The sequence below is a fragment of the Limanda limanda genome, chromosome 2 (genome assembly GCF_963576545.1).
Source record: "Limanda limanda chromosome 2, fLimLim1.1, whole genome shotgun sequence".
Lineage (NCBI taxonomy): Eukaryota > Metazoa > Chordata > Actinopteri > Pleuronectiformes > Pleuronectidae > Limanda > Limanda limanda.
The window spans coordinates 15,432,595-15,576,773 of record NC_083637.1 but is presented as its reverse complement, the minus strand read 5'-3'; the positions used below and the strand labels follow the sequence as shown (position 1 = coordinate 15,576,773).

The 144,179-nt window shown below is 41.9% G+C and overlaps 4 protein-coding genes across 5 annotated transcripts in view; 3 read left to right on the top strand and 1 right to left on the bottom strand.

Annotated features, from left to right (window-relative positions):
- The window catches only part of pax5 (paired box 5), a 41,590-nt gene extending 25,981 nt beyond the window's left edge, over positions 1-15,609 (bottom strand). The window contains exons 1-4 of the mRNA XM_061091962.1: positions 15,567-15,609; positions 7,441-7,606; positions 3,494-3,691; positions 2,437-2,498 (exon numbers count right to left, since the gene is read on the bottom strand). Of these exons, the coding sequence (XP_060947945.1) occupies positions 2,437-2,498; positions 3,494-3,691; positions 7,441-7,606; positions 15,567-15,609 (469 nt within the window). The remainder of the gene's footprint in view (positions 1-2,436; positions 2,499-3,493; positions 3,692-7,440; positions 7,607-15,566) is intronic.
- A 17,512-nt stretch (positions 15,610-33,121) lies between these two features.
- Positions 33,122-80,397, top strand: zcchc7 (zinc finger, CCHC domain containing 7). 2 transcript variants are annotated; one of them, XM_061089299.1, is made up of 10 exons: positions 33,122-33,190; positions 38,176-38,780; positions 40,197-40,410; positions 61,789-61,841; positions 62,229-62,366; positions 62,456-62,626; positions 65,128-65,163; positions 77,204-77,299; positions 77,644-77,761; positions 78,043-80,397. In XM_061089299.1, exons 2-10 carry the CDS (start codon positions 38,286-38,288, stop codon positions 78,651-78,653), a joined length of 1,932 nt encoding a protein of 643 aa, XP_060945282.1. In that variant the 5' UTR covers positions 33,122-33,190; positions 38,176-38,285; the 3' UTR covers positions 78,654-80,397. The 2 variants fall into 2 exon arrangements, with proteins under 2 accessions (XP_060945282.1, XP_060945281.1); XM_061089298.1 differs by having other exon boundaries at positions 40,197-40,422.
- A 1,337-nt stretch (positions 80,398-81,734) lies between these two features.
- pgm2 (phosphoglucomutase 2) lies at positions 81,735-90,586 on the top strand. Its single transcript, XM_061083865.1, has 13 exons — positions 81,735-81,875; positions 82,518-82,685; positions 82,890-83,081; positions 84,147-84,230; positions 84,362-84,555; positions 85,372-85,561; positions 85,677-85,774; positions 86,221-86,401; positions 86,553-86,646; positions 87,595-87,724; positions 87,924-88,116; positions 88,445-88,578; positions 89,322-90,586. Exons 1-13 carry the CDS (start codon positions 81,801-81,803, stop codon positions 89,422-89,424), a joined length of 1,836 nt encoding a protein of 611 aa, XP_060939848.1. The 5' UTR covers positions 81,735-81,800; the 3' UTR covers positions 89,425-90,586.
- Positions 90,587-92,616: 2,030 nt separating this feature from the next.
- On the top strand, positions 92,617-130,311 carry tbc1d1 (TBC1 (tre-2/USP6, BUB2, cdc16) domain family, member 1). The gene is made up of 22 exons (XM_061094005.1): positions 92,617-93,225; positions 106,244-106,834; positions 108,061-108,150; positions 108,233-108,337; positions 109,210-109,342; positions 110,508-110,599; positions 111,172-111,291; positions 111,515-111,640; positions 111,881-112,029; positions 112,433-112,696; positions 113,706-113,822; positions 113,992-114,105; positions 114,252-114,382; positions 118,915-119,115; positions 121,943-122,104; positions 123,565-123,723; positions 125,243-125,343; positions 125,474-125,617; positions 126,560-126,719; positions 127,529-127,698; positions 128,499-128,675; positions 128,800-130,311. Exons 1-22 carry the CDS (start codon positions 92,617-92,619, stop codon positions 129,088-129,090), a joined length of 4,206 nt encoding a protein of 1,401 aa, XP_060949988.1. The 3' UTR covers positions 129,091-130,311.
- The last annotated feature ends 13,868 nt before the right edge of the window (positions 130,312-144,179 follow it).

The following is a 144,179-nucleotide window of genomic DNA, read 5'->3' as shown; positions in this document are numbered from 1 at the left end:
AATGTCTGAACCATTCCCCACCAACATCAACGTCCTGACATGCATATCTTACTTGTGACGCATTCAGGACCACAGATACTGTAGAGAACAAACAAAAAAAACACACACACACACACACACACACTATAAATCCCATAACCTGTTTATTCTCTCCATAAACTCAACATAGCACTTTAATCCTCTAAAACTTTGCCGGGCTTTACGGACTCAATTGAAGGTAGAAAAAAAAAGAATCCACATAGGAGAGAGGTCTGTCTGTGTTTTGCTCCACGTTGTCTCTCTCTCTAATCTCCCCCCTGAAGGAGACAAGTTCCTTGCTGGGCGACACAGCGACATACTTGTCACCGCTTCAGTGACACACACACACACACACACACACACACAGCCTGCAACCTCTTGACACTCACACACACACACACACTGAAACATACAGTCGCTCCCTCCTCCTTGGTCCCTTATCTGTGCCCCTGTAAGCGGACGTGGGGCTGAGTGACAGTATGGTATCCCCGGAGGGACAGAAAGGTGTGGAGACAGACATCCTAATCCTCTCTCCCAGCAGACCCCCCAAACACAGAAAGACAAGACCGAAAAGGGGAAATTAAAAAAGAGAAACGACAACAAACCAGAGGATCAAGGTTCCTTCCAGCCGGTACTCCTTCACTAACGACAGGGAGAGTATAATGAATGCATATCCCTCCTTTTCCCATCACTTGATTTAGCACTTCAATTATCTGATTTTCCTTTCTCTTTCTTTTCAGTCTTTTTTTTTTTTTTTTATCACAACGTAACGCTTTTATTCTGCAAATCCAAATGTTCAATTTTCCGCCTGGGAGTGGGACCCATTTATCTGTGTAATCTGTAAGTGTGCGTGAGTGCGAAAGCGTGTGTGTCTGTGTGTGTCTGTGTGTGTGTATTCTCAGCGGGTGTAGGTGTGAATGTGTGAGGGTTTACGTGTGTGTGTCTGCTAAATGTGTGTCAAAGGCAGGAGTCAGGGAGCAGTGTGTGTGAAATTAATTTAGATTAATAGACAATGTGCGATTATGAAGATATGAGAGACACCGGAACACAATCCACTGCAGGACAAAGTGAGGGAGGGAGCGAGGGAGAGAGAGAGGCTCCTATTTATTTACTCTGAGGTATTCATTGAATAAAAAGTAGTCTGTAGTCATATAGTCAAAACAGCTATTATTGCTAGTATTTTTTGGGGGGTTCATTTAAAAAAAACTAAATAAAAATAACTATAATGATCCTCTTCTTCTTTTGATTTTTTGAAATCGTATTTGAAAATAGTACTGTTATTATTATTATTGTGACACTAATTGTGTAGATTGCCACTTTATGATCACGGCTATGGATTTCAATCACTCTCTAGGGAGAATCACACACGTTACTGCCATTGTTGTTTATTTACTTAAACTACCTTAATCTACTTTGTGTTGGGAAAACAAAAACATGGCTGAAATTACCAACTAAGGGTTACAGTACCTGTGGGCTCCTGGTTGAACTCAAATTCAAGGCAGTTGCAGTTGATGAGTTGATTTGGTTGTTACATTCAAAAGTTCAAACCAAAGCAAACTGATGCATAGCACAGAAGAATCTGCAAGCTTCATAATCCAGCTTTGTTCTGAACATCATGATCTCTTATAAGATTAATTTAGTGAGCATTACTTTGTTTTAGATCTTTGAAGGAGGTTTGTGGATCCATTATCGTGACGCTGTAACATTTAGTTTTTGGGTGATATAAAAGTTATCTTTATGATGACGTGCTTCGATGCTCTGACTTGAACAGCAGCCTTCATGTTTATTATTGTTGCTCGGAATAAGGTTTCTTTCTTTGGCAGCATTATTGCTCCTTAACAAGTTAGAAAACCCATCTGGACACACAGCACCGTTGTCAGTTTGAAGCTTGAGGAGAACAGCCCTCTGAAACATGAATTACTAAATTCATAATTTTTATTCGGGCACTGTTATTATGTAGAATTTGGAGCTTCTGAGGTGTCCTTGGTTGTGTACAGGTTTACAACGCTGTGACCATGTGACGTGTCCCCTGAGTGTGGCAGGACGCCTCAGTTGCATGTCACCTCTCCACTGTACAGACGACAACAAGGTTGAAGGGTTTTGTCACACAGAGCCCAGTTGAAGTGCAACACTGGCGGGGGAAAACTCCTCCTGTTTCTGGTCTGACCAAAAACCTACTTCTTTCATCAACAGACTATAATTTGGATGATTTGAGGATTCAAACACTGAACTTTGTGGCACATGACGTCTCACACAGTGTCCACGCAGGCTTTCTGCTGAGAGCTCAGGTGCAGAATTTCAATGCGTCTCCAAAATACAGTGGAGCACACGCACTCCACTCCTGAGACGCTCACACCACGTCGGCTCGGTACAATTTGCTCTGACAGTTGGAAACAGGATTTTATTGCAGTGACCTACCTAAACTGTGAGAAGACACTGAGCCCGGCTGGCCCGGCTGCTGAACCTTAGTCCGAATGATCCTGCAGGAGGAGAGAGGAGATATTAGTGTGTGTGTGTTTGTGTGTGTGAGAGAGAGAGAGAGAGAGAGAGAGAGAGAGAGAGAGAGAGAGAGAGAGAGAGAGAGAGAGAGAGAGAGAGAGAGAGAGAGAGAGAGAGAGAGAGAGAGAGAGAGAGAGAGAGGATTCTGAGTGACAGAGAGAACATGACCATCGTGGGAGCGCAAAACTGTTTGTGTGTGTGTGTGTGTGTGTGTGTTTGTGTGTGTGTGTGTGTGTGTGTGTGTGTGTGTGTGTGTGTGTGTGTGTGTGTGCGTGTGTGTGTGTGTGTGTGTGTGTGTTTTTGTGTGTGTGTGTGTGTGTGTGTGTGTGTGTGTGTGTGTGTGTGTGAAGTGGCTGAGGCAGGCTGACATGGCAGAGGGGCCTCACACTTCCTGCTTGGCTGCTCATGCAAGCCCTTTTTTCCTCTTTCCTTCCCTTTCTTTTCCCTTCCTCCCCCCTTTTCCTCTCCTTCTCTTCCTTTCCTCCCGTCCCCTTTCTTCCCTTTCTTTCTGTGTCTATTTCTCTCCTTGCTCCCACACACCTTCCCTCCCTTTTGTCCGCCCCTCTTTCGCTCACTCCTTCTCTCTCTTATTTCACCATCCCTCCCTCTCTCTCTGCCTCTGTGCTCAGGGGAAAGGGTTGTCATTGTACCATCGTGTTGAACCACTGAGCTGCAGCCACTTCATACATATGGAGACTGGGGCCTCTTTGCTATTCTCTTTTCCACTGGCAGACACACACACCAACATACACACACACACACACACACAAACACACACACACACACACACACACACACACACACACACACACACACACACACACACACTTAGACAGGATTCTGTTCCTCATGCTCTACTTACACCCTGTACCTGTTGCTCTAAATTCAAAACACACACACACACACACAACACACACACACATACACAATCACACACACACACACACACACCCACAGATTACGCAGACCCTCATACCTGTTGATGGAGCTGACGCTGGGGACGCTGTCGTTGTCGCACACTCTCTCGGCCAGGAGCCTGTCCCGGATCTCCCAGGCAAACATGGTGGGGTTTTGGCGTTTGTAATCGGCGATCTTGTCGACCACTTTGGGTGTAGCAACCTTTGGTTTGGATCCCCCGATCACCCCGGGGCGGATACTGCCCGTCTCATAGTACCTGCCAATCAAAGCACGGAAGACGGTCAGCGTTGGTCACAGGGAGCCAAGTAGGTTGCAGTGATACTTGAAGTGCTTCTGTCATTTTTATTTGGGATTGCTTCCAGTCCCACAGGCTGATTTAAATATTATCTTAATAGTCAAATGTGATATTAATAGTCCCAGAATGCAACAACACTATTGACGATTGATAAAGCTCAGCAGTTGTATCAGGTTGAAGTTGAAACATTCATTTAAAGTGTCCTGATCAGTTGATCACACATTGATGCTCTAGTATCAACAGCACTTACTGATGCAGATGATTAAGCAAAAGTAATCGAAATCCTTTATCAATAAAAATCCAAAAACTGTCAACGCTACCCTGAAGGAAAAAAACCCTGATTGGTGTAGATAAAAAACGACATAATAATAATTTCCTTTAAAAAATCAAAACTGTACAGTGTTGTTTTAACATCTATTAAACATGAGAAGGGGATTGGTTTCAATCCACAGTTAGAGCTCTACCGCAGGACGGATGAATTATTATTAAATAGCCCATGTTCACTGTGAGGAAGGAAGTCGTCCCTCAGCCGTCACCTATGGGCTTCTAACTGTTTTTGGACATCGATGGAGCTCAGAGGATTAAACTACATTAAACTTTGGGTATGAAGAAAGTTCCTGATTGTAATTGTTGGTTTTGATTGTTTGATAAGAACAGTTTACAAAGACAATAAGCATTGTCTAGAATGTCACTCAGCTTTACCCTTTCAAAATAAGGACCCGAGGCAAATTTCTGTCATTTGATCATCTTTACTTCTTATACTGAGAAACACACCTGCTAAAATCTCATCAGGACTTCAGCGACGGCATCGACGCTCTGAAATAATCAGCTTCTCTTCATTGCTGATGTCACGTTGGACAAAGAGTTGGCACATTTAAAGGAAAAAACACCTTTCTATTGTTTTACTGGCCCTTTCGTTCCCCTCCTGCCGGTGGTGATTTGGACATGGTTCCACTCGGTCTCAAATGTTTTCCCTCCTGGCTTTCGAGGTGGAGCGATGACCTTTCCACTTCGTTCAGAGCCTCATTCTGGCTTAAATTCAAAACCCTCGCCCCCCTCCTCCTCTACTCACACTTGATCTTGTAAAAGATGATTCACCTGCTCTCTGTCTCTTAAAAGATTCACATTTATTTACATCCGTCTTTAAAAAAATGAAATACTCACTGGGATGTTAAACACCCCTTGTTCAGAAATATACTCAACTACAGTAAAGCCAAACAAATGCAGCAGAGAGGTTACAGTCACAGTCTTTTTAGTATGAAATTCTATGTCTCTCCACTGGAGCTCAGCGAGGAAAAAGACTGTGGGTCACAGTAAAAAGGGGATTTCACACTAAAGACTAAAACTTTAGAAGATACTCGCTCGATTTTTCTAACTCAGTCTGTTGAAGCCTCATATTTGGTTCAACTGAGCATCACTGTGGTTTTGCGCTGGATAGAGGATGGTTTGTCAACCACTACAAGGAATCACTTCACGGCCAGGAGGAGGAACCACAAAGTTTACAGGTGTATGGATTTTGTATTAAGATATACTTTAAAAGAAATCATGCTTGGACAGAGATGTAAAGGAAAGCTACATTGAGTCAATGGAGAATGGAATCTTCTTGGTCCATTAATGCTAGACACTGTCTTTTCTCAAGAATGTTGTAAATATTGTCATTTTGTTTATGGGCTCTGTTACATGTTACATCTATTGCACTCCCCTCACTTGCAACTCTCTGAGATTTCTGTATTTTTTACTCCTAGTTAAAAGGGGTTTTCCTCACCCTGGTCGTGGTTAAGTAGATCTGTGAATATGAGTTTTACAAATAAATTTGATTGATTGATTGATTTTGCCTGATTGATTTTGTTATATCTACACAGTTCTATGCTGCTGTTGACCAGGTCTCCCTCATAAACTGGGTCTCTGGTCTCAGTGGGACTCACCTAAAGGTCTTATATGACCAGCATTACTAGTTGTAACGTTGGAGCCATGACAACCTGCTGCAGATACAGTTACTGTGTCGCTGATATGAATAAACATAAAGGTAAATACACCTGATTCGACCTGTGCATGATTGTTGCTTTCTTTGGCAATTTCGCTTTGTGACACCGAGGTAAGAGGAGGGTGGCATAGATACACAAACACACAAACACACACATACACACTAAAGCAAACACACGCACTCACGGATTCAGGCGTTTTGCGTCCACCATGGCTATTTCATGAATGTATTTGCATGCAGAAGGGGCATGGGGGCAGGGGTTGGGAGGACAGCAAATGCGCTACTCAGCTTGCAGAAAAGGGGGGATGCTGTGTGTGGATGCAAGCTGTCAGTCAGTCTTAAACCTGCTGCACTCTCTCTCTTCCCCCCCCCCCCTCTCTCTCTCCGTGCTGTATGGTAGAGTAATCCCCTCCGTGAAGATGTGTGTTCCTGTAAATGTGCGTTTCCTTGTCTTTCTTTTAAGTGTGGGTGTGTGTGCACGCTGCACTATGTGGGTGTGTTGCACATTTTGACGATTCACAGCTGGAGTGTAAACACAGCTAAAGGAAAAAACAATCTATTTTCAAATGGAAAACTATTTAAATTATTCACAGCTGAATCATTGGTGAATAAACGAGCATGGTTATTGATATCCGCAAGACGATGAGCCAATACATGCACACACACACACACACACACACACATGCATGCACACACACACACAGGGTGGTAGAGTTGGTGTTTTTGTTCTGCTGGCACCAGAGAGACAGAGAGGAGAGGATAAAACAACCCTCCCTCCTTCCTTCCATCCCTCGATCCCCTCTACTCCCCCCTCACGGTAACGCTTCAGTGAGTTGAACGGCCAGGACGGGGGAGAGAGAGAGAGAGGTAGAGAGAGAACGACAGAAAGAGAGGGAGAGAAAGAGAAGAGAGGTAGAACAATGAGCTACACATTTTTTGATATAGCTGAGGGTCGCTGTAGCTAATCCTTCCCCTCCGTCCCCACAAATGGTCTCTGTCTCTCATTCTTTCCTTTTTTTTCCTTTTTTCCTGCACTCTTCTTCTTTAACACGCCTTTTCCCTTTTTTTGATTGTGTTCCTTGTTCTTGTCTTTCTCCCATTCTCCATCTCCCTGTCCTTTTTTTAAGGGGGGCCTGGTGTGCAGAAATATGGTGCCACTTTCATTTTGATGCTAATTCCAAAAAGTGATGAATCTTTTCCCTTTTGTGCCCCTTTCTTCTGTGGGGGACGGAACGAGCAGGGATTTGCTCTTGAATTTAGCTTTGAAAGGGCAGAGACGGACAGAGAGAGGGAGAAAAGGGGGGGTGAGGACGAGAAATACAGGATACAGAGAGAGAGAGAGCGGAGAGAAAGGTGAAAAGGGGGGAAATGTAGAGCAGAGAACAGAGAGAGAGAGAAATAAGAGGTGAGGGGAAACGAGGGCAGACCGGTCCGGGAGGTGCAGCTCGTGCATGTTGAGGGGATTGAATCAATGACGGGATTGACACTAAATGAATGAGTGTCATGTCGCGGGAGCCTCAGTTTGACACATGTTGAGTTGAAGGACTCAAAGACGAGCCAGATGTGCAGAGTTGCAAATGTGTGGTGCAGATGTTTGAAAGCTGCCCTGCCTCACACTTCAGATATTTGACATGAAGGACGGGGGTCACAGCAACTGTCTGAGCTGTGACGTGTCGGGTCACCTCATCTCCATGTCCTCATTCAGGGTTCTCCTTTTGCTTGTTACCTGCCCAGTATCTTGCTGACACATCCGTGGCTGACTCGTAGCTGGCGTGAGATGTCGCAGGGCCGAACCCCTTGGTGGGCGAGCTCCACTATTCGCTGTCGCACGACGTCGGGGAGGGGCCTGCCGTTTACGAACACACCTCCGAGCTGGTTCACGCCACCATGCCCTGTAGAGACGAGAGAAAAGTTTTAAAGGAATCAAGTTCACGAATGAGTTCAAAGATGAGTTAGAGGGGGAAATAATTTACAAAATATAAATTAGTTTGCGGAGGTAGATAAACTCAAATGTGAGCGACCACGTGCAGCACCGAGCAACTGTGGCTTTAGCTACTGGGGTAACATGCAAAGTGTCAAGGCCCATGAAAGTAAAGGAGACAACTTATTAATCAACTTCCAAGTGACCTTGTCTTTCAGGCAATTTGATTTTTGGAAGGACAGACGGATCAAGTCATAAATGTTTCCCGTTTTCCAAAATGATCAAAGTTAGGCTGATTCTAATGATTACGATTATTTGATGACATCTCATCAGTATCTCAGCTCACTTGAGTCACTACTGAAAGTATTTTAATTCACTTTTTTGAAAACGTTCATTTAATTTAAATACAAATTTTACAGACAAGCAACGTCTTTTATTCGGCTAGCAGTATCTCTGCAGAGTCAAATAATGTCAGATGAGTGTGATTTCTTTGCTGCAACTGATTTGTCTTGCTCTGCATTTTATACAGTACCAGTTGGACAGTACTTAAGTACAAACTTAGCCCCTTTTCACCCAGGGCATAGCATATACACTAAGATCTTAAGTAAATGAAGGGATTTCAATTAATTATTGACCGCGGCCTTGCTCTGGTCCTTTACTGCAAGATACCACTAATAATCCCCCTGAGGGATGAAGGGATGAAAGTATTGAAGGAAATGAATGAAAGAGAGTAAGACTAGTATATGGTATGAGCACCAGAATGAACTGCAACAGAAAAGCTGAATCATCACATAGTTTAATAACTTGTTGTTTCATTAATGTTATACCCTGTTTAAATCCTGCAGTCGTCCTACTTGAGCCACAAGACTCAGAAAATTAGTTTCCTGTTAACTTGATTGACAAACTTCCCTTTTTAACCAATGAGCAGGGACAATAAATAAAACTGTAACAAAGCACGTTGATTTATGGGGATTTTATTTTTTAATTACTCTGTTGAGGAGCTATACAAACATGACCTGGACAAGAGGTGGGCTGCACCAGGGAGAGGTTGATGAGGAACTTTTCATTACAAAGGCGACAGTGAAAAACGTTAACGCACCAAGATGCAGTACATCTGAGAGAGAAAGAGAGACCGAAGACTTTTTGGGATAAAAACAAAAATGTCTCCCTCTCAAAACCGGTATGTGTACACACTCTATATGTGTATCTCACCAAAGGCAGAGTATAAATCAACCAGAATTTCACCACCACATAATCCACTGGCTTTTGTATTACCATAGTGATTACGTCTTTAGGGGAAACACACACACACACACACACACACACACACACACACACACACACACACACACACACACACACACACACTAATCCTAGCTGTGGGGGTAATAGATTTTAAACACATTACCCCAGCAGGGATACCCCCTAAAACACAAAGCTGTCCCCTGAACCTGTCCCCCTGTCCTCTTCCGTTCACCATCAGCATAAAATACAGCAACAAACACACACACACACAAACACAAACACACACACACATAACACATGAACAATAAATACAGAAAGTCGAATTCTGTGAAATCAAACAAAGCTATTTCCAAACAGCCTGTGTGTCTGGTCCCTGTCTTCCAACCTGTTATCTTCTAGGATATAAGAATAAGCTTCATTATACAGGTGCCTGGTGCAGACATTACAATTTGAAAAGCAATCGCTCTTTTCAAAAGGCAGCAATAAACAGACAGGTCCCTGTGAACTGGGCTCAACCCAGATACAAAGACTAAATGGCATGAACGGTAACAACCAAACTGTTAAAACATCATTATTACGTTAGCTGTGTCAAAAGTATTCAACCTCCAGTTCAGTATTTTAGATTTGAAAGGGGGATTCAGCCAATTTGACTCCTGAAACCTGATCTCTGACTTCACTTAAACCGTTATTTGTCTGTTTTTTTGGTGTCTCTTTAATAAGAGGGTGGCACTGACGATCAGCAAAATCTTTGTGGATGAGGTAGAATGAAGTAATACTCTAAATGTTAATATTAGACTATGCTCTTACTGTTTCTATTGGACAGTAATGCACATGTAACAACATGTATGCTGCACAGTTGTTCTTTAGTGCACAAAATCATTCATTTGAAATACAAAAACCTGAGTTTCAATACAGTGAAGCAGCTGGACAGATTATATTCACTTCCATCAAGGTAATATCTTCATCAGCAATTTTTTGTTATTAGGTCAGGAGTATTACACAGTAACTACGAGGGCATTTATCACAAAACTTGGTGGTAACTGAGGTGTGGATCAGGGACGAACACATAACATTGTGGTGAAGAGATCCAGGGGGGAAATTTTTCCCCACTTTCTCTAACATAATTTAATCTTTGAAGATTTTTTATGGAATAATTCATGGATCTTGATAAAAACTTGTATCCATGAGTGTGTGAAATTTGGTGCAGTTTGATTGAATGAAGGTGACTGTTGGGCCTCGATGGAGACGTGCACTCTACTGTGAGCCATGTGTCTACTTGAAAAACCACAAGTCATGTTACTGCAGATCTCTGTACAGATTGTGTGTAAAATTTGAGACACAAAAGCAGGAAACAAATTGGGTTCCTTGCATGCTGTCTGAAATACCTCAGTAAGAAATCTGTAAGAAGCATCTACTAATGGGTGCATAAAGACTGAGCTATGGCAACTAATGTCAATTTAAGTTATCAGAAAATCACAATTTTATGCAGAATGTCTCTGTCTCTGTCCTCCGACCCTCAAGTCACCGCAAATACTGGGATTTATTCCATTCCACCTTTGCTGAAATCCACAGTTTCTCTGATGTACCGGTACAAATGCTGTACTTTTGATAAAGAGTTTAGATAGATGATTATAAACACACAGAGAGATGGGGAACAACATGGAATGAGGATCTCCAGCTATAGACTGGAGGTGCTGTGGTTCAGGTTCAGCACTTACTAACTCCTGGGTCAGCATGTGTACCACCAGTGTGTGTGTGTGTGTGTGTGTGTGTGTGTGTGTGTGTGTGTGTGTGTGTGTGTGTGTGTGTGTGTGTGTGTGTGTGTGTGTGTGTGTGTGTGTGTGTGTGTGTGTGTGTGTGTGTGTGTGTGTGTGTGTGTGTGTGTGTGTGTGTGTGTGTGTGTGTGTGTGTGTGTTTAATGAGAAATAAAAGAGTAATACAGTGATTTAGTGTGATTTATTCCTGTGTTTAGCTAGAACCCTGATGATCGTAATGTCCCTCTGGGTATACTGACATGCAAAGCAATAACTGTCACACACACACACACACACACATACACACACACACACACACACATTGTCAGATATTCCTCAAAGCAAGAATGAGCATGCTGACCTACATGGCCAAATTCAAGTCTTTAACACACTTGTCCGCTGGCTGTGAATGCTTTGAATGCTGTGCATGGTTGTAAAAAGGCATTATTCCTCCCCTCCTCTCTTTATTATTATTTGTTGAAACCTTCGCCGCCTGCTCCCCTGAATAAAAAGCACAGTTTCTGCAGGGTCGTTTATAGAAGCCTACTGTGCTACGTCCTCCTCTCCACAGGTATATCTGCAGAGACGACTCTCCCTCTCTCCCTCTCTCTCTCTCCATCTGTCTCCCTCTCTCTCTCTTTCTCAGATAAGAGTAAATGAAATGGTTCTTTTCACCCTTCCTATCTGGGCCAGGGCATAAAATACGCCTTGCTTTGTACAGAGGTGGAGAGGAATGACTTGTGACCCACAAAACCCCCCAGATAACTATTTATTTACTTATCTGTGTGTTTACTGTTGGCATTAGACGTCCGGGCTCTCACTATTCTTGGGGTATAGACCACTATGGGGGATTATGTGCTTGAATTTTATTTTCCAAGCCCATACATACTGATAGGGACAAACGCAAACATTCTATATAAATTTGTTTATCGTTCTCTGTAATTCTCTGAATAGGTGGCTTAACTTTTCATTTTTCAAGGCGCAGCTGTAATATTAGTCATGAGAGGAACAGTTGTTGCAGTTTTCTATCATTTTGACAGAGATGCTTAAATGTACCTGGAATTACTTTGCGTTTTAAGAGAAATTGTATTTCTTGTGGTCAGAGGCCCAAAATAAATTATTTGGAAATATGTCAGCGTGCATGTAGAATGCAGGACTGACGTTCCCTCACAGCTTTAGTGACAGAGCTCCAGTAACTCATCACATTTCGATGAACACCAGCCAGCTTGGGAGGATTCGTTGCAAATTAGATACAAAGATTTTTGCCAAATTAGGGAGAGGGGGGGCATCTTGGCTTTTAGGGGTCTTTCTATGAGAGCAGAAACTATACAGTCTCCAGAGAGAGGCAAAGTGTTGGCAGAGGCGGCAGCTTCAATTTCATCCTGGAGAAAGGAACTCAGTGAGGGACAGAGACAGCCACAGGAGCAGGGGTCATTATGCATCCCTGTTGTATTTTATTTATTTAGCCTTTATAGGAGCTGACTTAAGAGCCCAGCACCTCCTTAAATGTTTGATTGATTCACTGTTTCCGGGAGGAAAAAATACAGAGATAAAGCAGAATATATTGGAGCTCCCCCATCCAGAAAATAAGGTCCATTAGGCTCTCTGTCTGTCTACATTCCTCTATGTCTCTCTCTCTCCCTCTCTCTCTCCGTCTCGCATCTCTCATCTGCCTCGTCACGGCCTGACGACTCAAAAATAAAGCTAAAAAGAGAAATCGCGACAAAACGCCACCGCTTCTTTCTCTTCTCCTTCTCTCTCTTTCTGTGTAAAATAAATAAGAAAGAAAAGAGGGAAGTAGAATTGACTTTAGGCTGAAACCCTGTTTGGGAACTCGGCCGCTGGAATACAGATGAAGCACATTTCCTTCAGCAAACAATGAATAGATCTGTGAGATGTGCCCGCAGCCGATTTCAGACCTATAGCGTTAGTTCATCCTGAAATGTGGAATGATTGTTATTTTATCGGCGAAGTGCAACAAATAAACAGGTTAATAAACGATTAATTTTATTTTTTTGTATTTATTATTATTTGAGGACAAAACGAATCAATGACAACTGCCTCAATTTATATATATTTACTTGCATATTTTCCGGAAACAAAGTTGTATGGAAATCTTTTTTTCTTTTTCTGTAATCCAGCCTGTATGTAATTCTCAGAGTTTATTTCCTTTTTTCTTCTCCTCAGGCGAACCCAGGAGTGGACCATGCACTAAGTAAAGGCCACAGCAGCCTCTCCTTATTATTCAACATCACTATTACCATTACAATACGTGATTATGAAATTCAGCTCATTATCATCACAATTACCTGCTATAGATTTTAAAACATCACTGCCAGCCTTTATATTATTGTCCGTCCTAATAGGCCATGAAACCATGAAACACGCTCCCGAGTCAGCAAAGTTAAAACCCAACAGTCACGGTGTTTCACCAAGGATATGAATAATATATATGTATGAAAAGAAATATATATATATATAGAGAGAGAGAGAGGGGGGGGGGGGTTAGGACAACTTTTAAATGATGAACAAAACAACAAAAAAACCGGACCTAACGTTCAGGGTTTAGGGGGAGTTCACGCACACACGCACACATAAAGAAACACTAACATGGGTCAACATTTCCACTCGCAGTCAGCTCATCCCAATCTCTTTCTCTCTATTTCTCTCTCTTTCTCTCTTTCTCTCGCTCTCTCCTCTCTCTCTCTCTCTCTCCCTCCCTCTCTCTCTCTCTTCCTCTCCTTTTCCCTTTCTCTCTATCTCTCTTTCCCGCCCCCCCCCCTCTCTGCCCCTCCCTCCTCCCCCTCTCTCCCTTGACATTTTTCGGGTGTAATCGTTTTAAAGCGTCTCCTGGCTCTGACATATATAACTTTAGCTGCGCTCTGACCGTCAGCACTGCGGATCATTGGCTTTGGTGAAGCGACAGAGAAGAAAAGAAGAATAAGAGGAAACGTGATTCGTTCTAGCTTTTGAATCAGTTATTTGACTTCTTCTTCTCCCGCTGGTTAACGCACCGTGGGAACCTCTGTCAGTCACACAACACCTGTAATTCTTCGGTGAGACTAAACTGCAGTAAAACCGTGGACTGTATATATAAGAGTAAAACATGCGGGCCACCGGATAATCTGCTCAAATACTGCAGGACCGTTTGGGTGGCTTTTTTGGTGGAGGGATTATAAACAGTTGTGACACATTTTTAAGTCAGATAAAGTAAGAACATTGTAGAAAGTGCATGGAAATCGATTAATTTAGTCATATTATTTTTGTGACCTATATTCAATCCAAGCAGGAGATTTTTATAACGAAAATGTGATATTTCAGAAATTAAATCAGGGGATATATTGACAGGTCCATGTTGTTTTGTGGTTATCCTTTAACGTTTAGTGTGTTTGTGCTCATGGAAATAAATAGAAAATAAATGTCTTAATTTGTTTTTCATTATTTATATGAACATTCATGGAGAATAGTTGCACTTGACTGAACTAAGACAGAGACAGAGAGAGAGAGAGAGAGATGGTAACTGGGGAGGGAGAGTGGACTGAAAAAACAAAGCAGGGCCCGCCATGTCACGACTGAGTGACCAAGTGTGTGTGTGTGTGTGTGTGTGTGTGTGTGTGTGTGTGTGTGTGTGTGTGTGTGTGTGTGTGTGTGTGTGTGTGTGTGTGTGTGTGTGTGTGTGTCCTCCACATCCATTTCTATGTGCTGCCATACGTCCCCCAAGCACCTGCTCTGCTGAAGTAGTGCCCTTGAGCAAGACGCTGCAGCGGTGGTGACATGCTGCGAGGCCGGACCTGTGTGTGTGTGTGTGTGTGTGTGTGTGTGTGTGTGTGTGTGTGTGTGTGTGTGTGTGTGTGTGTGTGTGTGTGTGTGTGTGTGTGTGTGTGTGTGTGTGTGTGAGTCCTGCTGGGCAGTGAAAGGAGAATTTCCCTGCGGGGGATCAACAGAGTCTCACCTTGTTATTATTATAAGACCCGGGCAGCTCCGCTCCTGCACCTGTGCATGTGTATATGTCTGTCTAAACCTGGTTATGTGCACAAACACCGCCGCTGTTTGTGGATCAAGTTCAGCTTTTAGTCATGCTTTGTTAACCCAACCTCTCTCCCCCCCCCCACTCTCTATCTCTCTCTCTCTCTCTCTCTCTCTCTCTCTCTCTCTCTCTCTCTCTCTCTCTCTCTCTCTCTCTGACCCCTGTGCCCCTCTTTCTCCTTCAAACAGGAAAACACAGCAGACCGACAACACACAACACATCACACAGAATGTAGTCCGGTAGCATTGCAATGCATTTCACAATTTAAAATAAAATCACTTCAGCTCTACAAGTAATTCTGTCAAATTTACATCTGTTCGACACGTGCACATTTATTGAATAACGAGACAAGAGAGAAGACGTTTAAGAACATTAAGTGGAACGAAGAATCGAAAATGATACGATCAAAACTCACAAAGTAATTGAGGCTCTTATTTTAGAATTCATCCCGAATTAAAACACTGCAAAAACTATCCATCTCTGATGAAGTCATGAATTAATATTTTTGTGCAAATGCAAGAAGAGATCGTTCATTTGCACGACAAAGTACTTCCACATAACTTAATCTGTCTCAAAATATGTTATAATAAATAACAGCCTCTTTATTTAAATTATCGAATATTAAGAACATGATTTAATGCGCATAAATAATGGGCGCAATATTTCAACGCTGTTGCAGATTAAATAGAGATAAATAAATGAATTAAAAAAATTAAAAATACTTTAACAATTAGAGGAGGGATGTAGTCTATTTTAAATGTTTTGTGTGGAGCGTGTGTTGCATCTTTAAATGCTCTACTCCACTGTTATTCCTACAGAATGCGCACTAGCAGAGTCGCTGGGCAGGGGGCTGGTTGAGTTCAGGGAACATGCAGATTGAGGAAATTATAAACACTTAAACTTACTGTGCATTGCCGCAAACGGGTCGTGCTTACAGTGAATCTCCATCATTGAACTGGCTGCAGGGCCCCAGTAAGATGGGGGGGCTGTTAAAACACCACCGGACGGCCCGCAGACCCTGACCTCCGTTGCAGAGAAAGAGGAGGCAGGCGACCGGCTCCCTTCAAAAGATATTCAACTTTTCTTTTCTTGATTGATTAGCCAAAAAAATGAAGCTTCAGGTGAGGGACTGGGTGACGCTGCTCACAGGCGACTTTATCTCGGAATAAAAACGGGAGGTTTGTGGGTGGACGGCGTCAAAACTACGCATCAGTGCCGGGCTCCCTCCTCCTGGGGTCGGGACACCACAGCTGCTCGGTCCCGGTGTCCACACAACCGGAGGAGGGACGAGACAGCGACGGAGCTCATTGTACCAGTCCAGGCATGTGAAAATGTAAAAGTTCTGCAAAAATAAAAAGAATAAAAAAAATATGCATGCAAGCTTAAAAAAAAAAAAAAGAAAAAGGTATAGCCTCCCTCCCTTTCTCCTTCTCGGTCCGCTGGCTGTGACCCCTGAACTGTGCTGTTGGTGTGTGGGGTGAAGGTGTGTGGGGGGGTGAAGTTTCTCCTTTCAGTCTGTCAAACAATATTTTTTAAGAAAACTCAAAAAAAAAAATTGCAGGAAAAGAAAAATCCCCAATTTTTTTTTTTTTTTTTTTTTAAGCAACAAAAATATTCGTTACAGATCCTGGTGTGTCTCTGTTTGGTTTCCCTTCAGGTTACTGGCGAGCATCGTCCTCGGCGGCTGCTCTCACTCTGACACTTACATCTCCCATCAGTGAAGCGAGTGGGCGCTCACATCTTGAAGTCCCATATCCACCAATGCCAGAATGAGAAACCAATATAGAAATGCAAGCGGGGGAAAAAAGACGCTTGTATAGGATTGTGGTTTATAGGAGCAGAGGGGTGAGTGGAGAGTTGTTATCCTTGTCTCTCTCTCTCTCTCCTCGGAAGGACTCTCTCTCCTCTCCTCGGCTTCTCCGGGAGTTTGGAGACAGAATGGAAAGGGAAAAAAATGTCCCGTCCAGATTCAGAGGCGACTTTCCTCCGCGGTCACGCCAGGGAAACAACCGGTGGATCCTTCCGCTCAGCTGCCTGCGCCCGGACGCGTCCTCGGTGGTCGTCCTCGGTGGTCGCGCACACGCCGCGTTTCAGGACCTGCTCTCGTGCGGACAGCGCTCCCAGCCCCCCGGAACCCTAAGCTCCACGCGCCGGCCAGCTGCCCGTCACTCACGTCGACCTCAGCCAATCAGGAGGCGAGCTCTGCCGTCACGTCACCGCCGGCCCCCCTGCTAGAGCCGGGCGGGGGGGAGGGCGACGGCGATAGGCTGCTGCGAATCCCGTGGGTCAACGCCGCGCACGCATTGTCCCTCCACCAATGGGGGGTGCGACAGCGGGGAGTGGATGATCATATGTTTAATTTCAATTAGCCGAGTAAAAAAGCTAATGCCTTTATACCCGTTTGCGCTCAATTTATTCATGTCAATATTAAATGGATAATTAATCGAGTATTACCTAAAATGAGGCTTAGTTGCAGCAAGGTTTTATAAAAAGAGGGGATGCTCAGTAATTCAAAGAGAAATTATATTTTTTTTTTCTTGATTAGGTTAAACAAATAGAATTGATAGTTTATAAACGAAAAAGACGGATTTTAAAGCCATGGAGTGTTTTAGTGAAACACATTTTAGTTGCATTTTCACTCAGAGAACAGAAGGTGTGTGTTCCTCTCTCGTCTTCGTGGGCCTGCAGGAGTGAGAGCTGTCAACAATTGGCTCTGCGTCCTACACATAGTTATATCAATGTTTAGCTCCGAGGAAGAACCGAGAGGAGACGCATGAAACATGCATTCCCCATCATTACCTAATTGATTGCGGATCCGAGCGGATGTGGTTTTTAATGAAATGCAATTGGCGAGCTCCGCATTCACACTTAAAACTGAGAGAGAGAGACAGGGGAGGGAGGGGGGAAGGGGGGGGGTTCAATACATGTATCGTCCCACCTGATTTCAGAGGGCATATCTCAGCCTCGCCCCTGTAATATTAACCACGCAAATAGCCTAAAGCATGAGCCAAATTAAAAAAAAGTGTTATTTCCCTTCTTCCTCTTTGTAGACATTTAATCATTTTTGTTCCTCGGTGTTTACGCCGCGCATCCAACACGTTTGGAGCCATTACAGGACAGAAATAATCATCTGATTCTTATACCCATACCCCCCCCCCCCCCTACGTATAGTTCCATTTAGGGAGCTGTGATGTACACTATAGCACACTAATGAACAACAACAATATTCACTTTACTCTATACTGTTTTCACCCTCAACAGACCAACAGGCTTGATGTACCTCAAGGCAATGCATCTGATCCTGAAAAGGTCAATGCATGATATTATTGAGCTTATTTAATTTTTGATTTTTAGCCAGGATTTCTCACTTTGCATTATTGGTTTCCTTTCACAGGGAGCGCTTGCCTTCAGACTCGTGGACTGGCTGAAATGTCTTTAATCCGAATGCAACAAGTGTATTCAGGCTGTCGGGCTGACTTCACTGAAAGAAACACTCACAGTTACTTCAGTCTTTATTTTCTTTTTCAAGTCATCTCAGAAAACTGGGAGGCTTGAGATCTGCTCTCTGTCTCACACATCTGTGTGGATGTTTGTTGAACGAACCACAAGGGGGCGTTCAACCTTGGGGCCACATGCCCTTACGCACACGCATGTGCACACGGATACACACACACACGAACACGAACATAAACTTTACCAGCAACACATTTTGACTCATGACGCCCAAGGAGAAGACTCCAAACCGTGGGTTAAACATATGGAAACGCAGAATCAGTGCATGTGTGGTATTTTGGCTGTTAAACGACCCACTCCATTTCTCAACCCACATCTCGAACACTAAATATGGCTTCATGAATCTTCACTGACTCCACGTCCCTGCTCTTTAATCCACTGACAGTAAAGTACACCTCGAAGCATCCGCACTAATCCTCATTCATATTTCACATCTGTTTCTGGAGTATTCATGAATTGGGCTTCATACAAATCTGACAGACTGCAGCTAACTAGATTGATTTTTTTTGTTTTTATATATTTTTTTAAATTACAAAAAAACAAAACAATGCAACAGAAAGCCCAGATGTGCTTAAGAAACAGAAACTGGGATAGGCAGAGTTGGATGATGCACCCAAAGACACCAGGCCTGAATTTAGGCCACATTTGGCGAACATCGACAATGGCAATGACGTCGAGAGACACTGCTGCAAGGAAATCAGCAAAATGTGAAATGTGTTGGATGCTTTCTGTCTTTTATATGCATGATATAGATTCATATACATTTTTTCTTGAATGATTTCTTGAAAGAAATGCAAATTGGCTCTTGAGATCTTTAAACAGAGACTCTACACGTCAAAAGCATGACCATATACAATTGTAGAATTTAGTTTTTATTGTTTAGTTTTTTCGCTTTCTTTGTTTTCGTTCTCCTTGTGCAGCCAGACTCTGGTTTTATTTATGTAGATACAGAAGCGAGCGCTCCTCTTTGCCACAGAAGTCAATTGCAGCCGTGCGCCCTTGTCTCCACGATTTGCAAATTAAATACACGAGCAATTAAAAAATCCAAACACAATCAATCATGTATACAAATTGTTGTTGCTTTAGGGTTGGAAATTTGAGGAAAACTTCCATCAGGGTGGGACGACTTTAATCCGGGGGTCCAAAACCATTACCATATTTCATTACCTCTGCAGTGCTGCAAATGGGGGAGGACGTGGGGGTGGAGAGGGGGAGAAAGGCTGTGTTTGTGTGTGTGTGTGTGTGTGTGTGTGTGTTTATACTTTCTTTTAAAACATTAGTAACAATGCGTCGGAGTCGTGATAATGATTTGGAGGCAAATTGGAGGCAGTGTTGTTGTTGTTGATGTTGAAGTGCTCCATCTTTCTTTTTCCTTCCCCATCTCTTTTTTCCTCTTTCCCTCCATCCTCCGTGAAAGCCTCGCCTGTTTTGCTTCTTCTGTTTTTTTTTGGCGCCCGAGCCTCGAAACGAAAAAGCAATGAAAAATTAATAGCGCATGTTAACTCCACCAGCTCGTTTATTACACGCCCGCTGACTGTAAACATAATGAGAAAGCCCCCGTATCTCTTCTTAAGTTTTTTTTTGGTTTGCTTATATAAAAGTCGTGACTAATAAATAAAATATATCGTGTTGAGAGTGAACCGTCGTGGACACGCTGGCTGCGTGGCTCTCCCACTCACAGGCCTGTAATCACACGGACATATTTGTAATCATTTGGCGCGGTGATAACGCAAGTAAAGAGCAGTCTGTCATCTGTCAGCCTGCGGATCTCTGCGTTATAGGATCGGGCTCCTGAGGTCAGAATGAATGTAGGCTATATGCCATGTGAGGTCATCCCTCTCTCCCTCTTCCTCCCCTCCCTCCTCTGTCTCCTGCATCCTCCACCTCTCAGTGGCGCGACGCTTTTATTGGTTTCCGATCTGCCAACGACTAGATTATCAGATATTACACACTGTGTGGAGCATATATGATCAAGGGAACTAAGTACGTGTGGATACCAAAGCTGGAATCCAACTATGTGTATCTCAGTGAAAAAACTTTGTCTGAGTGGAGTTTCTTTATTGTTAAAATTCAGCGAGGAATGATGGCTCATTTTTAGGAGGTCTTTTTAAATATAATATATCAATGATCATGTATTTCAATAAGACCAGATAAGTAACCTTTCTCAAATTTTTCTGATTGATAAAATAATAATCTAACGTCAGTGCACTGGCGCTGGTGACAGATATGGCGGCCCTGCTCATTGGGAAAGAACCCGTCTTTACGCACTTTTACGCACGACCAACCTGCAGGGCGGGAAGAGAGGGGGTCTCATTAGATCCACATTCATTCTCACGGTTTCTCCTTTGTACCCCGAGCACGTATTCTAAAGTGAGAGGAAATGGAGCGTCTGTAGGTATAGGCCCTGGGCCCTGAAGACTTTACACATGAACAGGGGAGGGCCTCCTTTAAACTCTGATTTCCTCAGCGGTTAAAAGGTTATTATCCAATTGCTACAAATCCCACTGCTTTCACCGTTTATCGGAGGGTAAAGCCCACTCCACAAAAGGCCGCAAAGGAGGCATTATTTGTCTTATAGACCACAGGCATTATTTAATGACATATGTCCATAGAAGTCCAGGCACAAGCTAATTTATTTCTTTCAGGAAACAGTTCAACACAATCGGTGCAGAATCCCCTGCTACAATATGATGAAAATGAATATATAGAACATAGATTACAGACTGGCCCTCAATGGAAATGTTTGATGTTTAGAAAAATCTACTATGCATGCATTACCATATCCCAAATAACAGACAACCAGCAGCACTGCAGCAGAGACTCGTTTTTCTTGAGGAAAAAAAAGGCTTCACAGGCCCGGAGCCATTTGATAACTGCTGTTCACCTGTACACACTGCTTGTTTCTTAATGACAAACGACGTTTTATCAATGCAGACGCAGCGGGCAGCAATATGAAATGATGTGATATCCATTGGGTGCCATAACAAGGTCGATGGCCTGATCTGCTCCTGAACCAGACCCCGCTGTTTTTTATGAATAGGGCTAAAGGAGATGAACCTGTTGATTGAGGCGATGGAGACACGCCGGTGAAGAGTCGAGCTCCGTGACACAAACAGTGAAGCTCTCAGGTGATGCACACAGAGGAGAACAGAACGTGGAGCAGAGCTGACGCACCCAAACCAACAAATTATGTTTATCCACAAACACGTCAAAAAAAAAAGCTCGTATTTTTAGAAAAACGACAAAGTCCACGAAATCATCCTCATAAACTATTCAAGATATAAATGCAAAACTTTTAAGTCACACATATTTTGCTGTGGTTCGTACATTTCTTAAAACGCAGCCATAAGTTTCCACGACAGAGCAGGTTACTAATCATACTTGCTCCAAAAGTTCCAAAGATCTAAGATAGAACACTATGTGAAAATTACAAATAAGTGAAAGAAATTTTAAATTAAACCTTATGCAGGTTTTTTGTATCCAAACAACAGAAGAAAGTCAGAAAATCCAACTTTAAAACACCTTCCACTCCAAGAAATAACTTGAGTAAAAGTGTGTAGACACAAAGCAGACCAGTGAAGCAACAAACAACAACAAAAAATAAAAGTTAACAAAAGTGAAGTTGATCTCAAGTCGAGCCGATGTGACCCTACCTGCTCTCCCCAGGCGCAGTGCAGGACTCCTGGGCCCCGGGTCCATGTTACCCCGTTAGAACAGGGGGAGGCGGTGGAAAAGAAAAAAGGGAAAAGAACAAAAACTTTTCGCACTGTCTCCCTCTCTTCCTCCCCCCCTCACTCCCTCTCTCCCTCTCTCCCTCTCTTTTGTTCTTTCGTCCTACAGTATAGTTTTGGGGCGACTTGTAGGCTGAAATAATTCGACCCTTCCGCTCCCTCTCTCTCTCCCTGCGAGTGCTCAGTCAGCTGCAACTAAACGCTTTAGGTGGAAAAGGGGCTTCGGGGGGAAGCGTGAAATGATCGAGTCAAAGAGCCGCGCTCTCGATGTGCGCTCATGTCCGTTTCCTGCACAAGCCCGGTGCGCGTACACCCCCCCGCGTGCACGTATCAACACACATGCCCCCGCACGCCTTCACGCAAACACACTACATGCAACCTTGCACCTTTCCCTCCAGGGCCGCGCACCCCCCTCACTCGCATCTGTTCCCAAGTTCCACTTTACTAAACTTTCCCGCCCCGATCTCCCTCTCTGTGTCTGTCTCCCACACCCCCACTCCTCCATCACACCCTTCTCTCTCTCCCCCCCCTCTTGTCAGGTTTATTTCTTCTGCATGGGACACGTCCTGTAGATTGCTGTGCAGGTTGCAGGTAGGTAACTTTAAATACTGCTTGTGCGTAATGTGTGCAGCGCAGGTTGTGGGTAAGTTTCCAGTGACCTATACACGGGAGAAAGTTGGTTCTTCAGTGAATGTTTGTGTAGTGTTCTGTCAGCAGCTTCCACTAAACACGTTGGAAGGAGTTTCCCCAAACTTCTCTCCTCGTCTCTCCCAGAAAACACCTGATACGCACGGTTATCTTTACGCATTACGCACGGACTGAGAGACAGTGGAGCAGGTGCACAGACTCCGGGCCATGAACTTCATCTCTCTGTAGTTTGGGAGCGTTTCTTCTCCTCCTGTTCGAGCCTTTGCCACGAGTCTTTGATTGTTCAGTCACCTTTGCACGCGTAACATTTCATTTAAATATTAATATGCCAACTGAAAATTCCCTCTGATACTCACGGCTTTGTTTGGTTCTCACACAGAACTTTATATTCTGTGGCGGAACAATGAGCATGCGTGTGCTCTCTCCGGCTCTTTCGTTTTATTAAAGCTAAAACCCACTGAAGACGCTCGTTTTAGATCAAGTGAGGAGGTTTTACTCCTGTTGGTACAGATTTATACTCTAATAACCCGGGTTTACCAAAGCCTGAACAAAACTCTAACTCAGACCAAACCCTTCAAAAATAAAATAAAACAATTTTGACTCTTATAACCTGAGTTCATTATGAATCAGTAGAAATAGTTCGTCACCTCCCTGTTCACAATTTGATTTAACTAATGCTCTTTTTAGCTTCACACACTCACACAGATGCGTAAAAATGTTTGAAAACAAAATGAATTTAAAAAACACTTTTACCCATTAAAAAAAGAAAGGTAACACAAATCCAACCTGAGGCGTTGAGTGCTGCCGATACATGAGAGTATTTGTGCTTTCCAGTTTGAAACAGGAGCTGAAAGAAGACAAGAACTGTAAAAGTTTATCTTTGGTACAAACATTTCACTAGTTATAGGCATGAGTGAGTTCCGTCAGATCTCAACTTACAGAGAAGATGAGTTTGAATCAGAGGTGAGGGAGGGAGATAAAACATCAGCGATGTGTGATTCTAACACACCAGGGGGATACATGTGGGAAGGTAAAAGCAAAAATTAAATCCAACTTGCTGCTGGGGGGGGGAATGGATGTTGTGATAAGGAATTGATTCAGAAATAATAATAAAAAACATTGGAGGGAGGAGATATTCCCTCACAAATTGCGAAGATGGGTGTGCATCTTTACCCTCTGTGTAACTTCTCCTTCCTTCCCTCCGTGCGTGTGTGTGCGTGTGTGTGTGCGTGTGTGTGTGTGTGTGTGTGTGTGTGTGTGTGTGTGTGTGTGTGTGTGTGTGTGTTTGTGTGTGTGTGTGTGTGTGTGTGTGTGTGTGTGCGCGCTCCAGACAGCTGCAGGTCTCAGGGTTCGAGACAATTGAGTGCGGAACAAAGCGAGAGACATGGAGCCATTTGACTCTGCTTGTCGCCTCGCGTTGCGACACTACGACCCTGACCTCCGGCGTGCGCCCCCCCCCCCCCCCCCTATCACGACACAGAGACTGACGTTTCCTGTTTCGGTGCATGGCGGGAGAAACACCAACGGTGGCGGGAGAGAAACACCGACGGTGGAGCCGCTCGTCTGAGCCTCAGGCCACAGATCAACCCACCGAGGGATAACAAACAACGATTTAGACTGAAGTTATAGAGCGGAAGTCACAGGAGGGGATTCAAGTTGAACTCTTTGTTTTTTCTGTTTGGCAAGGTGGGTTGTTCACCGTTAGACACGTGGAATAAAGTCAGTCGTTTACCTGCAAATTACAGAGTCGTATTACTAAACCATCCCCCTGTTGTCAATTATTAGTCAGACTGTTGAAATAGACAGTGGTGGGAAGTAACGAGGTAGAAATACTTTGTTACTGTACTTAAGTAGATTTTTCACATATCTGTACTTTACTTGAGTATTTCTTTTCCTGACGACTTTTTACTTTTACTCATTACATTTGAACAAAAATATGTGTACTTTCTACTTCTTACATTCTCAAACTGGCTCGTTACTTGAGCAGCGGAGGTTGGCGCCTCACGCCCATACGCCCGGCGCACCTCTCTCTCTCTCTCTCTCTCTCTCTCTCTCTCTCTCTCTCTCTCTCTCTCTCTCTCTCTCTCTCTCTCTCTCTCTCTCTCTCATCTAGGGTTTAAAATTTGTAAAATTCTACATTATATACATTATATTCATATTGTTGTTATAATTTTTCAGTCAGTTGAGATAAATCTTGAGGAGAACCATTTTGGGTTGTTTTGTGTCTGTATGGGCCTACTATAAAGAGCACTTTGCATTTTTAATTTTGGTACTTGTACTTTTACTTTTGATACTTAAGTACATTTCAACACCAGATACTTTTGATACTTCAGTGCTTTTAATATGCGCTACTTTAAGACTTTTACTCAAGTCATTTTCTGACGGGTGACTTTTACTTTTACCGAAGTCACTTTCAGGTAAGATATCTGTACTTTTACTCAAGTATAGCTTTCAAGTACTTTATACACCACTGGAAATACAGACCTATTGTTTTGCTCTTCTAGCTTCTTTCAGCCGTAGAAACGATGGAGTCATGGTCTAACTCTCCACAGCACTTACAAGATCGTGAAGCCTCCGCGGACCTGCCTCATCCTTATCTCTCCGCAGGCCCAAAAGTTGAATCTGTATGCAAGGCCACGGCTGCGGATTATTCAGTGCATTTCCTAAACGTGTGAGCTCTCAGGGAAGACTGTGCAATCATCTGCTATTCAGACACCAAGTTATTGTATTCTAAAATTTAATTTGGGGTTATTTTTTTTCCCTGTTAGCTAAAGAAAAAGAAAGATTTAACTATTTGTTTCCTATTAGAAATGGACACAGTTTGGGGAGAATATGATAAATAACATAAGGCCTTTAATTTTGTTTTACCTGGTCCTTTGTCTCTGTGCTGTCAACGTGAGAATCCAACTTTTTATATTTTTTTTAAACGAAAATCATGAAGTTTAGAAGAACAACACAGATGCAACAATTCGGAGTGAATTCCTATTTGACCAATACATAGACTAAAACAATTATATATGCTAAAATAAGGTCTGCACCATTATTGTAACATCTAGTCATAATAATAATATTGATAATAATGATTGTTATTAGCTTTCAAAATGAATGCAGTTTCAGCTTATGAATTACTTTCCTATTTTAAGAGCTAATTCAATTAACTCCATTCAAAAGTCATATTTTATCAACAATTATATAATGTAAAATTAGGTCTATAACATTATTCTAATATCTTGTCTAATGTATTATTATTTGTTCCGAAGTATTATAATAGATATTTTTAACATCCTTTATAACATTTGTCTTCTGCAGTGTAACTGAGGTCTGTAGGCGACATCTATCCACATTTTTTTTGCCCATGATTCTCTTTCAAAGAATTCACCATAGTTTCGATATTAATCATCACTTGTTTGTCGCCCCCCCCCCCTCGTGCTAATTAATGTAATTAATGTGAAGGGGGGGGGGGGGGGGGTAGTTTGATCGGTGACCCGAGCTCTGACCGAGCGGAACCGGAAAGAATCGCATTAAAGCGAGTGACAGAAGAACTAAAGGGACGATTGGAACAATAAGTAAACACGTAAACACAGGAGGAGACGCTCCCTGTCTCTGTGGGACCTTCGGCTTCCAGCAGACCGTTTCCACTCACTGTCAACTACACAGGCCAAGTGTGTAAAGACCCGCAGTTCTGAGGGGTTTGGACCAATAAAACATGATGTGAAGAAGACAAGAGGAGAGATGAACGAGTTAAAAAGCATCACATGATCATTTTCTTTCTATAACTCCTCAATATTCATGGGGAACGTGTGCAGAGCATTTATTTAAACATAACATCTTTATTTGACCAGAAGAAAGACTTCAGGTGAAAGTCTGGTCTTTAGAATTATAGTTACTAAAGAATGTGGAAAATAGAATAGAACCAGAATTAAGGTATTTATTATGCAGAATGGTGCTTTTTATTATGTTGTGACTTATTTTATTATATCTTTATAATGTCCATCTTATATTATTATAGACATACAGATCCAATTCCCTCACATGAGGCTCTCTGAGCCTGTTAAGGTTCTTTGGTGTTTTTTAGGACAGAGGATGTCAAATCTTGTTAAGCCCTATGAGACAAATTCTTATTTGTGAATATGGGCTAAATAAATACAATTTGATTGATTGAACTTGATTGATACTTTAACTTGTAATATTTTGTATTATATTATTATATATCATAATTAAGTGCAGTGAGAAAATATAGAATCAAAAGTATAAAGTGAACATTTCCCTTTGAATTGTTTTGAAGTAAAAGTAGTATAAAAGGTAAAGGTCCAAATCCTACATAGTGTCTATACTTGTGTACATGTACTCAAGTACTTTTCCATTATTTTTCCCACACTTCATTTAAAACAGAATTTGTATAATTAACAGTTGCCCTTTACCAACATTGTATGAGTTTGGCTGTAAATGAAGGCAGTGTTTGTAGTCCTTGGTCCTAAACGTCACCACTCACACATCGGTCATTCTAAAATAAAACAAATCCTAACTTATATTTTCTCTTTCATTATTAATTCTGTTTTGTAAATTATATTTTCCTTGCACTTGTTGAGTTTGGACTTTTTACTGTGAAGCACCTTGTTACTTATATTAAAAATAAAATCAACATGAGTAAATCTTTACTCACTAACTTCCCAACTCAAGGTTGTAATGTCTCTGTAACTCTTTTGGTAGAAGCTCATCCTGGACACTTTCATCAGTACTCATTTTTGTGAGACAAATCTCTATTTTCTATCTATTTTTCAGTCCACTAAGACAGACAAATATGTACTTATACTTACATCACATAAAAGCTCTCGTCTGGTGCTGATGCCTTTGCTTTCCTCGAAACACGCAGAGCCACAGTGCTGAGTGAGCTCACCTCTGCAAACCTGCAATGTAATTCAGGGTGTTACTCCTCGGTTGGGACACAAGGTTCCCTCTCTGCAGCCGAGGTGCCGGGGGGTTGCTCTGCGACTATAGAGGCTGGACGGGGGCTTAAAGGCTGTGGGGCGGATTGGGAAATGGGACATATTATTTGTCCATGAAACATTATGTGACACAACATGACACCGGGCTATTTGTATGTAAAGGTAAACATTTCAGCGTGACCATTCAACAAGAGCCGACAAGGCTCCTGTCATTGTGGTTTTATACTTGCAGCTGAGAAAGAGGTGTGTTGTGGCACCGTGTGGTGCTGGTGTGTGTGTGTGTGTGTGTGCTTCTGTTCACAAATTTAATCCCCAAAGACACAAGTCACTTGGTCCATTCTGAAAAGGTGTTATCAGGCTTGTTCTCTTGTTCTAGTCTTTTCTGACTGACTGTTGATCACAGAGAGAGAGTGTGTGTGAGAGTGTGTAGTTCATGTAGTTTGAAGTGTGACTGTGAGACTCTCCCAACAGTACTGGTCAGAGTTTGGGAAAATACTACTGGTTTGATGAAAAAGCAGTTTGTATGTGGCCTCTCATCAAACCTGAATGTGGCCTGAACATAAGCTCTCAGCTCAGGTCCACGTTTACAATGAAGAGGGATTGATAGATTGGTTTTTATGCCACTACAGTGTCCGAGAAAATCTGAGAAGCAGATATTCACATCTATCTGATTATATTATTAACAAGCTGCATTATAATTCATCATTATTGGAGCAGGGTAAAATCCAGAATTATTCAAGAATAAAGCAACAAGAAAGTAGGAACAGAAATTAAATTAAATGTTTTTTTCTTTTCCTACCACATTAATTATTTAACAGTCCTTATCTCTTCATTTAATTTTGATACAATAAAATATGAATAGTCTTTTGGAAGCCTTGGGGGTCCAGACCACTGGTTTAAGACACTCACCATTTAATTTCAACATCATCTCATGTGTGCTCCGTAATAAGGGGAAAAAGTGCCGAAAAAAACACATCATATCAAATGAGTGGTGTCCAAAGGGGTCGTGAGTTAGGTCCCAGTATGTTATGTGTCCTATGTCTGAAAACGGCCCTATAGAGAAAGAGAGAGAGGGTGCACAGTAATATTTCGCAAGGAACCATGCTGCAGACGTTTGAGTGTGTGTGTGTGTTTTATCTTTTTTTTTCTGCATGTGAGCTGAGTCACTGATTAGTTTAAGATTCTGTTATAATATTATTTCATCAGTATATGCTCTATTTAGCATATTAACTTCAGAATCTACTGAACCTCTCTGGGTTTCTTACGCTGCGACGCTAATTGTGATATCAATTAGAAAGAATGAAAAATAAAGCATTTATGCAAATGAAACTGGAAAGATCAAACTTTATCTGCAGAGCACTGAGAGGGTCGCTTTGGTGCAGAAGAAAATATGGTGATGGGAGTTTGGGTTAACAAATGCTGTACATCCGGTACATGTGAATGACTCCGGCGCAGAGGGCCCCATATGGGTGATGCATGTGAGCCATTTTTGTTCAGAAGCGCTGATCCAGGGCGAGTCTTTTTTTTTTGTTTAGGGAATTCCTTCTGCCTGGCTGCTTTGATACTGGGGCCTGGTTAGATTTACATACATACAGTAACAAGGAAGCCTGCACCAACGACAGAAAGCGAAGCAGACTGCACTTACAGAACTGAAACAAGCTGATGCAACCACGGCTGGAATCTGCATCCGAGCAGATGCTCAGACAATCGGTTTCAGAGCTGCGACTAACATTCACGTTTTTTTTTATGTATCTACAGACTATTGTCACGGTTAATCAGTATTTTGGTTGAAGGAATGTCAGCAAATTGCACAGAAAAAAGAACAATGAAAAGGTTGTGTCTCATTTCAATAGAAGATGTGGTTACTATGGTGACAGCAAGTGCCGGTTACAGTTAAAAGTAAACGGAGGAATTTCAGAACCCTCCATCCCAAATTCTTTGCAGTCGACACTCTGTCCTCATCTATACACCCGCTAAGTTTAAACTCAATTCACTGTGAAAGTTAAAAAGAAAGACAAATGATAGACAGGTAGATGCATCTGTTTATAGATTGATGGCATCAGTAAATTTTGATATTTTTTACTTTAGCAGGGGATAAACCAATAATCAATTATCTAAATAATCCTAGTGTACTTTTCTGTGGCTGGATTAGGTTTCATAATTTCTGAAGATGCACCTCAGGCCAAAATTATCAATGAAAACAACATTTTATGCTGAAATTTCTGAATTATGGGTTTTGTACATTTGACAAGATCTATACAAGAAATTGAACTGTCCCAAATCAAATGTATAGCCATTATAAAATAATATGAATAAATAGCCAATACTCAAGTCTTAGTTCTAGTCTTCAGACGAGCACATGTGTCAACCATCAGGTGGAGACCATTGCCAATCCAACACAGCAGCTGACGAGAATCCTGTTTTGATAAAACACTTCATCGTGGTGCTGGACGCAGCATCTGCTGCCAAATGGAAGCAGGAGCTACCGTGGCACATAAAAACACCCTCAAATGAGAGCAATGACATGCTTCTTTTAACTCCTAGTCTTCAATAAAGATCATTCATCAGGCAGAACCATCCCTTTGGAATGTGTGATTGGAAATCAGGGGACTTTAAATCCCTGTCCCAGACACTCCATCCATCTTCAACACGCCACTGGGCTGGACACTCGGAGATGAACTGCTGAACCAGATGCCTCCATTCAGACAGCCTCGTCCACCTTTTTTAAAATAATAATAGTAAATACCGGCGATTGCATGGAACCCAGAATCAGGCAGCCACATCACAATTTCACTGAGGCATTGAGGCATCCCAAACCTGCATCCAATTTAGAGAGATATGGGGAGCAGGGGAGGCAGAGAGGGGCCCCCGTATGCACTTCCCAAAAACAAAACAGTTGCAGCATATTAAGTGTGTGTATGTGTGTGTGTCAGATGTATACATGGGCTAAAAGAGGTGATAGTGTTGAGACATAAGGTGCAGCCTAACCTTTGGAAGGAAACAATCCAACTCCATGATGGCCTTTCCTGTGTTGACACGCATGGAGAAACCCATGGAATCAGATGGCATTCACTCTCTGATTCGCTATCAAAACGCCATCCGCTCACTATCATTACAATGCCGATGCCTATAGTTGGTTATACAGAGTTCACAATTATTCTCGTGATATGGGGAAGGAGGAAAAGATGGATGTTAATGCTACACAGTCTGTAGGAGTGCCAGGATGGCATAATTTTGCTATGTGTTATAAATATGACTGATGGCGATAGCTAGTCTGTTGAATTACATTTACATATAGATTTACATTCCCATCAACATGTAATAATAGCACAGGCCTGAAGGTCCATACTAGTCACTCAGACATGCATGCATACACCCAGTGTGCACACAGACATTTTTCTGACATTTCATAACTAATATTTGTGCCTCATTGAGAAAGGTGAAAATGCTGTGCATCAATCAGACTGACAATAAAGTAAATGTGTTGAAAAACAGTGCGAGGCCTCGCTGGACCTTTTGTCTGCAGAACGAGATACGTGAGCTCAGGAGTAAAGAAGTCCAGTTTACAATTCCATGTCAATAATGACATTTTATTATCAGAGTATGCACTTCACAAAGAGAGAGAGAGTGATAGAGAACAAGAGAGGGAGGGAGAGAGACATTATGGGACATTATGAACGGAGAAATTACCTGATGAAACTGTTTGGTAATCCTACAGTTTTAGAAGAACTCTACATCACAGCAGAAAGTTGGCTAGGAAGGCTTTAATATTATAATGTTGATGGGGGATAAAACCAATATTGATGAAACCAGCAGTGCACAATGCACAGACTCAGAACATACCAAATCCCCTCTGAAGATACCAAGCTAATGTCAACACAAATTAAAATGACTTTTAATGTCTTCAAACAAACACAAATGTGTTTGTTACTTTTTACTAGTTTTCTCATCATTCACATAGAGTTCCATACATTTATGTTTGTTCAGGAGACACAATAAAATTATGACTAATTGTTGCAGGTCATTTTTGTTTTTGTTTTGCATGTTTGCATTTCTTTCAACGTTCATTTAACCTTCCTGTCGAAACTGAAAATGTGAAAACAAGAAATGTCCGCACACCAGTCGAGGTTCCCACAAACTTTTGAATAATGTGTTGTTACTTTCTGAAACTGAAAATGAAACAAGGTTTGTGTGAACTTGTGTATTTGCCCTGGTGACCTGATCTGTTCTGTGATTCACCGGTTAGGAACCCGTGCACACATACTTAACACATATAATTATAATGTGGCAACAGAAACTGTGGTGCACACACATTGAACCTTGAGTTGGTTCGGCTACAACAGCAGAATACCACAGGAGTTCCACTCCTGTCCGGCACCAACAGAAACCTGAGGTTGCAGTGGGAGCAGACTCACCATAACTGGAAAGTTGAAGATTGGAAAAACTTATTCTGGTCTGATGAATCTGAATTTTCCTGAAGTTCACAGGTGGTAGTGTCGAAATTTGATTTCAGCAGCATGAATCCATGGACCCAACCTGTTCTCTGTGAACAGTCCTGGCGGGTGGTGGTGTAGTGGTGTGGGGGGGTGCAGACACACTTTGGGACCCTAATACCAGTCAATTATAGTCTCAATGTCACAGACTTTGAATATTGTTGCCGACCATGTGCATCCCGTTATGGCCGCAATTTACCCATCTTTGCATGGCTAGTTCAACAGTGATGATACACTCTGGCACAAGGCTAAAGTGATGTCAAACTGGTATTTCAGTGGCCCTGTCACTCACCAGATCTGAGTACAGTAGAACACCTCTGAGATGTGGTAGTTAGGCCTGAACACTGCAAAGACTAACGACATGGTCATTGGTTTAAGAGGTTATCCATCCCCCCCACCACCGCAGCCCTTCATTAAGAGCCTTTGTATTGAATGTGTGGAACAGTATAGGTATCTTGGAACAGTCATTTACATCAAACTGAAATTTGATGTAAATACTGAGGTAGTGTGTAAGCAGGGACGGCAACGGTTGTACTTCCTGAGGAAGTTTAATGTTTTAATATAGACAGAAAAATTATGTCCTTGTTCTACAAGCCCTTTATTAAACTGTTTTTATTTCCACTATTACTGCCTCCTATGGATATTTGAAACCTAGGGGGAAACTTCTTTATTTGTTTTGTGAAGGTGGCTGGTAAAGTGATAGGTGTGTTTCAGAAGTAGTGCATGCGTTTTACAGCATCAATGTGTACGGACAAGTCTGCAGAAATAATGTAAACTATTGTTCAAAACTCTGCAGAAATAATTGTAACTGTTGTGCAAAAGTTTGCAGATATGATATAAACTATTGTGCAAAACTCTGCAGAAATAATGTCATGCATTGTAATTATCATGGGGCAGAATCTCAAAAGATTTTCAACCCATGTGGTTTTGTGATGCTGTTCTAAAACAAAACATACAAATTGAAAAATATTAATTGTATTTAATGTTTCAATTTGTTTCTGATTGTTAACTTGGATTTTCTGAAACTTTGAATAATATAATCACTCCAGTCCAGAGAATATAGCGCGACTTGAATACTACCCAGTGAAACGTCATGGTCGACCAACCAATTACGAAGCACAAACCCGGAAGTGGTTGTCCCTCTGGCTCTGGATGGGCGAAGCAGGAGCAGCCATCCTCTCCTCTTTACTTTATAAAGGTGAGCTCCTGTTCTCCGACATTTAAAGTGAACCCCCCACAGTGATGTCTGGGACTAGAGCGACTCGGGCTCTGCGTGTTCGTTTAATTTCGTGCGTGTTTGTGCCTGTGGAGCCTCATTGTTTACATCCGACCCGGCTGCTCAGAAACACGTGGACCCACAGGAGGGTCACATGCTAAGCACGACCTGTCGACATGTGGGAATAACCCGACACTGTCTTTCCTCTGGGACGGGTTTTGAGTTATTCTGTCATTGGGGGCGAAATATTGATTCAGACACGTAAAGCTGGAGTCACACGAAGCTAACGTGAGCCTCCAGCTACCTGCTAGCTAGTTAGCATTATCCTAGCTGCAGCTAGCACAATGCTAACTGCAGCCTGAGTGGATTATAACTTAACCAACACACGGAGATTCCTGCTGTTTGTATTGTGAGCTGGTGAGCGGTGTCCTCTGGACCTCGGGCTGTCACCTGTTCTCTTGAGCAGCCAAACAATAAGACATCACTGCATCTTCAAAACAATGAATTTATCCTTTAACTCTCCCTGTCACCTCTCCTGAGGACAGACAGACAACATGCTGTACAGACTGTAGAACAGAGACTACACTATGAGTCAAATATACACTATACAGTAATGAAGGTGAATAGACAGCTGATGTCACAGTGTCCATTAAACTTATGAATCATTTACACAAACAGTTGTATATATTATAGATCTGTTTCAGTCTGTATTGATATGCAGAAAGGGGCTTTGTCATCAGAGGTGTCCCCCCTCCAGGAGAAGTGCTGAGTCATTGTACATGATTGTGACTGCTAGGGGTGGGAATTGGCAAAAATGTGACGATTCAATAGTATTGTGATATTTGGGCCACGATTCAATAGTATTTCCAAAAATGAGGAAAATAAGACTACTCAACTCACTTCAAATGTCACATTTAATTCTGTGAACAACATTGTCTTCTACACATTAACTGAAGTGCAAAAACTTTGTCCTTGAACATTCAGGACACAGGACTTTTGTAATTTCTGAATAGGACACCTCACATGAACAGTGAGCTCCCAGCACATAACTTACAATTATTTAAATACAATACAGTAACATAAAGCAGACATAATAGAGTAACATAAACCTGAGAATAATCATATAAATAAGAGTAACCTAGAGCTTCAATCAACTTGAGAAAAACAAAAAAATGTGTACTACTAGAGTCCAGTCCAGTTGGCTGCAAGGTCATGACCCAAAATGTTAAATTCATTTGGGAATATTGGCATTTTTGTTCAAAAAAAGGAGTTGGTCAACATGCTCAGATGTTAAAGTGCTCCTCTGGGCCGTTACTATATCCCTTGCAGTGGAGAACATCCTTTCTGCATACACACTAGGTATCTTTTAAACTCTGAAACTCTCCTCGTCATGCTTTTCCAGCCAGGGGCTGTTACATATATAATTGTAAATAAAGTATTAAAAAAAAAAATATTGCAATACTTTGTGCTACAGTATCGATATAATCGCGGGCGCAAAATATCTCGATACTGAACAGAATCGATTTTTTCCCCCACCACTAGTGATTGCACCTGAAAGGAACAATTCCCTCTATCGTTCCGTGTCAGCTCCACAAAGCTACTGCTGGAGATGCTCTGCTTCGTGACCAGCTAGATGTGACATGTTCTTCATGATGTTCTACAGTTTGTTGTGTCGCTGGCTCTGATGCAGTGAATAATATTGCACTTGTCACAATCACAACAGACTAGTAAAAGATCTGGAACTTCTAGATAAGCTGCTTCGTGAAGTAGCGTCTGCTCTGTCACTTCTTTTCCAGTCTGGACTATTGCTCAGGTAGACTTGACTCCATGTTTGTTGTTTCCCTTCATCTCTCCAAGATGGGAAATGGTGTTTGAAATCATTCCTGTCGAAGCGGTGACATTAACACAATCACCAAACACTGGTGGTGACATGATGACTCTGTCAGTCAAGCAGCATACTGTATAAACAACGCGCTTATTTAATAGTCAAATTGTTAAAAGAAGAATTGGGAGAAAAGTAGAAATACAACACTAAGTGAAGCACTAGGGTTAGTAAATGGCCAAACAGTCACCGGTTGTAAAAGATGCTGAAATAAGTCACTTAAACACTGTAGAAATGAGGGAGTGACTATTTCATTAGACAACACCATAGCTGGAATTCTACTGGTTGGAGCATTTTGACTGGGAACAGTAGCAGCTTCAGTCTGGGGAGAAGGACTCAAACTTGAGCACCATCTGAGTGCAGGCAAAAAAAGATTTGAACCCGAGCAGAGAATATTTTTATGTCAGCCAGAGCTATTTGAGTAAGAGGTCAGTGAAATACAAATGATGCCCTCTACAGAGTCTGAGAAATGATGACATAATGTACCAAACACAACTTCTATAGTGTTTGATCCCCAAACAATCGGTACATTACACTTTAAATCCTATATTTGACATCAATAAAACATAAGATTTAGGCACAAAATATGCTTAAATGATCACAAATAAAATTGCTCATTATGTTGAATGACTCCTTTTATAGTATTTAAAATTATTGTTATTGATTCATTCAAACAAGCTATACTTTAATGTAGTTGATGGTCGAGATGAAACTGCTTTTGACTGAATCCTACGCTTTTGGGTAGTTTAATCAATAACATCATTTTTTGTGTGTAAATCCTCAATCTGCAAAGCAGTCTCTACGGCTGAAAATAAAATGAATTCCTATCTCCCCCTGAAATGCAGTGGAGTATAAATGTAAAGGATAGTCTAATCAATGCTGGATGTTTGAGGCCGATACTCGTATAAGTGTTCAGGAGGTACTGCTGTAATTTACACCTGTGCTTTTTCTAGCGGAACATGTCAAATTGTGTAACACGGAAATGTACGTTTGAGATGTGAGAGATCCCATTTTTACAGATGCAAGCGAGCTAACAGGAAGAGATATGAAGATGTTGAGTGCAGTTTGTGTGTGTTTGCATGCTTGTGTGTGTGTGTGTGTGTGTGTGCGCTCATACACCCACATATTCCTGAGCTGGGCTGTAATTAGTGACTGAAAACACCTTTATTGTTGGACCGTGACTGTCCAGTACTTCAAATTCCAACACTGTAAGACACAGTCAGTCATTTGTCAGGTCCAGGTCCATGTGCGCTGCTTAACTTCAAAACTGTCGCACAGCCTCACCCCAGACTCCTCTTTCTGTCCCTTTAATCCCCGGTGGGCAGCTTGTGACTGTCTAGCGTGGCGTTTCAACAGTGTGTGCGGTCTGGGAGCCAATCATCTCCAACCATCATGGCACAGACACGCAGGACTGGACAGAGCAATGGGCCAATGCTCCCTCTCTGCTCAGTGTGTGTCTGTGTGTGTGTGAGTGTGAGAGGGAGTTGGAGAGGCAGAGCTTGGGAAAATTAGCAATCTAGTATGTTTTAGAGAGTGTAATAAGTGAATGATTTCACTGTTTCTAGAACAATCAATCCAAGTGCACCCCAGATTATGTCATGTCAGGTGTATTTTGAAATTGGCAGCAAACAGATGATGGACCTGGATCTAAGCTGTTTACAGGTTTATAAAAAAATCAGCACAACTGAACCATGCTCTGTTTCAGCTTTGTTAACAAGCCCTTATGGATTTCAGAACAGAACCGAGAACTGTGCCCTTCCTGTAATGGATACTGTCTTGTGTCCACTTCACCGCTGTAGAAATTGTGTAGATAGTTTCACCAACTTTTTGAAGTTAGCTTCTAAAGATGATTTTTTTTTTAGCAATTAATCAATGGGTTTTGTCAAACGGTCTGAAAATAATTTAATAAAAGCCTCTCACATTTTAGGTAAAATCTTTAAATTTATCAGGTCTTGTCTGACCTTTTGTTTTAAATATTTAGTTTAGTGTCATGTGTCAAAAGAAAGCTTTAAATCCACATATTTTTCATGCTAGAACCTACAAATGTTTTGCTTTTTTGCCTAAAAACAAATGGCTTTTGCAAACTATTATATCTACTGTTGCTTATTAATTTTGCAGCAATCATTTAAGTGAGCAATTCATATTAAACATATTAAAGCAGTGACAGTTCAGATTTGAGCTATGATTTTAAATTGGAGACCGAAGAATCAAAGATATTAATATAGGTGAAACAATTACAATACAACAGTAGAATTGACTTTTTAAAATATTTAGAGCAAACCTGTTACTCAGACAAATTCATACTTACCTTTGTCTTCTGAGTCTGAATTTATCGTCAGATTTCATCAATATGATTCGAAATGGCCACAACTCCAGAATTCAAACACTAATTATGACATTACACTAATTTCTAATAGGATGAAACAATGAGGTGATGACATTTAATATCTAAAAGGTCAAAGGTCAACTTCACTGCTGCATCATAATCTTTTTTAAAGCAATCATTCGGGACCAGAGGGGAAAATTGTGATTGTGTTTCCTTCCATTTGATTGGTTTCAGGGGCTTATAAAAGCAAGGCTGTAAATTATAGTAATAATTGATTTAGAAGTCTCTGTTTTCACCTGCATTACTGAAAACATACAGAAGCTTTAAGGGAAGAGCTAACTGAGAGCTGCAGTGATAGTTTATTAAACTTATTTATAATCTGTTAATGATTCTGCTAAAGTGGAAACTCTGCCTAGAAATTTGACAGTGATGTAAAATGTTCCCTGTTTTGAAAATTTGCTGATACAATGATTCATTGAAATACAGTTAATCAATCAACAATCTTGCTGGTTGAGAGGATCTTTTTTTTAAATATTTTGCTTTGGGGTTTTTAGAAACCTGTGATTGAAATTTTACTTTATTTTCTGATATTTTATAGATTATAGATACGTTGATGAGCAGCTATATTAAGTATACATCATTAATACTAAATGTACAAAAGAGTCTTAAATACCAATTTAATAAAATATTATTAAGTTATTAAATGTCACAGGTTGATTACTCTGACCCTATTTTTTGTTTCTCTTTTTATCACTGCAGTCAGCTTCAGCCCCTGAGTTCACCGTCACCCCTGGAGTGTGTGTGGGTGGATGTGTGCGTGGATGCTGGGGAGGTGTGAGGGTGTGTGTGTGTGAGGGTGTTCCGGGGTGATGTACTCTCCATATCAAGGCCGTGAGGAGTTGGAGGATGATCTCTACCAAGAGCAAGACAATGATGACTCTGATGGGTCGGAGGCCTACAGTGAGATGGAGTTCCGCCTCTACAGCCAGCTCCACTACTCCTCCAATGCTGGGGACATGGAGGACAGAGGTGAGACACCGGAGGACCAGGACAGCCAGGAGCCGGAGGTGACGGTAGATGCTGACGGAGAACCGGCACCCACTGAAGATTGTGGACCTCCTTCATCGGAACAACAACTCCTGAAGAAGAAGAAGGTGGGAGAGAAACGTGATAAGCAGAAGAAGGGGAAGAGTGATCCTAAAGGTCATAGGTCGTCATCTTCAGTCTTTGAGGAGGTCATCGTCATTGACTCCAGCCCGGATGTTATCTCTATCTCCGAGGACGACACTGCTGACGATGAAGGCGTCTGTGTCATGAAGGGTCAAGGGTTGCACCGGCTGCAGACGTCCACCCCAACACATCAGGTAGAGGCTGAGAGGGATGCTTGGATTGCTATGAACGTAGATGTCTTTGTGTACAGACCTGGTCATATAGTAATTTTATATCAGTTATAAAATGCTTTGTCCACAACTATGCTAGTAAAACTCTTATAATAGTAAATTATTCAAACACCCGTTCAACTGTACATTTGCAGGAAAGCTCACAGAGAATCCTCACACTCCTCAATGTTTCAGCCACAATTTGCTCAATGGGCTGAAGGCAAGTTGTTATGAAGAAGCTTGAACTAAGGCTGTTCACAAAATGTAAAACCAAATCAGTCATGTATCCCAAAGTTTGGAAAGTTCTTGTTGACTTATTGGCTGAGACAGTAGCCCCTCCTCCAACTCTCGTACCAGCCCACCCTCCTTCTACCAACGATAACTAGACAGCAGTGACTACTGACTACACATCAGCCTTGAGAGAGAGGAAAACAGAGGATTAAGAGGAGATACTCTCTATTTTCTTAGTTTTTAATTTAAGTGACATGATTCATTTTTATGAAGGATTAAAATTGTAAATGTGTTCCCAGGGAGATATTTGACCTTTTAATGAATCACAAAACAATGTTTTGTTTCCTAAGATTATAAATAACTTCAAATCCTCTTTTGAATTTATCATGTTCTGCACAGTAATACAAAAGAACTAATAAGAGGAGTATCGGATGGTATTGATATAATTCTTGTGAAAACCTGCTCCTCTTTAGGACTGTGTCCTTTAGATCCTACATCATATAAACCACATAGTGTAAATGTTAAAGCTTATGCCTCATTCTCACAGGCTGCTGATTCATTCCTCACTGCTGTAACATAACTATATCTAGATGAAATTCAGATGATAGTTTGTACTTTAGGTTCTGTCCTCCACTGTTCAAATTGGACATTTGCCAGCAAGGGGTATTTTAATGTCCAGGGGAATGGTTACAGCAAGCAATGTATCTATGGCCTTACAGCTATTGTTTTAAGACGGACTTGAACCTGTCCTTAAGCAGGACAATTAGTGAATCCTTGATTTTTCTCCAGTGGCTAAGAAAACATGAGACATTCAGTTGTCCTTTATTCTCAGCTGCCCTAGTTAAGCGACATTGTGTTTGTTAAATTATGTTTTTGACCAAACATTAACCACTTAGGCAGGTTTATGTTCCCTGTTCTCTGAATTAACTGTGATTACTGCTACTTTGTCAAGCTACTGTCCAGTGGCCAGTTCAGCCAGCTGACTCATTGGTGTTGAGCTGCAGAAATAAAGTGTGGCAATGCTAGTGAATGACTTGCTGCTGGCTGCATGTGAAACAGTGACTGAATGGACTGTTATATTGTTTTGTTTTAATTAACAATGGATGCATAATGGTGCAACTGAAAGTTTTGTATGGACATCTACAATATGGTTGTTGTTTGGTGATCTAGGGGGGCCAGAAAAGGGAGACGAGTCTCAATGTGCCAGTGAGCGTTGACTCCAGCAGTTCAGAATCGGATTCAGAAGAGTCCAACTCGGAGTCTGACTCCTCAGAATCATCGGATTCAGAATGTCTGGAACACTGGATGATCCTGGGCCGAGGGAAGGATGCCGAAGACCTGTCCATCTCACTCAACCTGGAGGGAGGGTCTAACAGCAGCACAGGTGTGTCTTTGGGTACGTGCGTGCACTGTACAAAGCTCTGTGATGTGTCTCTGTGCATTTGAGTACATGTTTGTGTGACCAGGAGAAAAGAAGCGGTGAGTAATCCTGCGTGGTCCAGCTCAATCAGAACACTTATCCTACGTGCAGCTCATTGATAAGTGTAGTCTCAGGCCTGAGCTACGCTGGGAGCAATCTGCGTGCGTGCATGTTTGCATGTACATACGCAGCATCTGTGTCTGCATGTTCACAAATTTGTAAGCTCTTAACATTCCTGGCACTGTCTCTGCCCAGTCGCTCTCTTCTCTGGTCCATCTTTAAGTATGTTTGTGTGCATTATGTATTGATATGTGCGCACAGGCTTGTGCGAGTTAGAATATTTGTGTTTATAAAATATTCCACTTCTAATCAGCATGCATGTGTACATACACACACATACCAACAGTCATGACGCTAATGCCATAAACAAACAAACGGAGAGACAACACAACGCAGGAGGAGAGGGAGGGGAGGTTGGCAGAGATGGGAGTAATCAAAAAATGAATAAAAATGTTCCCGGCAAATCTCTTCAGATCTACACATTATCTTAACCTGCAGCCTCAGCAAACCTCTCCAGCTTCTCTCCAGCTCCCCACCACCTCCTCCCCCTCCCTCCTACCTAAAGCTCACCCATCTCATTCTTTTATCCTATTTTTTCACTATTGTGCTCTCTCTCCCCGTCTCCCTCTCTCTGTCTCTCGCTCGCTGTTTCTTCCTCATTTGAATTTCCCTGGGCTGATGTTTCTGCAAGAGTGCCCACTGCCTCCTTGACACACAACTGGGCTAAAGGAGGGGGTCTGGAGTTGGTGGGAAGGCTTGAGGTTTTTGGCCTGGTTTTTTGGAGGAAAGGAGGATTTTAGGTCTCTGTGTCTCTTTCTCCCTCTCTTTCGTCTGGCTTCTCTCTGTGATCTTTGGAGCTTGACCTCATGTCTGCACATGGGGGGCCATGGGTGTGGTGTGGAAGGGGTCTTAAAGTGGGAGGGATGGGGGGAGGTGGGGTTTTTTTCCTAAAAAAAAAAAAAAAAAAAAGGAAATGAAAGCAAGGAAATTTTAGGGACGAGCCTCGGCAGTCTTGAGCTGTGCCCCAATTCTACTACACACTGGTTCTAAGAAGGTTTAAGGTGAAAAAAGGGAAACATTATTTTTTTCTCACTGTTATAAACCTCATAGAAATCCCCAAACCAAATATTAATTGATTCTTGGAAGAATTGTCTGAGGTCTGGAATATATTATACCTCTGTGCCTCCCTGCCTCAGTGTGGATCATTGCTATGTTTTAATTGTTTCACAAGCTGACTTTATTTCATTACAATTAAATATATTGTTGTTTATTTTAAGTCCATCGTGCTGCAGTAAAAATGGACGTGCCCTATTTACCCCTGCTTACCCTGGTTGAAGAATGTTTGTTAAACACACAGTGCCCAAAAGTGTGATCCCTTCATTGAAAAAGAAAGAATGTATTTTGGACCTGTTTTATATGATTTTCTCCTTATGGCGAGAGGTCAGGAAGATAGAAATTGTTGTTGGCAGTTTAAAAAATTACTGGTTTTAGTCTTTTTATGGCTAAAAAAAGGATTACTTCTGACAAATTCCCCAAAATGAGTACACATTTATTAAATAAACCAAAAAAGCAGTAGGTTTTGACATCCCTGACATTTTACTATACTCAAAACAATATGTACTTTATACAAATATATATACTTGACTTTTGATGGAGCCTTTTCTGAATACATTTCATCAGTGAAATAAAACAGCAGAGTGATGGCTGTTGAAAGATTTTGTAAAATTTAAGTATTCAAATGTTTTTTGTAGATAGGAATAAATCTACTTTCTCATAGGAAAGAAAATTCCTATTGCTACAAAACAGTCAAGTAAAATTTACCAACAAACAAAAGAACATGCCTGAAAACACAACCTCATCGGCAGCTATAACAACAAAATCACTTAACACCTTATACTATATAATTATGAGGTCATAGAACTGGGACACAGTCTTGATAATCTCAACTCTTTGCTGGTGAAGGGTATACATGGTTTGAAATAGATTGGATATGAATATGGTCTGAATTATAATCAGGACTATTTTCTTCCGATCCTTTTATTTTGAAAAGAAACAGGAGATAAGTCCTATGTGATGTCACTGATATTTGTTTGGTTGAATTTGACAGTAACCGTTACATCCACAGCTTTTAGGCCTGATGGGTGGATCTAAAGATTGTTTTCTGTTCTTTATAGGCCATGTTGTGTGTTGACTCCTACCTCGCTTTGTGTTTGAACCTTTAGTGTTTGTTTGTGTGTGTGTCTGTGTGCGTAACAAGTTCCCGCAGGAGTGACTAATAGTATTTGTACGCCAAAACCCCATCTCAGCATCACCATCAAATCACATTCACTACACTTAGTCTCCCCCTCTCCCCCGCAGAAATTGAATCCCTTCATCCTCTTTCTCGGTCTCTCCCTCTCTCCCCTACATGGTGTCACTTGTTCACATACTTTTACAATCTAATCTCTTCTCGCTCCCTCACAATATGTTTTTTATCAAATGCACGGAGACACATACACACACATGTCACAGCCCGAGTGGCTATCTTGTCCCCTGGCTGTAAAGGGGCAGCTGCTGGTGGGTTAGATCTGTAGAGACACTGGATAAGGAGAAGAGAAAAGATAGTAGAGAAAAGGGGGATGAGCGCGGGCCGCCTGCCTGTCCGGCAGCCATGCAGCAGCAGCCAGATGGAACAAGAGAGGAAAAAGCAGGGCTTCCCAAAATCCAGCTCAGTGCCTCTCCCACCCGGAGAGGTGTGTGTGTACATGCCTGTGAATGAATACGGGGTGTAGGCGGGGTTCGCTGAAGCTAAACTTGAATCGTAAGTGGTTAAACTTCTCTCAGTGGTCACACTTTTTCCTTTTTTTCCCCTTCTTTTTTTGTCCCCTCGGTCTTGGTCAGTGCTCACCAAACTTTGCTCGAGGCTTAGAGTCAGCTCTGGCTCACTATCAGGGTGGCCGATCACATCAGAGTGTGTGTGTGTGTGTGTGTCTGTGTGTGTTTCACTAGAAGTCCTTCGAGAAGAAGAGTGTGTTTGTACCAAAAGGTTAGCTAGCTCTCTCTCAGAGGAGGAAGGTAAGCTGTGCTCTTCTCCTCTCTTCTCTGCTCTTCTCTTCTCTTCTAAAGAAGCTGTTGTACAAGTGATTTCTCTCTGGAGCTTCATGTACGTCTCTTCAGACCACAGTTGGCCTTTGTATATTTTCAGGTGTGTGTCATTGTTAGTTAAATGCCACTGTACAGTTCAGAACAGGTGAAATATGGATTTAGTTTGTGTTTGTGCTCTGATTATGAGTGAAAGTGTGTGTTTATGTCCAGGGCATCGGGATTATACAATGAGATTACAGTGGCATGTTGGTTGCCACGCTAGGCCTATGTGTGTGTCTGTGTGTGTGTTGTGGGTGTGTGGGTGGGCGGGTAGGCGCTGCAGAAGGGAGGCATGGATAGGATCAGCTCTTATCTTGGCTGCCCAGTGCCACACGAGGTGTAACGCCACACCCACACTACCACACAGTGTGTTTGAACAGACACACACACAAATACACACACACACGCACACACACACGCTCGCCATGTAATCGCTGTGCCATAGTTTGACTTGTATTATCCAGTTTTGACAGCGGTCATGCAAATTAGATGAGGCTACTCAGTACGCCTAATATTGGCGCTTGCAAAATAAATCGTATAAATTCAGTTGTAATCTGGAAAATGAAACAGCAGTTTGTCGGTGGGCTGCAGCCTCCGTTATGTTGTGTCCTTTCTGTTTCTTTGTGTCTCAATGTCTAAAAAAATGTGGCCTATTGAAAAGATGTAATTTTGAAATTAGTGATGATTTGGCTGAAGATGACATTTGGTCATTTGTCTTTTTTTTTTTTTGGACGTGGTCATTAGTAGGTGATGAGTACCGTGAACTCAACCTTCACTAATAGTATGAAGGAAGTGTCATTTTCTCATTTCACTCTTGTTGCTCTTTTTAGTTCATGTCATCGCTGAACAGATTCACTGTCAAGTCAATTGCAGCTATTGTTTCCTCCATCTTTTAACCTTCAATAGAATTTCCCTGTGTTTTCCTCGTGAAGGAGGAAGTACAAATTTGGCTCAAACCCGAAGGAATTTGAAGTAACACTCAAGTTTGTGCCCAAAGAAATCTGTGCGGAAAGACGGACAGCGGGGTTCAGCACCACACAGGGGAAGAGAAAGAGACGAGAGCGGGTAAGCCAAAGTGGAAGAGACAGGCCTTGAAAAGGAGCGGCCACGGTGTTGCTGTCAGTCAGGCCCAGTTTGTCTCCAGGCTCAGATCTCAAAACGGCTCGAACACGACGGGATCTCTGTCTGCACATCCAGCGCCGTCTGTCTGCGCCGCCCGTGTGGAGCTGATCTGTCTACAGTCGAACTCGCTCGTGGCGAAAAAAGACCGCCGATCTGGTGTCCACGCCAAGTTCTTTGAGTGAAATGAAACTGCTGTTAATCCCTTTGAAATCGGCAACATGTCGGCAACATTTAAATTAGTTTCTTTGAAAGCTTGAAAGTTGTTAAATGTTGAGTTGTGGTGATGATGTTAAGGATCGGTTCTAAAATGAATTTATGTTCATTGGATTGGTGTTAGGTTTTTCTTCATGGTTCTGGTCAAATGTGAAACTGAACAATGTGATACAGGCCAAAAAGGTTTATTTTACATAATTCCAAAAATTGCATTTAATAAGGTTGAATGTATGATTTATTTATCTCAATCATTTTCTTCCTCTCACTTTCAAATGGTAGATTTACCATCCTGCGCTGCACTGTTGCAGACATTTTCTATATTTAGCCGTTGCTCTGTTGCACAGAGTTATCGTGTCTCTTCTGTGTTGAAATGCAGACTTTATTTATTTCTGCATCTGGAAGGGATGAGACATCCTGTGTGAAAGTAATTATTGTCAAAATAATCTATGAAAATTTCTGTCTTTTTTTTTTCTTGGAACACCCACAGACATCTGTGGTCGCTGCTGCAGGTGCTCATTTGTATTAAAGTTCACTGTTTGCTCTTTACAGTAAGTGACGGACAGCATTTAAATATAATCCAGTAGAAAGCAGTTTGGTTAAGTTAACACACACTAACAAATACACCCACACACACACAAACCCACACGTATGTCGGCTTTAGTTGCTTTAAAACTGGCATCCATCGGTTGATGGACAGCATTTAGGTTAAGATTTTAAGTTGGTTTAACATTCTAATAATGATTTATATTATATATAAAGATAAATGTTTTATCTTATATATAAATGTTATCATAGATGTTTATTATTGACTGTGGACTTGTCTAATATTTTCTGTTGTGGAAATGAAAAAACATTGTTGAGTGAAAGTGAAGGTGTGGTGTGAGGTTTGATGTTATGTGTGTTGGGGTGTGAAGGTGTGTGTATATCCAAAGACAAGTTTGTGTGTGTGTGTGAGTGAGATGGTGTCTGCCTCACCACGCCTGAGATGAACCCAATAACCGTGCCTGGGCCCACTGGAACACCGTTTCACCGTCTTTAGTTCCGAATAGAGAAAGAATGTGACGTTAAATGAAATAGTCTTCAACATGTTATGGTTTTTATGTGCAGCAATTTTTTTAGATTTAAAAATATCAAATGTTCTGACAAAGGTGGCAGGCTCGTCGGGTATTTTTTTTTCATAAATTTCTTTAGTGAAAGCGCACAACCTCATGTTCACAGTAACTGTAGCCCGGAGAAAGAGGTAATAAACTGGAGACCAGACGGTCCCTACTGTAGTTTTATGTGTGCGTTTGTGGAGAGGGAGGGAGAGGGGGGGGTTAGATTAGGGATTCCCACTCTTCTGCTTTAACCTTTATTTAACCAGGGTATCCCATTGAGAGCAAGAATCTCTTTTGTAAGGAGACCTGCAGCAGACATTGTGCCCTGAAGCTACAGGATAAGACAGCTAGACGTTCGACGCACACACACACACACACAGACACACACTCATGTATGATTAAATAAAACTTCTAAAGCTCAACACCCTAATCCCACATTGCATGTGCTGCATGGTGGACAGCACACATGAGACTATAACAGTATTTAAATATTACAGTATTGTATTTGTCTTTTTCCTCATCTCCCCATCTCCCCATTTTCTCTTTCTTGTGCATTTTCCCCACCATCAGACCTGAGAGGACAGGAGGGAAGGGACGAAGAGGAGACCAGTGGAGGGAAAAAATGTCAATTACAATTACCAATAATAATCATTATAATTAAGCAATCACTTAATAGGAAATCAAATTATTGTGGGGGGTGACAGAGAGACAGAGGGAAGTCCCGTGGGACTGTATTAATTTCTGCTCTTTTATTTGGCCGGAGAACTTTTCGCTTATTGTCTTTCCTTGGCTTTTGGGCAGGGAGGGGTCGTTGAGAGGGCTTTATTAACTGGTAGCCTAGGGTGGTGATATTTTTTTTTCTATTTTTGGGCAACAGAGGAGTAGAGGGGAAGGGGTTGGAGGGATATGTATTAATATTAATACGTATTTGGGATGAGGAACAGGAGGAAGAGGGGCAAGAGGGATGGGAGGTTGCATGGGGGATACAGCAAAGGCAGTAATGGATCCACACAATCACCCCTTCCCCATTGGCCTCTATCTTCTCCCCCCCTTGTTCGGCTCCTCTCTCTCTCTCTGTGGGCACCGGCACCAGCAGGGGTGAGAGCTGTTTTGGAATCAGAAGTTCAGTTTAACAGTCAACAGGATAAGAGGGAGAAGGAGAAACACACAAAAGACACACGTTTAGGGTTAGAACACCCACTCCAGTATGCAAAGGGTTGCCTAATAATAGCAAGGCAATGTTTTTCACAAGGCCCCAAGAGGACGATGTGTGTGTGTGTGTGTATTTGGCAGTGTAGCACACAGACACACAAGTATGCCTGTTTAGCAGCTTCCTCTCCAGAGGCTCCTGGCAGTGTGTGCGTGGCCATTCCAAGGCTTCTCCCCATGTCTCTTAATTAAGGTGCTGTTCAGACAGAGACCAGCTGGGCCTGGTCTGGCCGTGCTGACACTCACCACCATTTTAGTCAGTCCCGCTCTCCACTCATCCTCGTGTCTTTTTCTTTCTATTTCCCTCCATCTTTTCTCTCTCCTTCATTGATTTATTTTCCGTTTGTTCTCTTGATTGAGTTCGAATTCTTACAAATTGTCATGTACCCTTTCATCACTGTAATTCAATGCCTATACTCGACCCGTTTACGACAAGTGTAAAGCTTAACTGGTTGACCTTTCCATTACACCTACCTTCAGTGAAGCAGTAATTAGGAGTCCCATTAGGATCAGAGAGATTTCCAGTTAATAGTCCCTATACATACCAGGATTAATGTGATTGGTTTGGTGGAACGTGCTGAATACTCAAGCGGTTGTCAACGGAGATAAATGCCAAATCACAAATGTTATGTTGGCAACTGTTTCTTTTCAGACAAGGCCCACATCTGGACAAAGGTCCTATATGTCAAAAGCTATATAGCAATGATAACACCAGTTGTTTGAGGAATCTGATTAGCAAGGACTTTCCGTTGGTTTCATACTATTCTTTCCTTATTTTTACTATTCACCAAATATAAAAGCATTAGACCGCTTGTCTGATTTTGCTTCCATGGTAACCTTTCCTTTTTGGCCTGTGTTGAATATTTCAGAAAACAATACATTTGCGTGATATTGAATGAAAGGATTGTAATGCGGCAATGAGGGGAAAGGGTTTCATCGGCGTGATCTCCTGCAGATTTTATAAACAAGCAGATACTGAGGGTAACTATGCCCGCACCTTTCTTCCCCATACCCTGCAGCCTCACCCCTCCCTCCCTCCCTCCCTCCCTCCCTCCCTCCCTCCCTCCCTCCCTCCCTCCCTCCCTCCCTCCTTGCTCCAACTCCCACTCCCATTCCCAACCATCTTTCCATGCAACATGAGCAAACCCTGGTAACGTGGCAGTTGCTATGCCCGGCCCTGTGGCTCGAGATGCTGCAGGGTTGCCTTTGCTAATTCAGCTTGTTTCTGAGATTAGCTGGAGATGTCACACAGTTGACGGGTAGCGTTGTGTCCTCATTCTCCCTATTTAGATGTCCACCAGAGAGCTTGATGTGTGAATGTGATAAATTGTAATTTATCGGTGCGGTAAGTTTCCTATGTCGGATAAATAACCCAGAACTGGTCCGACTCGGTCACCTAACACATCTGTTTGCCTGTTTTTTAATAACATTGGGTCTGCGGGTGAAGTTTGTCTTTTGCTGTTGCGCCTGTCCCTGCGCACACACACACACATGCCTGTGCATTAGCACACCTAGGCTGCCCCTTTATCCGAGGGATTATGGTTAAATGGAATGCTGAGATTCTGGCAGCGAGCGAGCGATAAAGCTGAAGTCGGCGTTGGGAGAGAAAATTAATTATTGAGGATAAAATCAGAGTGAAGGAGATAGTTACCGACTCGTTGGGGAGTTTAGTCATTGATATTTCAGCGCAGGCTTCCAGACAACACGCAGAGTTCATCACACCCTTAGCGTGAGACCACTTTTGTGTGTTTCTGAGTGTGTGTGCACAAAGCTACGAGACAGGCTTTGCAAACTCTTAAAGTTACTGGTCAGACATTTTCAAATAGAAGGTATTTTGTGCAGTCTTCACACACTGATGAAGTGTTTTCTTTTCAATCTGGATTAGCTGGAATGTCCTCAAGGTTTTCTGCAGCTCCAGGTCTCTCCTTTGAGTATTGAAACTTCACAGCGTTTATTAATAAATAAACCTTTTTGGCCTGTATCACATTTTTATTATCTAATCTGCAATTTATTTCTAATATATATATATATATAATATATTATATTATTGTTACTTTATTCATTTAAATCTGCACAAGATTTTGTCTTCCCAGCAAAAAAATCAATTTAAAAACAAATTAGAATTTCCTTTTTTTAATTTGAGATAATCCTATTAACTCTTGATCAAGGTGGGTTTCTGAATTTCCGTGGCTACTGAATTAAAACGTATTAAACGGCAGCTACAGTAAATAAGAAATACAAGTACTTTGTTTAGTTTTCCCACCTCTTAGCAGATTTAAATGTACTTAAAGCTAATGAAAAATGGGTGTTTTAAAATCAGTTTCTACCCTTCAGAGATGTATGGTCTAATAATGAATTTGTTCTAAAATATGTTTTTTATATAAGTAACTTCTATGTATTGTACAAGTAAAGAAATTCAAGGAACTGAAAAGTACATTTTTTGGGTAAATGAGCAAAGAAATCTGTGTTGAATGTTCAGACAGGTTGGGATTCAAGAAACGTACAGTAACCAATATCCAAACTGCACCAGCATTCAATTATTTCATCTCATTGTTTTAATACTGTGTGATATTCTCACAGTCTACAACATATCTGTTCTTAAGCGACACTCTACCACCAGCTTGACGTGTGAGTCTGCTTTTTCTTAATCTCTGGTTTTGCTTTTATATTTTTCTTCTTTGTCCCAAGCTCTTGTTTTGCTAATCTGACCAAAATAAACCTAAATGCATAAAGTTGCAATAGATTTATTGACACTTCTTGTGTGTTTCTATGGTTTTTACACCGCACATTTGTAAATGAGCCAACAATTTGGACTCTGCTCTGAACAAATAACTGTCTTTGACCTTACCTTCACAGATTTATGTGAGTGCACGCGCACTTGTTTGGCCGTGTGCATGTGCAGGTGAGCGCATGTCTGTCCTCTGACTGCAGGCTGATCAATAGTAATTGGGTTGAGTGTCTCAAGCCTGTTTCTTCCCTTTGTACTGTGGCCCTTTTGTAGGCTGACACCGGGCCAGAAGAGAGAGGGGGACAGTGGGGAGAAAGAAAAGGAAGAAAGAAGGGGGGGGGTTAGAGAAAATGGCGAATGTTTGCAAGTCGACGAGCATGACCGACTCCCTCAACCAAATCTCCGGATATTTATTCAGCATTACTCACTAATCTAAAAAAATCTTCCTCCCTCCCTTTCTGTCTCTCTCTCTCTCCTTTCTTTTCATTCATGCTTCAAACTGCAGAGATGTGTGTGGGGACACTGTAGGATGCTGTCAAAGAGTTATGATAAAACAGACGGATAACTTGTTCAGATATTAACAGGCTGCTCACCTCTTCCTCTCTCTCTCCTCCTCGCTTACAAACACACTCCCAGAGCATCTCTCCATTCTCCTCTCTTTCTTTTATGACTTCCATTTAAGCAGCGTGTGTTGTGTGAGGGCGGCGAGCTCCAGCGGTATTAGCAGGGAGGCATTAGGCATAAACTCTAAGGTATATTAAAGCAACGGCCCTGTTGTTCATATAAACACACAAATTCAATTTAGCCTGCCCCACGGGGAATGGGATTTCAGCAGCTACCGAGAACAAGAGGGTGGGTGGGAGAGGAGGCAGGAGTATTGGATGAGGTAAGTCGAGAAGAGGTGGGATGAAGGGATCTCGGGCTGTGGAGAAAGGCAAGGTGAGACTATAGAGAGAGAAAGAGGGCATTGAGGAGAACAAGAAGCAGAGGTTGGGCAGAGATCCAGAGCTTGGAGTATGGGAGTGGCGTGGAGGCTAGTTGCAGGAATGCATTATTTTTGTTGTATTAGCAACCATGACGTAAGCACCTCTGTGTTTGTGTACGTGCGGGCACGCAGAGATGAACAACACACATACATACACACACACACACACGCGCTCAAAAACCCCACACCCTGGCAGGCAGAGGGGCTGCCAGTGTCTGCAGCACTGCACGCTTGGACAGAGCGTTCTGTGGGAAACCCTACAGTTATATTATTCAATCCAAATTCAAATGGGCTTGTCAGGGAAGCTCCTGCTTTTTATTACCTGTCAGAAAAACCGAGGGATGGACGGTGCAGAGGGGAGCAAATTAAACGACAGTAAATAAGACCCCTATCTCTCGACTTCCCCCCCGCCCCCTGCCATTCTTCCCTGCCTCCCTGGACGATATTTTGGAGACTCTGACAGCACGTGTTTGTTCGACTCCATCTCCAGTTTACCTTTCTTTCACCTGCCAATCAGATGGATGCAGGAAGGGCTAATTATTTTGTTCATCACTGAATACCATCTCCTGTCACGATGGAATCGACTGAGCCAAGCACTGGATTTGATATTGAAGGAAAAGTCGGTCAGACATTCATTGGGAAATGGAAGGATGGAATGAACGGAGAAGGGGGGGGGAGAAGAAAGCCATAAGGATGAACCGTGCATGTGGAGAAGTGATGGCTGAGTGTGGTATATCCTCACACACCCCGAACAGCTTCGTCCCGTCAGCCAGGCATAACCTCTGCCATCTGTCCAGCCCTCCTCCTCCTCCTCCTCCTCCTCCCTTCCTCAGCTCTCCTTTTCAACCTCCTCCTCATCTGTGCTTCCTCCTCTCCCCCCAGAACCTTCCTGGAGAAATCCAACTTTTACCCACTCTCACTGTCGGATGGCATTCAGTGAAATGTGGGGTCTTAAGTGTTCACCTTGAGAGTCAAAGGGAGGAGTATAGGAGGATCATTGGCCGAAGCTTGAATTCTCTCAATTCATATTGAGCATCGACACTGTGGATTTAATCCGTGCCGTCTATTCTTCGCACACACAGACACACACACACAGACACACACACACAGACACACACACACACACACACACTGTAATTACTAATCTTTAGTGACTCGAGAGAACTGGAAAAAAGGCTGAATACCACAGTGAAGCCAGTTAACAGGTTCAACCCGATTGTGTGACTTTTGTATTCAGATCTGCTGCATTTCAATATCTTCATCAGGCCTCCTCATACTTTCACACACACTCCCTCAACATGTTTGTCAATATCAACACCGATCACCACATAATGATCACACTCACTCACTCACTCACTCACTCACTCTCTCTCACACAGACACACTCTCTCACACCGACACACAAACTATCTCACACAGACTATCTCACACACACACACACACACACACACACACACACACACACACACACACACACACACACACACACACACACACACACACACACACACATCTGTTGTGTTTGTTTATATAGAGCGGTGAGGTGAGATCTGATCACGAGACGCATGTCAGATGTGAACTCACTCACTCAAAGCAGTCCACTTGGGATCAGATCAAAAAACCACATGTTGCTACCAGGTGTGTTCAGAACCGGTCAGTTCTCATCGTCCTTGATGAGCCGTGGGTGTCCAGATGCTGTCCACTTGTGATCAGATCATCTGAAACGGATGTTAACGCCAAGTCTGAGAAGAGCTAAACTCTGACTGGGGATAGTTTGGTTCATGGTCAGAACTTAAAACCCTGAGCCCACCAGGGCCTCCCCTTATTTTTGACAAATGTTATTAACAATTGATGATTTAAAGACCTAATCTTAAGATGACTAATTAGCATAATAATAATAACTAGTTACAGTCCTAAATGGGTAATATTTTTTTGTGTTTCCATTGTCTCACAAAACTGCTGCCAGCTTCCAAATTTGCTGGGTAAAAAGGAAAAGCTAGATGCAGTTATGAACTGTATTCGAATCAAGCGATTAAAGAGCCATATTAGGAGCTCCACGTCTAATCCTTTATTGTTCTTTGTCTGTCCCCTGTCCCACATAGGGGCCGCTCTAATTAAAGACTAATAATTGTATTGTTTTATAAAGCCTACAGAGACCGAGATTCTGCTCTTCAATCATTCACTCTCTCTAATGTACCCTGCCCATGGAGGGCTATCTCGCTTTATGAAGTCTAGAACACACTGTGAGTGACTGTTTTGGGTGGGGGTGGGCGTGTGTGTGCGTGTGTGTGTGTCTGTGTGCGTGTGTGTGTGTCTGTGTGTGTGAGTGAGAAAGAGCTGTGTGGCATACTGTAGGAGGAAGAAGGAAAAAGCCAAATCTAAATTAAAACTTTAAAGCACCATTATTTAATTACCCCAAAGGCTGAGGATTTGAAGGATTGAAGTGTGTGTGTGTGTGTGTGTGTGTGTGTGTGTGTGTGTGTGTGTGTGTGTGTGTGTGTGTGTGTGTGTGTGTGTGTGTGTGTGTGTGTGTGTGTGTGTGTGTGTGTGTGTGTGTGTGTGTGTGTGTGTGTGTGTGTGTGTGATGCAAATGTTTGCTTCTGTCCAGGATTATTTCAGTTTTTCAATTTGCCCTTTCTCCTGTGCTTGTGTGTGTGCTTGCATGACCACAGTATAACCCTTTTATTGGTTGCCCTCTCTTGTTGCCCCTCCTTCACCTCTACCCTTTCCACTGACACACACACATACACACCCATGTACGCATGCATGCTGAAGCGCCCGCAGATAAAAAGGCATTATGTTAAATTCCACTTAATGACAAATTTTTAATTTGGGGAACAGATTCCGGTGAATGGAGCTTAATTACCGGGGCCAAAGATCCCTCGGAAAAATAACCCCCACGATGTGCCCAACCTGCCCGATAATGGAGCGCTCCACAAATACCTCCGATAAACCACCAGCGTTTATCTACCCCCTCCCTCCCCCGCTTTCTCTCTCTGTATAATAACAAAAATAACAATCATGAAAATTCTATCTGCCTCCCAGCCCCCGTCACCCCACTTCCCTCTCCCGCCCTCCCGCCCACTGCCTGGCTCACTCCCGCAGGAGGAAATTCATCAAAATGAAATTGAGGTTGCAACTCACTGGTTTTATTAAAATATATTTGCCCCTTTCAGATGTTGTGTGCTGGTGTGTTTCGCTTTAGAAAACAAAAGGGACACCAGCTATAATTTGGTCAGTGTTATCAGCGGTTTTTATTTGTCGGTGTACACAAGTATGACTATGTCCTTAATGCACTGACACTTGTTGCCTGGTCGGCTGCTCTGCCAGCGTACTGCATTAGGATAACACTTACAAAGCACCTCAATGCAAATATGCACATGGAATAAAACATGGGGCCAATGATACATTACAATGACTTTTTTCAAATTTTGACGACTGTATAAAATTGTACTCTTTTAAAAACTTATGTTAATATAAATGGGATAAACTTCGGTTGTGGCTTACAATTCTCTTTATCACTTTGTGTTAGAAGATTATCTGTAATTCAGAGATAGATCACTTAGCACAAATATCCTACAAATCCTCACATATTTTAGAAGCCTTGAAACCGTAGATTTAACCTATTAATTTTCCTTTGAAAATACACAATTGATTTGATTAATTTCCATTATTCCATAATTAATAAACAAATGATTGGGTTTTTTACAATTTTACTGTGAGTCATCTTGAATTATAAACATTTTAATATTGTTTTGTATTATGATGGATATCAAATGTGTGCAGGCTATATCCAAGGGCGGGTTTATTAACTCGTGATTTCACATCCATGATTAGTTTTTGTGATCTTCAGGTTGATTTCATTTTCAACTTAAAGTCTGAGTCACTGTTTTAATCAGATTCTACGTCGTCGTTTGATCAATATGATTATTAAATGGTTCATTATCGGAAATCTTTATCTTTTGTCCTTTTTTCCTCCAAGCATGTTTGGGGAAAGTAAAAAAAACATTTTTTCCACATGGATGATTGGTGAGACCAGCAGAACTGGTCATGAGTCAGGACTGAGTGTTTAATTAGAAGAACTCTGATTATCAACAGATAGATTGTGATACATTTTGCGTCTGAATTGAACAACTACATGAAACACGCAGTTAACGGATATTAAAAAGACTCAATGATTACCTGTCTTTTGTCAACCCTGCACACTGGTTTTGAATACCTTGAACAGGATTGCGCTGTATCTCACACGCACGCACGCACGCACGCACGCACGCACGCACACACACACACACACTGCATCGCTCACTTTTCTTGGCCTTCTCTGGTCCCTGTTGTTGTGTACCCTGATTGGACCATGTGGTTGCCATGCGGTTGCCAGGCCGCGCCCCTGCTGTGTGGTAATTGGTGTCTGTGGTGTTGCCGCGTGGCGACGGTGCTTTGACTGATAGGTTTGGCCACCTGCCCTGCCCCGGCTGCCAACATGGCGTGGAAGGGGGTGAAGGGGAATAGGGGGAGGCGGTGGCACGGGCTGGCAGGGGTGAACACTCAACATGTCACGGGCTGGAGGCTGGGGGGGGGGGGGGAGTTGGATAACGAGAGACCGCTGCGATGAAATATGTGATGGCCGAACACGGAGCAGATTCAACCGGGAACAGGGTGATGGCATCTGCTTGTATTTCACTTCTTCACCAAGCTGCAATTGAATTTTTTTTAAAGAAAAATTTCCTCATTTTCCCATTACACCTTAGGTTAAAATGAATTATCACCACAGTGTGTCTTCTATGTTCTTGCCATAATCAAGAGAGTTCTGTTGCCCAATGTTGTTGGACTTGGCCTTTTTCTAAATATAGCTCACTTAAGGCCAGTGAGACGAGAACAGGCTACACAAACTCTAAGTATGAAATGTTTGTAATTTTTGTTCATGTAGTAGTATTATTGCTCAGATCAACAAACTGTTAAAAAGATCAGGGTTTGGGCCTTGAGATAATTGTCAGTATCTTGAAGTTCATATTTTTTACCTCCGTCAAGGAAGTTATGTTTTCACGACTTCTCGTCTGTTTGTCTCTTACTTACACAAAATATACGAAAACAATCTCGACAAAACATGGTGGACGTATGTGTTCAGGGTCAGGGAAGAACCCATTAAATTTTGGTGTTGATCCTGATCAGGTGGCGTATCCAGGGGTTTTGTGCTTTTTGACGTTTTTACCAATGTCCCAGAGAACAATTCATCTGTTGGGCCTTGGCGGAGGTATGCGCTCTACTAAGGGCTATTCTAGTTTCATATCTGTGGCCCTCAGAGTTGTTTTTCCTTTTTTCCAGACAGTTGGGCGATTTCCCTCCTGTGAATGAAGCAAGTCTTTGGAAATGGATTTGAGTGGTTCCTTGGCGGTTGGACTCTTCGTCTCACCGTCTGTGTCTAACAGAGAGATCAGTGCAGGGAAAGAAATAGCATGAAATTAAGCTAAATGAAATCTGCTGCTTTAATCTATAATGGGCCGGTAAAGCTATTGATCTATGTCCTGCATGGTGAACATCTATACACACTCTCATGCACTCCGACAGTCTATCTCTCTCCCTCTTGGTCTGCATATCATTTCATCCTCTCGCTCTAATTTGCCCCCCACTCCTCCACTGTCTTCCACCATTAATCCCTCAAGCACTTCCTCTGTACCTGGATGGTTTGCTGTCCACCGGGCTTCAGACTCCTGCCAGCCTTTCTCTCTCCGTGTTGTAATGTGATCGGCCCATTCATTTTCAACACCTCCTCCTCTTCCTCTTTTCCTAAACCCTCTCATCTCTTCCTCTCACTTGTCCTACTGCTCTCGTAGCTTTTGTGTTTTACACCCTCGACCAGACTTTAATGTCACACAAAAGAGCGGAGTGGAAGAAAAGCTGCGTCTCTGCGTGCGTCTGACTCAGCCAACCTTTTGGTGTGTTTAACCTTGCAGAGGGCAAGGTTCTAGGGCAAGGGTGATGTCACAAAGGAAGCATTTTTTTTTCCTACACACACCCAAACACACACACGCACACACACACCACATAGCTTGCACACTCCCTCCCACCCTCACCATTGTCATGTATAGTGTTGCTAATCCGGCCCTGTCGCTTCAGTATCAAACATAACCTCTGTTTGGGGGGCAAGGCCTCTCTTTCACTCCCATTTTGTGTGTGTTTGTGTGTGCGAGCTGGTTGGTGTGTTAATGGGCCCGGTCAACAGCGTGCTACAATGGGCGGGCTGGCTGGGGATGCCTGTTTAAGTGTCAGAACAGGGAAAGAGGGAGAGGGGCAAGGCAGGCCAAGACCAAGGTTTTGATGTTGCTAAGACAGAGGGGAGAACAGCTTGTCGATGACACACACACACACACACACACACACACACACACACATACACACACTCGCGCACAGATACACACAGCTGAGGAAAGAGGCTTGTACCTTCAGTCAAAGGTTGTTGTCAGAAAAGACTGACATATTAGAGGATGGGTATGTGCCTCAGCGTTCTCAGTCCCGTCCTTGGGTTATCAGACTCAAACCACCCTGTCTGGACCTGGTCCCGTGAGAAGGATGTTCCTCATGCTCCCCTAACATTTCTCTGTGTGTGTGTGTCTCTGTGTCTTACCCCAGGAGAGCCGGGTGTTCATGGTTCATTAGCCACACGTACACTTCCGTTCTGTTCTCACTGGTACAAGGGACAAATTCAAAGCGCACACACACACACCGAAGGCTCCCCCTCACACACACACATACCCACACCCAATTCCTCTGTTTTGTTCTGTTCTGCCGGCTCTGATGAACTGGCACGCAGCCTCCTCCCCTCTCCTCCTCATCTCCTAGTAATCAGGGCACCTATGAGACTGACAGGTAGCATCTGTCGCCTTCTCTCCCTTGATCCTTCTCTCCCTCTCTGCTTTTCTTCGTCTCCCCCTCTCCTTCACCATTGTGTCGAATTCCCCTCGACGGCGGAGTGATGTGATAATGTGCGAGTTGTCCCGTAGAATCGAAAACTGGAATGCGAAGGCATATTTTTCGAGGATTTCTAGGAGACTCTGACACAGTTGGAGACTCTGATGTTTTTAGTCACATCTGTTATCGTCATACAGAGTCACTGAGGCTTTGTTCCACGGCTTCTCCTGTCTCCTTATCGAAGTGTCCTTGAGCAAGACACTGAACCCCAAATTGACTCCGATGGTTAAATTGTAGTGCAAAGCGCTTTGAGCTGTTATTAAGACTAAGAAAGCACTACATCAAATCAGTCCCATTACTATTTACAATCTTCAGACTGCTAGGAAGACTTTGCCATTGGATCTTTTAAAATTAAAATGTTCTCAGTCAACATGGCGGAGGCCTCTCGAGTGCATTCAGCTGCTCGGTGAAGCCGCTGCCATCTGCTGATTCAGCTCCAGACACCTTCAGATCTGTTGGGCCACGATGGAGTGAGCGGCTCTGATGGTTTGGTCTTGAACAGGGCCTCAAGGATGATTAGCATATTTTCACCCGGCGTACAGACAACCGCAACCCCCCCCCAACCGCCCTCTCCTCTTTTCCGCCTCCACCCCCCATGTGTTTGATTCCTCGGCCGTGACAAAGGCTTCACCCTTTATCCGTGTGTGTGTTGGTGAGATGGGGGGCCCTTAGATTAAGGGAAAGCTTCCTGCTCTTTATTTGTGGAGTCCCCCCCAGGAGACGCTTAGGGAACGACTTTCGTCGAGTCACTAACACACGCACACATGTTCACTCCTACACGCACACCTTTCACCCCTGGCTTTTATTCAAGCTGCCCATTGACTGGGTGCTGGTTGTTGTGTAACACCAACTACCCGTGCACACACACACACACACACACACACACACACACACACACACACACACATATGCACGCTCATACACATACGCGCACACACACACCACAAGGCCCCCCACTCTGTTCACATAAGGTGAGGGTTGCGGAGCTTTCCTGCTCACACTAACTTAACTAACCAAATACTTTCTACACTGGAGTAACTCTTACTCTATCCTGACAGTAAAAAATACATGCAACTCACATTCATATACATTCTCCTAGAAGGTGGAAAACAGTGGTACTCTACATCTTGAATGCAAAGGCATCAGTGAGGTGCAAACAACAACAGGGGAAAGTATTCAACTGGAAATAATGACATGAAACCCTACGTTTGCATACCAACAGGGCTGTGCTGATTGGCTGAGATATATTACGTCTTTTTTTTAAATACACAACACCTCTAAAAAACAAAACAACATGAGAAGGCAGCATGGCAGATGGAGCTGGTGCCAACAAACAACAACATTTTACTATAGCGTGGCAGCTGTTTGTCTATACACTATCAGATATTTCACAATGCAAAGTTATCTGAACTTTGTTAGCCAGTGGTCGGCATCTCTGGATGTAACATGACAACCATCTATTGAACCAACTTAAAGGGAAGAATCTTAGGGAGTATGCCAAGTTTTTCACTCAGTCGATCGAACCCCACTCATCTGTATCTCATGAGGTCTGGAAACAAGGGTTCATAATCAGAGCACTATGAAATAGAGGGGGCGCGGTTACATTCCGTCTAGTTAAGAATATGGTTCAGTTGTGGTCCATGCTCTGCTAGTGTCTGTAATGCAATATTATGTTGTAACAGGTGCAAATAGATTAATATCAGGTTCATATTGTCCAGATGTTCTCAAAAACTAATTTCGAAAGAAATAAGAACATTTTATTGTGATGTTTTTGAGATGATCCTCGGCAACTTTGGAAGCTGATCATGATGAGGTCATCCAGCCAAACAATTCTAACATCAGCATCGCATTGCTCTAAAAGACACAGAAATATTCGGATATTCGAAAATACCAATAATAACCCGTTTTTCTCCTTTTCAAGGTTTCTATTATACTGAAGAAAAGCTGAAACATCGATTGGTCAATCATCATAAAATTTAAACAGTTTTGGATAATGGGTTAAATGTTTTTCTACTTGGGAAAATGAGTAGATACTAGTAATTATTTTAAAAAACGTTTCAGGAACTGTTAGAGACTATTTTGCTTTAAGCTAAACCCTCAACCTTAAGTCCATTTAAATGTTTCTATCTTGGAAAAATACAACAACCCAGAAAGCCCCAAAATGAAACTTAAAGTAAAGTCATAAGTTGTCATACGACAGTGGCACTGATTTGCTTGCATTTGTGCATGTGTGTTTTTTTGGAGGTGAAGGTCATGGCGGAAAGAAGCCCCATCCAAACAGCAGCCATTTTAATTTGTTTGACAGGGAAGAGAGGTGATAACCTCCCACAGCAGCCGCACACCCCGGAGGGGGGGGGGGGTGTTTAAGAGAGGTAGAAAACAAGAGGAGAGAGTCAGCGAAAGCAAAGGAAGGAGGGATGAGCAGAATTACGATAAGGGGCTGGATGGAGAGAGTAGGGGGAAAAGGAAGGGAGAGAGAGATGGAAAGGAGAGCGTAATATTTGATTATGGCTCAAGGCTGTATGTTTGTCCAAAGGCTAAAGACTGTCAAGCAGCTAATCGCAGGGGTCGATGCGAGGGTGTGTCTGTGTGTGTTTGTGAAAGCATGTGAGGCTGTGCGGGTCATTGCTATGAGCACATAATTTATGCTGTGTGTGTGTGTGTTTTTGTGTGTGTGTGTACATTTTGACTTCTGGATGTCAGTTACAGTTCTGTGGGCCTGAGGAGAATACAGTGGTCTCCCTCAGGGTGCTGTTAGTGCCACTCTCATACAGATGTGCTGCGCTGCCACAGTGTCGTTTTCTCTCTCTCTCTCTCTCACTCTCTCTCTCTCTGTATGTGTGTGTGTGTGTTCTTCTCTTACAGGAAACTGATCTTACTCCTCAGGGTTTAGACTTCTTTATCCGGCTGAATATTATCTAGAATGTATCAGTTCTTGTTTTTATTGACTCCTGGTTCCATATCTTGCCATATTGTAAGTAAGAAAAAAACTGTTGAATGCAAAAATAGATTTATAATTTAACTAAATCTATTCACAGACATTTGTCTTACTTAGTCACACTTATGAGCCTGTCTCTGCTCTGAATTGATGCTTGTAAATCCACTTGAAGTAATCAGCACATTGAAAAAGCATATTTCACTACTAATCCAACACTAGACAAAATATTAAAATGGCAGCACAGTCACACTCCTCATCCTGGGAAAGATACAGAAGAGCTTTTCACTGACCTATGAATTACATTTGTAAAGTTCTCAACTTTTTTTTGTATGTGGAAGTACTGGATTTCATATTTTGACAAATATCTGAACGCTTCCTGACACTTTGTATCTTAATCTCTCAACATGTAAACTATCCAGAGTTTCTTTAGATTCAAAATAGAAAATAACTCAGATCTGCACATTTTTAAAACATAATTCATGGCAGTCATACACCAAGGAGGTGCAAATGTTAGGGTCCAAGTCCTCCAACACAGTTAGGCTGTTTGAAAGGGAAAAGCAATAAAAGTGCCCCTTACACCTGTCAGACAAAAAGTGACCGCTCGGCGAACAATAAACTTTTACACTCAAATGGTTTTATCGAAAGCGACTCAATGAAACACAATGTGTTCTTTAAAAATGGAAAAGTGATAAATGGAGTGACACACATTCAAATAAGGGTTGTGTGTAGCTCTGCTTCCAACACACTTATCATTCTGAATGTGTTTCCTGCTTTGTTATATGTACTAGATAAGAACCATTGAGCCTTCTTTAAATAAAGCTGCATATTGACAAACATGAAAAATAACATGCAATGAATTTTACGATATTTTAAAATTCATTTTTTTTTCTTGTCCCGCCAGATGCTGAAGAAGAGAAGGAGAGCACCTGGGTCGTCTCCAACAAGGACAAAGACGTAGGTGGCAATGATCGACTTTATAATGTGTAAAATACAGTGTGTTCTATGACACTTTGACATTTTACAAAGTAGTTTGTGCTTATTAAAGACTTATTCATTATACAATTGTAAAGAAAGTGCAAGCATATACAAGTAGTCAAAACTTTAATATTTGTCTCATATATATTAATATTTTACTATTGTATTGTGCCAAGTGGTTGATTAAGGTCTATATAGATTATTAGGTTATATTACCAATACGTGAGAAGCGTCACATTTATATAAAGAATATTTGCTGTAATTAGAGGGTATTGCTGTAATGTGTAATTTATAGACTAACATCCAGGTGACTCCATTGAGCCTGAACAACGTAACGTAATGAAGAATTCATAATCCATGTTTCAGGCTCAGATCTACAACAAAGACAAGGGTTCCAAGACAGTGGCGCAGCGGGTTCCCAACAGATACTACACCAACAAGAGCGTCCAATGTCATAACTGCAGCAAGACGGGGCATCTCTCTAAGAACTGCCCCGAGCCCAAGGTCAGTTCCACCACACTTTATACACAATGATGAGCACAAGAACGTTAAACCACTAACTTGTGTCTTTTTGTGTGTGCGTGTGTTTACAGAAGTTGTCGTCCTGCTTCCTGTGTGGCACCCGCGGCCACATGGCCATTGAGTGTCCCAATAAGCACTGCAACAACTGTGGCTTACCGGGTCACCTGTACGCGTCCTGCAGCGAGAGGCCGTACTGGCACAAACAGTGTCATCGCTGCAGCATGAAGGGACACTTCTTTGACGTGAGTGTAGCATCCTCTTTCATTGGGTCTGCATATTTACTAAGAAAACCAAACATGCCTTTATCACAGCAAACGGTAACACAAGGCCAAAAGTGGCAAGTAATAAATACACATAATAATATGCTGCTGTAACATCCTGCTTCTCTGGAAAATATTCTCAAGAAGGTTTTGGAAGGATTTTCTACCATTCAGTCCCAACAGTATTATTAGGTCAGGGTTCAACGTTTCCTTATGGGTTCTGTTAAGCATAAAGGAAAAGGGTCTCAGGATTAAACATTAAAATTAAGTTGGGAGCACACTATCATGTAAAGAATAATGCTAGGCTACAAAATCCAACCATGTCGAACCCCCTGATACATTGTGGGACGCGTGAGTGTCCATTTTGGAACGTAGTCTATTTATCACAGTAGAATTCAACCCCACATAATGGGGACCAACTGGAACATGTTAGGTAAGTGATCAAGGATAATTTACTTAAATACATTGATTGAAATGCATAGAAAATATATGGAGGTGTGTGCGTGTTTGTGTGTGCACGCTGCAGCCTGTAATCAAGACAAAGATGAGGGACCAAGCATATTTATAAAGTTTGAACCCTGCTTTTATTTCTTTCCTCTTTTCCCCTCACTTACTTTTCCCCTCACTTACTTTTCCCCTCTTTCTCCCTCCCTCCCCTCCTCTCCCCCACTTTCTCTCCCAGTAGTAATGAGTGACCCGGGTCAGCACACGCTGCTGTTCACATTAATTGATACACTTCAGCAATTACAGCTTATTTATGTCTCTGCCATGCTGCATATTCCAGCTGTGGGCTGGTGTGTGTGTGTGTGTGTGTGTGTCTGTGTGTCTGTGTGTGTGTGTGTGTGTGTGTGTATTGACACTGAAGGGTGAATCTAATGACCATCAATGACAATTATCCCACCGCAACGTTCATTACCTTGCCCATTTACACTAATGCCATAGAATGGAAAACCCTTTGTGTATGTAAGAGCCTGTGTGTATGCCCCCCCCCATCTCTCTCTCTCTCTCTCTCACTCTCGCTCACTCTCTCTCTCTCTCTCTCTCTCGTTCTCTCTCTCCGTCAGTCATGTACTGTTCTCTGTGTAATGGATGAGTAACCAGGTGAACACCAGAGGGAGAGGGGAGACCAGGACACAGCCCTCTTTCGTTCTTTCTTTCTCTCTTTCGTTTTCTCTCTCACCTATTCTTCCTCACCTCTTCGTCCAGATTCTCTTGTTGTCCCCCCCCCCTGTCTTTTGAATATCGTTTTCAGCAGCAAACAAAGGTGCATAGTTGTGTGGTATTATAATTACCCTTTTCTTGGAACGCATAACTTCCCCCCCACCCCTTACCCTCACAAATTACACTGTATTTCTTAGTGTGTGTGTTCGAGAGATAGAAAGAGAGTCAGGTCTCTGTCCCCTGGGTCTTTCTGTGTCTCTCATTAAAGACAGACGGTTGACGGAGCGCGAGTGTGTCGCTCGCCTCGCCTGTCGCCCTCGACAACAACACTCTACCCCGGCGGACTGGAGGGAGAGGGAAGACGGGAGGGTGTGGGTGGAGTGGAGGGGGGCTGTTGAAGAAAAGAAAGCTAGATGAGAGGTGGAGGAAGATACAGCTGTCGAAATTCATATTTGTCCATCTCTGTATTCAAATCGGAACAGCCAAATTAAACCAGAAAAACCTGCCTCTCATTCTGCGCAGGCGATTTAAAGGCCAAGATTTGAACGAGCACTTTAGTCCAGAATAGTCAGTGGATTTGCACCGCGTGCAAATTTCTTTAGGAAATTGTTTAGGGTGTGCAAGAGAGAACTGAACGCACGGAGCAGGCTTAAATCTCCCTCTCCTCCTCTCTCTCCTCCTGTCGCTCTCACTCAGTAGGTGTGTAAGTAGATAAATCTCGTTGCCTGCGGCGACTGCGGCATTTTCAATTTCCCAGTGGGAAGTGGTGGCGGTTGGGAAAGGATGTCGGAACGCTTAAGGAACAGCATGGCGAAGCCCCGGAGATAATGCTTTAGCCACAGCGCGACAAAACGACTGACTGCCTTACTTACTGAGTGTTTGAGTGAGTGGCTGCAGAAACACACACACGAAGGGGAAACGGACTGAGGAACGACACTGATAAAGGTTTAGTGAGAGACGGGGGGGGGGAGACTTAAAGAATAACCAAGAAATATAAAATCATGCTGCTTTTCAGGGTCCTCTTGCCCTCCCTCTCTTTCTGTCCTGTGTGTCTTAATAAACTTACTTCTTATCAGCTACTTCTGTGATCAATTTTATTTTGCCACTGTTGAAACTAAATGTTTCTTTACTCGCCCACTCATTATATTGAGACCCACCACACCACACAACAACACACACCGCAGATTCTTCTTTAGATATTTTTGTTCCCCTATCTTTAATATTCCTAATTTTTTTTAAATGCTCTGTTAAAGTCTGTATCTACACATGTGGGTCTGTTTTTTCTTCCATGTACTTATCGAGTGTTTGTTTTCTTTTCTCAGGCCTGTCCAGAGATCTGGAGACAGTACCACATCACAGTGAGTAACCAACACTTTCACCTAAGTGCTGCTTCTCTTCAGGGTTTCCATCAGCGCACATGTGCAGAGCTCAGCTAGATGTAGATGTTCTATATTACAATGTTCTACAGAGTTTTTTTTTTTTTTATATAAATCTGTTTATTGAAACACATCACATCATGTTACATGACCTTTACAAATAGATGCATGTTTTTTTTGTTTTTTTTTGCCAAATAAACAAACAAACCAACAAGTAGAAAACATACAAAACATTATCCCACCCCCCACCCCAGTTGGTCTTCCCTTTTCAAACGGAATATCTCATCAGCCACCTTACATTTGTACATTCACATTGATGTTCTACAGAGTTAAACCCTGTTTATTTTAGAAATGATGCCTTAGTTTGAGTTGAACATATGCATTGGTCATATCTTGTTACATTTGTCAATATAGTCAATGTGTTGGCCTGAAGTCTCCCACGTTTCCCAATGTGTCACAAGGTTTCCTCTCACGTGATATGTTCATTTTCAAGCCTTTTGATCTTTGTGTCTTACAATTTTGAACTTTTTCTTACAAAAGGAAAGTCATTGAACGCTCACAGGACAGTTAACAGTTCATAGATGTAGGAGAAATTCAATATGTGTGGACACAGTATGACTTACTGGACATGTGTGTTCGAAAACCTTTATCTTACAGACTGATAGTATGGAAAATTTAAGATGTAAATAATTTAGGTATTCACTTGAGTTTGTGGAAATGTTGAATATGGAGCCAGTCCTTACTCTATGAGAGTTGTTGTTTATGGTTTACTTTACAAGGGCCATTAACAACACAACCATTAAGCCAGAGTTTGGTATAAAGCTAATTTGAATCTGTGAGTTTGAATCTTCGAGTCCCCGGGCAGGAAAACATAATATTCTAAAATGTTTCCAGACAAACAACCAGTTCAGGAGACATTTTCTTAACAACACATGGCCACTATGTCCAAAGACTCAAGTGTACAGTATATGTTCATGATAAAAAATAAAAAAATAAATTAGCAATTAGATACGTGTCACCAAACCACAGCTTTTACATGAAAAGTCCCGCTACACACACACGGCAAATGAAGCAAATACGTTTGATGCACTATGCTGAAAAAAAGTTTTACATATACAGAATCAGTTTAGAGTCAACCTGTGTCAAATTTGGCAAAATCCCACTTGACGTCTAGTTTTCGCACAGTCCCAATTAAGAAGCGGAGAAATGTAAAGGAGTGTGGGGCCAGTGGAGGAGGGGGACTAAGCCACCAGCTCAGTGCAAAAGGTCCATTTACAGCCGGTGACACTTCTTAAATCTTTTTTTTTTATTCAGAACCAGCCTCATCAGAAAAATAAAAAATTTCAAATCTCATCTTAACCAATAGCATCTCCTGCCGTTTTAATTTATTAACTGAGCTGTTTTGGAAAATGAACCACCAAGGGAGAGAATTATACAAAAGTACTAGGGTTTATCAAAGTAAACCCCCCCCACTGATGACCTCAGCGTTCGGAGTGATGACCCTCACCTCACTCTGTCTTTACGCTTCCTCCAGCATCTTCTGCTGTCAGTGATCTGAGCAGTGTGACAAGGCCTTCACAGATCATTCAGAGTTTTAACGTATAGATGTTCCAAGCAGCCAAAGGACAGAGAGTTTGGGGTTATCGTACAGGCAAAGGTGTCACCAGATCGGTGAAAATCAATAAGGCAGTTATTGGCTTTGCCCTGTGGCAGCTGATTGAACCATGGTGGAAAAAAACACATCCGGAGATTAAGGAGGTGCCAAGAGTGACGGGAACCTTTTACTCTTTTTAGCTTAATTTCAACCCAAGTGCACATGTGACATCCATGGTGCTCTCTCGCTGTGTTTGTGTGTTGTGTGTGTTGTGTGTGGTGTGTGTGTGTGTGTGTGTGTGTGTGTGTGTGTGTGTGTGTGTGTGTGTGTGTGTGTGTGTGTGTGTGTGTGTGTGTGTGTGTGTGTGTGTGTGTGTGTGTGTGTGTGTGTGTGTGTGTGTGTGTGTGTGTGTGTAAACTGTGTCAAAGAGTAGAAAACTGTGTGACAGTCATATAGGCCATATGTCAGTAGGGAGGCATTTGCTTATTTCTGCGTGTGTGTGTGTGTTTATCCAAAATCTGAAAAGATAACTAGTTTTCTTGGCTGTGAGTGTGTGTGTGTGTGTGTGTGTGTCTGTGTGTGTGCGTGTGCGTGTGTGTGTGCGTGCATGTGTGCGCATCTGAGCGAGGGGGTGATATAGACCTCAGCCTAAGAGAAAAGAGCAGCTTGTTTGTCAATTAAAAGACGTGATAAAGCATGAAATGGGCTGCCAACGCCACGCGGGACGAGGGAGTGAGAGAGAAGGAAGAGGAGTGTGTGTTTGCATATATCTTGGCGTGCACTTTGTGAGTGTGTGTGTGTGTGTGTGTGTGTTGGGGGAGGTCTGTCACTCTCCTCTATGGAGATTAATTAGCAGGGGCTGTCTAATGAAAAGGCAGCATCGTTAGCGCTAGGGTAGCACGGTGGGAGAGACAGAGGGAGGAGGAGGAGGAGGGAGCGGTACAGAGAAGTTCCTGGGGAGACGCTGGCAGAGAGGACGGGAGCCGACTTTAATTGTTGCTCATATGTAGGAGAGGGACGCGATACGTTTCACTGTAGGGTTTCACTTCAGACCACAGACGAGAGGAGACCCTGACGAAAGAACAACTGACAAATTTTCTTGCTCCACACGTGGGATGATGAAACCTACATTTTTGCATGTTTGTCTGTGTGTTTCTGTTTGTGTATTGTTCTGTGTGTGACGGTGTGCTTTAACGGGTGGAGGATTGTGACCCAGGTCTAATTGAAGTATTTAAGCCATTTAAGCACAGGGAACAGAAGGTCGTTACATATCCAAACTGGCATGGGGGTTAGGGACACACACACACACCTGCATACACTGTGCTCCTTCTGTTTAAAAGTCTCATTTTATTCATGATGCTGTTTATGACCCTGAACTCCCCAATGTGAGGTGCGTGTGTGTGTGTTTGTGTATGTGTGTGTGTCCGCATCCGCCTCCCGCTTTGGGAGATGCGACTCTGTCACCTTCCGCTGGGCTCAGCCAGGTGTGAAAAGGCATTCTGTCAGACCTCCCTGCTACTGGGTCCATTTATCCCATGTTTGTGTGTGTGTGTGCGCGCGGCCACGCACCGGGGTCCGTTTATCTTCCGTGAGTGTATGTGTTGTCTGCCTGCACCTGGCCCTCGACTAACAAACTCTTCCAAACCACACTGTATAGACCACAAAGCCCTGGGGTATTTACTGAGAAAGTAAGATACTGACACACGTGGACACACACAAACACACAGCTCTACAAATATATATAGAGCAGTTAATGTAGTAAAAGGTGATCCACAACATTTTCATCTAGTTTGAAAAATGTTTTACACAACAGTAATATTTACACAAAAGGGCTTAACACTCTCTCACACACACACACACACACACACACACACACACACACACACACACACACACAGAAACACATTTCAGTCTTTTGCTTACAAATTCTCAGCATGGGGGAGCTCCTTTCCCTGCGGACCCCATCTCCTTACCTCCTCCCATCTCACCTTTTTCTTGCCTCCTCTAAATCCTGCACATACAAAATATCATTCGCAAAATCCTGAAAATACCCACCAGCATCACCAGCATCACCAGTATCACCAGTGGGATGTATGATGCCTTCTCACTGTTGTTTCTAACATCATCTCTGTCTGTGTTTAGGATTTTCCCTAATTTCCGAGAATGCCCAAAACCGTGAACCTCTTTCTTTTAGCAAAGATGGATGTGTGGTTGTGTTAGTTTTGTTATCAATGCATGCTCATGATCACACTTACACACCGTTTCACATTTCACTGCATTGTATAATTTCCTTTCTGATGATGGTTGTGTGTTTGTGCGAAACTGTGAGTGCCAGACAGAGATAGTGACACCAAAAGTTCATAAGCTGTTCATGATTTTCTCAGACTGAAAATGTTCTTTAAAGCATCAGAGCGATTTCATGTTGCTAGTGTTAATAAAACACACAAAAATGCAACACAAACACAAATAAATAACACTAATGTAGCGTGCACCTGTCAAAAAACCATTTTTTTTGACATTATTCAACCAAGCCATAGATAATGCAACTTGTCTGGTTGGTGGAGGTGTCCAAACCACAATGGTAATGTAAGTTTTTTCTTTAATTGAGGGATTAATAAGTCAATTGTTTTTTGTAAAAGTCTGAATGAGGAAAATATCCTTCACAATCCTACATAAGATCAGAGAAGCAAATTGTTGTCATGTTGATGTGATTGAATAGATCCGGCTTATAACAATAAACAAGAGAAAATCCTCACATTTGAGAAAGAAGTGAATTATCAGCATTCATGCTTGAGAAATTCCTCAAAATTATAAAATAAATTATCCAAACTGCTGATTCTATATACGAATAGTGTTTACCCCAGATATTGAGTTTGAACAGAACAACGTTGGTGTTTTGGGGAAACATTTTGAAAGGAAAGACGATTAAAGCTAGAAGAGCCATATGACAATCATTAACAAAGATCGAGGTTTGAGGACATGGAGGGAAGAGGAAAGTCATGAAAGAGCGATGGATGGAAACTGAGCAGCAAACACCGAAGAGCAGGTTTAGTGACCTTCTGTCTGTGCACAGGCTGCATTAATGCATGTAAAGATCATGCATAAATGTGTGCATGCCTGCAACACACACATCACAAGTGACTTTTTCCTTCTGCTGGTGTTGTCAGGTCCCTGCTGTGCAGGGTTAAGACCAGAGCGCCGCCCTCTGGCTGCGGCAGGAGTGAAGACGTACTCCCATGCACAAACTCAGATGTTCCAAATGAGAATCTTATAATTCTTGTAACTCCGATGTTGTTCTGTGACGTTACATTAGATTTAATATGACTCGCCTACACAACAGAAATGCACTCTGTTTGTAGAAGAGACAGAGAGGGGAAGCTACAGAGAGCTGGAAAGGCTGCAGGTAAGAGATTCTGAGTGGAGCGGGGAGAAGAGAGAAAGAGAAAGGAGCAGGGGGGAGTGTATCAACCGGGGGAGCGCGAGCAGTGAGTGTATCTGAGCGCAGAGCAGCTGATTGGTACAGGTACTCTGCTGGTGTGTGAGCATTGATTGGCCTCTCTTCAGATAGTAGCGGTGACACCTGTACGTGTGTGTTTATTGATCGGGAGCTCTGCCCATGGCTGTGTGTGTGTATGGTGTGTGTGTATCGAGCGGATTGTCTCCTCAAGGCGGTATCTGTGTGTTAGTGTGCGTGTGTGTGTGTGCTCATCGATCTTTTCCCCAGGGACAGGGGTGTGTGTGTCGCTGTGTGTGTCGGTGTCTCTGGGTACCAGAAGAAAACAGTCTTGACCTTTTTGTTCAACACAGAAATTAAGTCATTTTAACTCCTCTGCTTAAACTCCCTTTGGTATCCCTCTTTTCTCACCTGACTGCTTGGCTTTCACCTTTCCATTTACTATGTTTTACCATTTTATACCTTTTTGTGTCTCCGTCTTTCTCCTGGAGGTTCTTTGCTGTATGCCCGATTCACACATGCCTTTGTTAACTCAAGGTTAGGACGGCTCGTCCTTTAAAATCCTCTTTTCATTTACATTTCTTTAGCAAAAAGTATTTGGACAAAGTAGCCCTCTCGAGTTTGTCCAAGTCAAATTAAAGTATATTATGCGTGATTTTAAATATAATGCATTGTGCATTTCTTCTTCTTCTTTCAAATAGTCATTAAGTATTAGAGGTTTAATGTAGCACTACATTTTTTACCTAACACAATTACAAACCTGTTTGATTTTTTACCAGCTTTTTTACTTAGATTTTATTTTATAGGACTAGATCTTCATTGCGCTCTCAGCTGCAGGACATGTCACTGCTGTGTTATAGTGAAATTATTGTTTTGTAGAGGTTGAAGTTTAATTCTTTGATTTGGATCCTGAAATACATTCTAGATGTTTAGAGTGAACCTAGTATTAGCATCTGTCATATGGATGGGATTTTTACAGGCATGTGGCCCAATGTTGTAATAAGCCCAATACGTTTTGCTTTTACTTTATATCTTCTCAAGGTGCAACAAAATGAATCACTATTACAGTGTTTGGAGTCTGTAGTGCACTGTTAAAAAATGTATTAATGAAAAATTGAAATATATATTTGTATTAGCATTTTTGGGGATATTGGGATTTTGTTTTATGTTTAAATATATTTAGGGTTAGGAATTGATAAGATATATTTAAATTGATAGAATACAATGCAATTGAGTTTATTTTTGCTCCTGTGCAAATGTTCAATGATCTCGTGTGGTTCTCTGTGGTACATTGTGTTCCATGTTCATTCTTGGTCCTGCTGAATTCATGTTGTTGTTGCAGAACTCCAGGACAAGACTCGCCACAAACTTAAGTAGCTTAATACAAATTATTTTGTCATATAAATTAGATTAGAACTGTTTATCTTTAATACAGAAAAATAATCAGTTCATTTAGTTTAGGCTGAACTTTGTCAGGACACTAAATACAAGATGTTATGATTCTCCAAAGACTCATCAGAAGGAACTGTTTTTTACTGCTTAATGCGTATGACAGAGTAGATCTTTACTCTAACATCAACTACACTCACTTCTTTAGTGACATTGGCTAAAATTGTAGTGGGACCCTTTTCAGCTTTTTGAATGGAGTTGTTGCGCCCCTCAGTGGTCAAATAGAAAACTGTGCTCTAATCCAGCTAGGAAGGAAGTTCTATCAGTTTGACATATTCACATACATGGTACTGTATATTAATGGTAATGATCCCTCTCCCCATTATGGAGAATCATTTACCTGATGACAGTTTACAGTGGCTATGGTTTAGGATTTAAATTGCTAGTTGTACAATTCCAATACTAATAAAGTAATAATATTTACAATATAAATGAATAGGACACGGACTAGCAACATTAACAAAGGAAACTAAACAAACAACCAAAGACAAAGTTTCAATTGAAAAATAAACCTTTATCAAGTATAGCAGCAACAGCTCATTGATTTGAGGAATGATGTTGAACCGCACCGTCTGTAACTCTTCTGTTCTTTCTGCTGAACCTAAAATGACAGGTTTAAGTTTTGACCTTTATTCCTCTTCTTGCTCTGTCCTTCCCTTCCCCGACCTCCTTTTGTCATTCCTCGTTCAAGAATGTGCTCAATTCAAACGGCGCTCTGTAAAAGTCCTTTAAATTCACATCTATTCAGCAAGCTGTTTTTGCTGTCTCATCATTGTCCGGTACAGATTCCTCCAGTCTTCTCACCTCTGCCATCTCAAAAGGCTCCCACCTCTTTATTACCTCCGACTGAGACAGTGCAAGCGCAGGAGGCAGGGGAAGGTACATTTGTAAAAGAAAATGGTTTCTGTGCATCTTCATTTTGATTTTATTAGCAGCTAAAGGTCATCGGGGCAGAGAAAGTCAAGTTCACTTTGGTAGTTCAGCTCATGAAGGAGGAAGCAGCTCAGAACATGGAAGGTAATGATAGTTAACTGGTATATATTCATTTGATTGTTTGCACAGAGAAATGGATAAAATAAATAGATTAAAAAAAATATGACTGATTCCCGTTAGACTGTGTGTAGTTTTCACTGTCATTACTGAGGAGCACAGGGACACTGCACTGATTTTTCTTAGGTACAGGTGTCTTCACATACACTGCTGGATGTACATGCAGAACCATAGGAATGTACACACAAATACACACACAAACACATACACACACACACACACACACACACACACACACAGGTGGAGTGTTATCAGAGGTCTTGCAGCCTTTGCAGGTCTTTGTGCATTTCCGCTTAGCTGGATGGTGTCGATTTTTGTTGTGCAGGTGTGTGTCTGTGTGCGCGTGTCTGTGTGTGTGTGTGTGTGATTTGTTGGCTGAAATGTGAAATCAGGGTTTACCATCCGGACCAGGGCATAAGCAACTCAGTCCATCTGTATATAGCACATCTGAATCCCTGTCTCTCATGTCCACATGTGTTGGCTCCGTCTAATTGCTGGGAATATCTTTTAAAACACGGCCTCACTAGAAAGAATTCTCTGAACGCTGCAGTGAGTCCGAAGAACAGAGAGTGAATAACTTTGACCTAGATTTGAATAGATTAACTTGTATCCTCTATTCCGTCTTCCACGGTGTGACCAGATTACCTCCAGTCACTGCCCCAGTTAGAGCAGAGGGGGGGGGGGGGGGGGGGGTTCTTCAAGAGGTGGCAACCCGCTGCCTTTCACCCCTGCGTCACATTATCATTACACTCCAGGAGAATTTCCTCTCTCCAAAGAGAAAACCAGGACTCCTACTGATTGTCTCCAGACCGATTGACTGGAGGAGATAGGACGAGCCTTTGGGAATTGGACCGTGTGCGAGTAGGAGTCCTCGCCGAGCGCGGGGTTAGGGCTTTGGTCTGAGTCTTTGTGAACTGGCAGACACAAAGGGGGCAGGAATCACATCTGGTTATTTAGGGGCTCTCCCCTCCTCCTCCTCCTCCTCCTCCTCCTCAACCGCACACACGCACACTTCCACTTTTAACTGTCTCTGAAGAAGGATTCATTTTTTCCGTTTCCTGTTCGTGAGAGTAAACATGATAATTAATTCCTTTACAATTCTGGAAACAACACAGTTCATATTCCCACATGAAAATAAGAGTATTAACGCTTTGATCCGCTGCTTCTGTCTGTTTGCATGTTCACCTTCGAGCCATTTCATCTCTCTAACTCACAACTGTCTAATTAACCCTCCATGTTAACCTAATATGTACATACTGTCTTGTTGCACACACAGGAGTCTGTTTGTTTTGGTATGAGCCCAGTCGTCTTGTGTTGTGTTGTGTTGCGAGGCTGTTTCCTATGATAAAGCATGCAGAGTTGGTCCCCAGTGGGTCCAGTAACATATGCAAACCTCTCCCCATCGCTGCAATAACATATGCAAAACAGCGCCACTGGCCTCGGCCCCCACAGTACCACCACCCGTACTGTTTAGATCCCACCCCCTCTCTTCTGTCACACACACACACACACACAAGCCTGTTTGCTTCTCGGATTGCGTTTGATAACTGTGTGTGTGTGTGTGTGTGTGTGTGTTCCTTCAGATTGTGGTCTGTAACAGTCTGAGCTTTGTGTTGGCCAAAGGATTATCACGGCTTTGCCACCAGCAGCTAAGGCAAGGAGCAGAGGAGAGCTTAGAGAGACACAGTGTATGTGTAGGGACAACTGTGGGAAAACACTGTGTGTGTGTGTGTGTGTGTGTGTGTGTGTGTGTGTGTGTGTGTGTGTGTGTGTGTGTGTGTGTGTGTGTGTGTGTGTGTGTGTGTGTGTGTGTGTGTGTGTGTGTGTGTGTGTGTGTGTGTGTGTGTGTGTAAGACAGAGTGCGCCCATGTGTTTGTGTGTATGCATGAGAGGCCACGGATGGCTGGTTGTCTGTGTCCACACTGTGAAGCCCTCAGGACCTTCTCAAACACACCCAAACTAAATGGTGGGTCCTCCTTGTAGCCTGAGTCCTCTTTCTGTCTGAATGGAAAGGTGTTTGTGAACAGCTTCAGAAGCTCCTGGTGTCCTATCTGCAGGTAGCGAGTCAGAGTTGGATTTCTGCTGCTGTCTCCACACTCAGACGACTGTTAGACACACAGATGTTTTAAATGTAACTGCCCATGCTGCAAAGTGTCAAACAAGTTCATGAATGAACAGATTTGGGGCCTTGAGAGAAAATTGGAAAAAGTGTAAAGATACTATTTTACCCTTCACCACGTTTATCAAGTTTGTTTTATCGTGATTATGCATAAACTACTGAACTGATTTATATTACATTGTATAAAGGGGTGGATAAACAGGCAGATTCAGGAAATATTTGTTTCACTTAGTGTGATATAGGGTATTATCTTTGGAGTGCGCATCTAGGTATTAGAAAAGATTGATTTCTGCAAACATTCACAGAACAAGACACAAATACAAAAAACGAATAAAATCTAACATCAAGTAACCTAAGAAGCATCTAACGGAGACAGTGTTATAAATAAAACAGGATAAAATCAATAAAAACATAAAATAAAACATTTTCCACAGTGGTTCTGCTTTGCCACAAACACATTTGGTTATAAGAAATGGAAAATAGAAAATATATCAATGTCAACATTGTCTGAATTCACCTCAGCATCATAATTATTACTCGCACATGAGATAATAAAGACAGGAGTTAATACAACAAATTTAGTATTACTGATAATGTAAACTGCTGAGTGCTCTCTGGTGTAGGCTATTGGTTTCCATCTTAAGTCAAAAGATGATGACCAGCGCAGGTGTTTAAACAACAAAAACTATTTTCTGTTACTTTAATTCGCCTGTTTTCTACCAAATCACTACTTAATTTTACAGCTTAAACCTTATAAATATACAGTAAAAAAAATGGAGGGCTTTACAATGGCAGAGCCTGTTTCCCTTCAGGTTTAATCTAAGACTAATTTCGATAAATGTTTCTGGCGATGTGACCTTTTCAGAACAGTAGCCATTATTATTCCAGTAGAAATTCAAACATTGGTGTTTTCTCAGAGTTATTTGCAATTAGATGCTAAATCGACGTTAGAACCTGAGAAAACCAGATCCCAAATTTTGGCATACGTCTTTGTCTTGTTAACTTCCATTGCACAGCCTGACTCTCCTCCAAACCCCTGAGAAAAGAAACTAACTGATTTGATCCCTCAGGCCCTCGCCCTGTTAGCTATTTAGATGCCTCTGATAGGAAGCGCTGGATGAAGAAGAGAGCAGGAATGAGAGAGGGATGAAGGTTTTTTTTCCCCAGTTAATTAATATTGTATGAGGCAGACAACACACAGACCCACGCATACAGACGCACATTCACTCCAGGTTTTCAGACAACCATCACAGGTTGATGGGAGAATAGGAGGGGATTTCATTTCTTCTTTCTCTCCCTCTCTTGTGCTTTCATTCATTCTGTCGATGTGCTGGATCAGAGTACTTGGAGATAACACAGGCCCAAGGTCAGGGAGGAAGAGACACAGGCAGACCTACTTCCAATTTACATGAGAGATGAATGGGAAGAGGGGCAGGAAGGGTGGAAGTCGGGGGGCTTGAGACAGGGACTGTGATCTCCTTAGGGCGTGTGTGCGTGCGTGCATGTGTGTGTGTGTGTTTTGTATTTGTTTGTATTTTAATGTGTGTGTGCGTGTGTGTGTGTGTGTGTGTGTGTGTGTGTGTGTGTGTGTGTGTGCGCGCACTCGCAAGAGGTCTGTGATCTCCTGGCCTTTGTGATGGAGATGGGCCCGGCCGGTCTGACCCGATAATGACGCGACGCTCTAATAGCATTCATCCTTTCTGCCGCAAAACTGCTCAAGCGGAAAAGAGAAAGAGAGAGAGAGCGATAGAGGAGGGAGGGAGGGGGGACAAGTGTGAGGGATGGAGGAGAGCAGGAAGAAGGGAGAGCAGAAGAAAAGGGGAGAGGAGGAGGTTAGCTAAGCTATGTTTAAGAAATGACATGGGACACAAATCATTTGTAATCTCGGAATCAGGGCAGAGGGATGCCAGATGAGTGTGTGCAGGTGTGTGTGTGTGTGTGTGAGCATGAGAGAGAGAGAATAGTATGCATGTGTGTGTGCGTGCAGCATTAGCAATAAATGCTCTCTCTCTCTTTATCGGTGTATATTTGCTGTGGGCACTGGAGCATGGAAGGCTTTCAGAACCCTGGCCTATAGGGGACGGGACCCCATGTCCAACACACACACACAGACGGTTACTTATCATACAGGGTCATTACAGGCCTCTAACTATAGCCCCGGTAATCTGCTTTATATCAGCTCCCATATTCACAGACAATACACAGCAGCCCATATCAATAGAGTGCATGGGAATGATGGCAGGAAAGAGGGAGAATAGGAGACAAATGGTCTATTAAACCACTGTTATATTGAATCCATGATGTTGAATTTATTCAAATGACAACCTTTTTAAACATCATTTTTCTTTCTTCCTAGAACAAGACGGGTCCTCCTGTGAAGCAGCGGGAAGAGGACAATGGCAGATCTCCTGCCTTCTGCTTCAACTGCTCCAGGAAAGGACACTTTGGACACGTGAGTCGCTTACTTAGGTTTACATTGAACTTGCTGCCATGGTAAATGTATATTTTCCATTCTGTGAGTAGAATTAATCAAAGTTTCTTTACTCAGAATGAAAATATTTCTTGTAGGTGCTGATGGAGCACAGGACAAATCACTGTTGAAGAAATTCAGTTCTAGCCATTATTTATATTTCGTTGCTCTTAATTTCTACATAAGATAAAAAAAATTATTTTTTGTCCTCATCCTCTTGTTGTTACTAATGTTACTGTCTACAATTTTATCACATCACTGAAATGTCTTTGTCGTCTTTATTTGTGATATCTGTGTGTTTGTGCGTTCACGTGTGTTCACCTCAGACGTGCGCACGGCCGAGGATGTTCAACGGGACGTTTGCCACCGTCCCTTTCATCAACCACTACGACTCTGTGGAGGACGTCAACCGCAGAGAGCACCGGCTCAAGATGAGGGTTCGAGGTAAATCCCTTTTCACTCACACTAGAGTTCTAACTGATCTCTAAGCTCAAGGTAAAATGAATCCTAAACTCTGCTGACATCTCTGACCTGCTACAGTTTAAACATGGATCTTTTGGAAATGACCGCCTCAATATCAAGAATGATCACCACATACTGACCGTTACTACTCTACAATGAGTAAAATCATTCAATAATGTCCGTGATTATGTGGCTACATCCCTGCATGTAGAGACAAAATATAAAATAAGTCATTAAATCCTCTGTGCTTTTGTTTTCCTCAGAATTAAAGAAAAACGGTTGTTTATTCAACACCCTCCAGACCCCTGGCACACCAGAACAGCCAAAGAAGAGACAGAAATTCAGCCACCAAAACAACCCACAGCAAACCACCCACAGCCACAAACCCAGTGGCAGCCACATCTTTTTTAGTGACAAAGACTTTAGGGACACAGCACCGAAAAAAAATAAGTTCAACAAGATCAAACCCCAGCAAACCACTGGCAATGGGAAACCGTGGAAACCCAAGAGACCCGTGCCCACGTCAAGAGACCCGCTCCCGTCAAAGAAACACCTCTTTGATGAAGCAGATGACTTTCCCAGAGGACGAGGCCAAGGAGAGAACACGGAGAAGAAGAGCAGGAGGAAAAAGATCAAGAAATCAAACGATGGCCCCAACAAGGGACACAGAGACGGCAGACCTGACCGTCTCTGTCGGACTGTAACTGGTGCGAAGAAAGGGTCCGGCTCAAAGCAGGAGGTCAGAGAGAGCAGCAGGAAGAGGAGTAATCGAGCCCGAAGCTTCGCCCACAAACAAAAAGGCGATGATTCATCGATGTATCCAACGGATGAGAACCTGTTTATCATCAAACAGAGACGGAAACGCAAAAGATAGCATCAGTATGAGGGGGGTGTGGGTGTCAAGAGGCTGTCAGGGCTGGGATCCATATGATCAGTGGTGATAATGTATTATCACATGACTCAGATCTCACTGCCACAGTCACCAGTTCTGCTGATGGTGCACAATCGGACAGGTCACAACAGGAAAAGCACAGATGTAAATTATCAAATGATTCGCTTCACTGACTTACTGGGACATTTGATTAGATTGGAGACATTGTTAAAGGAGATTTTCACAATTACAATCTGTCTTACAAAGATATGAACACTGGCCATTAAAATATCCTAAATTCTTACTGTATATTCTACGTAAGAGATAAATTTATGGCCTCATTCTGTGGAGAAACTTTATCTAAGTAATATGAAGCATCAGAGTTTGATAACTTGAAAGTAAATCTTCCAATGTTTTTTTTCTGTTCCCATCTTTCCACTGAAACTGAACAGGGTTAGTCAGGAAAACAATCTTTAATGGCAGTAGATGTGGAAGATAATGAACCTATTTGATTTGTCCACCTCAAACTAAAGTCTCATGTGAGTTTTAGACTTCAATACATTTCTACACAAAATGAGAACTGCAGATTTTGTTCCCGATCTCAAGACAGTAGTATGAATATCACAAAGTAAACAGCAAGCAAACATTGTTTCTGCACTGATCAACCAGACGTGACAGGCAACAGGGAAACAATACTTCAAATTTAAAAATAACAGTGAATCACATGACTAATGTTTTAAAACAGGCCATGGTTACTCATCATCTGCCACAACGATAAATCTAGAAATCCATTCTGTGATGATTAGTGATCAGTGTATGATTACATTGTCCCCAGATTCAAGTCTGAACAAGGGGGAAATATCTAAACTTTAAATCTTTACTTATCTTAATTACTTACTACTTTATCTGTGCTTTCCTGCTATGACCAGGTACCTTTGTGTTCCTGTGTTTGACCCTGTACTCCAAGCTGCCTTTTCATTGTTTCCCCCTGTGGTCAATGTAAGAATTACAGCCCCTATTTAAACTGAGGCATGGCTTCATGACCTTTTAAGAAGTGTTCCAGTCACTGTTTGACATTTTGGTACCAGCACCAGGAGTTCATGCAGTTAGTTCAACAGTAATTCTGTTTAATAACAACATTACATTGCTAATAGACATAAAGAGAGAATTAGTCATTTAGTTTCAGCACCCTATTTCAATGGATAATTAATAGATAATGGTTAGAAAAATGTTGTAGCCATTATCATATTCTTTCAATTTGTTCACAGGAATTTCTGCTCATTGTGAATTTGAATAAAAGCAGACGGCTCATTGAAGTACAGTATTATGTTTTGCCTCTGCTCTGATCATCATTTTAAATTTTGGATTACAATGCTTAATTTATGAATAGCAGGGTGTCTTTTTTCAACAACATCCATTAATTTCTGAATTATCGTAAGATAGGAAGATACTATACATATTTTTAAAGCTGCTTATTTGTGTCTTCACCAGTTCTTGTGGGATCTGGATTTCATATATCACTGACATACAGCCCTGACGGTTTTAACTTTTATACGCCCACTATGTAAATTCAGTTATTTATCTTATTTGCTGTGGTTATAACATGATAACGCACAATGAGGGAGTGGAAGATGAGATAACGTGAACATTGGTTAACCAACATCTCTGTGGAAAAATAAAACTTGAATCTGCTTCATCTGACTACTTCTGTGATTCAGGAAGAGATATCAGAGTCGCAAGTTTTTCATTTCAGACTTTTATTTATTGTACAACTTTTAATCTTTCAATAATAAATTCACGTTTCATTCTCCGTTATGTCATTTCTATAAATTATACATTAAAATCATTCGATTCCAGTCACTTAATTTCTTTATTTTCTGATAGATAATTGTATTATCATAAGCTAATGGGATTTTTATCATCTCTGGAGTGTGTCATTAATTTGTATTCTAACTAGAACTGATGATGAAGAAGAGATGATCCTACAACTGAGTCATCCTGTTGATTATAAATAACCTCATTATCAATATAAAAATATCCATGCCATCAGAATTAAAAATGTTATTAGAAGCTTTCAAGTTAATGTCATGAAACTCCCCAAATTCAGTTATTTATTCACTTTGCAGGAGCACTGATGCCAGAAATTAGAGTCTCACTGCTGCTTTGGTTTTGGTTTTGGTTCATAGTGTTTCCTTCATGTTTGTTTATTTGTGGAAATAAACAAACGAAAGTCACAATGATTATGAATGCAGGTTGCTACATCTCAATGTATTTCATCTTCCATAATCCCAATTTACAGTTCTATCACTTTTTATTAGAATATTTTCCCCAATGCTTTGAAAGTAGAATATGTAATTGACCAGTGTTATATTTTAATATATATTAACTGATTATTAATACGTGTAATTTAACTTTATAACGTACAATTTTGTGCAGAGGTTTTGATAATGTCTCTTTTCGCTGGCGATTACGATAGTTTACAAGCTGTAATTTTTGACTTTACCACATGTTTTACATACATTTTTACATACAAACGATAATCTCCATATCTTTACATTTATTAATTTCAATAAACGAAATCAAATACAATTAAACAGAAATTCTAAGTTGAGGTTAACAAGTGTACAGGCAGCTGTAGTTCGTTGAAACTGACATTTCATCATAATATTAAAATCAGAACTTTTTTTAAAAGTAATGTTTAAAAATTAAAGAAATACATATTCTGTGGTGGAGTTGAAGAATTAAGTTGCATAAAATGAAATTAGGTTATGAATAAAGTTATTTAGTCTATAACCGTCTATGGTAGGAAATGTCCGTGAAGAGGGCATTTCTCAGTATTTACCACATATGCGGCGGTCCCTGAAGGCATCAGATGAGAAACTCGTGACGCTTTACGTCGCTCCGCCTCCACCCGCAGCTGTCACACGGCCCAAGACCCGCCTCTGCCTTCTGATTGGTCATTCACCTTTCCCCTAACCAATCCCCGTGCCGCAGCCCCTACTTGACCAATCAGAGTCAAGGGGTGGTTCCCGAGGGGCGGTGACAAAGCGCCACAGCTTGACAGCGTGTTCCGGTGTTGCTCTGTGAAAAGGTTTCCGGGTTGAGTTCAGGTTGTGATCTCTGGCTTCTGGACTCGGTCAAAGAAGAACGATGGAAAACGGTTCGACCACAACCGGGGACGCGGATCTGGACCAGGCGATCGGTCTGTGGCTGCAGTATGACAAGGTAAGCTAACTGCTAACAGCTAGCTCAGTGCTGGGACACAGGAATTGATGATGGGGACAAATGTGTATTACATCATCTACTATTGATTCATGAGACTTTCTAACGTATACAGGGATTTGAAGATTGTTGGTTTAGTTTTTGAAATGTTTAATTTGTCTCCAAGCAAGTTGGCAATACAACATATAGAGAAATATGCACTTTTAATAATGAATTTAAATGGAAGCAAGGGTTCACTGCAAGGGTTCACTGCATGTTACGAATAATAGCAATACAATAATAAGAATAATTTTCCCAAATCACAAACATTTTTACAGAAGCTGCAGAGGAAAATATCTGAAAATAACAGACCTGTAGAATAAAACCCAACAGTCCAACTCAGAGTCATTCGTGACCATAAAAGAGACACAGGACTCGTCCATTAGCTCTGTGTCCCAGTTGAACAGGAGGCACCATGTGGAACCACTTACTGTATTTATGGTTGACAGTTTGAACCACACTGCTTCTTAAGTCAAGTTTTTACTTTTATTTTGAAAATGCACCACAGCTGATTTAAAAGATTCTTTCTATCTGCTTCTATCGAACTCCTATGAAAACGTGTATCAGAGCTGAAAGGAATCAATCACGGTGTCTCTTCTTCCACAGAATCCCAAAACGGTGTCTCTGGTGCAGGAGCTGGTGAAGGACGGAGCAGTGGAGGCTCTGAAGAAGAGTTTCTCCTCCAGGATGGAGTTTGGTACGGCCGGCCTGAGAGCCGCCATGGGCCCTGGCACCTCCTGTATGAACGACCTCACTATCATCCAGACAACACAGGTCGGTTAACGGGAAAAACTCCTTTAGCCTCCACACATTAAGCATCAAGTCACATGCAAAGTCACATTATTGATTGTAGTCTCATGGTTGCTGAGCTGCGTTTGCTCACATGCCACCAATCACTGCCCCCCCCTTCTTCCTGTCACTGCTGGTAAATGTCTACCTCACGTTCAGCATGTTCTGTCTTGTGTTCTTCCCTGAAAGGGTTTCTGTCACTACCTGGAGGAGAGTCTAGAGAACCTGAAGGAGCGAGGGGTTGTCATTGGTTACGACGCCCGGGCCCACCCTCCCAGCGGGGGCAACAGCAAGCGGTTTGCCAGCCTGGCTGCGGCGGTTTTCATCAGTCGAGGGGTTCCTGTGCACCTCTTCTCTGACATCGTCCCCACGCCATTTGTGGTAACCAATGAACTTCGTCTATTTCTTCATATGTTTTTCTTTTTTTTCTCTCCACCACAGTCTGGCTTGGACTGTCACACACTCTCCTCCAACCACTGAACATTTGAACATTAGTACATTTGCACTGACTGTTACTTTTTTTACTACTGTATTATCCCGCCTATAGTGTATTTATATATATTTATATTTTTATCCTGCTCATAGTGTATTCATCATTCCTATATCATACAATTCCTGTTAATACTGTAATATTCCATATATATTTCTGACTGTACAGATCTTATTTATTTACATTTTCACTTTAATAGGCACAATACTCTGCACTTTAACTGCCTCTTTTGCACTTCTTGTTAGATGCCAAACTGCATTTCGTTGTATAAGTACTTGTACTGTGCAATGACAATAAAGTTGAATCTAATCTAATCTAAAAAAAAAAAAACTTAATACAGAAGTATCACATTTACATTTTAAACTTTCTGTGGTAGATAAATACAAGAAACCATATCCTTGTCAGTCTGCTGTCATATTTGTTAGTGAGGTGATTGACAGAGGGACAGCAGCTGCAGGGCAAACTCCATTCAAAAAGCTCCCTTCCCCTGTGTGTTCTGTTCTAAACGTTGCATAATGTGTATATGATTCACTAGTTTACACTCAGTTTAAGACCTGTGACGGTAAAGTGAAGTCACACCGTTTTGTGTCTGTACAGGGAAAGGGCAACATGGCAAAAAATAGTTTAAGGACTTTACGGGAAGAGAATGACAAACATTATCTATATTCTCCCAGCAGCCCAGAGATTGAGTCGTGACCCCAGGTTACTTTGAAGTGATATCAAATTTGCAGCAGTTTTCCTTAGAGCAACTTATTCAGAATGATTCACAGGCCAACAGCCATATGAAGAAGTAAATCTGGATGCTTTCAGGAGTTCTGTTGTGTCCTTGTAGGGACAGTGAGCCTCTTTGTTTTGTTCTTTAATCCGTCAACATCAGTTTAATACATTTTTCATGTCCCCTTGCATGTGTTTTATTTATATATACAGCAGTAATTATGTTCCTCTCCTCCCTGCAGCCTTTCACAGTTTCCCACCTGGGTCTGTGTGCTGGTATCATGGTGACTGCTTCTCACAACCCCAAACAGGACAATGGCTACAAGGTCAAACTTCTCTTACATTTCTTTTCCTACTTATCCTCTGGCAGGGAGTCAAATTCTAAATTTGCTAATAAGCCTAGGTCATTAGGCTTCATTCTGTTTTGTCACATCTGTGTTTCCCTGCTCTGTCTCAGGTTTACTGGGAGAACGGTGCCCAGATTGTGTCTCCTCATGACAAAGGAATCGCCAAAGCCATCGAGGAGAACCTGGAGCCGTGGCCCGAGTCCTGGAACGCAGAGGAGGCCTTGAAGAGCCCTTTGCTGAAAGACCCATACCAGGACGTCCACACGCAATATTTTAAAGCCATCCAGAAACACTGTCATCACAGGTGCTCGCAGACAACGCCACCCACTGGGCAGCATATATTGTTTAGAGCAGGGGTGTTCAACCGGGGGTCCGCGGCCCCCTGGGGGTCCGCGATGGCATTGCAGGGGGTCTGCAAAATTCGCTTTGATATTTCAACACATTTCCAGATTACTCTTGAATATCGTGAAAAAAATCTAAAATAAGACAAATATATCTAAAATAATAGAAAGGTGCTGTTGATCATGAGGTTAAACTTAAGTAGGCCTCAATTGTTTGTGTGATATTGAATGATTATCATTTGCGACATATTCTGCATTACTTTGTCATCTTCCCTCTTCAGTTGTAGCCCCAGTTTATGTTGATTGTTATTGATCACCGTTACTTTAATGTTCTCTCAACACGTCGGCTACATGTCTGTACATTTAAGTCATGAACGTTATATATTGATGTACATATGGTTCTGAGCTGCAGTACAGCTACAAACTGCATTTTAATTTTGTTTTCAATGGTTAAGCACTGAAAATCAATCGTTTTAAGTTTTTTCACCGATTTTTCTAGACTTGTTTGAGGTTTTTAAATAAAACCAACATGGAAAACCAAATGTTAAAACTTCCTTAGGCACGTCAGTGGGCCGCGGATTATTTCTAGTCAGAATGGTGGTCCCTGGGACAAAACCAGTTGAAAACCCCTGGTTTAGAGGGCCTGAGGGCAGACAAGAGCTGGCTGTAAAATTAGATAAACTGATTCTAATCATCATCTGTCACTTTCGGCCAATTTGAAGGTTGAAATGTCGTAAGAGAAAGAGCCGACATGTTTCTAACTGAGCTTGTCTTCGCAGGGACATAAACAAGAGTTCGGAGGTGAAAATAGTGCACACGTCTGTGCACGGCGTTGGCCACACGTTTGTCCAGTCAGCGTTCAAGGCATTTGACCTCCAGCCTCCGTACGCTGTAGAGGAACAGAAGGATCCGGACCCCGAGTTCCCCACCGTCAAATACCCCAATCCTGAGGAGGGGAAGGGAGTCCTGGTACGTTCTGACCTTCACATGTTGACGCCAACACTCATCACATGCAGTCACATACACTGAACAGTAGATGGTGTGTTTTGTTTGAAGGTGTGAAGTGTGTTTGTGTGTTTTGCAGACACTGTCGTTCGCACTGGCCGAGAGGGAGGGCGCCACCGTGGTGCTGGCGAATGATCCTGATGCTGATCGTCTGGCCATTGCTGAGAAGCAGGAGAGGTGTGTGTTTGTGTCTCTATGATATTGCATTGATTGTATTATGCTCACAAATGAATGAATGGTTGAATGAATGGGGCAGATGTAAGGGCTATAGGCAAAGTAGAGAGAGAAACTGAATTCAAACTAAAAAAGAAACACCATTTGCTTTTTATACCAGCCACTAAAAATCTTTAAATTGTTTTGACAGCATCGTTATTAAAATCCAGTTTAAAAGCCGTGTCCACACTCAACAATATACATTAATTCAAGACGACAAAATACAAAATTCCCTCTTTTTATTGACAAAAAAAACATTGTGTGTAATTGTTTGAGGAATTGTACATTCTGAACTCCTTCTCAGATGGATTAAAAAAACAAATTCTTGCATTTCTGGAATTATGGACATGACCCGCAGTGGAGAATGAGTTTGTATCAACCTGTGTCCCTCCCTGTTGATTCCCTGTCAGCGGACAGTGGCGAGTGTTCAGCGGTAATGAGTTGGGAGCGCTGCTCGGTTGGTGGATGTTCCGCTGCTGGAAACAGCAAAACTCTGACGCCGATGCTGTTAAAAACCTCTACATGCTGTCGAGCACCGTCTCCTCCAAGATACTGCGCGCCATCGCTCTCAAGGAAGGCTTCCACTTCGAGGTAAGGCACTCGAGCTCAGCACTGCAGTTTCATGCACATGTGAATCTTGAGACCAGCAAACCACATCTAAACAGGATATAAATAATGCAGCTGGATTTAGGCGTCACCTTTTGTAAACATTTCAAGTTTACTGTCCCTACTGTCTGCACAGGAAACATTAACAGGATTCAAGTGGATGGGGAACAGAGCCAGAGAACTGTTGGACAAGGGGAAGAGTGTCGTCTTTGCTTTTGAGGAGGCCATCGGTAAAAACACACACACACAAACACACACATTAATGTCCAGTGCCATAATTACAGAGATACGGACGTTTTTATAGATTCTCTGTGGCATCACGTTAAAAAGGGGATGTGCAGATAATGATCTCCACGATGTCACAAGCAAAATTTAATTTGGTCTGCCTGAAAGTATTCACGTGTAGTACATTTGTAAATTTGGAATCAGTTGATGGCCAACCAGAGTTTAGCATATTGCTCAGAAGTGATTGGAGGTACATTTCGGCCTCAGTCACAAAACCAAGGCGATGATCTCCGGCACTTTCAGGTCAAACAGAAGCATGATCTTCTATAGAAGGTTTACAGAAGGACTCATGGTTCCTCCTGGTGATGCCAGTATAACCACTGTGACTTAGCAAAGCAGTTTCTCCAGTTTGGGCTCCAGTTGATGACCACGAAAATGCAGCAGTCATCAAATTCTTTCTTTTGTAGTTTACTCCAGCAAACTGAAGTTTATAGCAGACATCATAGACCTCAGTGTATATCACTGAGTTACTTTCTAATATCAGTTAAAGAATGACAACATCAGAACCTTGGTCTCAGTGACACAGGATGAACTGGGTTAAAGGTCGTTTGGGGATAACATGACAGACGTAAAACATCACATAGTGGAGGAAATTCCCATGTAACATGATTAGGTTGCTGTAATTGGAATCACTTGCTGGTGCGCACACTGTTAGTAAAGTGACTGCAGCAGCAGGATATGAACGCACACTGGGGATGAACTGAAAGTGTGTGTGTGTGTGTGTGTGTGTGTGTGTGTGTGTGTGTGTGTGTGTGTGTGTGTGTGTGTGTGTGTGTGTGTGTGTGTGTGTGTGTGTGTGTGTGTGTGTGTGTGTGTGTGTGTGTGTGTGTGTGTGTGTGTGTGTGTGTGTGTGTGTGTGTGTGTGTGTGTGTGTGTGTGTGTGTGTGTTGCAGGGTATATGTGTAGTCCCTGTGTATTGGACAAGGATGGAGTCAGTGCTGCCGCCATAGCAGGAGAGTTGATTTCCTATCTGGCCACAAAGAACATCGGCCTTTCTCAACAGCTCACGACTGTCTATGAACAGTAAGAGACACACACACACACGCACATGCAAGATGTTAGAAGATGTGTTTGTCAGTTTTATGATGAAGTTATCTAATATAGTAAACTCAAATTGATTTAATCCTAACTCTAAGCCCAGTTATCGCTTTAATGCTGATTGCTGTAGATTTTAAAATGCAAACCTTCAACCCACTTTACTCTCTCCACATTTCATTGTCAGGTATGGCTACCACCTCAGTAAGAATTCCTACTTCATCTGCCACGACCAGGAAGTGATTCGCTCCATGTTCGAGCGCCTGCGCAAGTACCCTGGCCAGAAAGACTCGTATCCCACCGAATGCGGTCGCTTCTCCATCTCTGCCGTGAGAGACCTGACCACCGGCTACGACAGCAACCAACCTGATAAGAAGGCTGTAAGAACACAAACGTGTCCATCAACTTTCACATTCACTCATTTGACAGATGCTTTTTATCCAGAGGATTGTGACGTACTCAAAGACTCCATGGAGAAATTAAATTAAATGCAATATTCAGAGACTCACATTTTCCAACTTGAATTTATAAGCTTTGATGTTCAGATGACAGTTATTGTGGCAGCAGTGGCAAAAATATATATTCAGAAGTCTGACTATGAAAACCACCTCTGAAATTATGTTTTCACATTTGCTGGTTCTCCAAATGACAGTTACTCCTCCTGTTGGTCCATCTGTTCACGTGTCACTCGCTCCCCTCGTCTCTCAGGTTCTTCCCACCTCCAGCACAAGTCAGATGATCACCTTCTCCTTCTCTAACGGGGGCGTGGCCACCATGAGGACCAGCGGCACTGAGCCAAAGATCAAATATTACACTGAGCTCTGTGCTGCTCCTGGTAACAGGTAGGTCACCGTGGAGACCAGCTCAACAAGTGACATAAATGTAATGTCTGTAAGGCTGAATATACTAATTATTTTTTAAACATCTATATTATAAATATCACAATTTCCTTAAACCTAAGTGGCCACTAGTGACGGGAATCGGCAGGGACCTCCCGATACGATACTATCACGATACTTAGGTGGCGATACAACACAGTCAAATTCACTTAGAGCTTTACCAGTTTTATTTCAATACTAACATTAACTTAATGACTGCCGGGCAGCCAATAGAGAAAATAAATAAAAATGTGCCCTATTATTGTATAGCCCCAGTCAACTGCACACAAACTGACAGATTAAGAAATGTATGCCACTTAGGCTACTTTTAAACAATAAATAAAAGGTAAATTAAATAGAATGAATAAAAGCTCTGGGGTGATGTTGCTCCCCCAATATATCCCCCCCGGTATAAACCAATAAATATGTTTTAAAAAAAAAAAAATATATATATATATATTTTTTAAAATCGATTTGGGAGGCAGCATATCATTCTCAAGAATCGCGATTTGTAACTGAATCAATTTTTCCCCCCATCCCTAGTGGCCAATTTACAATGATATAAAACAGCAAGGTCTCACATTGTAAAAGATGGACTAATCAATTTCTTGATCACTCACAAACCAATAATAGGACTCCCTTGTTATTTCAACAGTGACCTCATGATATCATTTAATAATTTCTCTCTCTCTCTGTGTCTCAAACAGTGACGTGACGCACCTGAATAAGGAGCTGGACGACTTGGTTGATGCCATCGTTGAAAACTTCTTCGAGCCGCAGAAAAATAAGTTGCAGCCCAAACCAGAGTAGCACTGGTTAGATGTACAAACACAAACAGGACTAGTTGTGGCTAATATCTGACCAGCATTTCACACAATGTCTTATCTTCTCCAGAAGGGATTCTTGGTTAAATTTAGCTCTATAACCACATTGATGACCATTCTACCACATAGTTTTGTTTTTGCTAGTTCAACTTGTTAGAGATCTGAATATTCCTGATGAATTCCTTAATTTGGATACTCTGTGTTTAATTAGTTATGGAAGTGCCAGTTTTTCATCCAGCAGTCATCATCCAGCATCTCAGCCACATGATGAAGATACAGTTTATCACATTGCTTAAATCAGAAATGTTCATTATACAGCCGCAATCATTCCTACTTCCTGACTGCGTGTTGGATACACAGATTTCTGTATATTCGAGTGTATTTAAAATGATGCATTCCACACTTTGCTTCAGCATCAAGTACAAGGCTGCTTACAAGAAGAGCGACAGACGAGTGCAAGTGTGATGTTGTGACCACAATGTTGTAAACACTTTGAATGTGTGATATCGAATTTAACAGTAGAATAGAACACAGAACGTGACAGCTGAGGTTCAGTGTGTAAGATTTAGGTGAGAGGGATCTATTGGCAGATGTTTAATATATAATCCTAGTGATGTTCTCACTAGTATGTTTCATCTAAATTGTATGAGTTGTTGTTTTCTTTACCCTAGAATGGGCCCTTTATATTTAAAAAATACTTTATATTTAAATAAGGAGTGGGTCCTCTCTACCTAGGCCGCCATGTTTTTTACAGTAGCCCAGACTGGACAACTAAACACCGTTTGAGTTTTTATGACATCTGAAGGCCACCTCAGGTTCTCATCTTTATTGGAAGGGGAGGATGGATGAAGTGAAGGGTATTCAGCTGCAGCATGAAACTTCACCACTAGATGTCACTAAATTCTACACACTAAACTTTTTAAGTTTTGATTATCAGGAAGGAGAGATTCTGTGCATTCATTTTTCAAATCTTATTACTTTATATGAGTTGTTGTTGCAACCACATCAAGTGACATATACAACCATTAACCACCATTATTTCAATGATGTTGACTAAACTGAAGCTCACTTTTCCTCGTGAACCCTGACTTCTAAAATACTGTTCCACTGTTACAGTTACAGTCAATAAAAATCGGTTTCTAACTGTGCATGTGGGTGCAAATGTGAAGACGGGGACATGAGGATATACACACCTGCTGTTGGACATTCTTCAGTCGTGAGGGCACTGACTGGCAAAATGCGTTTCTTATCCCCTGTACAAGGAAACTGCGCTCATGTGCTCCGTCGATTGTGAAAACCCGGTCACCTCAGCCGCACTCTGAAAAATGATGCGTGTCTGTTTGTTGTCATACGGTACAGGCAGACATCTATTATTAACAATTGATTTGAGTTCCACACAATGGAGGTCACCATGAACAAGAGTGAGGTGACGTATCTTTTAAGGGTTTTCTCTTTAAAACAATATTAATATGAGCAAGTTATGATTCTATAGTAAGATCAACTGAAACTTATACGGATAGTGGGGGTCACTATGAACATGTGTGAGGTGAATTATCTATGTCACCTCTCAAAGATTGTTTTTATAATATTGAATAAAAAGCAAATTTTGAATGCCATAATTAAAAAGTAGCCAAACAATCTACAGTAAACTCTTCTGAAACTTGACATTTTGGTAGTAAAGGTCACCATGAACATCAGGGAGGTCACCTTCAAGGATTTAAAAATAATATTACCTGCTATACATACATGAGCAATTTACGAGTGCCATAACGAATAATTAAAATCATAATTATTCAATAAAATCATCTGAAACTCGTCATTCAGACAGTGAGGGTTACCATGAACAGTGACTTTCTACAAATAATATTTCTGATGAGCAAATTATGAGTGTCATAATAAAAGAGTAGCCAATTTTGCCTTTAAAGTTCATTAAAAACTTCCCCCGGTCCCAAGCATAAATGTCTCCACAACAGTTGTCCACACAAGCGTTGAAAGATATTTACACCCTCTCCCCCCCCCCCCTCTCTCTCTCTCTCTCTCTCTCTCTCTCTCTGTCTCTCTCTCTCTCTCTCTCTCTCTCTCTCTCTCTCTCTCTCACACACACACACACACACAGCCCTGCATCCTCCTTCGTGCAGGCAGCATGCATTTGTCATGCTCCATCTGAGCGCAGAGAGGAGAGGAGGGAGGTTGTGTCGGCGTCGTCTTCTATATTTAACTCAACGTGTAGCGAGCTGTGGCTGAGTGGAGCTCCCTCTCTCTGTCTCTGAGTTGCTCTGACAAACATTAGAACCCTTTGTCCAGCGCTTCACGCAGCGGGAAGGATTGAAACAGGTAAGGAGACTGAAGTCAACTAATGATACTGACTTTACCCAAATACCAACTAGCGCGCATTACGCACTCCGCTGTTGGCGCAACCTCGTTCGTAAAAATAACTTGTTCCGTGCGTAAAATGATGATTACGTGTGAAAATATGGTATTTGGGGGCTGCACGCATAGGCAATACGATGTAGTTTTCACTTCCATGTTCAGTGTTATGGTGCAGAACAACAACCAGTATGTTGCCTGCTCTGTCCCAGCTGTTAAAGTGGAGGGTTTCCTCTACAAGGTCACACACGACCTGTGCGTGAGCAGCCGTTCGTTTTGGGTTTATTAATCAGTAGTGTGTTTTCGTGAGAGTTCTGGTTCTATAGAGATAATGATGTTAATTAGATATTTTCCTCTCTTCCCTTTATTGATGTCTAGAGGTTATTGCATGTGGGCAGGAGAGGTCAGCTGCTCTCTCATCACTGTCTTACACATCAGTCTCCAAATGTGATCACCTTTACTCTACATGTTGTGTGCGTGTGTGCATGTGTGTGTGTGTGTGTCCTTGAGACTGACTGCTTATATGGCAGTGGTCTAGTTTGGTAAACAACACCAGGTGGTCATTTGGTCATATACCCTTTAAATGACCCTCTGACTACCGTAACTCTCAGGGGAAACTTCCCTGTTGTTACACGAATGACAAAGTGGAACATACTTGCAGCTTTGAACTTTCGCTTCTGTTAACTTAAAATCTAGAATGATCAGACTTGGTGTGTGTGTGGTTGATGAATATTTCTTTCAAATGTCTCCGTGCTGTAACTGGTGTCTTTGCAGGTGAAGTGGAGGCGATCAGCTTCCTCTGGCTTCAGTCATGGAAGGACTCTTCTTTGAAGTGAAGCCCAGAAGAGAGAAGCGGAGCAGTTTGGGGATCTCCGAGAAACCCCGTCCAAATCTAACTTCAAACCGCCAGTCCTGTCCGTCATTTTCACGTCTCACCTCTACACACTGTCCTCAGAAAGTCCCCCATGCTGCAGAGATGACCGCAAAGGTGGAGGAAGAGGGAGAGGAAGAGGAGGAGATACGATACAAACTGACATTGATTGGTTCTCGGCCGGTCCACCACCTCACGACCATGGCCATGCTGCCCTGGGTGGTGGCTGAGATCAGCAGGTCCCGGCCTGCAGGGAAGGAGCTGGGCGCGGGGGTTCAGTGTGCAGGGCCTGGAGATGGACAGCTGGACTCTTCTACCTCCAATCAGAAGGTTTCTCTGAGTGTGTCAGCATCATGGCTGCGATGCGTGTCCATTCTGGGAGAGGGAGTCGTCTGGGATCCTCTCACACACACGCTGCTGTTTGAGTGTCGACCTCACCAGGTCACTAAACTAATCCACAACAGCCAGGAGCCCAGCAGCTTTGGCTGCCTGGTCCGAAAGACTCCGAACTGTGCCTGCTACGTCTTCCAGTGCCAGGACAAGACCAAGGTAGGCGTGTGGATGTGGGCACAAATTAAGATTCTACTTATGATATTAAGGGGTAACTCAATCACAAATACTATCACATCAACAACAGTGTGTCACATTATAAGTGTGAGAGAATCTCCACATATCTGCAAAATCTTAACTCAGACGATGCTTCAGTAGACAGGACACATCTAGGTCAGGTCTGTAGAGATGAGTATTTCTTTTTAAACAGTTCCGTATTGTTAAGAAGGTTCTTTATATATCTGTGTGCTCCCGACCGAACCATCACTCCAGATTTTGTGACACATAAACCAATTATGAGAATTTGTGAGCGATAAAAAAATCTTGATAACTAACACCAGAATAAACTTGCTTAAAATGAAAAGAGCTGCAAAGAGAGAGAGTCATCTGTGATCCAATAAATAAATACAAAACTATCTCTATCTCACAATAAGAAAGTAAAACAATCCCTGGAGTTTTGTGGTAACCTGTTCAGTGCTTTTCCATTGTTTTTTTTAATAACAGACAAAACGTTACCTCCTAATTTCATAATAAAGGGGGAACACACATCAAACATAAACACACCAACACCATCTCAGTTTCTACTGCTTCACAGAGTTCGTGTGTCTGATTATAGCACATTTATACTGTAAGGAAATAACGATTAGAGTGACATGACTCAGCTCTGCAACAACCTTCTCCTCGTGTTTACTGATAAACAGCTGCCTGAGCTCTTGAGTGTGGCCCAATCAGAATGCATCATGACAAACCCCCCAACGGACACTGGACTTGGCCACGGCTTATGTAGACTGAGCTCTAACTCCATTCAACAACACAAGTAACAACAACCAATCCACAAACAACACACTGGCACAGTCTGCTGAGTCACACACCTTGCACTAACCTCTAATCCTTTCAACTCTCCTCCACATCCTGTGCCAGCAGCCTGTGTGTGTGTCTGTGTGTGTGTGCACTGTAAAGCTGCAGCTGGTGTCATGGTGCTGGTGACATTTGAGAGCATCTTCATTGCATTCCAGGGCCGACATACCGCAGACTCAAAAGAGCCGCCCAGGCCAGGGAGCAGGACACGATGGAGGATATTAAACAGATTACATGAGTCAGGGAAAAGCAGAAGACTTTATAACAAGCCTCAGCTGGATCTGTTTTTCTTTCTCTGAACCAAATGCACACATGCCTGGACTCGCATAACAAAGCTGCGTAGACCTCACACACATGAACAGCCAGCATGAATAATGTAGACATAACTGTGTGTGTTTGTGTGTTTGTGTGTGTGTATCATTGCATTTACTGTGTGTGATGTAACTGCACACAAATACAGATAATGTCAACTGAACATAAGCTTGTTCAGGAATTTTGTTGTGTGTGTGTGTGTTTGTATTGTTTTGTTCCGATTATGTGTCGGTGTGAGTGTAAGTTTTCTTGATTGGAGCAAATGAGTTTGTGTTATATCGACCAAGCAGGATGCAGAACCATGTTACCACGGAAACCCCTTCCTGTACACAGCGCCTGTTTGGGTGATAATATGATTGCCTGCGTGTGTGTGTGTTTTTGTGTGTGTGTTGATCTTGCTCTCTTTTTCAGCCCCTCCAAAAATTGTGATGGTGATGTCAGTCTGACCACCTGTCGCTCTAGTTCGGTCCCAACGGGCAGACACACAAACTCACACACGCACACATTATTGCACGCATGCTGATTATGAATGTAATCCTCAGGCACCGCCGTGGCCTTATCATACTCCACCTGTTGTTAGCGCTGCTCTTGCTTGAGTTTATGAGTTTATTCTTAGGTACCAATAATGTAAGTTCCCCTTGTGTTACACAGCAAACATGTATAAACAATAACAAGCTGCAGGTATCTCGGTTTTCTCACAACCCAAACCACACACACACCATCACATCTGTTAACATTTTCGACAGGAAACGCTGCACCACACACCCACACACACTAAATCTCACTCTGCATAATTTTAACTTTCAAGTGGGGTAGCTGATAATGAAATTACATTTTCAAATGATTGAATCTACTTCTCAGTTACATGGGGAGTTCATATTCATATTTTTCTCAAATGTGCTGAACCATTAGGGGTGGTGTGGATCCTTGTGACATTAAATATGTATTTCTTAATCCATAATTTAGTTACTATGTAGTTTCTGAAAGTAAAAGTTGAGCATTTGCACCAATACAGCCTGAACTTAAAGGTACAATAACATTTTTCCGGAGTGCACTGGATGTGGTAGAGGAAGGTGTTCAAAGACAAAGCACTGATGGCAGAGTGCTGTCCTGATTTCTTCTGTGGGTCAGGGCACCTCCATGTGAGTAGTGCCATCCTGGTGAAGCTTGTTGCAGGTAGATGAAAAGATGCAGTTGGCAACAATAAAGTGTGGCCTGGAGGATAGGACCCCCCGTCCCAGCCCAACAGAGACTGCAGGATGGGTTCCAATTCTGAGAAGTGTGTGTGCATGTGGACAGGCTCTTATAATCCTCTTTTTGTAAGGACAGATTTGAGTTTTTGACTTTGAGAGTAATGTTGGTGCTTCTCGTTTCCTTAAATGCTGTGAAGGGATTCTCTTTAGGGTAAAGTAGACATCTATAGGAGTCAAAGCTGGGGAATGCATCATGTCAACAATGGTCCTTCTATTTTATGACACATTTCAAGCAAATGTTTTACTTTATATGACACATTTAATAAGGATATGTAAGTGTGTTTTAAAGAAAAAGTAAAAGACAGAGGAAAGCCTTAAAAGGACCAGATCTTCTCTCCCAATGTGTTTTTATGTCTAGTTTATGTCTGTTACAAACATAATTTGTAATTAAAAAAAAAAATCCACAATGGCAAAAGTCCCAGTAGTGTATATTTTCAGAACAGCAGAGATAAAGAGCAACTTCCCCTTCTGGGTCAGGGGACTGAAACGGTCTCAGAGGGTCTGTGGGTTTTCCCCCTGCTGCTCCTGCAGTATGAAGAAGGAACCACTGGGTGTCGTCAAACGTGAACTTATTTTGTTGTTGCTGATCATTTACAAGCCAATTCAATCACTATTACAAGTACTTACTTATGTTGTTGAAATGTTGTATTTATTATCAGTTATTAATTACATATTAATTAGAAGTTAATTAAATATTTAAATGCTATTTTTTCTATTATTGATGAAAGATCAGATACTGTAGATTTAGATTTTTCTGACTACTGTGCAGTAATATTATTATTAGTTGCAGTAGTAGTGGTAGTTCAGCACTGTATATAAGTGTATCTACAATTAAATATTTAGTCCTTTTCAGATACAGTTTTTTTTATTAAATCCTATATGATAAATCTGTGGGTCAGACAATTTAAAGAATTGGTTAACAATTAAATACAAATATAGAAAACAGAAGATATTGGATTAAATTTAATCACATTTTAATGGCATGGAAACACACGGGCGTGGGACATAAAACCCTCAGGGTGGGGCAGTTCATTCCCAGCTCTCTTCCATCTGCTTCCCAGAGGAATCCATGACAGGAAGTACAGGAAATGCTGATGCTGTTCAGTCCCACCAGGGAAGATAAGCTTCACGTTGAAGTTTGAGTGTCCCGGGACAGGAACTGTGGCCACACCAGCCTCTCCTCTGATTGGTGGAGTCAGGCTGCGTCAAGGCAAAAACAGTTCGCCGACATGTAAACGGAAGTGCGTAGATTTGCCTTCAAAATAAACGCCAAACAGCGAGTAAAATCTGCACGAAGCGACCGAGTTCGTTTTACTTTGAAAATGCCCAAACGAGGAGTGCTTCCGTTTCACAGCGGCGAGCTTGACGTGTTGCTTCAGGGAGAGAAATCAACTTTCCGCTGTCATGCCAGAGAAGAAGTGCCTCTCGCTGTCAGGACCCGGGTGAGGACCAGTTCCGTCTCGGACTCCGTGGTGTCTTTGTGAAGTTTATGGCGGATGGGATGAAAGCGAGGCTCCAGCGGCTCAAACTCTTCAATGTCAAACAGCAGCAGAGCGACGTGAGTTTCTGTGGGAGCTCTGCGGTGGGGTTTCCCTGCTAAGTGGGCAGTTAGCTAACTTTAGCCCAATTAGCTCAGGCTGCGGTTAGCTAAGTTAAATAAGTTGGCTGTGGTTGATGTTAGCAGAGCAGAGGCAACATGTCCTCTGACGTATTTTTCTCTATATTTACGCCGAATGACGCCTTTACCTTAAATTCAAATTAAACTTTGTTTTTATTAAGCTAATTTCTTGACGTACGTCCTCGCCTTTACGCCACATTCATCTGCGTGTTGGACCAAATAAATCACAGGTGTAACAGAGTTATTCACCATGTGGATCTGCTGTCTGCTCCCCACTGTAGCTGCAACACAACAAACAAACACAACTGACTAACAACTGTCAATGTCAATATTCAGGGTCCGGTTTTTTGGCTTCTGCAGGGGACACGTTTGATTTAAATCAAAGTGTGTTTACATTGAATGAAGAAGAAAGTGTCCATTAGGCTTTTGACACCTGCAGCTGATGGTTGTTTATATTATTGATCGATCTGCTGATTGTTGTCCTCAATTTCATGTTGGTAAATTACAACAATATGCCATTAACACTTGCCCAAAGCTCAATGTGATATATTAACTTTATTTGTATTGATTGATTCGCAGTTACTAACTGATAGGATTTAAGAAAAGCAGCCGGTCTTGACATTTGAGAAACGCAAACCAGAGAATATTTGGCGTTTTTGTTGGATAAATGATTAATGATGAATGAAAATGATTGACCCCCTGTCTTTAAATGTTTTGGTTTTGTTTGGCCAACAGTCTTTAACGTAACATTAAAGATATTCAGGTTACAGGGCTATAGAATGGACAAAATCATTAAATCCCCATGTCTGAGAAGATAGAAACCAGCAAATATTTGTTATTCTTGTTTTAAAAGTTTCTTTAAACTGATGAATCGACTGTCAAAATAGTTGCCAGCTTATATTCTGTCAATCAATGAATCGACATTGATCAGCTGCAGAACATGGTGGTGTGGATGACAGGGTCACAAATATTGTCAAAGCTTCACTGCTATTGGTTATGTTATATGAAGCAAAGTCCGATTTAACTGACCAGTCATTGAACTAAATGATTAAGTAATGATTTGAGAACTTATTGGTGATTCAAGTCATAAACGAGTAAAAAAGTCACTGCAGTCCTTTAGTTTAATCCGTATCACCTTGGACTCTTGGAAAAGCTGATGGTCATTTTTCATATCCTCATCAATTTGTGGCCTAAATGATTTATTGATTAATCATGAAAAATTATCTGTCAAGTTTGCTCAGTCCCATGTGTTTGTGAGAAACTACACAGTGCGTCACACTCGGGGAGGATCCCTCCTTTTCCTCCTACCTCATGATGTTGCTCGACCTTGTTTTTGAAACAATGAAACACTTGAGTAATAGAACAGGCTTGTTTTCTTCAACTGGATGTTGTTCGAGCTTCTGGTTCTGTTAAGAAGCGTTTTACTTGCTGTCAGAGCCTTTGTACAAAGCTGGATACAGGAAATAGCCTGTCTGCTTAGCTTAGCTGTATAGACAAGCCAAATGTAGGTGTATGAGAGTGAGTGTGCAAGTGAGTCATAGCGATATCATCTCCAGAGTCATTGTGCTTATCCCAAGATGTGATGTCACTCCAGGAACAGGAGGCCTTTAGTCATGTATATTCACTGTATTAAGTCTGAGTGAAGCTCTTGCCTTGTCTTGTAGTGTCACAATTTAGACAACAGAATATCAAGGATAGTTACACTACTTGCTTTTTTTGTCCTTGTTTTTTGGATTGTGATAAAAACTGTAACAGCTAGCTTATTTACTAGGTTTGAATGGAAGTTGTTGATGTGCAGAAAGTCTCCGTCATTTCCCGACTGCCTTGTTTAAAGAGCTGACTTTACACCTTTCTAATAAAACACCCCCTTTTCCCGTACATCGCAGCCTGGAAAATACAGGCGACAGCAGCAATTAGATTTTGGACAACAGGCAAACTTAGATTAGAGATTTGAGTTAATGATCACCCAAATCGTCTGTGGGAGACTGTACCGCTTGGATATTTAATCCGCCTTTCCTTATTTTTCAGCAGTACCCTTTTTCTTGTAATCCCTCGGTCTCACATGCTTTTCCTCTCCCACTTTTTTTATGTGACTTAACTCCCCTATTCATGTGACACAGTACTCACACTGTAATAAAAACAAGCCAGTCCTTCACTTTGCTTGTCTCACCTGTCTGTAAGTGTTAGAGCTGCTGTTCTAACACAGACTCCCTCAGTCCTCTGAGGTGTGAGCCTTGTGGTTATCTCTGAGCCTTCCTGATCTAATTTGTTCTTCGCCGAGAATTCGCCCTGACTCAGCGTTGCACTTTCACAACAGGCCCATCTAGTGTCCCTGTTATCACACGTGAATGGGTTTGTCATCTTGTCTCTGTGCTGTGAAGTGGCTGCTCAATCCAAATACAGTGATGTCAATGCGTTTGCCATTTTCAGCCATTCAGTTACACTTCCTGCTTCACAGCCTCTTAAAATGTTCCCACTTCTCTCTTTTGTGCTTCGCCCTCTGACAGTGATGCGTAGCTCCTGAACTTTGAACTTTCTGGGCACTGGTTATAGTCCACAAGGCACAAGACCTAGACACATGACCATGGGAAGTGCAGAACTTGGACTCTTTGTTGGTTCCTCATAGCTGTTGATTCCCAAGGCTGGTATGTCAGTGGGTGTTGGGTGGCATTTCTCCACTTCTTTTTTACCTTGTATCTCTAGTAATGTGTATACTTGGGAAATGTATGTTTTGAAATACATTTATTCAATTGAAGTAATTTTCTCTGGTTGTAGTTGGTGTTGCCCTGTTTAAAACTGTTAAAATCACGTTTAAGTTGTTAATTCTGTAAATTTGCAATGTTCTGGTATAGACTTTGAGTCTGGTCTCTGCGTACTAGCTTTCCTCATTGTTTGGGGAAAACCCTAAATGTTGGAAACATGACTTTAGAGTCCCTCAACCTAAAAATAGCTCAGAAGACCAGTTAGCTTAGAGGGCCAATAGAGAAAAATAGAGGAAGCTAGAGGGTTGTAAAAATATGTATAAGTGAGTTAGTTCTGCTAAAGTCTCAGGGACATTCATCTATACTTTTGGCTCCTGGTAACTGACTATGCTCTTTATATAAAATCCTCACCTTTCACCCTAGTCCTCTCTTAGACAAACACTGAAAAGTTTATTTTTTGTATTGGACTGAATCACAGCTTCTCGTTTACTGGGTATACTTGTGTAACTTCCTACTTTCCGAGGTCAGTATTACAGTAGTTCTGTGTCATTTTGGCCTGGTGAGAAAAGCTGTGCTTGTTCAGTGTTATTCCTCTGTGAGAGGCCAAGTCTCTGCATCACAGTCCAAGGCAGTGTCCAGCTGCCTTCCTGTCTGAGATCAGCCGCATGTAAACGTGTCACTGAGCAAGATACTCAGCAATACAGCTGCTCTTTGAGGAGCAAATCCTTTCTTAGCACCCTCAGCTCAAGATCAGATGTTTCTAGCCTTATACCAGCAGCAGTCTATAAAAGGAGGGAAGTTGTAGGAAGGGATGTAACATAAAGGGAAAGAACCAGAAAAGAAATCCAAGAATGATGACATAATGAGGAGGATATTTTAGTCCCTGCCCATTCGTTCTTGGTTTGCTGAAAGGATTTCTATGAAACTTGGTGGAAGGATGGAGATGGGCCAATAAATAGCACATTGAATTTGGGTGTGGATCAAGGAATTATTTGGGGGCATTTTCTTTTACTTTGCAAGATTTTAAGATTTTCGTGAATGTAAAATATCTTAAGATAGGGAACATTTATGAGATCTCAATTTGATGTTGATCAGCCCACCAGTCCAAATCCCAAACATATTTAAAAAACATGAAGCTTTTCATATGTAAGAAGCTAGTACCAGCAAATGTTCAAATTAAACCTATTCAAATTATTAATCATTTGATCCAAATTGTTGAAACTTAATTGTCTCTTGATCATCTAATTGATTGATTGACTGTCTCCGCTCTGTATTGCTTTCAATTTTACCTTTATCAAATGAGGAAGTGGGAGAAGTATTCAGTGTGATATTTTATATATTAAATAGGCATGTGTGTGATGAGTAAATCTGAAATGGATTTCCAGTGAAAATGCATTTTGGATGGGGAGTGTTTGTATGAGAAAGTAGAGGAGAGTGATAACATCATCACGCTGAGAAGTTAAGGAGCAGCAGAGCCAAGCAAAGCAGAGGGAGGGAAACTGGGTTCTGGTTCCTGACATGAGAAAAGGTTAGACAAGGACAGACAGAAAAAAACCATCCTCCTCCTCCTCATGGCTGTTCTCTGTCTTCAACACCAAAAACACACACACAGGAGTGAAGGAGTGAGAGGAGAGGCATGAGCAGGGACGCACTGTACAGTATCTATTGGTTCAAGTGCTTCAGAGAGTCAAAAAAGCAGAAGGAAGAGGAAATGGTAGATGGAGGAGGGGTACGCAGAACACATAGAGGTCTGTTGTTAGTGGACAGATAGCAGACTCCGCTCTCATGCCACTATGATTAAAAGCAAGTCGACTCTAGAAGCTTAAGGGTGAGAAACAATGTGTCCTGATGCTGACGGCATGTGAGAGAAGCCAGTGAATGTATAATGTTTAGCTCGTCTTTAAGACAAATGAGAGGGACATTTTAAATACAAGATGTATTTAAAGAAAGAACATGTTGTCTTTCTGCTGCTAAGTTTGGAAATGATCATGGGCTAAATTTATAATTTTTACAATTTCAGTTGAATAGTTTAATGAAAACAATATCTACCTCCTGCAACACGTAAGACATGAGAGTTGTGCTGTGTAATGCAGTTACAAAGTTATTATTCATGTAGAATCACCAAGTGTCTTCAGTTTATGTGCCTTAAATCACAAAGTTAATACAAAGTAATAAATTGTAAATGTACAATTTTGGCATAATTGTAATGGAGTCAGCAACATTATACTTTATTCATTGAAAGTATGTGTTACTCGTTGTTTAACCTGCAGTTTCAACAGGGTCATGACATCTCATTAATCACCTGAATGATCATTTATCTGTTTGGAATAATGTCTTAAAGAAAATAAGTCAGTCAGAGATCATATTCATTGACTGTTTGTGTCAACAAATTACTAAATGTTCCAATGGTCAAATATGTGTTATTTAAATTCTTGTTGAAACTCAGCATTAGTGCAAGTTTTCTAATTTCCTCTTATGTTTCTTAGTCTCTCTTTACCTTTTCCATTTTGTTGACATTTAAAGAGAGGTTGAATCTGTTTATGTATCCACAGCAGCTTAATCCCGAAGCAAAACAGAGCAGTGCAGGTCATGTTCTGAAAGACAGACCTAGCAGCCAGGCTACATGCCCATCTGGATAAGAAGGAATGCATGGTTTATTGTGTGTTTTTTTTCCATCCCCTCGACCACAGGTTTCTCAGTCTTGTCACAAAACAACTGGGATTTCCCTTGAACAAAAACTTTTACAATAATCCTTGAAAGCTTTCAGAGAGGGCATCCATATTGTAAGTCTGCCCCATCCTTTAAGTAGGTTATGTTAACTGTATTAGGGTTTTTTGGCATAACTTCACCCCCTTCCAATGGCCAAGAAAGGAAAAAGTCTAAAACAAGTGCTCCAGATTCTTCAAAAGTTTGCAACCAATGTTGAGAAACAAATCTAGTTTGTTTATTAATGGGTCTTCTCTAAACTCACACAACTTCCGCTGCTGCAGAGGTCGTCACACGGGGTGTGCAGGTGACCAGAGGAAGGCTCTCCTCTCGTCTCTTGCCGCCTGCATATGCGGGTCACTGCTGCCGGCTGGCCGTAAGATTTTGAATTTGATAGGCAACCCGGTGCTGCACATGAGAACATGAGAGAGAAGCAGAGACGGTTTTAAATTCCCTCCATGCCTGCACTCGAGCAGGCAGCAGTAAATTACAAGTCTAAAAACAATAAGAGATCACCGCCAACAGTTTGTTAACACAGACGTACTATGTATCAGACCACGTATGCTTTATATGAAGCTTCTTATGTCATTTCAAACTGTTTACTCTCATTTGGCTGCACCAGTTTTGTTAAATTCCTGTCCTGACGCTTGCTATATGAACCAGGTTTGGGTCGGGATCATTATTCTGCCTTCATGGTGGCAGTAGGCCCATTACTGTGTAAATGTGTGTAAATGGAAGAGCCTGAACAGCAGGACAATGTCACGGCTTTGATTTCAAAGTGCCAACATGCGATCTTAAATCCCACAAAAGGGAGGCTGTACGTCTTCTTGTTTGGTTCTGTGCAAACAACTAAATGGGGCACACCAATGGGTCCTCTTGACGGAAATATTCCGGGATCTGCGTATATAAGTAACGAGTGAAACCAACACCCACACAAGTGTATACACCTGAAACTGCTCCAATCCTCAATAGCCTTCAAGAGTAATAATGCTTATTTTCTCCCATGGCACTGACACCTCGTTGAGTTGAGTCATGTCACCACAAAATGCCACTGAAAGAATTCCAAAACAATTGTACTGATGTGAAGCAGACAGAGCAGGTTTTGAAAACATTCCATCGCCTGAACGACTCTGTTGCAAGAGGCCTCCAGCAATGAACTGTAGCTTTAGGTCTGGTGCTATGTTGAGATTGGTGACTTCACTTAATTACCACGATAACTTTGCCAAACCTTAACTGGAACAGAGGTCAAATCATCGGTTTGTTGTTAACACTTCATTTATATGTAAGCAACATTTCAACGTTATAGCTGTTTGAGGTGGATGTCATTTCGTCAGTCAAAACCATCTTTAACACTTATCAGACAAACCTATCCAGAGCAGCTTACAGATAATGGAGGACTTGTTTTTCTGATGAGGAGCAAAGGTGAGCACACCTCATGCTGAGGCAAGACACAGCAGGACCTGGCTGGAAGTGTGCCAGTGCGAAGGCATATTTAGTAGCTGCTATGGCATCCCACATAAATGACATCACTGGTGTGTGACTCAACTCCCGCTTCTGCTTAGCTGGTCTGCTTCCTCCTTTGTGTTCCTTTGTCTGGTCAGAAAACTCTGCCCACAATAGCAGAAGCATGTGTACTGTACAGTGTGTTGCAGGCACTCTTATGTTGTGGTGGTTTACTGCAGCTGTTGAGTGTATTAATAGCAATTGTATTGTCCGGAACAGCGATCAACAAATTATTATATTTCTTATCCATAGTATCAAATAAATAAGGGCCAACATTAATGCTAACTTCCAAATAAGACTAATTTCTAACTTCTTGATTTTTCATTTTTTTACTCTCCATTTAGGAGCAACATAGAGGACAATGAAGACATTATAAAAAAATACATGTTGACAGAAAAGTGATTACCCCTTTAGCCTCCTAGCATTATTGCTCCTGGTTCCATTTCGGTGATGAGTTTGCAAGTTTTGCCTGTGTGGGTTTTCTCCTAAGTACTCTGGCTTCCTTCCTCAGTTCAAAGACATGCAGATTGGGGTTAGGTTAATTTGAGACTCTATTTGCTGTAGGTGTCTGTGTGTGTGAATGGTTGTTTGTTTCTATTTGTCGGCCCTGAAATACATTAGTGGCCCTATCCAGGATGTATCCAACCTCTCAACCAATGTCAGATCGGATTTGCTCCAGGTCTCCTGTGACCCTCAAACGACAGATAGATGAACACAATGAACTGGTGGTGAACTGAAATTCCATGTTTGCAGGATTTGACTGTGTTGCTGATGGTTTCACAGTAACAGTATTTATTATTTACTATGCAAAACCCCTGCTACATTGAGCTCTGTTTGTCCTTGTTATCATAATCCTTTCAGGGTAATTTTGTTGCAGATTGTACACATGATTGTGGTTAATGTCTCATATCAAACCAAGTGGAATGTTTCAGTGCTGACTGTGATTGTAAGTTGTGTATTTAGTCACTTTTCTTTCCCTCTGACTATTTGAAGCACCGTTAAAACACATTTTCGGAAGTAGTGTGTTGCTTTATTTTACTTACATTGAAGTGCAACTTCAAGCACTATTACAATTTCTCAGTCCATTGTATGTTTGTGTCTAAAACTGGCACACTGCTTTAATTGTCATGGAAATCCTGTGTTAGTCATGGAAGGACTGTTTTTTTTGTGAGTGAATGAGAGAGCGCAGAATTATGGATTATTTGTTCTAGTCTGTCCACTTAACAGCAGTCCAGCAAAATTCAGAACAGCACATTCTCAGCACAAAATAGAAAATGAACTCTTTATATATTTGTTCTTTTTGTCATATAAACTATATTCACAGCCAAGTATCACAACAACAGTTTATTACATACGATTTTTATGGCAGTTGAAAAAACTGTTTATGAATTAAATCAGAATAAAGTCAAAGTTTTCAACTTGACATTTTCCTTTTTCTTACTATCAGCTACAGTTTGACAGAAAGTATTTGGCGGGACATAAAGGCAGAGCTGTGGTCCTCTCTACTAATGTGTCCTGCTTATTTATTGCATGTAATCCTAGTCTCACTTAGCTGTAATGATCTGGCTGCATCCATTATCATTCTGCTATCATGAATAACAGCTTGTTTGTATTTTGTCAAACCAATCACTGTCATGTTGTTGATGTGATTTCACAATCCAAATCCTTGTCAAAACATGCCCCTTTTAGCTTGAGGGTTTCTCGTTGGAGGTTGTCGTTGCTTCCTGTAGTGAAAGGGATTTTAAAAACAGTCACAGGCAGAAGTGGCCGAGGAGAATTTCACAAAATTAAACTTATTCCACCCTCAATTTTTGAAAGCATTATTGTAGTTTCAACTTTACTTCATTTTTTGGATCATGGGTTGCCAAGCCTTACTGTTACAAGTTACTAATGTACTTTGAGCACAATATTGTCAAGTTGTTTTTGTCCCATGTTCATGTGATCATATTCGTACCACACTCGCACTCTGTGTTCTTCTTCAGTTCCTATTTGTACATTTAGTGATATGGAATCACAAAATGTTTCTTTATAGTTGTGACAAGGTCTCCTTCTCTTTATCTCTCCAGGTCCCTGAGATCATCAGTACGGTGAGACAGGCCGGCAAGAGCTCTGCACGGAACAATGATGTCGTCACCATTTCCAAGAAACCGTCCACCGGAGGCAGTGACTCTTCAGATTCATCTTCTTCTCATCACTCCACATCATCAACCTCCACAGCACCAACTGTGGTCTGGTCTCCGACAGCTTTTGCCAAAAAGTTTGAGGTGCTATTTTGTGGCCGTGTGAGCGTTGCTCACAGGAAAGCACCGCCCGCCCTTATCGACGAGTGCATCGAGAAATTCAGCCAGTTACATGGCTCAGAGACAACCAATAAAGGAGAAAATGGTGAGGGATTGGTGGGTGGGCTGAGGAGGGCATTAAACTTCCAATCCAATGGACTGGGGAGTGGTGCTTTTGGTAATGGCGCCGCTGGGAGCCCCACTACTGGCAAGCGGCCTGCCTTGTTCCAACGAGACCTGAGCTTTCCCAGTCTGGAGGGCCTGGATGAGAACGGACTCTCACCTGAGATTTCTCAAACCAACACTACTGATGCACATACACGCTCCGCTGAAGTAAAGCCCACCAGCCTGCAGGAGAACAGGACCATGCTGTTCATGGTAATTGTCAGAGATGTACTCTATAAACACTGCTGACATGTGTTAGTTAGAGAAGTACGATATGATTGTGTGAATGGTGCAGCAGGCTTATGGGCTGATAAGCTTGGTCCAATGGTCAAACTGCATATTACTCGGGAGGGTATGTGCAAATGATACACCTTTGGATCTGATCAGTGGTCAAGTTCAACAAAGATATGGTTGAAAAAACACATTTTGTAAGACATCTTCACAAATGATACGGCTAGAGAGACAATCTGAAGCCTATATTGATTAGAAAAAAATATTCCCCGTCGTATAAGAGATGTCAGATAATGAAGTCATATAGTGTAGAAAGGCATTAAAACATGATCAACATTCCTTATACCATTCTGTTCAGTCACCACATCAATAAGACAAAAGTACTGAGCTCACTACTGGTTAAAATCAAGTAACATCAGACAAGAAAGGTTTGCAACAAATTTTAAACAAAGGCAATGTTACAAAGAACTGCTTTTCAGATGAAAGATCTTCTTCCAACTCGCACTCAATGGTCCTCAGACATCTCTGTTGAAAATAAGAAGTGTAATTCATATTGCAGTCAAGCACAATGTTTGACTCTCAATAACATAGGCATAGAAAAAACAAAAATCCCTTTATGACTCAGCAAGAGCGACTGCTGACTGCTGCTCAAAATGAGCCTGGTCACGCTCCTCAGATTGACCTTCAGTTGACCCTGGTGACCTTCTGCCAACCGGAGATTTCCTGTTTGTCCTCCAGACGGGAAACAGTGACCGCTGGCACAGGAACCACCAGTGCCTGTTGCTGTGGCCCTCAGGAGATACAAGCAGGGACATTGCTGACATTGATGATACATCCTGTTGCTGCCATAGATAGCAGTCAGGATTACCTCACCCCGGTGACATCTCTGTCTCATTGTTTCTCAACGGCTTTGAAGAGACGCATGAAATCTCTCTTTTCCTCCAGAGTCTGATAATGTAGTTCATACTTGATAGTGAAGGACAGTGAAGGGGAACTTGTTGAGAAGAGAATATCTTAAGTTTAGGAGTGATGGTGACTCATGTTCTTATGATGGTGAGAATTAGTATATCCCCTGCTCTAAAGTGCAACGGTACTTTTTGAGCTGAAATAAAGCCAAACTCCCCACACACGCAAACCACCTACGAAGACACATCTGCACTTAAACACGTCCATTCAAAGAGTCTAACTGTATAACTTTTGTGTTTTAGGTTGGCAGGTCTCAGATCTTCTTGGTCAGTCCAGACACTAAGAAAATTGCCATAGAGAAGACTTTCAGAGAAATCTCCTTCTGCTCACAGGTATAATGCACCATGATTCTACATACTGTCTATAACTGTCATATTTGTGTGTGATTTTAAAACCATATTGTTTATCTTTCAGGGTATTCGTCACGTGGATCACTTTGGGTTTATTTGCAGAGAGACGGTGGAAGGAGGGAGCTGCCATTTTGTTTGCTATATCTTCCAGTGTACAGATGAATCACTGGTGAGATGGTGTCATGTGCACTTTTACCTGCATTCATCATGTTTGATCATCAGTTTTGTTTCGTAAAACTTTGGCATGTGCACACTGTAAATTGGGTGCTGCGTTGTCCTCGCAGCTTACTTCTGCCTTTCTCGTGAAGTAAGGTGTTTCGAAAGCAGGACCTTTAGTTTGTAGTTGATCAGATGTGTGGTTGTTGAGAAAACTGAAATACTGATGACAAACAGACAGAGATTCCTCCATTTATAGATAGATGGTGTTTTCACTCTAACTGGTCTCTTGTATTTCCTTATCAGTGCTTCACACGCCCTGTTCACATCAGATCAGTTCACTCAGTCTAATGGACCACTTAGGGTTCAAATCTGAGTGCCACAAGCATAAAGCTATTCATCACCATGTTTGTTTTCAATCAATGGAGAATAAATGCTGCTACAGACTCATGATTCAGGACAACTCTGTTCCACTGACAACACAATCCTAATGGACTGTCAGGTTGATAAACAGCTTTTAACATTAAATGGATATATTCTACTATGTAGTTATGAGCAACTAATTTTGCAGTGTGATTAGCTTTTACTATGAAGAGACACTTTGGCCCCGCTGCCAGAGTAAACAACCTGTTGAGAAAAAACTGCATGTCCATCTCATTGTGACATCTCTTTATTGTGATACATTTGTTATTCTATCAGTTTAATTGTACAAAGACCCATCTTTCTCACTTGTATTAAAGACGCATCCTGATTAAGGTGAGCTCTAGGCACAGTAACAGAACGAATAAATACCATTGGAGGCAAACTGATGAATGCACTGCAAATTTTTTTAAGGTTGTGTGATGTAAGAATAAAACATATGGGGATGTTCTTCTGCTCTTTCAGGTGGATGAGATCATGCTGACTTTGAAGCAGGCATTCTCTGTGGCAGCCCTGCAGCAGAGTGCAAAGACCCAGAGCCAGCAGTGCGACAGCTGCCCCATGCAGCAGCTCCACAGACTCTGTGAGAGGATAGAAGGTCAGTGTCTCTGGGCCCTATAATGCTAGAGAAGTGAAAAATAGGGAAGAATAAAATTACTGTTTCGATAGATTTATTTGACATTAGTTTAATGAAATACAAGAAGGTTGTTCCTCAGTCCCACCATATAATTGCCAAGGATAAAAACACAATAAAGCCAAAAGCTTATTTTCTTTCTGGGCGTCTTATCACTTGAAATTCAGTAAAGAAATTAACTATTTTAAAATGGTGGCAAAAGGATGAACCTGCAGCATTTTATAGATACTCAATACAATAAATTTGATGTGCAACTTGATGAGGTGAATATGAGAAAAGAGAGATGGAGTCTGTGTCGTAATGTGGTCTTGACAGTGAAGAAGACGCACAGTTGTCAGCTGGACACTCAACAACATGTCAAAACCTTCAGTCAAGAAACATTACGAAGCCGCCTGACTTGCATAACAGCTCAAGTGCTGATTTAGAAACAATTTATAACTTCATAAAAGAGCCCTCCGGCAGAATACATGTCATTTCAGATTTCCTGGTTTTCAAGTTACAAGATATCAAACAGCTTTGCTGTGCATTTAGAAAAGTTTTGCATGTCTCTCCATTTTGGAATTAACTGTATATCCTTGAGGTTTCTCCGGTTTTCCCCTTCTTAAATATTTTTTTGGGAGGGGGGAATTTTTTTTCTTATCAGATTCAAGGGACTAAAGACAGAGTGTGTCATGTGCTATAAACATTGTGAAACCCCTTGAGGCAAATATCAGGATATATAAATACAACACATTTATCATTGTAATTGTAGTCAATCAGTTTAATGTACGAAACTTGTTTTCTGTATGAATTAGCAGTCACATTTTGTTGGAAATGTTCTTTGTTTCATTTTATTTGGCAAATAACTTCAATAATAAAAAAAATGGCTAATTATGGTAATTGGACAACTGTTTTGGTGTACAAGGCCCGGTTCTCAACGAGGCAAGGTTAATAGGTTTACATTTTGTGTTTACATCTTATCAAAAAATAGCAGAAGTACAACATTGGACTAGATAGATATATTGATAGATATGCAACCAAGAAACAATGAAACTAATACCCATGCATTTACTATATATCAAACAAATTTGTGGTAAAAATAGGCTTTTCTTTTTAACTTGTTTTAAAACCTTATTTGCATCATTTTCAGGTCTACAACCATCAAAAGCCAAACTGGAGCTTCAGAAACATCTGGCCTCTCTGGACAATCAGGAGCAAGCATCAGTGTTTGAAAACACTATGGTAGTGTGTCTGTTCTGTCTGTTCTGTCTGTTCTGTCTGTTCTGTCTGTTCTGTCTGTTCTGTCTGTTCTGTCCATTCTGTCCGTGCACCTGAAGAACAAGGTGTGAATTCCTAGTGTAGAAAAAGAAAAGTTTGCAAGTTGTACATTTAAGACAGATACACTGTGGTATCACAAGATTTTCAAGTGGGACTCAGATTACAGTGTTTTCTCCAATTTGTGTCTCTGTCTTTGGCTCACTTCACTTTTTTGTTTCTTCACAGAGGCACCAATGGGATTAGTTGTACATTGATAATATCTTTGGATCTAATGATATTATTTGTTGCCCAGTGTTGCTGAAGAGTAAAAGTAGACTTTATTAGAAATGGAAATAAAGATAAGATGAATGCCCATGAGTATTTCTCTATTACTCATCTGACATCTGCTGGTGAAGCTGCCAAACTGCAACACTGCAGCAAAGCTGTTTTTGTGTTCAGTGTTCTGTTGGTTTACTGATTTGTATAACAACAATTAGTATTCAGTGTTAAACAAGTATGAATTAGCTCTAAATGTTTTTTTTGTGTGTGTGTAACAGAGGGCTCGTCCTAAGAGTGATCAGGAAGAGAATGAGTTGGTGATGACCTGGCTGAGGAAACTGTATGAGGAGAAACAAAAGAGCCATCAGCACACACTGCCCGGAGACAGCAGCAAACAAGTAACTACTGTATAGCATGTACACACTCACATGATCGACCAGCAGTTTCTCTGCGTTATATCTCTTCAAAGGTGTCAACTAGGAAAGACAAAAATGGAAAAAGGCATTTTTTTTATCTTCCATGTATACAGATATCCATGTATCTGTATTATGTGGGCTGCCCCTAACTCAGTCACTGCCATGCTTTTTCTGTCTGTTCCTTTCTCTATCTATGTATTTGTAGGTGTGTGAGGAGGCAGCTCCAGCTCCTGTGCAGGCGCAGCAGCAGAGCAGCAGCCGGCAGCGACTTGAACAGTTCAAGAGCCGAGCCAAGCGCTCTCTCACTGAGTCCCTGGAGGGCATCTGGAAGGTACTTGTTTTGCTGCTCAAGGTTGCCCATGTGTGCGCATGTGTCTAGGGAATGCTATAATTACTTGCATGCAAATGGTAGATTTTATTTACACATTTTATTTACCACAACATCTTAAAACCTAGAAAAGGTGGTGTGGCAAATGTTAATGCACGAAAATGCATCCTGGTTTGTACTCTGTGGTTACATGTAAAACCTGCATCAAGTGACTTAACCTTGGAGTGTGTGTGGTCTTGACAGGGGAGCAGCAAGGCCAGGATGAGCAGGGACAACAGTGAAGGAAGTGACAGCAGCTCCTCCATCTTTACTTTCAACAGCAGCCAGGACCAGCTTTGCTTAGATGATCCCTTATCGTCCTCCTCCATACTACCACCCACCAGCCCACTCAGGTAAACACACCTGAATGCACTAAGAACACACTGACTCATGTCTCAGGTCAGAGTGGTTCCATCTGTTTTACTTGGACGTCAGGTGTCTTGTCAGTAGGCCTGGTCAGACTCAGCCTGGACTAGTATGTAGGGTCCTGACATCTGCCTACAGAGCAGTCAACTGTTCACTACCTGGTGGTGAGTTGGATCAGGTGAGTAGCGACAAGAGAAGCTGCCAGACAGAGCCAGTGAGTGCAGAGGTGTGACAACTGAACAGAATTAGTCTCAACGTCGTGTAAAATTATGCAACGCTGTCCTGCTCTTTCTCTGACTTTTTTACGAGATTGCATTTACCTTATATTCACCAGATCACGTCTACATTGTTGATTTCTACTCCCTCTCTTGCCTCATAATTTTTTTTCAGGGGCCACAACTCAACAGGGGACCTGAAGCACCTTGACACCTCTCTCCGCATTTCTCCCTCCTCCTCCTCTCTACCTGGTGATGAGCAGCCGCAGGGCTTCCGTCGACGGGCCAGCACCTTCAGCCACCCTCCCACCCCCTCCTCAGGATTTGAGAACTCACCGCTGCACACTCTAAATCACACTCCACAGGACGCCACTGCCGCGACCAAGCCCAAGCTCGTACGACACTACTCTGTCAGCACTGACACGCCACACCAAAGCAAGTAAGGAGTATGTTTGTATCCACATTGTGTGTCTACAACAGCACAAACAAAGATACCTTACACCTGAGCTTGGTTGGTTTGAATAAATTGATGACACTGTCCAACTTCACAAACCTCTTTCTCTCCTGGTTACGAGGGTGTTGACACAATGTGGCTTTGTTTATGTGTTTTTTAGGGTTGGGATAGATCCTGTTAGCTTTAAAAGAGACGTTAGGGGAAAGTAATAGTTCAAGCGAGACTACCAAAAGACAGGAGGAAAAACTATTTGAGGAGGTTGAGTCGGTAAAAAAATACAGCTGTTTATATGATGTTTCTTCATGTGGGCAAAGGGACAGACGGCACCTTTTGCGTCTTTCTCAAGAGGAATATTATCACAACCTCTACCGTTGTCATGTTTGTTGTTGTCATGAACTCTTGACTCTGCGCTGCCCTCTAGTGGATGCACTGCCTAACAACCATCTAACGTAAATGGTGACAGTTACATCGTTTGAATTGGACATATCTGTTTGTGTATGTAATGGCAGCATAAATGAGCCCGGTAGTTCAATGTCGAATGGCTCTGAGCAGGAATTTGCATGTAACTATGTAACTATTTAGGAGTTATAGCGACAGAGGAGTTACATAAAACTTACATAAAGCTGGCTGTACAGCTTTATGTAAGTGTTTGAGCCATGTCTCTTAACATCTTGAGTATCAACCTATTTGATTTCTGCGTTTTCTCCCTTGTTTGTCTGCTTAAAAAATCTCCTGACAAATAACAACATTATGAGTTTATACTATAAACTACTATTACTGATTATTCTTAGTTTGTGATAATCGGCTGAAATTCTAACTAATAGCTGCTCACGTATACTCCAACTCCAAGCTCTGCCTTCAAAACATTTCTCTTCCCTTTTCTGTGCTTCTTCATTTCACCTCTTTTTTAGTTTTCATGCTTTTTTTCAGTTTCTTTGACTGTCTTTGCACTTTTTCTTTCTCTTCCTTTCACTGTATTTGCACTGATCCTTAGACATGCCTCAACCAACTCCACCCTTCCTCCTGTTCCTCCCTGCACATCCTCCTCCTCTGCTCTGCTCCCTCATCACCCCTCCTCCCCTTCTTCTGGAGCCCGGCTCATTAAGAGAAGGTGAGAATCCTGCTCTGGATCTCTGTTCAGCTCAATACATCATCTCTGTTTTCTCTGTTGGCACAAATTGATTTCTTTCATGCAAAATGTGTCTGCGTGAATTGGCCCCAAGTTTCTCTTTTCATCATGTGTTGTGCCACCTTTTTCCACCTCCATCTCTCCATCTCAGCCCTTTGGTTGGTCTTCGTGCTCGTCTCCACTCCTCCTCCTCTGTCCCTAACTTTCTGAAATTTCCATTTCTGGCCCCTGTCCAAGAGATTGATTGTCCTCAGCCAAAGAGCAGGTACATACACATGTACACCAAACAATAATGCCAAGTCAGTGTGTCCAGCATACTAATAATTTGTGTTTCTTTCCTACAGTATGACCGACTGATTGAAGGTTAATCATGGTGCATGTTAACTCTTCTGTGGGTGTTTGTGTTCTCAGTGACGTTGCAGGTCTCTCTACATCAACTGCAGCGTGTGGGTTGGGGGAAAGCCCGCTGCGCCACCGCCACTCATGGAGGCAGCAGATCTTTCTACGGGTCGCCACACCTCAGAAAAACACAGACCCCAACGGTTAGAGCACACATTCTTACAATTGTATTTGTCTTTATACAAAGTACCACACTGCGTCACCTGTAGTAAGACACTGACATTAACTTTAACTGTCATAATCAGTCGTAAGGAAAGTTCAGGTTTTGATTGTGTCGATTGAGTCCCCAATAAGTATTTTACAATTCTTACAGGAAACGAAAAGTATGTTGCCATATTATTTGAATACACAAAGAAAGTATAGAGCAGGATTGTGAAAATTTAAATAGGTAACAATAGTCTAAAAATGCTTTATCAAATAAAATTTGTGTTCTTATAGGTACAAATATTTTCAAACTAGAAGGGGGCCTGGAGAGCATTTACCACCATCAAGACACACATCCTATCTTGCCATGTTGAAGGAAGCTAAAAAAGTCCGGTTACTGCCTGTTAATACAGATATTTCTGGGTCATGTCACACCCTTCCACAAACTTAATGAAAAGAACCTCCTTGGCAAAGGTTATTAGATCTTCAAATAAGATCTATTATATATATTTTTTTACTAAATACTAAATTATTAGTATTGCCTTTTTACTTCTACTGACATACTTTATGGATAAAATTATTATTAAAATTTTTATTATCCAGGCTAATAAGGAAAAAGAAAGTTGACATCCTGATCGGTGAAAACAAGACTAGTTTGATACAGTGACTAATTCTTTGATACTATTTAATCTCACTGATTTATGGACCTTTTGCTTATTGTTACAAAACAAAACTGTACATGCCTCTTTTAAAGTACCTGTTAAAATAACAAAAATAACAGCTACATCCACTTGGTGTGTGTGTGTGTGGCTGTGTGCGTAAGAGCTTTTACAAGCAAAGCAGAGGGATTACTCTGCATGCTCCAGTTGCAATTAACAATACGACTTCTCCTCAGGAAGTTCAGGAAGTTCCAGGTCAAGACACCAGTGTAAACACATGTACTCAAATGCGTACATGCATGATTCATAACCTTCTTCAATAAAAGAACATGAGCAAAGCACTTCAAATGGGCTTCGTCAAACTTCCCAATTAGATCCGCATCTGTCAACAGAGGTACAGTGACAAATCCTCTCCACTTAGTGTCACTCTCTCATTTATGTGATGGTACATGTTTATTCAGAAAAGAGGACGGTAGTGAGAATGTATTAATTTACCAAAGCTCTTTCAGTGCTGTATGAACTTGAATAGGCTCTTATCATTGTCCTCCTGGCAGAAATGTTTTGATTTTTCCCCACTAGTTTTGATCTTTAATATCTGAATCCACAACTTATTTACTTTTGAAGTCTAAAAGAAAAAGGTCATGCAGAAATTGCATTAAGTAAATTGAGAAAATCTCATCAAATTATTCAAGACAGGATATGTTTATTGGCTATTTAATTCCCTGTCTCTTGGTAAGATTAATCAGAATCCCTTGGCTGATGAAGTTCCTTTACCTCAAAATGTTTGACTTCAGATTGATATGCACATGAGTTGCTTTGGCATCTTGTGCTTGTCTTGGAGTTATAAAATGACCTGAAGTGAAAGAGAGCTTAAATGCATTGAGCGTGTAAGAATAATCTGTTGGTCTGCAGATTGACAGCCCTATTTTAAATTGATGAAGTAGAATAGAACAGGGCGTTTTCACTATTTACTGATATAAATCAATTGGCTGTCTCAGTATATGCCCGTGCAGGTGTGTGTATGTGACTGTCTGACTGTGCAGACAGTGGGAATCCTGCTTGTGCTTGCATGTCCTCAGATCCTAGAGCCACGTGAATTCCAAGAGCACATCATTTGTTGCTTCTAATTTAATGGTGTTTGTAAGGAGTGTGTTATTTCAAGAACTGAGTAGTGATGTGAAGATACAGTAACAAGGAAATGCCAAGTGTCAACCTGCATCGAACCAGAAAAGTAAACAGCAGCACTTTTTCTGTCACAGGGTGTTAGTTTCACCTGCACTTTTATTTTGTAGCTGCCATATGAACTTTGAAGAACAATAGATAAATCACACAAAGAAAATGTAAAGTGCCTAAAAAATACATCAGAATAGGTCAAACCACAAGAAAACTGCATCAGCAAAGAGTTTTAGTCGTCTCTATTTGTTACATAATTTTAAAAGCCATGCTTATGCAACCACTGAGGGGTGCCAGAACCTAACCTTTTCAAATCCATCATCATGGATTTAACTACACACTGCAGCCACATATCCATTTAATTGATAAGCATTAACATTCATTTATTCACTCCTGTACACACCCCCCTTATGGATTTTGTGTCAGATGAAACAGGAATACATTATTTCAATGGATATGCTTTTGATCACAGATTATTTGGGTGTAGATGTGTAAATGACCTATTGAAGTGGAACAGGTGAACAGCAGCTAAACATGCTCTCCTAATCATTAACAGATGGAAATAAGCTGATGGCTAAATCTGGCATAAATCATCTCCTCTCATTTTGAGATAAATCTTTTGTGCATTGAACTTAATTTTTAAAAAAAGGAAAACATTTTTCACCTAAAGTTTATTTCGACAGTCAACTGCCAGTGAGTAGTTCAGTGTGATGGGCTACGTGCTGCCGAAATGCGATGCGGTGTTGGGTTGGGAGTTGGGCGTGTACTTTCATGTGTGTGCTTACATGCATGAGGTCATGGGTGTGTCGCTTGTGTGCATTTGTGTGAGTGTGTGTTTGAGGGGGTGGCGGTGTGTCAAGGTCATGTTGACAGTCCACACACAGACAGCGCCAGAGGAAAACACCAGCCTTGTTGACCCTCTTTGCATGTTGTGTGTGCGCGCACTGGGACTCAGTTCTTGCCAAGGTGGAGTGTTTGCTTAGGGAGTGGATTGTGCCACTTTTGGACAAATGTGTGGGTGTGAGAGAGAGATGAGAGGGATTAAGCATTTACAGTAATGAATCTGGTTATGGTTAAGGAGTTAATATACAGTAGTCAGTGGAGAGTCCCCACAAGGATCACAGAATAAGTTTGTGTGTGTTCAAGTGTGTGTGTATTTTTCACGTCCAAGAGCAAAGTCTGTGTTAACGCAGCGCCACAGTCTGTGTTTATTTAACAGATGCATGACTCTGTTAAAAGCGTTTACCTTTTTTCTGTGTGAGTCTGTGTTATGCATGTGTCTGGTATGTCTTCATGTCTCTATTAACTTAAGAGCCATATGTTTGTGTAGAGACTCTGCTGGTTTCAAGATGCCTCACAGTCTACCTGACACACACACAAAGGAGTTCATTAATCTTCACCCCCATCAGGCCCAGCGAAGAAGATACACGTCTGTGTGTGTGTGTGTGTGTGTGTGGGTGTGCGTGTGTGTTTGCGTGCGTAATGTTAATATGTAATGTGTTGATGTAAAGTATGTGGGTTTGTCTTTGAACGTTTCTAGTGTATGATTTTGTTTACATATTTAAAACAATTTCTTAGAAGAATCTTTGGAGAGATTGGCATCAAAGTCACATAGTTGTGTGTGTGTGTGTTATCTAGGTATTGCTCATGTTGTGAAATTTGAAGGTGAACACATTTGAAGGATATAGATTACAGTTAAGCACCAGTAGTTCATGTTAAGGTTAGACTTAGTCTAAATTATTTTAGGTCAATGTAATGACAAGGTTTTCTGTGTGTGTGTGTGTATGTGCGCGTGTCTCTATCTGGATAGTTGTTATGTCCTTTCTCTAAACAACACAGGGTATTTTGAGGTTTGGGATCCACCCTGTACTTTTGGGTGGAGTCACAAAAACCCTTTTTTTACTTTGTGTGTGTGTGTTGCACCCAACTGTGTCAAATATATCTATGTTTAGCATTTTATTTTTATTTTGCATGACTGTCTGAGGGATTGACAGAGAGAGGGAAAGGTCAGACAGACTCTCTGCGGTTTTAACTCATTCGGTGAGCTCTGTGTCCGGATCTGAAACTGCTCAGATTGGGTTCTTCATTTTGTCCATTTGACCAATTGAAGTAAAGCTGTGATGACAATGTGAGACTCAGAAAAAAACAGAGTAAATTTGTTTCAGTTCCATCCCCATAAACATTTCCCTTTTTTTGTCTTTCATTTTCCACCTTGGTACTGGTGCCAACAATCACTATATGTAGGTTCATTCCGCAAAATCACAAAGCTGTGGGACTGGATTACCTTTGCGGTACTTAAACATAAATTTGTAAATTAGTCTACAAATGAAAAAATATATAAATTAATGGTAACTACTTTAAACAGTTGGTATTTAAATTTGGTAAAGATTTGTCATTTTGTTTTAAATCTAAAACTTTTCCCATTTGAATCAGTTTTATGTCTGTATATATATATATATATATATATATATATATATATACATTTATTCAGCAATGTAATACAGACAATTATTTGTTTTTCATACCTGTGAATCTAAAATTAGAATACTACTTGTTTCATATCAGATTTCTGTGTTACATCATATCTGTATTATCCATATAATTCTTGTATTGTCTGTTTTGCTGCAGCGACAGACACGTAATGTACCTAATCTCCCCTAATCGAATGTGTCTAATGTGTAATCTCATGTGTCTTTCAGAGCGGGGGGACTCTTGTGGCGATGGTGGTCGAGTCTGCATGGGCCCGGGGGGAGCTGGAGGAAGTGGAGACTTGTCCATGAGAGCAGTGCCTGAGGAGAGGACGAAGAGGAGCAAAGAGGAGCTCAGGGATCTGTGGACGAAGGCCATCCTGCAGCAAATCCTGCTGCAGCGGATGGAGAGAGAGAACCAGAAACTGCAGGGTGAGTCAGATGCATTAGGGCCATTGTTACTATACAGACTGAAAAAAACCTACACCTCTAACAAACTCTTCTTTGGATATGCACAAAATTGCACACACTAAAAATATCAACGTATATATATATATATATATATATATATATATATATATATATATATATATATAAACTGTATATATGTCTGAATTTTTCTCATGTAATTCTTTGAGTAGTGACAAAAATAAATTCTTGCGTTTGCCCCCTGATCCTGACCCATATCAAATTTCAATTGGTTCCCCCTGACCCTTACTGCATTCTTCTACCAAGTTCCATGGCAGTATTTGCAGCAATCCTGCTAACAAACAAACACAGATGAAAACATAAACTCCTTGACTCACTATAATGAACAATCTAATGTCACATTATAATGGGCATTAACACAAACATTAGCACCGCACCAAATTGTGATCATCTTATAATACATGGAACAGCCAATATATCAGAGTGAGCTTAAATTAAGAATGTCTGCATAAAATGTCAAAGAAACACAATCCAGAATTTATATGGTAAAGCATGCTGCCCGAGACTTTATCATTGATATTATTGAGCCACAAGAGATTTTACTGGTACCCTTTCTTGTAAACTTGGCCTGCATTTCCTGGCTTTCACCATGAAAACAAGAGCAGCTGCCAGCTCTTTGTAATGCTGTTGAAGAAACATGATGAGTTGGTTTCTGTAAAAGCTTAATAACCGAGCACGTCTTTCTTTAATCTCATCTCTGGCAACATGCCTTTCCAGATTTGGGTTGGGGTTAGGTAATTAAGTACACACCTGTTTCTCTGTTTTTGAATATTTTTACCCACCACAAATAAAAAGGTTATATAATATATAGTGTGTGTGCGTGTGTGGTTTTTTTCTAAGGGTGTGTTCACCAGCTCTGTCCTGACCTAGTTGGCACATATCAACACACACCTATGCGTCACACCCGTAACTATGTGCACTCTATACAAAATATTAATTCACACACGCAACACTTCATCACTCACACAGATAGAAATGATGCCTCTGCAGTAGGGTGTGGACCGAGGAATATAATTAAATATTGATGGAAGAAAATCCCTCTATTCAGCCTCTCCCACAAACACAATTAACAATAGTGATAAGTTGTTGTGCTCACATTCTACACACCAATATTCAAATCTCAAGGGTGTGACGTCTTTCTTTGGCGTGTGTAATTGTGTTTATTCCTCCCACTGTGTGCACTTCACCTTTCTTTCTGCTATTTGTCTGGGTGGAGCACAACTCTCTGTCCTCCATTCTATCAGTTTATCTCTCTCACTTTTGCCTGGTTTATTGGTCAGCTGTGTAAGTGTGTGTGCGCGCGTCTCCATCAGTGTGAGTGTAACGGTGGAGTATCCTGTCCCGTTGTGGGTTGATCACTACCAGGGTGTTCCAGCAGCAGCAGGGGAGAGAAACGGAGAGATTTAGCACTAACTGGGCCAGTTGGGGCGAATCCTGATAGACGAGACTCTGCCTGCTCCAGACAGCTGATAAGACAGGCAGCAGGGCCACAGCCTCTCTAACAGCATCTATTCTTACTCTGGGTGTGGCAGCTATCTGCTCCGTCCATGTTTTCACCCTTTATTATGCGGGATACGCCCTCCAGGTCCCTCCCGCTTCTTTTCTGTCTTTGAGGCTGTGATATGCAGATCTTCTCAATTTATCTTGTGCTAGGTCATTTATACATGAGTTTTTTGTGGAGTTCTTCTATGTAAGGCATTCAACTTTTGCAGGGTATTGAATTAAACACTTATCCTCCTTTTGTTTTTTTTAGAGCTTGTTTGCTATTTCTTTTATCTGTTATATAAGCGTTAAGCAAAGTTCCCCCTAACGTTTCCTGGAAGGTATTAGTGCAGTGTCTCCTTCCTGTCCACTAGCGATGACATACTCTGTTCCGCTCTGCCAAGTTGCGCTCGGTCACTGGGTGGACACCACACATGGAGGGGAAGGGTGGGGACGTCCAGGAGGGAGAAAGGGGAGAGGGAGAGCGTGGTTAACAGATGAGACAAATGTGGGATTGACTGAGAAGAAAGAGTTGAGTGTTGGCAGGAAAGAGAAAGAGAAGAAGAGATGGTCTGTAGGGGGAGAGATTAGGGGAGGGAGAGAGGAAGGGTGTTGTCAAACAGAGAGCAACAGAAGAGGGGGTGCTGGGTGTGCCCTCACCTTCTTTGATCACTGGTGTCAGCGTGTTGCAACGGAACACAGTTTGTGCGTTTGTGTTAAGTTTACTGTGTTACGTGTCATATACCTAAACACACTCATAAAATGTAAACTTCATGGCCCTATATACCTGTATACCAAAACAGAGCAAAAAGAAAAGTGATACTGAATTGTGGGCAGGAACGCAAATTTTTTAATATATAATTTTACTTAACTTTTTACTACTCAACTAAGTCATCATGTGTGGAGGTTGTGCTTAAAACAATTTTTTGATGTCCCTTCAGTGTCCATAAAGGTTATTGCAGGTCACAGTACTTAACCAGCAGCACTACTCCTGTAGTTATTTATCCCACATTCCCGGCTGATGCTGACTCTTGCAGCTGTTTACCTCCAAGGTTTCCCAACTAAGACACGTTTCTGTAGAGGATGATGATGAGACCCTCACTAAGGAAATAAATTTGATGTAATCTAAAATCGTCTTTTATGTAAAATTGATGGTTTTATATATACAACTGTCACTGTCACCTATTCTCCTCTACACTGTTATTACTGTTGTGACCAGTTAGCTTAACACAACAAGGGGTGTGTATGTCATCATTCACATTTGTGGTCCGTGTTTTTATGTTCTTAGCCTCCGAGAGCGACCTGCAGAACAAGCGTCTGAAGCTGGACTACGAGGAGATCACTCCATGTCTGAAGGATGTCACTCTGGTGTGGGAGAAGATGATGGGAACTCCTGGTAGAGCAAGGGTCAAATTTGACACAGAGACCATACATGCTGCTGTTGCACAAGGTAAATATTGAGCTCCACAAATGCCTGTATCAGTGTCCCTTGTAAATGTCTGTTCTTTTTCAAAATCACCAGGTAATTTTCAAGTATTGACCAGAGTGTAAAGTATCAAGCTCCAAAACTGAAAATGTTCTGTAACCTTTCTCCTTATTAACAGCCTCGATTTGGCCCGTTTTTCCAAACGTCTTATGACTCAAGCTGATGGCATAAATTTTAAATTCTGACCGCATCATCTGATAGGACAGGAGAAGTCACCGTCTCAAGTTTGATCTGTACATGTTGACAGATTGATGGTTGTAATCAGGCTCTCTATTTTAAAGGCCCAATCCTGATGAAATTAGTATTAGCAAGTTAATTAAAATACTAATTATTTTATGACCCGCTCTCATTAAAATGACTAAGGTGCTCTTGACCAAGGCCATTAAAGTAAGAGTTAGAAATTGTGTGAACTAGCTTATCTGCCTTCTGGTGGAGAGTCAGATGAGAAGATAAATATCACTCCCAGGTCTGTCTTACACATAAGGCTACAGGCTACACCACAGCTGCTTATCTTATCACATGACTGAAAATGGCTCCACAACAACAAACCTTACCTTTTGGTTTAGTGTAGTCGACTATTTAGCGGACAGTCCTAGTAGTTACGCCATTTCTCGTCTTTATGCAAAGCTAAGCTAATTGGCTACAGGCCACAGTATCACTTTTCTTATCTGAAACATCACTCAAAAGCAATTAAGTTCATTTCTCAAAATGTTGAACTAGATTTAACCTCCAACTGCTGATTTGATTGTGGTCTCATTCGGTGGAATCCAGGTGTGAATGTGCATATGAGTGTGGAGTGTGAACAGGGTGTCACCGAAATAGAGCTTGCTCTCAGTGAAACTTACCAAGACATATTAAAAGTACAAAATGTGTTTCTCAGCTATTTATTAAAATAATTTGAATATAATTTAATCTAATAAATGCGTAACAATTCTCCACCAAACCACCAAGCAGTGCACATATCAGAGTCCATGGGATTATAATATGGCATAACCCAAAATTGAAAATGTTTGTTGTAAATATTGTAAAGTCAAGGTTCTGATTTGCTTATTTACCCGATCCACTTATCATATAATCCAAGTTTAAAAATGAATCTCCATGCAAAAGAGAAAATGTTGTACAACAATGGCTCCCCTCACTGTTCAATGTAGAAACATTTACATTTTCAAACTGTTGTCTGCCACTCAGTCAAACTAATTACTGGGCTGACATGAGACATTTTTACAGCATAGCAACTTCACCTTTTTATGGTTTGACAACACATTACCGTATAATTTGCAGAACACAGACACGTTTTTCAGAAACTCAAATATAAAAGAAACCAGTTTTTTAGGACAGATACGACACTAAAAAATGATTTACAACCTTTGCACGTCCTCGCCCGACTCCACTCAACCCTCCCTCATCCTTGTCATTTCCGGCAGGAGTCCCGAGGATGCATCGAGGCGAGATCTGGAAGCTTCTGTCCGAGCAGTATCTGCTCAGGCAGACGGTGCCCTCCCGACCCCCCGCCAACAACACTCCATACAAAGAGCTGCTGAAACAGCTCACGTCGCAGCAACACGCCATCCTCATAGACCTGGGTAATGCTTGCAGATGCACACACACATGCACACACACATGCACACAAAGACAATATTTGTCCACTTACACCCATTTTCAAATGCTTCATTTTGAGTTAACCTGGTAACCTGACATATGGAAAGGAAAGAGAAAGAATACCCGCTGCATAAACTTACTAATATCGCTGTCATCTCTCTGTGTGTGTGTGTGCATCATAACTAATGCACACACATAACGTAATCAAGCTTTACAGACAGGTTTGATCTTTTAAAAAGCTGTATACTGTACTATAATTGATTCTGTGACCAATATGCATTTAAAATCTTTAAGTTTTATGAAGTGAAAATGGCAGAAAGTCTGCAGAGTACTTTACAAAGTTTGAACCTCATTCTAACACTTTCACAAATGCTCCCAAACACCTCTACCCCAATCACTCTCTCACACACACACTCACACACACACAGTTCCTACACCCCACCCATTTAACACCCGCAAACACATATATACACATCCACCCGCACATTAATCCTTGTAGTGCTTAACCTCCTGTGTTTTTGTTTTTGACCTTGTGTCTTTCATCTGCCTATCATGATCATGTTCATGCCACATTAAAGTGGGTGGGGCCAGCTAACGGCGTGTAAGGTGATGTGTGCTGACAAGGTGTTACATTCTTAAGGAGGAGAACACTCCGCGTTCATGATACTTTGTGGGTAGAAGACGTTTGTCATGAATTGATATACTGTAAGTGAGGCAAGAGGAAGGAGGTTTAGAATTAAGGCTTGTTGAGGTCACTACTCCCACACCTAACATTCAGCACTCACACTAGTAGTACGCACTCACAGGTACTTTCCCTCAGGCGAGGGAGGGTGTTGTGCCATTATGTACACAAACATGAAGTGCCTCCCCTCAACTCACATGTTTGTCATTGTCTTTTCCAAAGCTGGACTGTCACACGCTGTGAGTCAAGAACCTCATTCAGGAGGCCACAAGCACATACACATCTGCCTATGACCAGCCTGTCAATGTAAAGAATGTTCTTTTACCGATACCAGGCCCTCATTATGTTGTCATTTCTGAAAGGTCGATGTAGCATGTGCTTTTACATGTTAAGCTTCTGAAGCAGGAGGGTATGAGGTCTTTGTTTAAAGCTGCATTCTTGTGTGTGCGTTTTGGTGGAACATGTTTGGAAGCATCGCCGCCTAGATCAGGTTGCCACATGCTCCTTTCCCGACACCAACGGCAAAGTGTGAAGTCTAGGGTCCCCAGGCATAGTTCGGCAGACCTTATGCTTTCCAACACATCTACACACCCAAAGGCGTTGGCCTCTTATTGTAGTTCACTCAGATTCTTTCAGGCAGTATGTCAGGTGCAATAAAAGTAAATCGGATGTATAAAAGCTGTTATTGTGCTTTTAGATGTATATCAGGTTGATCTCAGCCATCCAATAGATGCTTGTGTGGCATAGTGTTTCATACTGACTATAAATAGTGTAGATGTTTTGCAATGTACATAAAGTCTCGCTCTCTTCTTTTGTCCTAGGTCGCACTTTTCCCACTCATCCATATTTCCAAGCCCAGCTGGGGGCAGGACAGCTGTCTCTGTACAACATTCTGAAAGCTTACTCACTGCTGGACCCTGAGGTATCATTTCTTGCTTTTCTTCTCTCCATCTTTTGATTGACTAAACTCTCAACTGTCTTTCAGGCTTAAGTTTTTTTGCCTCCCTCCCTGTGTCCGGATGTCAAGTTTGTTATTGTTGTTGTTGTTGTAGGTGGGCTACTGCCAGGGCCTGTCCTTCATAGCTGGAGTCCTGCTGTTACACTTGGAGGAGGAGGACGCCTTCAACATGCTCAAATTTCTGATGTATGATGTCGGTCTTCGTAAACAGTACAGGCCTGACATGATTATCCTGCAGGTAAGATTAGTTCCCCCCCCCCCACACACACACACACACACACACACAGACACACAATCTTTTTATATGTCCATTCATCAATCAGTGCATTCATCTCACATCATCTATGTGAAATGCGATGCATCTCAGTCCCTCCTTTAAGTTTTCAGGATCTCAGTGATCAGCTTACACCTCATGTTTATACTAAGTGACTTAAAGTGAATTAAAAGGTGCCGCACCATCGGTGGCATTGAGATGTGGTTTCTGATGCTTTGTTTGCATGAGAATTCAGCCACATTTTTACCTGGTATGAGGGGGTTAACCCAGGAGCCTTGTTATTGATACCTACAGCATAAGTTTTGATTTATAGTTGAGAGCTGGATTTCATTTTTTTGCAGAAATACTGCAACTCTAGAAGGTGATAAGCAGTATCGTGCTTGAATTCTATACCTTGATGTCTTTCATTCAATGTGTGAAATAGCATGTGCGATGGGAGGAATGTTTAATGTCAAAGTTGTCTAATTGTTCTTTTAGATAGATAGATAGATAGATAGAGTACTTTATTCATCCCCGAAGGGAAATTAAGTTGTCATAGCAGCCGGTATAACTTGCTTTTTTACTTGCTGTGAAAAGGCACATTTCCACATTGCTAATTTTCCCTGGGGAACAGGAACTTTTTGGTACTCAGGAGAAGGTTTGCAGTAGAAAAGGCTTCACTAGACACGTGTGACCCAAAGACAGGGAATATAAGTTTTCTTTAAAGATTCTTGATGTTGACTTTATTCTACACCAGCATCAAGTAAACAAAAGCAGTCCATTAACGGTTCCTGTGGTCTCCTAATGGGATCTGGTTAGCCACTAACATTTAAACCATGCAGAAAAACAGTTAAAGCAAAAGCTCCATACACTTGACCACATCCTTCCAGTCAGACCAGTAAAACAAATTCAATCTGTTGATATCAGATTCAGATGTACCAGTTGTCGCGGCTGCTCCATGACTACCACAGGGATCTCTACAGCCACCTGGAGCAGCAAGAAATCGGGCCCAGCTTATACGCCACCCCCTGGTTCCTCACGGCCTTCGCCTCGCATTTCCCCCTCGGCTTTGTGGCCAGAGTCTTTGGTAAGCACTGGTCCGTGTATCTCTGTATCTTCACTCAGAGAAATTACTCTAGTTCTAGCAAGTCACACACAAAATTAGGAAATGCACATGGTAAAACCGAACCAAGCAGAAGTTGTAGAAAGTTAAATGCACCTAAAAGACTAGTAAATTTGCCAGTGAAAACGTGAGTGGAATTTTATTTTCTAAAAGTATAAACTGAAGCTCTATGATAATGATCAAAACCGTTCAGTTTCTAGGAAATAAGGTCAGTAATGGTGAGTCGTGCACATTCCAGACACATCTGCATATAAGTCTTTGTTAGTCACTCCTCTTTGTGCTCTTTACCGAAGTGTTTCTCTCCCTCATTTCCTCCTTACTGTTGTTTTCATGGCAAATGTCTGAGACAGGGCTCAGTCACCGAACCAGACTCGGTGGCTCCTTGTGTTCATCTTAGCATAACAGCGTGTGAGTGCGTGCGTGTGTGTATGTTTTCGAGGGCATCATCATTATATCACTCTGAAGTTATTGATATCACGTGTGGGCCTCCACTCCCATTCCTTTATCTGTTGTATGATCTAATGCAGTGGTGCTCCACCCTGATGCGTTCAAAGCACACACACCTATTCTGACACTCCACGCTCAGCCTGACTTGTATTTACTCAAACCTTTTTATTGACGTCAAACCATCTATCATTTGAAAAGCCCTTTAAGTCACCATTCAACACCTGTCATATATTCATTTTACCTTGCGTCATTTAAAAAGATGTCATGTCACCACCATTCCTATTGTCTCTGTTTCATTGTTATTTTTTCAAACTCCTCCTTGTCAGACATGTTATTCCTGCAGGGGTCAGAGGTCATCTTCAAGGTGGCCATGAGTCTGCTGAGGAGCCACAAACCTCTGATCCTTCAGCACGACAGCCTGGAGTCCATTGTGGACTTCATCAAGACCACGCTGCCCAACCTGGGCCTGGTGCAGATGGAGAAAACCATCAACCAGGTTAGAAAAGGAGACAAATGTCTAACTGACTCCTGACTGCAACACAACGCAAAACATAATGACTCATTTGTCTCTGCCAGTTCGTAGTAAACAAGAAAATGGAGAATGGTATTCTCCTTGAGTGACGAGGCTAAACAGTGTGAGCCGCACCTCCTGCTTATTACAGGAAAACTACTGAACGTCAACAACAGCAGGCTCACGTGTTGAGCGGTTCCAGTAAACCAGCATCAGAATTCTATGTATCAGGTTGATTTATGAGGCGAGCCAATATAAACTGAGGTCAAGATAACACCATTCAGCATTAACATGTGTGATAATGTTGAACATCAGTCGTCTGGAGGTGGGCAGAGCTCACGTCTGTTGCATCAAACACGTACACTGAGATGTTATCATGCTACGCTATAGTTAAGGAAGTATGCGTTCACCTTATAATTTGCATGCGATAGCAGAAGGGTGTTGAGACATGTCTGTACGTTAACATGTGACTCGCGGCCGCGCCACAGAAAAACGGGTGTTCGGAGCCTTGTATAGAGAACATCTCGCCATTGTATGTTTTTAATGATGTCGAAATATGCAGCATGTAGGTACAGGACTACAGAAGGAAAATCCAGTTTCATTTGACCTTTCGGTCGTAGTCTTCATGATTCAGCGCTGGCGAAATTAGGTGTTCAGGTTTTCCGTACGTCCCATTCTTGTGGACTCGATAGCAAAGAAGGTTTTTGCTTGTGTGTATTTGTGAATTACATTATTGACACAGTCTCTGTATTAACATTGTGTGTGTGTGTGTGTGTGTCTGTCAGGTTTGTGAGATGGACGTGTCGAAGCAGCTCCAGGCCTACGAGGTGGAGTACCACGTCCTGCAGGATGAGCTGCTGGACACGCCCCCGACTCTCAACCAGCACCAGCGAGCTGCACAGCTGGAGAGGACCAATCAGAGCCTCCGACAGCAGAACCTTGACCTGCTGGAGGAGCTGCAGGTATACACACACTGACACACACACACACACACACACACACACACACACGCATACACACACGCATCATGCATGAACACAAGTTCTGGACTCCATTTTTACCCGTCGCTCGGTCGTCTTCCACCAGGTGTCTCATGCTCACGTACGCAGCCTCGAGAGCCGAGTGGAGGAGTGTGTCCAGTCGGAGGGTCGACTGACGGAGCAAGTCTCTGCACTGGAGGAGGAGAAGAAGCAGCTGCTGAGCACGGTCACGCAGCTCCAGGACCTCCTCAGCAGCCTCGGCATACAAAGCTCCCTTGATGGACAGGCACCCCCCCCAGCTGCTGAAAGACACACAGCCTCAGCAGCAGCAGCAGCAACGACCAACATGACTGTGGAATCACTTCTCCACCTGTTGGCTCTTCCAGAGAGTTCATGACTGCAAATGATAGAATGTCCAAATAGTGAGGTCAATGAGAGGAGGGGCTGGCTGTGGAGGAAACAGGAAGAGGAGGTCGAGGGAGACGTTGAGATGAGCTGTACCTCTGTCCTCCTCCAGGCTCCAGAATGTTTTAAGTAAAATGAGGAGAGACAGATGAAGCAAGAGAAGAACGGCGAAAGAACAAAAAGTTTGCATAATCTAAAGAAAGATAATAGAGTATGACCCTTAAGTATTATCCCAGAACTCCACAGACGGCCTCTTCCAACTCTCTAACAAATAGAAACGAACAAGAGAGATTTGACCAACAATCCCCAAAGATAGCACTGTCTCACTTGCTGCAAAACACAATACAGTTACTTCTGCACCTGTTCTTGTACATTTGTGTCTCTGAATGTATTTTATGCCTTTGTTTAACTGCATAGTGTAGAAAGTAGCCAAAGACTATTTATGTAAAACACGCTCAAACAAAGATACTCTGATGTTATCCTAGAACAACATGTTATTGTTCACCTTCCTCAAATATAAAGACGAAATGTTCTTAGAAAAGTGGAGAAAGTGAAATGAAGGGACGGGTGAGGAGATAAACTTCACGACAAATAGTTATTTTCCGTTAGAAAGTTTGAGTAGGACTTCATTTAAATGATCTTGGACAGTGGTGCTCGTATTCAGAGGTCAGACTCTTCCACAGTTTGGTTTTAAATTTCCTTTCGTTTCAGTAGCTTTCAGGAAGAGTAACTCCGTGACTCCAGTTCATTTCACATCCTGTTATCACCCTTGAACACGTTTGTGTAGGAAGGTGAATAGATGCAGTTTCAGCAGAAAACTTTAATAAAACAGTAGTTGTACTTTTCTAGTGAGGGGAAAAACAGACCTTTTTTTTGTGATTGATTTATCGCTGGGAGACAAACTAATGTCCGAAACTTCAAACTGGAGACCTCTGCTGCTGAGACAGTCTGTCAGCTGTAAATCCTTTTACTGTATCCAACACACTGAATTCATTCATTCAGCCCGAGCTGCCGCTTGGCGTGTTCCCATGTGAACGTCTCAATGTGCGTCCGCGTGCTCGTGCACTTCACCGATCAACAAATGTGTTGATTCACACTGTAAAGATGTTTCGCTCTTACTCCTGACGCTCCTTGCACATGTATTTTGTTGTTTTATTGATTATTACTTTTGTCATAATGTACTTTAAAATACTTTTCATATCCTTTCAGCACATCTGAAGCTTCCTCTTGTTATTTCTATGCGTCCAAACCTTATGAACTCACATGTGTCAGACTGTACAAACTGGTGTAGACTGTACAACCGCCTGTCTAAACATGCCACTCACTTTGAACGCTTCGGGCTTGATATACGGTTTCAGGTATATGGAAATATACTGTACACAGTATTTAAAACACAGACATGTATTTGTTTCCAAGAACTTCTGAGGTTGAAGAATAAGCGTGTTGGGGCAAGTCCTGGCTGTTACGTGCATGAGTACGCAACAGACAGAGCTGCAACAGCAGAACCGACAAAATCAAATAGGTACACAATAACACAAGAAGTTTTAGTTTCCTGTCATTTTAAAAAACTAATTTGTGTATAAGCATCTCAGTTTCCTTGCACATGTTGGCCTTACCTGCCAAGTGCCCTGGTTGTACTATGTGATTTTCTTTTGTTTTGTTCAAGAATGAATTTCCTCAAAGTAACAGGAGGATACAATTACACAGCTCCCAGAGAAATCTTTTCTCCTCCCATTCCTCAACCTGTTCTCTGAGATCTCAGTGCACCCATTCATCAACCAGCTGCTCAGGCTGGAGCTGCCTTTTTGTGCAAGTTATCATAAGCTACACAAATGACTATCATCAAGTCATTACACCTGGTTGTGTGCGCCTCTGCATCAAAATACTCTTTACATTTTCTTGGAAAAGATTAGTAGGTGCACTTTGCTCAAATTGTGGTTAATCCAGCAGCTTTTGACGTTCAGTAAATATTTGTAAATAAAACACAGAGATGACAAGATTCATAAAAGCTACATTTACACCTTTCTGCTGAACAAGAGCACCGGGGGGGCGAAGCTACCCAGCTTCCACCCTGCTGAAGTGCCCTTAGGCAAGACCCTTGCTGCCTCTATTTCTATATTAAGTACAGTCATCATTCTATTTATGCTGACAGATTTATATATTTCATCTGAAAGGAGACGCTCCAATTATCACCTGACCTTAGTGTCTGTAAGCCAGTTCACTTCTTTTAGCCCATTTTTACCTTCGCAAGGAGGCCATGTTTTCACTGCTGTCTGTAGGATTAAACTACTGACACCATTTCTATAACATTCTTACTGGGGGCACGACTCAAGAACAAACTCATTAAATTTAACAGCAGATCCGGGTAAATGGGCGGATCCAGGATGTTTTGTGTTTTTCTTTAACGTGGCTGGAAAGGGCGTTAGCCTCGGTGTAGGTATGCACTCTCTTAGCACCTGTCTGGTTGTGGTCTTACATCCTGCACCTCTCTCATGATGAGGGTTGTTTTCACACATTCAGCAGTAGATTTCAGAGCTGTACTCCACCTGCTCACCAGCAATCAGCAGCCACACGACATCAGTGATCAGCGGTGAGGTTAAGAACAAAAACGGTGTTAAAAGGAGTTAATATTGAATATACATCCATCAGGAGGCCAGTTACAGGACCTAAAGTCAATGTGTAAGTGTTGGATGTGTAAAGAAATGAACAACTGTTTGCTGACAGGCTAGACATGCAAACCTTAAATGTATGAACATTTAATATAACATAAAATACATGTCTCATGAGAAATCGTTCATGTTGTGATGCGTTCAAATCCATCACACTAAAGAAAGAAAAACAGTTGAATCAGAATCAGAATCAGAAGGTATTTATTGCCAAGTAGGTTAACACCTACCTGGAATTTGATCTGGTTATTGGTGCATACAATGAACATAGAAACATAAAAACACAATAAATACACCACACATAAGAAAAACCATAATAATAAAAAAAAAAAACAATATATATTTACTCACTATTTGCTTCTTATTTACTCACTTTTTCTAATATTATTTATACAAGGTAGCATTTATTTAGACATAAACATATCTATAAAAGCATATGCAGCATTTGCTTTTACTTTGTTTCTTTCCAGGAGGGTCATGTCTTGGTTGGTCGGCTTATCGTGATTTATTTTGTGATTTCTTATGTTGGATGTAATCTTTTTGTCATGGGTCGTTCACTCGTCTCCTCTCTCTCTTCCTACTTTACCTGATGCTCTGCACCCGCTCCAGAGATGCTGCTCTCTAAATGACCTTAGACGTAGGATACAAAAGACTTTCCCCAACAAAAGAATCGCATTGTTATTGCCGTTAAGACTGTAATTAATTCTGTCAGCGAGCTCTGACGCTGATCCCTCCGTTTCTACGACACACAGCCGCCGTCTTAATCCAAACCAGACACTGAGCTGAATGGAGATTTCCATCAAGCAGCAACAAAGGGAGTCAGGTTCTTTACATAATAACCAGGAGCTGGAGCCACCTCCCCGGCCTAATGAGACTGATCAGCAGGTAAACTGCATGACTGCTCGGCGTGAGGCCGCGCCCTGCAGACGGACCATAAATGCCCTCACAGAGGCCTGAAGCAGCTAATCTCTGATGAGCTCCTGGATTTTCTTTCAGCTTCATAACCCCTGACCGAGCAGCCCTGCCTCTCTCCTGTGTGAGTGTGTGCCAGGGCCTCGGTGATCACACAGTGTTGCAACAGCTCTAGGATCTGACGTGGTGTTTTTTGTGTGTGCACCTGCCGTGTCAGAGCTCCTGCTGTAACAGGGTGAAAAGGGCACAAACATCCCGTAGCTTCTTGCATGGAGAATTTTTTGTGTGTGTCTTCTCTGGTTGAGTAAATGGAGAAGGTAGAAGGAACACCCTCCTCAGTTTAGAGTGCAGCCTGTGTAGTGTGTAAACAGGGTGTGTGTGTGTGTGTCTGTCTCTCTTTTTCTGCCAGGCGGAGCACACTGCCAGGGGTTGTGCCGTTTTGTTTTATTTGACTTGGCATGTGTTGACCCTTCCTCACTCCACACTCCACCTCAGCCCTGCCCTGCCCTGCCCTGCCCAGCTCCACCACATGCATGTATCCTTCCTCCAAGCCTGACCTCTGCACACTGTGAGGGAGCCTGAGAGGGATTTTCCGTGCAGGAGCTTGTGAGTGTGATATCAGAAGTTATAGGTCCGATTCCTCGCCATCCATGTGGGTGGTGGCTTGGGCAATAAAGAACTGCAGTGATGTAAAGAGGCACAGAAAACCACAGATGCATATATGCAAAATGATGCGTTTATGCATGGATTCATGGTAGATATCATTTCTCTAGAGCGCTGGATTAAATTGCTTTGCCTTCACGGATGAGAAATGTGAATAGATATTTAGAAAGATATTTGGGAGGGAGGAAACTGCCTCACAGGCCGGACCACTTCAGTTTGCATATGGCCAACAGGTCGACTGATGATGAAATCTCATCTGCCCTTCATGTTGCCTTCACCCACCCTGACAAAAAAGACTCATATGTGATGAAGCTGTTCATAGACTTCAGTTCAGCATTAAAACACCATCCTCCTTCAGCAGCTGACTGGGAAACCGGACCAACTGGGCCTCTCACTCTGCAACTGGCTGCTGGACTTCCTATCCAAGAGACCACAGTCTGTGAGGATCTGCAATAAGACATCAGGCTCCATCACGCTGAGCACAGGGCCCCCCCCCCACAGGGCTGCGTGCTCAGTCCCCTGCCGTTCACCCTGCTGACCCACGCCTGTGCACCAACCTACAGCACCAACCACTTGGAGTGAGTTAAGCCAGCTGGCCACGTGGGGCAAGGATAACAATCTCTCCCTGAATGTAGGAAAAACAAAAGAGATTATTATCGACCACAGGAAGGGCCGAACTCAACTCAGCTGGGCAGCGTCTCTACTTCCTCCGTTAGCTGAAGTGAGCAAGAGGACCATCATGTGCGCCTTCTACCTAGGCACCATGGAGACCAGCTGAGTCACTGTGTGCTGTGTGAATTCATTTAGTACCTTTCAAGAGGCACTAATGGCAGGGTGGAGTGTCAACAGATCTTACAGCAATCTTCTTTTACTGAGAACAACAGCTGGTCAGCAGATCGTAGAGGATGAGCTGGGGTGTGAGGGACGAGGAGCTCCCCTTGGTGCCAGTACATTCAGTTGCTGTTTTGACGTTTAACTCAAAACTACAAACATAAACCTGATGGTGGCGTTAGAAACAAAGCAAGGTGATGACCAAAGTCATTAGGATTCATCCTCTGGGAACCATGAATCTCTAGCCTGGGTTCCAGACGAACTTAGCCCCGCCCACAACATTTTTTGGTCGGGAAGTTCGGTCTGGAGTCGCTCCGTTGGCGAGAAATTATCTCAGAACAGAAGCTGTTCGGACCAATCACATTGTCAGGGCGGCCTTTATACGATGATGGACAGATGATCAACAGTTACGTCATCAACTACGTCATCAAACAGCGCTTGGGTTGACTTTGTTTTCCACAAACATGCCTGCCGCTGGAGAGCTGAGATGTGTCGATGATGCCATTGAGTCTGTTTTAGAAGACATGGATAGCGCATTCATTTTGAAAGAGGAACAGAGGAACGCGATCAAGGCATTTGTAGATCGAAAAGATGTTTTTGCCGTCCTTCCTACGGGATTCAGAAAAAGTTTAATTTATCAGCTGGCCCCGATGGTCGCCTATTTAACATACGTCACATATTACATTGCTCTGATTGGTTATCGGTCTATCCAATTGAGCGAAGAGGCATTTTTTTTCCTGGTTCGGTTGAAACACGCCCCATAATCACAGCCCAATGGAGCGGTCTCAGACTCATATTCTGACTAGAATCATGAGTATGACAAGGTCAGGCTAATGAATCTCACTTTACTTGAACTTATATGTAAATATTCTCCAGATCATAATATCTCTGGCAACTTCTTCTTTTCTTGACTTTTCTTCGACTAATTTAACCTTTATGACATTTTTACATTACCAGGGTTATAATGTTATGCTGTAAAACCCAACTTTTGTATTATACTATAAACCACAGTTGCAGTAAAGCTGTCATACTGTAAACTGGTAATTACAGTAGCTTACAGTAGCTTTTACTACCGTAAAGACACAATAAAATGTCGAACAAAGAGCTGATCCATCCCGTGGTTTTTAAGATATTTCACCAGATGATGCCTGTTGGTGGCGCTATTGGTAAAGACAGGGGGTTAATTTGGTTTATTCCAGACTGGACCTCAGCGTTGGACCGAACGGGGGAAATCTATAGAGCAACACCACTCTGCAGGTTAAATATTAAAATAATGATAATAATGGGGCTGTGTCAGGTCACCTCTAGTCCAACCAAAATCGACCTCACTCTTTTATTTGACGTATATAGTCATTGAGTGGATGTAATCATTAATGACGCTGCTGTGTAAAGAGACATAACATCACATCCAGTGCTGAGATGAAAGTGCGCTGGTCGGAACAAAAGGTCAAACGGTGTCACTAACAGCTCATCAAGCGCCGCTGCCGCACTCAATCTTGATAAGCAGCTACTTCACCTTAAGTGCCAGGATCACTCAGGGTGCTGAAGGCTGTAAAGTCGGCTCCTGATTGCAACGGGCCTGTTGACACTGTGCCTGTGACGGCTGCATTCAGTCACATGGTTCTGACATCGGCCTCGGCTTTAAAGTAGGAATCGGAGTGAAGGGACGTTTACATAGCAAAACCAACTCATGTCAAACGACTGATTTAGATCAAGAAAGCGTTTTTTCTCAACCTATGATGGAGCGTATCTCTGCTGCCGCACGGGACGTGAAGCATTTATTACCTCCACCATGTGTTCACCCGTGTCTGTTGGTGGTTTATTTGTCAGAAGGATTACATAAAAAATGACCTGAACGAGTTCCATCAAACTCGGACATTGGATGGTGCTGCAAGAACCTATTATAGTTTGATGCAGATGTAGATTTGCTTTGAGCTTTGAAATTAAGTAGATGATGCAGTGACTTAGAATAGGGAGACCGGTGCTGCTTTCATTCCAACTCCTCCCCACACCTGTAGGCCTGTTCTTGCTCTATGTAACTCATCAGACCCAGCACATTCAAGATCATCACCAAACTGTAGATCAGTTAAAAAGAGTTAGAACTCGTAAAAAAATATTCAGCCAGAAAACTTTTAAAATGTGAAGAATTCTAATACTTCCTGCCTCTGTCTGCTGCACCAGACTGCTCCACCTCTCGCCTGAATAATAACGAGGATTTGTTGCTGTTGTAAAACGTCTCTGTGCAGAGAACCCCCCCCTGCTGTGTTGTGCATGTGTGAAAGGCAAAGTCCGGGTAAACTCCGAAGCCAATTCCCCGGATTTTACCCAGTAGTCAGGTCTGAAAACTGCGATAGTGTTGCTTCAATGAACGGATCCAGGATTTTTATAATTTTTCTTTTTACTCTGTCGTCACTAAACATTTCTTTAAGTTGGTAAAAATGTTCTTTAAGCAAGTTAATAACATTAACAATGTTTACATTTTCAAAACAGGAGTTTCCTATTTAGGGCCCGAGCACCGGAACGGTGGGAGGCCCTATTGAAATTGAAATGATTATTATTATTATTTTTCTTCATACAAATGAATTGTCTTTTTGAGGCCTTTAATTTTGAATATATTTGGACAAAACACAACCCTAATTGATGGCAAAGAGCATCAGACCAAAGTTTATATGACCACAACCAAACTATTTTTACACTTGATCATTGACATATTTAAAAATATCTTTAGAATGTGTGTCAAAGTGAGCTCCACATTTCCAGTTCCTGTGGTTCTCCTCGGCCTCGTCTCGCACTTTGTCCTCGATGCTCCTCACTGCCCTGAACATTTGCATGTGAACAGAACTCCAGCGTGTGCAGACTTTTCTAGTTTATCACACCATTGCTACTCAGGCCCGTCTACACACGCGCTCTATACAAGCATTTCAATTTCATTTCTTTTTTTTGGCTTGAATTTTCACCGCTTGCATTTATTTTAAAATTCTACATTGCACACTGTTTTTTTTCACTCAGCCATAAGAGAATGACTACCTCACGTGCAGAAACATTGGAACACAGAGATCAGGTCGGTTCCTCCTGCTCCTTGCTCTCTCTGGGTGTGGCCGTGTCAGTCACCTAATGGCTTTTAAAGAAACGGCACGGAAATTGCACACATTTTGAAGGGAGGTGTTTCGCCACACTAGACGTTGCAGCTGCTCCACGTGCCCAAACTGCTTGTTAACATCACTGCACAATGTGATGAATGCACCAATTTCTCTAAATTTCACCACAGTTGGTGTGGGGGTTTTATGTACGTGTGAACGCATGTGTGCATTATATTACATTACATTTCATTTAGCTGACGCTTTTATCCGAAGTGACTTACAATAAGTGCATTCAACCATGAGGGTGCAAACAACAAGAATCAAGAAAGTACAATTTCTTCTAAAAAGCCAAACTACAAAGTCCTATAAGTTAGTGCCATTTAAGTGCTACTAAATGGTTAGTTTAAACTTTTATTCAAGGTATCGTCAGAAGAGATGTGTTTTTAGTTTGCGTTGGAGATGGGTGCAGTCGAGCTGCTGCATTCTGGATGAGCTGCAGAGGTCGGATGAGCTGCAGAGGTCCGATGGCACTAGAAGGCACACCTGCCAGGAGGGGGGTGCAGTAGTCTCGGTGTGAGATGACCAGAGCCCGGACCAGCATGGACACCAGAGCCATCACCAACACATCACCAGTTATGAAAATCTAAAACACTCCCTCCTGATTCTTAATTTAGATCCGGTTCTCCCTCCTCTTTGTTCTTCGGCAAAAACAACACTGGTGATATTTCCCCGTCTTTATTGGTGGTTGCCATCACGTGGCTGTGGCTGACAACACAAAAGTGGCAATAAAATACAATAAATAAAACATTTTGTGTAATGAGAACAGAAGCGTTTTCTATTGTGGTGCTCATTTGTAATGTGTTGTGTTGGGAGGTGAAACCGATGAAAGATAAGAGTTAGTCTGAGCTGAAAGAGACTGTGATTTATGACTGATTATATCGGAGCTCATTAACACTTGGGAAATAAAAGCTCATAAACGAATCTGAGCTGTATGAAGTCAAAACCTCAGACATTACTCAACTCCTACTTATTATTATGATATCATATTTCTGCTGTGTGTTTATTAGAAGGGCAGATCTAGTGGAGCTTGTGTGGGCAGACGAGTTACCACAGATTGGTGTGCACCTCACGAGTTAGGGAAATTAAATAATGTGAAAGGAGGCTACAAAAATGAAAATAAACACTACATATAGAAATACACATAACTTATAAACACATGCATATTGTACAACTATATAATTCATGATATACCTAAAAGAAATAATAAATAAATACACCAGGATTTCTGCAGGTGCATCAGGTTAAATTAAGGACTTTAATGTTTGCAAAGTGCATTAATTCATTGCCTTTTTTCTAAATCCTTGTCGGTATATATAATAATTTCTAATAATATCTTTAAACATGATAAGAAGCAAAATAGATGGATGGATTAACTTATAACAGAAACAACTAATTAATTAGATGTCCATGTGTGTAAGAATACATTCAAACCTTTCATTAATGAGCTTATAAAACCTTGAAATGCCTATTTTAAACATTGAGATTGAGATTGATGCAAACCTCCTGTATGTCCTGGACGTCCTGTACCTGAGTACGTCAAGTTGTAACTTGAGCAGAATGAACTCGGTTACTCTGCAGCAAAGAGTATTTCAAACTGAGGAGAACAGGGAGAGAGATTATGAGAGAGGCAGATTGTGTCGTCCTCCTGCTGAGTCACAAACTGACAGAGAGAAGAGAAGACGTCCTCGAGGGAGAGCAGGGGGGAGATGATGTTACAGAACGTGTGTGTGTGTGCGTGCGTGCATGTGTGTGTGTGCGTGTGTGTGTGTGTGCGCGTGTGTGTGTGTGCATGTGTATATATGTGTAAGGGTGTTGCTGTTTGTCGTAGAAGGTCAGGCGCCACAAATTTGGGTGTGACCATCGCTGTCAGCACATTGAGTGTCCACAAAACCCCTCCCTTTACCCCCCCCCACCTCTCTCTCTCTCTCTCTCTCTCTCTTTCTCTCTCTCTCTCTCCCTCCCTGTCTCCCCTCCCCTTCCCACCCTCTTTCTTCCTCCCTTCCTCAGAGCCAGGGTGTAACCAAGACTACTTGTCAGTTACTCAAATCTGTAAAAGGAGAGGGGGGTCTTTGTGTGTGTGTGTTTGTGTGTGTGTGTGTGTGTGTGTGTGTGTGTGTGTGTGTGTGTGTGTGTGTGTGTGTGTGTGTGTGTGTGTGTGTGTGTGTGTGTGTGTGTGTTGTGTGTGTGTGTGTGTGTGTGTGTGTGTGTGTGTGTGCGACAGGCAGAGACAGATAGCAGGTTTTCTTGAACAATAAAGCTGTCTGTTGGTTATTTCTGAACACTGGAGAGGAAGCACTACTCCCTGCAGGGTGGGGAGACGATTCATAGAGCCCCCACCCAAACACACACACACACACACACACACACACACACACACACACACACACACACACACACACACACACGCACATGCACTCTCACTATACTCTGCACATAAATAGGCACACACTGATACACAATGCAAGCTGCACATGCTGGCTGTGTTTGAATCCTCGGTCTTTTTCTCTATCCTGCTCCACCCTTCTCGTACAAGAATAGTTAATTGTGTCATGGAAGGAATCACAAGATATAAAGATCTCTATTATTCCAACTCAGATCTTAATAACTGGATCACTTCCCTCAAACCTGATCTGATCCGTCCATTCACTAACTAATAAAAAGAAATATATAAAATCAGAAGAAATAAGTTATAAAATAAAACAATAATCCAAGGAAAACTGTTGAAATCGTGTGAATTTAATTGGTTTCTCTAAGACTTTAAACTTCAAGTTTTCAACCTGCCGAGGTTCATTTCCTCCACAGAACAAAGACATGCATCACTGTGTTCTAAATGCAACATCACACCACACGTATAAGTATAGGCTTTTGTTTCATCTGTGCATTTCGCAACCTTACTGCACACGTATGGATACACACACCACTACTAACATGCACCTGGTATTCAGGTTGATGATTAATGATGCAGTGGTCTGAGGACACCAGACAGGATTCCTGCAGTTTCACTGAATATTTGAAGCTGAGTAACTGATTGAGTCTGGCCTGTCTCAGTTGGGCTGTGGTGACCAGGACTGTGCCGCAGCGGATTCATTACTGAGCTTATAAATGAAGTATTAGTAAGTTTATAGTCACTATCGCCACAAAGAAAAAAGTATCCTGGTTGGAATCTTGGTTCCTCCATATGGAGTTTGCAGACATACCGTCTGGGGCTATGTTAATTGGAGACTGTAAATTGACTATATATTTATATATGACTTTGAAAAAGGGATAAGCCATATAGATAATGAATGGGTTTATAGTAAGTGCAGTGTTAGCTGCCTTTAAAGTAATAATTGACTAAATCCACCTACATGAAATAGATGCATTTACTTTGCAATTTAGGGTAATCTGAGATGTAACTTGACAGATGTCAGAGAAACATGGTAAAATCAAAGGTTGTAGATCCAGAATAGTGCTTCTAGATCACACTGTGACACACAACCACACAGCTGATATGGAGCTTTGGTGACCAAAGACGACCTGGAAAGGAAAAGAGAAAGAATCTACCAATCCGACAATCAGGATATGACATGCATGAAGCAGAAAGCACTGTCAGGCTGCAGGTGGGGATCAGAGTTAGGTGGGGGGGATCTCCTTTGCTTCTAAAAACAAAAACACAAATTTGAATGATGGAGATGAAAGAAAGAAGTTTGAGTGACTGGCAAAGAAGGAAACGTGGCAGCGCTGACATACACATAAGAGCAGCACTGAAGACTCTGATGATGGATGACTCAAGCTGACCTACTTTTCTTTTTTGCATCATAGGACTATGACTGTCTGCCACAGAGAGAGACAAAGAACTTAGATTCATCTCTCACAGTGTGATGGGTAATGAATGTGACAGCGTCCTTGTTGTGGTGCAGTGGGTCAATAATTGATCATAGATGGATAAACAGGTGGATGTTTTCTTATTCATGTCCAAACACATCGTGCAAAACAAAGTAACAACTTCATTTATACTAGACAATGCTGTTTTCTGTGTAGATTGTGTAGGTTGCATGGAGGAGATTCCAAACTCTACATTCCTCAAACAGACTTTATCCCCTGGCATAACAAAAACACACTAAATTCTCTCATTAGTTCAGGATGAAGGGATTATTTCTATATTTTTACAGAACCAATGAGTTTATTTGCATCTGTGTTTGCTTGTTTATTTGTCAGCAGTATTACATAAGAACTACTTGAAGGATGCAGTTCAGGTCAAGGAAGAACCAACACATTTTTTACATGGATACAGATCAGGGGTTAGGTCCAGTTTTAGTTTTTATCACTTTCTTTACCATTGTGATATCGGGCGTCTCAACATTTTCTCAAAGGATCATTTATGGATCTTGATGATAAAAATCTGGCATATATAGAAGACATTTATATATATTTATGAGTGAGTGCAATTAATGTAGATCCAAATAAAAATCCAGATCAATTAAATTTAACTTGTTTCTTGAGGTTGGGCCTCGGCAGATTTATGAGCTCTATGGATTGACGTACTTGTTCTTTTTGATGGAACCATAAGTGAAACTCCCTTTAGGCACGCACGCACACACACACACACACACACACACACACACACACACCGAATACACACTGTCTTCCTGAGCAGCGTCTTCTGATATCAGTTTTTTCAGTACTTTGACCTGAACTTTCCATACCCATAAATCAAAAACTATAACAGCTCACAACCTGATCCTCTGCTGAGCCCCTGTTCCCTGTTACCCTGTGTGAAACTCCATCAACACTCCTCCCACTGTGTGGTTCTGTGTCCTGGTGAACCAACCAAACATAAACAGATCAACTGCCACTGCTTTCCTCGAATCATTTTTTAATCACAATGCACAATAGCTGAGTAACAATAGTGTGTTATGTTTGCACGGTTGCATTTTTTTTTTAGGGTGGATGGGTTTCCCCTCAGGTTGAATTCACTTCCCGCTTAGTGATATTTTAAATATCGCCAGGAGGCAAAAATCAATCTGAAGTAACACGCTGACCACACCCTGCTCTGATTCTCCCTCTTTGCACCTGTACCGGGTAAATTAAGATGTCAGAGAGGCCGATCAGAGGTGCAGCCTGTGAAGGAAAAACACCCAATATGCAGTTTTTATGTGTGGTGCCTTTGGTGAATACAGAGAGCTGATTGTTCCCTAGGGAGACGTTCAGATTCTGTAACACGGCTCAGAGTGAACCGTGTTATAGTATCTGAACGTCGACATAGTATAGCTTCTCTGTTGTTGTTACACAGACACACATCCAGTATTCATCCAGCATGGTGTTGGATACCACTCTTCCATCTCTCAGCTGTCAGATCAAGCTGGAAATAATCCAGATGTCATATTTTTACGTTCCAACAAATTAAGTATCTCTTCAGTTTATGACAGTATAACTGTCAGTTTAATAGTATTTATTCAAGAGGATCAACACAGTTGTCTTGCACAATGTGTGCTCCCGTCTCTGAGCTTCTCCTTGTTGTGTTTCTGATCGCTTGGCCGCCTGTCCTCCCTGCATGTCCACAGGCGCTAAACAGAGACATCAATTCAGACTTTCACTGTTTGTGAGTGATCCTTATCAAGCTCATCAGTCTGGAATCAAATGGAAATTACCAATAAAGAGTCTGGCAGAGCACAGAGACAAAGGTGCGTCTCCCGTCTGCAGCGTGTCGAGTTACTGTCGTGGCAGAAGGAAAGTTTTTTGTCGTTGCAACATATTCACTGATGTTGTGTTTTCTGTGTGAGAGTCTGCATTTCTCAAGGGAAGAGGCTGTGAGAGATGTCCCGATCACACGGCTCTCCCTGTGTGTGTGTGTGTGTGTGTGTGTGTGTGTGTGTGTGTGTGTGTGTGTGTGTGTGTGTGTGTGTGTGTGTGTGTGTGTGTGTGTGTGTGTGTGTGTGTGTGTGTGTGTGTGTGTGTGTGTGTGTTGTGTGTGTGTGTGTGTGTGTGTGTGTGTGTGTGTGTGTGTGTGTGTGTGTGTGTAAACGTTGTTTTACATTTGAAAGGTCGGACAATGAGGCACGGTGCTGCAGCGGTAAGAAGGAAGAAGCTTAAGAGCATAATATATATATATATATATATATACATGAATCATGAACTATGTAAAAATAATAATAAATTCATCAAAAGTCTGAGGTTCTATTCACATCAATGATGGATGGAGCACGTGCAGCTGGACGATGCAGCTGATGCAAGAGAGAATTTCAAGTGTGCATGTGATGCTTCCTGACATAGGGTGTGATCTTCACCCCCGGGGGGGTGGAAAGCTTTCTCAGAATTGGAACATGCAGGAAGAGTTCTGTTCAACCAGTTTCAGCCAGGTTGATGTCCTCATCTGAAAGAGGAACTCAACGACCTCAGAATGCATAACGATCATAAAGATTCCTATTTGAAACGTTGGCTCCTGCACTTAAGTAAGGTGGGGGGGGTTTACACGTCTTTGCCCACGTGCCCATTATCTGTCAGTGGTCCTCACTGTAAATCTGTGATCTGTGGCAGGTATGAAGCATTTAAAAGATAATGTTCCTAAACAAGTGGATCAAATTGCTACTAATGAAGTGGAGTATGAAGAATCGGCAGCTGTCTGGATAAATAGTTCACATGGAAGTTGAGCGTGTTGGCTGTGGACAGGCCGGGGGGGAAGTGGAGGACTTTGTGTATGATGGGAGATGACGAGGACTTTTTCCTATTGCATTGATAATATTTACGAAAAATGTTATAGTTTTTTAACAACCACCCCAGCCAGTGTTTTTGGTAGAAGTATAATTATGACTTTCTTTAACATTGTAAGATTTCTTTTTATTTTTTTACAAACTTGAGAATAAATCATGGATCTTCATGCCAATAATCAG

Coding starts and splice junctions, on each gene's coding strand:
- zcchc7 (XM_061089298.1), top strand. CDS start 38,286: ATGTACTCTCCATATCAAGGCCGTGAGGAGTTGGAGGATGATCTCTAC. Junction 38,781..40,196: donor CGTCCACCCCAACACATCAG/GTAGAGGCTGAG, acceptor TTGGTGATCTAG/GGGGGCCAGAAAAGGGAGAC. Junction 77,762..78,042: donor GCTCAAGATGAGGGTTCGAG/GTAAATCCCTTT, acceptor TGTTTTCCTCAG/AATTAAAGAAAAACGGTTGT.
- pgm2 (XM_061083865.1), top strand. CDS start 81,801: ATGGAAAACGGTTCGACCACAACCGGGGACGCGGATCTGGACCAGGCG. Junction 82,686..82,889: donor CTATCATCCAGACAACACAG/GTCGGTTAACGG, acceptor CTTCCCTGAAAG/GGTTTCTGTCACTACCTGGA. Junction 85,775..86,220: donor ATTGCTGAGAAGCAGGAGAG/GTGTGTGTTTGT, acceptor ATTCCCTGTCAG/CGGACAGTGGCGAGTGTTCA.
- tbc1d1 (XM_061094005.1), top strand. CDS start 92,617: ATGGAAGGACTCTTCTTTGAAGTGAAGCCCAGAAGAGAGAAGCGGAGC. Junction 109,343..110,507: donor ACTCTGTGAGAGGATAGAAG/GTCAGTGTCTCT, acceptor CATCATTTTCAG/GTCTACAACCATCAAAAGCC. Junction 110,600..111,171: donor CAGTGTTTGAAAACACTATG/GTAGTGTGTCTG, acceptor TGTGTGTAACAG/AGGGCTCGTCCTAAGAGTGA.